Source organism: Sander vitreus, chromosome 15 (genome assembly GCF_031162955.1).
Source record: "Sander vitreus isolate 19-12246 chromosome 15, sanVit1, whole genome shotgun sequence".
In the NCBI taxonomy this organism is placed as follows: Eukaryota; Metazoa; Chordata; class Actinopteri; order Perciformes; family Percidae; genus Sander; species Sander vitreus.
Window position 1 is genome coordinate 8,220,661 of NC_135869.1, and position 144,179 is coordinate 8,364,839.

The 144,179-nt window shown below is 40.5% G+C and overlaps 4 protein-coding genes and 1 pseudogene across 9 annotated transcripts in view; 4 read left to right on the top strand and 1 right to left on the bottom strand.

Moving 5' to 3' along the window:
• The window catches only part of LOC144529561 (C-reactive protein pseudogene), a 3,774-nt pseudogene extending 1,142 nt beyond the window's left edge, over nt 1–2,632 (bottom strand). Inside the window, exons 1-3 of the transcript XR_013503022.1 lie at nt 2,524–2,632; nt 1,509–1,575; nt 645–840 (exon numbers count right to left, since the gene is read on the bottom strand). The product of XR_013503022.1 is annotated as a C-reactive protein pseudogene (transcript). The remainder of the gene's footprint in view (nt 1–644; nt 841–1,508; nt 1,576–2,523) is intronic.
• Nucleotides 2,633–3,971: 1,339 nt separating this feature from the next.
• On the top strand, nt 3,972–7,710 carry LOC144530635 (C-reactive protein-like). Its single transcript, XM_078270280.1, has 4 exons — nt 3,972–4,007; nt 4,974–5,040; nt 5,716–5,923; nt 7,096–7,710. The coding sequence occupies exons 2-4, from the start codon at nt 4,989–4,991 to the stop codon at nt 7,499–7,501; spliced, it is 666 nt and encodes a 221-aa protein (XP_078126406.1). The 5' UTR covers nt 3,972–4,007; nt 4,974–4,988; the 3' UTR covers nt 7,502–7,710.
• Nucleotides 7,711–13,330: 5,620 nt separating this feature from the next.
• Nucleotides 13,331–22,753, top strand: tsen54 (TSEN54 tRNA splicing endonuclease subunit). Its single transcript, XM_078269185.1, has 12 exons — nt 13,331–13,410; nt 15,793–15,951; nt 17,336–17,399; nt 17,521–17,604; nt 17,739–17,837; nt 17,918–17,970; nt 19,217–19,318; nt 20,220–20,685; nt 20,833–20,968; nt 21,082–21,142; nt 22,073–22,186; nt 22,449–22,753. Exons 1-12 carry the CDS (start codon nt 13,358–13,360, stop codon nt 22,597–22,599), a joined length of 1,542 nt encoding a protein of 513 aa, XP_078125311.1. The 5' UTR covers nt 13,331–13,357; the 3' UTR covers nt 22,600–22,753.
• A 2,181-nt stretch (nt 22,754–24,934) lies between these two features.
• On the top strand, nt 24,935–29,731 carry LOC144529850 (5-hydroxytryptamine receptor 3A). 3 transcript variants are annotated; one of them, XM_078269186.1, is made up of 9 exons: nt 24,935–25,510; nt 25,609–25,775; nt 26,238–26,282; nt 26,459–26,568; nt 26,913–27,085; nt 27,176–27,327; nt 27,406–27,616; nt 28,611–28,769; nt 29,386–29,731. In XM_078269186.1, exons 1-9 carry the CDS (start codon nt 25,471–25,473, stop codon nt 29,655–29,657), a joined length of 1,329 nt encoding a protein of 442 aa, XP_078125312.1. In that variant the 5' UTR covers nt 24,935–25,470; the 3' UTR covers nt 29,658–29,731. The 3 variants fall into 3 exon arrangements, with proteins under 3 accessions (XP_078125312.1, XP_078125313.1, XP_078125314.1); XM_078269187.1 differs by having other exon boundaries at nt 25,612–25,775; XM_078269188.1 differs by lacking the exon at nt 24,935–25,510 and having other exon boundaries at nt 25,665–25,775; nt 26,219–26,282.
• Nucleotides 29,732–32,205: 2,474 nt separating this feature from the next.
• slc38a12 (solute carrier family 38 member 12) lies at nt 32,206–103,447 on the top strand. Of its 3 annotated transcripts, none has more exons than XM_078269147.1 (10): nt 32,206–32,487; nt 33,056–33,122; nt 34,161–34,282; nt 36,441–36,522; nt 43,028–43,130; nt 44,849–44,932; nt 54,826–54,925; nt 56,645–56,741; nt 87,526–87,619; nt 102,657–103,447. In XM_078269147.1, exons 2-10 carry the CDS (start codon nt 33,078–33,080, stop codon nt 103,418–103,420), a joined length of 1,491 nt encoding a protein of 496 aa, XP_078125273.1. In that variant the 5' UTR covers nt 32,206–32,487; nt 33,056–33,077; the 3' UTR covers nt 103,421–103,447. The 3 variants fall into 3 exon arrangements, with proteins under 3 accessions (XP_078125273.1, XP_078125272.1, XP_078125275.1); XM_078269146.1 differs by having other exon boundaries at nt 32,211–32,492; XM_078269149.1 differs by having other exon boundaries at nt 32,211–32,492; nt 43,028–43,121.
• The last annotated feature ends 40,732 nt before the right edge of the window (nt 103,448–144,179 follow it).

The following is a 144,179-nucleotide window of genomic DNA, read 5'->3' on the forward strand; positions in this document are numbered from 1 at the left end:
TTTGGAAAAGGATGTTCTGATTCAGTTGTTTTTATAACATAATAGTCCTGAAACGTCTGCATGAGGGCAGTAGTTTAAACAGGGTGACCAGGGGTCAGGCGGATCTTTAAGTATGCTCTGGGCTTTTTTGAGGCAGCGGAAGTATAAGTACTGGTATTAGTAACGTTGTTAGTAGTCCTTACTAGTAGTGACTAGAAGCAGTAGTAGTGGTAGCATATTGTTCTACTAGTACTTTAAGTAGATAGTAAAACTTGTATTGTTGTAACTGTAATGTTCCACCAAAACAAGTTCCTTCCAGAGGCTATTTTGCAGCTGCACCAGGACTCCCTGCAGTGCTTGCTTACCGCACAGAGCTCCTGCAAAATAGCCTCAGGAAGGAACTTGTTTTGGTGGAACATGTGTACGTTCAAAGGTTGTTTTAGTCGTGCAACAGAAAACTCAGATTGAAGACTCTTCAGTTCAAGTTTGACCCACTCCCCTGTCCCTTGAATTATTTATTAAAGGACACTTTATGTTTATAAATTGTATTGGATATCTTGCCTCTAAGTCCCCTGGGTTGCCACAGTCTGTAGTAGAATTGATAGATCACTAAATACTGTCAAATGTTACATTCAGAATATCGGCGTTTAGTTGTGTCTACCTGCTCACACCACACATTCAGCTCGTCATAGTCTTTGGTCCGGTACGCAAACAGGACGATGTCGCGCCTACCGGTGAGCTCTGTAGCCACGCGCATGCACAGAGTGAAAGCCCTCAGGTTCAGGGGCTTCAGAGGGACCATCTCCACATAACTGGTACTCGTCTCCGAGGGGAACACCAAGGTCTTAATGCTCTCACTCTCTGAGAGAAGAAAAACAAAAACATACAAGATATATTAGATGTGTTTATGTTCAAAATATATGTGCAATATATGTATAATTCAGAAAAGGGTGGTTTTAGTCTATTTCTATTTTTTTTTTTTTTTAGGATGTTTTTTTTTTGTCTCATTCCTTCTGTGTAAAAGCAACACAACTAAAGCCTAATTTGTATGCATCTTTATTGTCTGTACTGTACTGTATTGTCTCCTTAGGATTTTATTCTTATGCACCTCATCTACTAGCAGCAGAGTTTCTGTCCAGCTACCGTTTAGCACTTTCTCGATTCATCAATCGTTTTGTCTAGAATACAGAAAAAATGAAGTTTCCAGACCCTATGGTCATGTCTTAAAATATCTTGTTTTATACAACTAAAAGTCCAAAACCCCCAAATATTCAGTTATTACTACTACTACTACTATAGAAAACTGTCAAACAGGAAAAAAATTGCATTTCAATTGGAAAGACAGATTTTTTTAAAAACCATTTATTTTCTCTTCATCAACCTCTTGATTAATGGACTAATCGTTTTTATTCTAGTTAAATTTTCAGACCAGTGCCCCTAAATTAAAAACGAAACATGAAATGTATACTTTTTATTTATGCACAGGTATGCACATGAAGACACAAGGGAAAAGAAAGATATACAATTACCGGCCAACATCGTGGAGACGGCAACAAGGAACAGGACGGCGTAAAGTCTCATTTTGTCTGAGCAAACCTGCAGAAAAAAAGACTTTACTCTTTAACTCATTCCACACATAATGCTATTTTAAAGTGCTCATATTATGCTTTTTGGCTTTTTCCCTTTCCTTTATTATGTTATATATCTTTTTTGTGCATGTAATCGGTTTACAAAGTGTAAAAGCCCAAAGTCCACCCCAAAGGCACTTACCATCTCCAACAGAAAACACAGCTCTATTGTAGTCCAGCCTTTACTTCCGTGACGAACATGCGTCACTTTGTAACACGTGTTATATGTTATGGTTTTGGTGTTTTGTCTTGTCTTATCGTAGTCTGTTTTCCTGTCATTTTTGTAGCCTGGTTTTCTGTCATGTCTTGTTTCCTCTGTTGTGTGATTATCGGTCTTGTTTTATGTTCTGTTTCCTGTTTTATTTTGATAGTCTGTTCTCTGTCTTGTCTAGTTTTACTCCCTGTGTGTGCCTGATGCTTCCGCCCTTGTGTCACCTGTCTCTTGTTTCCTCGTTACCCTCTGTATTTAGTCTTTGTGTTCCCCTTGTCCTGTGTCAGATCATTGTATGTTGTTTGGAGTGTCTGTGTGTCATCTACCCTGTTGGTCTCGGTGTTCCTGATGTTTTGCCTGTTCCTGTTTTGATTCTGCCTGTTCCTGTTTTTGTTGGAAGTTATGCTGATAACATATAGCATTCCAATTACGCCCTTTAACAGTACTCTGTACATTACAGAAACGTATACAGAACATATTACAACACGTACAATGTCTCTGCACGTCTACTAAGTGCCGCTCTTTCATCCACAATGTTGCGGTTAGCATTGCTAAAGGCTAGTGTGGCTAGCTTACTCTTCGTCATATAATTAACTTCATTACTTCACAATGTGCGAATATGCTGTGTTAAAACACTGTCCTCAGCCCATATACACATTCACATAACACTGTTAACCAATAACACATATTATAGGAGACTCATACCTGAAAAGGGGAGTAGTTGAATGAAAGTTGCACGGACACAAACTTTCCTCAGAAAGTGTAATGAGAAAGCGACGTGCACCGCAATTTATACTATGGTCTGGGTGAATACTAGATTGTGATTGGCTTCAGGGTGTCCATAAAAAAAGTGATGTAGGATATTTACTAAAGGACTTCCAGTGAAACTGACTGTTTACTGTTCTAAATGATTGACTTCGGGGGAAGCAATGATGAAAAATAAGATCTCACAAAAGTACTGTACTGTAACTGCTGCAACTGACAATAACAACTTTAACCTACCTACCATTACAATTACTCAATATGAACCCTCAACTGCTGTTACTCAACTGCTTGATCTGACTTACCGGTAGGCTACTGATAACATGACATGTGGAAGGTAATAGTAATTACTGCTGTATGTCTGTTCATCTCTTACCTCCTACAGTTTTACTTGCATTTAAATAAAATAAAAAAAGCTGTGGTAGATAAAAATTGTGCATGAGTCAAACACAAAAAAAGGTCAAATGTATCAGATTGAGAAATACAAGTTGGCTAAGTTCCGTTGAAATGTATCTCACTTACTGTAATAACTAGTTCAGTCAGAATTATAACATAATGATTATTAGTGCAGGGGAACAGTGTCATGCAGTTTAAAAAGGGCTCGCCCAACAACACAAATCCGGGTTCAACTCAATAAAACTGCAATAAAATAAATACATTGGAGCTTCATGTGAACTCCCTCCAAACAGGTGCTTAGACGGACTAGAAGTTGTTCGTGCAGTTACAAAAACAGGATCCAGTTGCGTTCAACTGAACATGGAACATTGAACCCGGATTTGTGTTGTTGGGCGAGCCCTTTTTAAACTGCATGACACTGTTCCCCTGCACTAATAATCATTATGTTATAATTCTGACTGAACTAGTTATTACAGTGAGATACATTTCAACGGAACTTAGCCAACTTGTATTTCTCAATCTGATACATTTGACCTTTTTTTGTGTTTGACTCATGCACAATTTTTATCTACCACAGCTTTTTTTATTTTATTTAAATGCAAGTAAAACTGTAGGAGGTAAGAGATGAACAGACATACAGCAGTAATTACTATTACCTTCCACATGTCATGTTATCAGTAGCCTACCGGTAAGTCAGATCAAGCAGTTGAGTAACAGCAGTTGAGGGTTCATATTGAGTAATTGTAATGGTAGGTAGGTTAAAGTTGTTATTGTCAGTTGCAGCAGTTACAGTACAGTACTTTTGTGAGATCTTATTTTTCATCATTGCTTCCCCCGAAGTCAATCATTTAGAACAGTAAACAGTCAGTTTCACTGGAAGTCCTTTAGTAAATATCCTACATCACTTTTTTTATGGACACCCTGAAGCCAATCACAATCTAGTATTCACCCAGACCATAGTATAAATTGCGGTGCACGTCGCTTTCTCATTAGTGTCCGTGCAACTTTCATTCAACTACTCCCCTTTTCAGGTATGAGTCTCCTATAATATGTGTTATTGGTTAACAGTGTTATGTGAATGTGTATATGGGCTGAGGACAGTGTTTTAACACAGCATATTCGCACATTGTGAAGTAATGAAGTTAATTATATGACGAAGAGTAAGCTAGCCACACTAGCCTTTAGCAATGCTAACCGCAACATTGTGGATGAAAGAGCGGCACTTAGTAGACGTGCAGAGACATTGTACGTGTTGTAATATGTTCTGTATACGTTTCTGTAATGTACAGAGTACTGTTAAAGGGCGTAATTGGAATGCTATATGTTATCAGCATAACTTCCAACAAAAACAGGAACAGGCAGAATCAAAACAGGAACAGGCAAAACATCAGGAACACCGAGACCAACAGGGTAGATGACACACAGACACTCCAAACAACATACAATGATCTGACACAGGACAAGGGGAACACAAAGACTAAATACAGAGGGTAACGAGGAAACAAGAGACAGGTGACACAAGGGCTGGGAAACATCAGGCAATCACAAGAGCGGGAAAACACAGGGAGTAAAACTAGACAAGACAGAGAACAGACTATCAAAATAAAACAGGAAACAGAACATAAAACAAGACCGATAATCACACAACAGAGGAAACAAGACATGACAGAAAACCAGGCTACAAAAATGACAGGAAAACAGACTACGATAAGACAAGACAAAACACCAAAACCATAACATATAACACGTGTTACAAAGTGACGCATGTTCGTCACGGAAGTAAAGGCTGGACTACAATAGAGCTGTGTTTTCTGTTGGAGATGGTAAGTGCCTTTGGGGTGGACTTTGGGCTTTTACACTTTGTAAACCGATTACATGCACAAAAAAGATATATAACATAATAAAGGAAAGGGAAAAAGCCAAAAAGCATAATATGAGCACTTTAAAATAGCATTATGTGTGGAATGAGTTAAAGAGTAAAGTCTTTTTTTCTGCAGGTTTGCTCAGACAAAATGAGACTTTACGCCGTCCTGTTCCTTGTTGCCGTCTCCACGATGTTGGCCGGTAATTGTATATCTTTCTTTTCCCTTGTGTCTTCATGTGCATACCTGTGCATAAATAAAAAGTATACATTTCATGTTTCGTTTTTAATTTAGGGGCACTGGTCTGAAAATTTAACTAGAATAAAAACGATTAGTCCATTAATCAAGAGGTTGATGAAGAGAAAATAAATGGTTTAAAAATGGTTTTAAAAAAAATCTGTCTTTCCAATTGAAATGCAATTTTTTTTCCTGTTTGACAGTTTTTCTATAGTAGTAGTAGTAGTAGTAGTAATAACTGAATATTTGGGGGTTTTTGGACTTTTAGTTGGATAAAACAAGATATTTTAAGACATGACCATAGGGTCTGGAAACTTCATTTTTTCTGTATTCTAGACAAAACGATTGATGAATCGAGAAAGTGCTAAACGGTAGCTGGACAGAAACTCTGCTGCTAGTAGATGAGGTGCATAAGAATAAAATCCTAAGGAGACAATACAGTACAGTACAGACAATAAAGATGCATACAAATTAGGCTTTAGTTGTGTTGCTTTTACACAGAAGGAATGAGACAAAAAAAAATCCCCCAAAAAAAAATAGACTAAAACCACCCTTTTCTGAATTATACATATATTGCACATATATTTTGAACATAAACACATCTAATATATCTTGTATGTTTTTGTTTTTCTTCTCTCAGAGAGTGAGAGCATTAAGACCTTGGTGTTCCCCTCGGAGACGAGTACCAGTTATGTGGAGATGGTCCCTCTGAAGCCCCTGAACCTGAGGGCTTTCACTCTGTGCATGCGCGTGGCTACAGAGCTCACCGGTAGGCGCGACATCGTCCTGTTTGCGTACCGGACCAAAGACTATGACGAGCTGAATGTGTGGTGTGAGCTGGACGGCAGGTAGACACAACTAAACGCCGATATTCTGAATGTAACATTTGACAGTATTTAGTGATCTATCAATTCTACTACAGACTGTGGCAACCCAGGGGACTTAGAGGCAAGATATCCAATACAATTTATAAACATAAAGTGTCCTTTAATAAATAATTCAAGGGACAGGGGAGTGGGTCAAACTTGAACTGAAGAGTCTTCAATCTGAGTTTTCTGTTGCACGACTAAAACAACCTTTGAACGTACACATGTTCCACCAAAACAAGTTCCTTCCTGAGGTTATTTTGCAGGAGCTCTGTGCGGTAAGCAAGCACTGCAGGGAGTCCTGGTGCAGCTGCAAAATAGCCTCTGGAAGGAACTTGTTTTGGTGGAACATTACAGTTACAACAATACAAGTTTTACTATCTACTTAAAGTACTAGTAGAACAATATGCTACCACTACTACTGCTTCTAGTCACTACTAGTAAGGACTACTAACAACGTTACTAATACCAGTACTTATACTTCCGCTGCCTCAAAAAAGCCCAGAGCATACTTAAAGATCCGCCTGACCCCTGGTCACCCTGTTTAAACTACTGCCCTCATGCAGACGTTTCAGGACTATTATGTTATAAAAACAACTGAATCAGAACATCCTTTTCCAAAAGCCATACCTGCACTTAATGCTACCTTTTAAGGATGGATCTTTTTTTAAAACTACCTCTTTGATATATTTTTATAGCGACTTTTAAAGGCTCTTTTATATTTTTATTTTTTTTCACCTGCTTTGCACTTTTTTTTCAGATGTTTTTTTAATGATAGGACTGTATCCAATTTCGTTATACATGTACCACGACAATAAAGACTATTCTACTACTAGCAAGTACTACAACTGCTACTTCCAATACTTCTGCTACTACAGCTACTACTACAACAAGTACTGATACTACAAAGAATAATCTACTTTTGCTTACAATACTACTGCTACTACAAATGAAACAACTGAAATAAAATTAGCTAATACTCATAACAACAATATTACTACTGCTACCAATAATTTTGACATGTATTCATGGGTTATTACATTAAAAATAGTTTTATATGATCACACAATTAAGGTAATACAGTACAATAACTGTGTGTTATTTGAATGTTGCATTGTTAAACCCTCTGTACTGTTATGAATATGTGTGTTTAGATTGTCCTTTTACCTGGTGGATGAACCTGTATTTTTCCGAGTCCCTGAGATCGGCGCCCTGCAGACCCACCTGTGTGTCACCTGGGATTCCAGCTCAGGTGCGGCCGCTCTCTTCATGGATGGGAGGAAAAGCTTGACCAAAATTTTCAAGAAGGGTCACACAGTCAAACCCGGAGGCAAGGTTATCATCGGACAAGATCTGGATAGTTACTCGGGTGCATTTGATGCCAAGCAGAGTTTTGTTGGGGAGATCAGTGATATTAATTTGTGGGACTCCGTCCTCTCAGACCGCATGATCCAAGACATGTTCTCTGGGAAGAGAGTACCAAGAGGAAATGTTTTCAACTGGGAAACCACAGAGCTTAAAATTAACGGGGAGGTGGTGGTTGTTAGTACTCAGCATTAGCTTTAAGGCTCACACACACACACGACATGCTGGAATCATTTCAGAATTTCAAATAAAGCAATATAAAGCTCTGCACATCCACATTACACCTGTATGACATAGAATATATGAAGATGACTTGTTGATCAAAATGCAGGTCTGTGCTCTGATGTAATGAAGATGTAAACTCATTTCTTACACTCAGTCCAATAAAAAGCATATGATGACAATTCTGTTGTGGTGGAATATATTACAATATTATTATTAGGGCTGGGCGATTAATCAAATTGAATTTTTCTTAATTATGATTTTGGCTTCCAACAATAATGAAACCAAGATTAAATGACTAATTTATTGTGGTCTAATGTTGATATATTGTATTTATTATTTTTATATATTCAAAATATATTTTAGGAGTTTTCAGTAGGTTGTGGAAGTGCACTAACATCACAACACATTAATTTGGGTCCAATTTTGTTTGTATTATTTATTTAAATGTATATATTTTTATTTACAAACATTTTAAATTAGTTTTTCAGTTGAATTATATTTAAAGTTCAAGAAATCCAGTGTTTAAAAGACTCAATGTAAGGTGTTTCCAAAGTCAATAAATAATTGTGATCTCAATATTGACCAAACCTAACATGATTATTGCACTTTTTTAGTTGATGCTTTAAATAGGGTTGCACGATGTTGACAAAATGTGATATTGCGATATTGATTATGAAAATTGTGATATATTAATTTTGATAGTTTTAAACATATGTAAAGTTACAAGTTACAAAAGTTATGCATCAAAATAGATTCTAACAAATTAGGCAAGTTTTCTTACAACACAAGGTTTATTTCAACTGACAGTCATATTGGAGTGGTCCAACATGAATGAATGAATAAATAAATAAATAAATAAATAAATAAAGACCATGTCTCCAGAACAGGACAAGTTATTAAAATATATAAATAAAGAGAACAGGACACAACTTTTCTTTCGCTTCTCTGATTCGTTCCGTTTTGTTGTCTCTATTTATTTCTTCACTTACACTGTCATGTGATGACTATCACTGTGATGTGTGTGCATGACCCCCACAATTGAAAAAAATCCTCAGAATCTGTGTGGCCCTCGCCAATTTAAGGGGTGTGTCATGAACCCTCTTCCTTGAGTCTGTTTTCCTGCCTGACTTTCCTGAACGTAACCTGTTCCTGTTGCCAGGCAACGAGGGCAAGGTGGGAACCAATCGACCCAGTTCAGGATTGCTTCATCCCCTACCTGTTCCCCGGCGGCCCTGGTCCCACCTGGCTTTGTGACTGGTTTGCCCCCATCTGAGGGAAACATGGTTATTCTAACTGTGGTTGACAGATTCAGCAAGTTTGCACACTTTCTGCTCCTCCCTAAGCTTCCTTCTGCCACTGAGACTGCGGCGATCCTTGTCAAGGAAGTTCCCAGAGACATCGTATCCGACCGTGGTCCCCAGTTCACCTCTGCTGTTTGGAAGGCCTTCTGCATTGCCATCGGAGCCCTCCTGAGGATTTCCGACCGGTATCAGCTCCAAGCCAACCGTCACCGTACTCCTGCACCCTCTTATGCTGTGGGGGACAAGGTCTGGTCGGCGACCTGGGATCATCATCTCTACACCATATAAGCTGTGACCTGACATCCATTCCCTGCTCGTTAGCCTAACCAGTATGTTGTGCTTGCGTGTCAGCTTAATCCTTTTGTCAGTTAGCTTTGCTGCTCTGTTGCTTTTGTTTGTTGCTAAACTGATTCCTATTCCTTTTTTTTTGCTTGCTTTTTAAATTGCTGCTAGAGTAAATGCATATATTCCAATATAGTGTATTAATATCATATTTAATCATAAGTATAATATTACTGGTGAAATGGTATTGAACCTATAATCTATTTCGTTTAGGTGCAATACTGCGGGCGATAAAGTCCTAGGCCTACTAATTCCATTCTGAGGCTGCAGCACCATCATTAACAGAATTATAATTCATTATCTTTTATTTCAAAGGGTTTACATCATTCACTTGCAATACTGTGGAACTCCTTTTGAATGGCTCTTACTGGTTTGTGTCCAGGGAACACTACAAAAACGTTTAAAAAACGTTTCAGAGCGAGTCACTCTTCTGACGGCTCTGCATACAGTGGCTTTACCAATATGCTCCGCATCACCAATGTTGTAAAGAAAACTGCGGTTGCAAAAAGAATGTAATGCGACACAAATGGGATGTAGAGCATGTCCACGATGGGTGACGCTAGTGATATGAGGACGATAAGGTTATGTAAGCTACATAACTGATAGACTGGGAAGAAAAACGATACCGCTCAAATAGGTAGTTATCTGGAAATCAAAATGCATCTATAGTCGGGGCCTCAATATCATCTCAACACCCTGCGAAGTAATACAGCTTCTTCGTCAACGGGATCATCGACAAAAGGAAATGCCATGTTTTGAGAAAAAAAAAGTTTCATAGTCTTAGTCATATTAGTCGTTTTATAGTAACATGGTTATTAAACCAACCCTGTTTTTTTATTCATGCAGGTACAGTAACAAACTGCGCTAAAATGCGCCTGATACAGACTGAATGAATGAGGAAATGAAAGAGCGCTGTACTGAGAGAAACTCGATGTTAATTGAAGAAAACCTGCTCCCCACCAGGTTAGGTTCACAGACTCAGTTACCATAGTAACTGACTCTGAGGGTAAGTTACCTCTCTTTCTGAAACAGAAAACCCAGAGTTTCCCTCATCTCAGGGTTAACAAACTTAGAGTTTTCACTAAACCTGCTTTCTGAAACGGACCCCTGGTCTGCATTTGGGTTCTGTATCTGAGAAACTGTCACAGGGTGATCTCATCCGTGAGTGATAAGTGACAACGGTGATGTTCTGATGTTGTAGTCGCATCTGCGCACGCGCGCGCACACACACACACACACACACACACACACACACACACACACACACACACAATCTACATAAATTGCTCCTGTATATTTCATATTGACACTCGCTGCCTTTTTTAATTTTTTATTGTTTATATTTACTTTGTATGACATTTGTTGTTATTCTTTGTGTACAATAGATTTGAACAGATTTGCATACAATTTTACATAAACAACATTCTGTATTTGTCAATATTCACTTATGTACAACAATGCATAAACAAAACATGCCTAATTGTACCTGCATGTAATATCCTCGGCTACCTGTTTTCTGAAGTTGTGATACTTCATCTACTAGCTTGATATCACTGCAGTTATGGTCAAGTTGATCCAAGAGGGTAGAATGGAGTTTACTTGGGACGGGACATTTTATTTCGAGTAGGACAGATGAGTCAATTGCCCCATCTGGGCTGGCTGACACCCTGGCTCTGTGACACTAACCACAATGCCCCTATGTGTAATACTCATGCCTTGCTCTCGAAGTGCATTACCAGCAACCACCTCATTCTCCTTACCATAATTTGTGGCATAGTTGCCACGAAAGGAGGGGTAGAGGTGCTCTGCCATGAACTTATCAGGATTAGTGGATGCTCTAGAAGGAACCTTTTTAGCTGAACTTGCAGTTATTCTCCATTTTCTTGCATTGTGCCACAAATCGGAAGAACTCTGCTCCCTTGTTTCAGGTTCTAAAGTAGAAGCCTGTGCACTGCTCACTTGAACATACAACTCATAGAAACTTTTACATGTCTCACATGTGAGATCAGAACCGACATGGGTTTGATGGGGTCTTAAAAATCTTGCACCTACTGCAGTATTTGCAAGGCTACAGGGTTGCACTACTGGTTTTACACTGTAACACTTGCCCAATAGACTGTTTTTTAACAGGAAAAGTGGCTTTGTTGGGTCTTTGTCTACATTATTTATAAATTCTGCATGGGACATATATTGTGGGGTGTTTGGTAGTGGCTGAGCACCTGACACCCTAATGCTAAATTCATCCCCTGCCCTGTGGTGGCTGAAGTTTATGTCCCTCAGTCGTTTCAGCTCAAGGTTCCCGACTGTCCCTGCATTCCACCTGCACTGCTCATCTGTACATGCAAGCCCTGGCTTCCCGGTAGTAACTGCATTCTCAACCTGTAATGAGCACATTCACCTAATATGTTACCAGAGTCTTATCTATATCCATTTGCCATGTGTTTCAGATTTTGTCATCCCCACATCGCTAAACTAAATCGAAAAAAACATTCATCAAAAGTGATCACATTATTTTTATTAAATCACAGATAAAAACAAAAGGAAGGCTTGTTTGGTGCATATTTATCCATGTAACTCTCAGTCTCTGCCCCCTAGCAGATGGGTCTGACCGCATACGCGGAGTTTGCCCCCCTGGTGGCTCAAATGGGTAATTGCATTGTTTAAAAAATGAGTGGAATAATAACGTCTGGCATGACCAGATATTTTATAAATATTTTAAATAACACAAAACAACTAAATGGTGGTAGGTAATACATCAGATTTCATATACTGCTTTAGTAAAACAAATATTACCTGGCTGACGATGGGAGCAGCAGGACACAAAAAACGAAACTTAGCCTACTGTTGCAATCTGGACATCTTGCTGTGCCAACCTAAATTTGGGCAAATTTTGGGTTTCCTAAATGCCATGTGTGATGTCAGCTTACTAATTGTGGGATTTGTGTAGATTTGGACTTTTATACGTTTATTACACTTTGTTTAAATGGCGAAGTGGAGAGGCCTCGTTCACCTGTTTGGAGCTGGCTGGTGAATGTGACGCTCTATAGGCCTTGCTGGATACACTGTGACCCTTTTTGTGGATCTACTGATCGCTGTGGATTACTTTTTTTTTCCGTGTCATTGGATTACGGCAAAATACGGATCTTTTTTCTTAACGTGTCTTAACGTTTTATGGTGAGTTTGGAGAGGCATCTCAACAGACTGTAGGTCCAACACTGATTGTTCACCGTTACATTTTAGTTGAATTTAAGCGTCTGTCTATTGCGTTCCAAAACAGCCGTGCCGCGATTGGATTTCATAAGGGCGAATTGTTAAATTGTTACAATGTAATTTAAAATCTGCTTTAAAAATAAACATAAATGATTTGGAATATAATGTTCAGCTTCGGCACCTTTACCGGTGTGCTAAAATATACAATGACGAAGCCTAGTGACAAGTCCATAGCAACCAGTGTTGAATTGTTATTTCCCATTGTCCTTTGCTGAATGGTCTCAATATTTTATTGTTTTATTTCATGTGAATACTAGTTTACTAGAGGAGTAACTTAGTATTTGAAGTAATGCAGTAATGCATGAAGTGTGCATTTAGTTTCCATGCTTATTGTGTTTCCACAACAATGTTAGTGAGTAAATCTATTGAAATGGCCACCACACCATAACAGAGGAGTGTGATGTGTAAGATAAGAATGCAGAGGTTACATGGCAGCAAAAATCAAATGGCATCTGTATGTCTTTGCTAAGTGCAAACTTGCACGCAAGGGGAGCGTTGTGCCTCTCTTTCCTATCATGTTGGAGGATCATGGAAAAATTATTACTGGCGATGGCAGGGTCAAGTCTTTTTAGGTTAGAGGCCACAAAACTCCTCCGGTGGCCCCTTAATTAAATAACGAACAGTCCCTTATATAAAAACACAAGTGTGTATCTCATAATTCCAAGTCCTCTTAAAAGGTCTGATGAAATAAACACATCAGTGAATTATAAACATGATGTTATGGTTGAATTAACGTTGTGTTTATTCCTTGAAAACAATGTCAAAAAAGATGTGTGCTTCAACCATGGATGTATTAAGTGAACGGATTCAGCGCCCTCTGTTCCGCAAAGTAACTACGTGTAATTACTGACCCTCTGGAACCTGACGGGCGTCAGGACCCAGAGGAAATCTGCACTGCAGCCATGTGGTAAACATGGCGGACCTAAACAAGACAGACGAATTGCAGTTCTACAGTGAAATATTAAGGTGCGTAGCTGTCTGTTATGGGAAATATAAGCAAAGTCATCGACAGGGGATTATACATTTTAGATATTTCCTCGCTCAGAGACTGTGTGTCAAATATTTATTATATTAACTGTTGTCCTGTGGTGGGACGGTTTGTTAGCTAACATTAACGTAAGCTTAGCTAGCGTATTGGTGGTAGAACCTGTGAGTCTGTGTGGACATTACGTTACCTTGATATGTTTTTGAATTATTATGGTTATTCTCGGTTGTGTACAGAGGAAGTATATTCAACTCCGCAAAAAGTACTAATAACTTTACCACACTGTAAAAATCCTCTGTAACTTACAAGTAACATTAACGTTAACATTCCTGCAGTAAAATATAGGCTATTAAGTTAACGTTACACTTTATTTAATCAGCAAGTCGCATTGAGATAGAGATCTAATTTTACAAAGTGAGACCTGAGTACAGAGGGAAACAAAGATAAAATAATAATGGTAAAGACATACTGTAGAAACATAATAATAAACTGGCAAAGATTTTAATGTAACGTTACGTTTATATAGACAACAGCATGCGAATTATAAATAACTACATTGAAATATCCATGCCGTAGCTGTAGAAAGGAATAGAAATACAAGCATATGATGTAAAAAAAACAGTCAAGTTGTAAGTAGTAGGGTAGACCGAAAAATAATCGAGTGATTTGTCATGAAAACATGTTTTCAGCCTCTCAAATATGGAAATGTTCTGTTTTTCTTTGTTTTATATCACATTAAACTAAAGTTTGGGTTTGACAAAAATAGAGACAATCACCTTAAAGACAATACAGACATCACCTTTGACTTTAAGAAACTGGGATGGAATTTGTTATTTTTCTTAAATTTTATAGACCAAACTATTAATCTAAAAATACTTCCTTCACCACTGTTGAATAACATGTCTGGGCCAGGTCTCATGAGTGTGAGTCATGTCATGAGCATACAGTATGACTCATGATGACAGTGGAAACACACCATACTTTGTTATATTAGAAATAAATATACCACAGAGTTGTCAGTAGAGCATGCAACAAACCATCCTGTATTCATGATCTAGTAGTCTCCCATTGCCATACCTCCACAGTGCTACGGAGTAAGATGTTAAAGGAACACGCCGACTTATTGGGACTTGAGCTTATTCACCGTAACCCCCAGAGTTAGATAAGTCCATACATACCCTTCTCATCTCCGTGCGTGTCGTAACTCTGTCTGTACAAATAACAAGGTCACATGAGACACAGCCATCTTCTAACTGTATACATACTGGGAACTATATTCTCAGAAGGTGAAGCAGTGCTACTTGGGCGGAGTGATTTGCTCGCAGCACCTGAGAAGCCCCGTGTTGAGGAGCAGAGAGTTTGCGCTAATCACTCCGCCCAAGTAGCAGTGCTTCGCCTTCTGAGAATAGTTCCCAGTATGTACGCACGGAGATGAGAAGGGTATGTATGGACTTATCTAAGTCTGGGGGAAACGGTGAATAAGCTAAAGTCCCAATAAGTCGGCGTGTTCCTTTAATGAAACTGGTTATTTTGGTTTCCATAAGAATTATAAATGCTAAGCACATTGCTGAATGCACTAAAATAACATGTAATATCCGTGATGAGACTTTTTTTTGACAATTACAAACTCAGCCTTGAAAATATAGCAAGTATTAAAGGATGTAAGTCTCGTGGAAGGTTTTAGAAAAACAATGTTTTCATCTTTAGTAGATTCTGATTTTGTAATAGTGTATTTACAGGTCTCTTTAAAAAGTCCAGAGACCGATGTTAGTAGATTCTTTGCTAAAGAGAGAAAGGCTTGTGTCTTTTAAAACTGTAAGAGTGACCACTTCTGCATCAACTTTTAAGAAATGTTATTAAAAACAATATTTTGATCCAAGCTTTTCAGTTTATGTTTATATGTTTTGCCTTTATCAAGTGATAAAAGTAGGGATAGACCGATTATTGGCCCGGGCAGTCTGCAGATTATCTGTATCTGTATATGTATCTGTATCTGTAAGTGCGCTACTTTGGCTCGGCTACAGCTCTGTGTCTGTCGCTCTGCTTCTGTTTCACTCACCACTGAGTCTGATTTAATGTCCCGCCCACAACTCTATCTGACTATCTTTTACTGTGTATTATGTTGAAAGTTTCTAATTTAATAAATAATTGCTTAAAAAAATTTAAATTTTAAGTTTTTTGTTGGAGTTTGTAACATTCCAAACTTAATTGGAATTTCGTTTTTCCAGATATAGGTTATTGGTTTCATTAACTACTAATAATCGGTATCAGTATCGGCCTTGAAATACCAGTATCGGTCAATTCCTAATAAAAAGACATCAAATGTCAGAAGCTGAACGTTATTTTCTTTCTTTAAATTCCAGTCCATCTGAACTGTTTGCAGCCCGGTCCAGGAGTCACAAGATCCCAGTCAGAGGACAGAAGGACTTCTTCCCCAATGACTCAGACGAGCAAAGACAGCGGCTTGAGCAGAGTTTGAATGAGCACTGGAGCCTCATATCCGAGGAGAGAGTGGAGAAGCTGTGAGTAGCATGGGCGTAGCATCTATCCATCCAGGAGTAACATCCATGAGCTCTGTTGTCATCGACTGTGAAAGACAGACAATAAGCAATCATAAATGTTGTAAAAAAAACAAAAAACAAACAAGGGGGTTACAGTTCTAATATAAAATGGTTTTCCGTTTGGCAAACAACTCTGAAAGCTTGGGTTTCTGAATGTCTTTGAATGCATCAACAATAAGTTTTTTTTAAAGCACTCATTGCTCTGCAAAAAGTATAGGTGAATAAATGTGCAAAGTGATGGATTGACGAGTCAAGCAACTTTCACAGCTCTGCAAGTTTTAATTCAGTAAAATGAATTGAAAGTAGAAGCTGAAGGGTAGGAAATATTTAATGCTCCATTAATCAACACCTATATACATTGCAGGAAGGTCTTTCTGTCTGTGTGGGTGTTAAGCGCATATCTCTCAAACCGTTAGTCCGATGGATTTCAAACTTGACAGGTGTCTTGCTGCGGGCACGTCCAAGTGCAGTTTGACGGTGTTTGGATAAGAAATGCAAAATATATCGTCGGTAAAAGAAGCACACATTGGCTTTTGCCGCTCTAGCCGCTGGCCACTCCCCCTCTGCTCACTGCAGGAGTGAGCAGGACCAGAGAGAGAGAGAGAGAGAGAGAGAGAGAGAGAGAGAGAGAGAGAGAGAGAGAGAGAGAGAGCAGCCGAGCAGCCGAGCTTTGGCAGCTAAAATCTGATATACACCTCAGGCCCACAAAAATGTGCAAAGTAGCACAATGTTAACGATCAAACGACACGAGACAACGTCTTTCTCTCTCTCTCTCTCTCCCTCTCTCTCTCCCTCTCCCCCTCTCGCCCTCTCTCTCTTTCTCTCTCTGTGTGTCAAACGGTCCGATTCTGGTGGTTGATGAATGCAGATGTGCTGATTAGCTCTCATAACGGGCCAGGTGGGTAGCGCACTGCCATGAGTCCAGGACGCTAATGTCTGATTGCTCCACATTGTCATTGTGATATTTTGTGATTACATTTTAAATCTGCAGCGTTCTCTGTCAGGTAAATACAGTAGTACAATGTCTGCCTCTGATGTAGACGTAGCCTACACTGCAAGTCAGTAGCAGGCTATACAGTGGAGTTGCAGTGGTTTGGGGTCCTTCTGGAAGTAATTTTGGGGTACAATTTGGTTTTGAAGAATTCTACAAGCAGCCAAGCAGTCGTCCCGTTCCAAACAGGCACATTTGCAACGGACACGGCACTAGTGCATGTTTAGGTGGCCAGAAAAAGTCTATTCTCCTTTTTGTATTTAATTATATGCTTTGTCAATAATGATTAATTATATGTAGGTTGGATGTCAGGTTGTGCTGCAGTGAATTATATACTGTCTTATTTTACTGTAGAGGAAACCTAGTAAAGGCCACATGGATTCCAAGTGAGCAGATTGTGGAGCTTCAGTCTCCAGCTGTGAGTACTGTATCGATAAATGAAACAATCTTTCAATACATACACCTCATCACACCTTATCGTATAAATCACTAGTCAACTAATTATACTGTGTCTTACAGCATTTGTTATTTTTACATAGGGGAAGTTTTGGCAGACGATGGGCTTTTCTGCCAAAGGCAAGCAGTTCCTCCTCCCCGAAGAGGCTCTCTACCTGATGGAGTGTGTGAGTAGCAGTTAAAACCTGTTCCCCAGGGTGTGGTTTACACATCATTCGTTGTGTTATTCATTAATATTTAAATAGCACATGTGATCTATAAAATACTGATTGGTGACCTCTGTGAGTGGCTGTGTGAACAGGGAAATGTGCAGGTGTTTTACCGGGACCTGCCGCTGTCCATCCAGGACGGGTACGAGACGTTTCTGTCCTCGAGCACAGTGAGCCTCCAGCAATATCAGGTACAAGTAAATGTCCCCACAGATATTCTTAAGGACGACTGCACTGCCAAACTGGTCTAATGACTCTTTTAATCACAAAGGTGTTCGGGCATTTGAAGAGGCTTGGCTATGTGGTGCACAGGTTCCACCCCAGGTAACACAATCTCAACGGCCCATTCAGACAGGATTAGAAAATACAGTCAGGCTTTGAAATATAAGATAATAGGTCGGTTAGCCTATAGAGGTGTGAATCTTCACTGATCTCCCGATTGGATTACGATTATCAGGTCTTCCATTCGATATCTTGATGCATCACAATGCTTCAAAATACATTTTTCTATTAAAGCCATATAGGATATTTGACTTGACAAACTTGCATTGTCAAGTGCAATGCCCAAGCTGCAATAAGTAACTTCAGACTGGAATGATGAAGTGTTTGGGTTCATTTCTTTAAGGTAGCTACCATGAAGGTTGACCTATTCTGGATTAGTCATATGCCACCCTACTTTTAACCAGCAAATCTATTGTGCTGTATTGGAATAACTGACCCCAGACAACTCTTTAACAAAAAAGGTATTGTTTACTGAACAATAACTTAAGTGTACAAATAATATTTAGCCGTTAGATTGAATAACAAAAAAAAAAAACATAACACAAATCACACCCTTCAAATATGCTAACTGCAATATTTCTTCAAATGATATTACACACAACTACCCCTTTACCCGTTTCTCTATCAGTTTCCACTTATAACACTCCCAGCTACACACAATTATTCCTCCTTATAGCAGTTTCAATGTAAAACTTACTCAAACCCTATTAAACCACTGTGTTAACACACACCTACCCACCCACACAAGCCGAGAGGAAAAAGAAAAGAAAAGTTGCGGGCCTGACGGTAGCTCGTGTGGACGTGCAGCAGCCAGCAGGACGTTATCTTCAGTGAAGCAAACGCACAGAAATCCAACTTACAGTTAGCTGTTAGTCCAAGAAACACAGCTCAAACACGAAAACCAGTCACCAGCTACGGCAAAGTCCTCTTCAGCAGGGAAACACGCTGTCGTCCTCTCCGGTCCAAAATCAGCATCCTCCGAATCAGCAACTCTCCGCCGTTAGCTCCAACATTATGGTGGGCCACTGCATCGATGCAGCATCGTCCATGTCGGCATCCCGATGAATCGATTATTTGATTAATTTCAACACCTCTATTAGCCTATCACTTTTCTGAAAGAAGTATATTCCATTAATCAATTCAATATCTATACCCATATTTAATTCCCTTTTAGACATTTCACACTTCATTATGTAGTGTGTTGAGAGACGAATCCTGTCAAAATGAATGTTTAACAAGTCTATTTTTCACGCATAACGTGGCTGTGTGCGTGTTTGGCTTCTTACAGTTCGGAGCCGTCGTCCTATGCGAGGCAACTGAACCTGCCTCAGTGTCGTGACAGAGCAGGAAGACAACTGAAGAGGAAGCGCAGCGCCAGCCCAACATCCAGGTGAACGCATGCCCTGTACTAGGCCTGTGCCGATCGAATGGTATATTATACCGGCAAGTCCGCCCGCTCACCCTGTTGATCAGCAAGAAGGAATTTTTAATTGAAGTAAATGAAACCAGTTTGCCATCTCTTTTTCATGGATCTGATCTGAGTTCCCCAGCTGCCAGCATGCATCCACACATTTATGCATTTACACACACACACACATTCACATTCACATATATATATATATATACACACACACACACACACACACACACACACACACGCACACACACAGGTTTGTGGCACTATCTTTGTGGGGACCCATCATAGACATAATGCATTCCCAAGCCGCTTACCCGAACCTTGACCATCACAACTAAATGCCTAACCTTAACCCTCACCCTCACCATAACCTAATTATATCTCTAATCTTACAACCAAGTCTTAACTCTCAAACAGCCCCTTTAAACTTGTGGTTTCCAGCATTTTGGCCCCACAAAGCTGTCGGGACCCCACAAGTATACTGGACTCCCGGTTTTTGGACCCCACGAATATAGTTAAACAGGCACACACGCACACAGACACAGACACACACACCTACACACACCTACCTGACCTCCATGCCAAATTACAGCATCCTAGGGAGAAAAAAGGTTGGGACATTTTTGTAGACCGACCAACCAACAGAGCGAGCTATAGAGCTGCCGGTTCCTTTTTATAGTGAAATCTCTGTTCCCAGGGTCCAAGGTGATCTCCAAAGATATTGAATTGTTGGTCAAGTCATTGATTACTCCACAGCACTGACCTACTGTAAAGTGTAATAAACGACTTGACATGTGAGACTGTCCTTCATTAGTCAGCGCAGTGGTTCTTTATGTAAATTGAGAGAGTTACACAATGTTTGCTCTTGCTGTAGTAACACTGAAGCACAAGAAGAATCCTCTACTGACAGACTGGAGGAAGGTAAACATGGCTACGAAGGTGAGGAGGAGGAAAAACGTCCTGAGTCACACCTGACGATGTCTCCAGAGACTTCAAGCACCCAGACTGCCACTGCCAGTTCAGCACACAAAGGCGGGGGCAGGACCTGGTGGATGACGGATGTTCTCAGGGACCGACCAGATCAGCGGCCTGCCTCTAGGACCTTGCGCTGGGACTTCAGCTCCATCCCTTTCCCAGACCTGGGATCCCGGAAGTGCCTCTCCAGCTGCCTGGCCTCCCCAGACCCCTCTCTGCTCCCTGGGTCTTTGGCTGTGGGAGTCTGTGACATTGCCCTCTGGACCCAAAAAATAAACCTGAGGGAGGTGAAGATGTCCTCAAAGGAGCAGAAGAGGGAAAAGGACAAGCAGAGGCGGCGGTGGGACGTCAACAAAGACAGAGAGGTTTGTAGCATCTTAACATCAAAATGCAACTGAAAAATGGTTCCACACAAATTCTGTGGTAAACATGATCTGGGAAATCATAGTTTATTTTCAAGTGATATATCAAAATGGGATTATGGGGGATCACATTGTAAATTCCGTTTTAAGGTTCAGCAGTGCACAAACTGGGCGGAGTATAGGAAGCTCCTGGCGAGGCGGCAGGGGAAGCGTAAAGGCCGACCAGAACACCTGTGGGACAGGGAAGTCACTCCTTTACATGACCCAAGACAACCAATCCCCACTGGTGAGATCACGTGAACCTAGTCTGTAAAGTTCACTTAATATAGTTTCTGGATTTTATTCTACATCGATTAGTTGTGTCTGATTCAAGTCAGTGACATTTGCTTTTTCTTCAAGGGGAGCTGCTGGATAAAATCAGTGTCATCGGATCCACACATTTGCTCGAGGGGGCGTCCAGGTATCAGTTGTTTCTTTTTTCCTGTTTTTACACTGGAAATTGGTCAAAAGTGGAAATGATTTGCCTTGTCTGATGCCAGTTCAATCAGGAGAGGCTGATTTATAGTTTTATGTAGCCCCTATGCAATTGGCCTACAACGGTTGTTGTGAGCATTAATACTTGTGCACTGGTGTCTGCGTCACTCTGCAGTTACACCACCAAAAGTTGGCGGTAGGGTTTAAATGCTACTGTGTAAAGTTTCTTTTTGATGTTCGCACCATGGCGACTTCAACTGAGCGGCTCGTGTTGGAGTTGGAGCTAATAAATGTTGAACAACAATTACTTTAACTGAGATTGCTGCAACGCCACAAGAGAGAAGGTGTGGAGGAGTTGTGTCCGGCCACCGAGACACATGGACGTGGAAACCAAGCGGACCACTTACTTACTTAATTGTTAGGGTCTGCTGCGTTGCTCCGACGTGTAGTTACGTTTCTCAGGAGGTGCACGTCAGGCTACGACATAGGGTACGCATCTACACCGTATCTATGGCATAGATTCAACGCTGAAGAATAAACTGGCCTTAAGTTGGCTTTTAGACGAACAAAAAAAAAGCCCTATGTTAAAAAAAAATGCAAAGGGGCTGCGTTTGTGTTGCTTCAGGTTGCGGTGAGACAGGGAAATATAGTTTAGCAACATTTTCAAAAATGAGAGAAGCGCATACAAATGACGGGAGTTAATGACGTGCCTTATTCGTGACGTGACTTAATGTGAACGGAGCTCGTCTTACTGCTATCACAACTAATGATCGTTGATTTACAAACACACGTGGACTCCGTGAGACAAAGGAGGCTCTGGTGTTTGTCACCACCTCATTGTACAGTGAGGTTGATGTTATGGTACTATACGGAGAGTGAATCGTTCAGGGAATAACCTTGTGCTTTGTCCGCTCAGGTTAAAAGGCTCAGATGACTGGAGGATTTGTTTCAATGTTTACCAACCTGATTCAGTGGCGGACTTCAAGAAGAGCAACCCAGGGAAACCTTACTCCCGGATGTGTGTGTGCAGGTAAGCAATCGCACAAATTGAATGAGGGCATGTTTACTCAAGATTGGCTTACAGTAAACAGACATCTGACTGAAATTAAATAAATATCACAGTGGTTGCAGATGAATGGCGATTTTGTCTCATCTTTATTTTTAAATTTTTTGATTAATCTTTGGTCAGAAAATACTAATAAAGATTCATCACAACTTCCTAGATTGGAAGAACACATTTACCCGTGTCTCTCACAAAACTAAGATCATTTGTCTCCCCTGTTGTGTCTCAGTTTCGATGGCCCTGTGCCGGACCTGCGAGCCATCAAGCTGCTGAGCTTCCAGAGTGGAGACATCCCAGTGGTCTTTGCTGTAGTGGACCACGGAGACATCTCCTTCTACACCTTCAAAGACTTCCAGCTGCCCACTGATGTGTACCCCTGAGACCTGTAAAACATGTACCAACCCTGAACGCATCCAGGACTTTTATAATAATCTACATCTGTCTGCTTGGCTGGACATACAAAAAATAAAAAAAAATACAACTAATCATTGATGTTACAGATGAAAAGAAAAGAAAAAAATCCTGAAAATGATATATTTTGTGTGTCTGGCCAGTGATTTACAATGCAAAGGGAGTTTAATTGTCAAAGCTTTAATCCCTCGGTCGGATCTGTGCGGATACTACCTCTAAGCAGATCTCAAATTGGACCTATTTTAATTCTAGCCATTCTTTATCAGTTTTCAGGCTTTGTTTACACTAATGGCAGTGCTGTCAGAGAGAAAAGGTATTTTCCCTATTAATTTCTGGGACCAACAGACCGTCGGAGTGACTTATGTGAACTGTTTAGTTGGTTTTTTTATTGTTTATTTTCTGCAACAACAACACGAAGATAGATTGAGTTCTTTATTCCTAGTGGGAAATAAATGTTTGCTACAACACTCAAATAGTCACGTAAACATAAAAGATAAGATGGTACCAAAAACTGCAAACAGGCTGCCGCTACAGTGGTGCCATCTAAGGATAGTTGCTGTTGTTTTTGTGTGCATTTAAGAAAGGAAGTAATTTAAAGCAAAAAATACAGTGTTAGTGATACTGTATTTGTTTAATTTAAAGATACACTTCTGGATTCAGTTACAGCGCTCAATACACATTCAATTTTATTTCATTTATAGTATCAAATCATAACAAGAGTTATCTCAAGACACTTTACAGATGCAGATAGAGTAGGTCTAGACCACATTCTATAATTTACAAAGACCCAACAATTCCAGTAATTTCCCCCAAGAGCAAGCATTTAGTGTGACAGTGGCGAGGAAAACTTCCTTTTAGGAAGAAACCTCGGACAGACCCAGGCTCTTGGTAGGCGGTGTCTGACGATGCCGGTTGGGGGTGTGATGAACAGTGGCAATAGTAGTCACAATAAAGATAATGGAACAGTGAGTAGAAATAGTAGTCGTAGTAGTTCATGGCATAGCAGGGCACAGCAGGGCGTTACAGGATGTAGCATGGCACAGCAGAGCATAGATGTAGGGCACTGCAGGGCGTTACAGGATGTAGCATGGCACAGCAGAGCATAGATGTAGGGCACTGCAGGGCGTTACAGGATGTAGCATGGCACAGCAGAGCATAGCAGGACGTAGCAGGATGCAGCAGGACGTAGCAGGACACCACATAGCATAGCAGGACGTCCAAGGAATCCAAGGAAACATAAGAACTCCGGGGAATAAGCTCCCCAGAGCTAGGTTAGTAACAAGCATTTCTGGGACATGGATGCACACAAATGGAAAGAGAGGAGAGAGAAGCTCAGTGTGTCTAAGGAAGTCCCCTTTCTTATCAGTTGAGTTTTAAAGCATCAACAGTGAGCTGGGAGGAAAATATTGGGATTGGGGATATAAGTCCTATAATAAAACAATAACGTGTATCTTTAAATTAAAGAATCGTTACAATTCACATTTTCTTGAGGGTAATTTCGGGACGTTCTTTGGGACAGGTTCAAAACCTGGAAAACAACTGGTTTTCGTGCTTTTTAGGGGAAAAATGTTAAACTGCTTTTTTTCTGAAGTTGTGTCAGGGTGTCTACCTGCGTGTCAATCACTGCTCACATGGTTAATTCTCCCTTGTGGGGGGAGGGGCTTAGGAGACCATTTGGGCTTTAGCAGAAAGGGGGGGGGGGGAGGGACTGAGAAGTTGTCGATGTTCAAATTCTTTGGCTAAGTCCTGGATCCTCCCAATCCTACCTACAGCACCTTTTAAAGTACTGCAGTCAAAAACTTACTTAATAAAAGTACAAATGTATTGATATCAAAATATATTTAAAGTACAAAAAGTAAAAGCACTCAAACACAGAACGGCCTATTTCAGAATAATATTTATTATTGGATTACAATTATTGATGCATTAATGTGTTCATTACTTTAATGCAGCTGGTAAAAGTGGAGCTCATTTGAATTGCTGCTGGATAGCTTAATAATACATAATGTATTAGTTTATATGTTTTTCTATCAATAATCTGAAACTACAAAGTACCTAAAGTTATCGAACAAATCCAGTGAAGTAAAAAGTACAATATTTCCCTCTGAGATGTGATGGATAAGAAGTATAAAATGAAAAACTTAAGTAAAAAACTTAATTCCACCACTGCTTTCTCTTAGACCTTCATTGACATCTTCATCAGCCGCTAAGCTGATAAAGAACCAGTTAGTAAATGGGCCTTGAGTGAAGTCAAACTACTATTCACAAGTTTAAGAGTGAACTTTGATATTCAAGTTAAAAAAAAGTAAGAAAGTTGGGATTCTGTTGGTTCTTGTGTGAAACCAGCTTAAGGAAAAGGTTTTCCACCTGTTGCAAACACAGGAGTCTCTGGGTGGTATTTAACATGTTAAAAATGTGCTGCTCAGATATTACTGTTCAATTCTTTTTACAGTATGTGCAGGTTATTTTTTTTTTTTTTACATTTTATAATTAAAATACTCTGGAATCATTTCATTGTTTGTTTTTTTCTTGAACACAGGCATTGATAGCATCTGGAACTGTTCTGTTTACACACTGGCACCCTTTCCGCTGATGTTACACTGAGATCTCCTCATGTTCACTTTTTGCTTCAGCTGCAGGTCAACAATAGAAATGCACAGATGATTTGTGTTTTTGTTCCTTAACCCACAGAAACCAACAGACCACAGAAGCAAAGAGAAGATTTCTTTCACTCACAGTGCAATTATTGAATCTACACTGCTGCATTGTTCTGCTGGCTATGCAGCACAGCGTTGCAGCTTAAAAGGGGTTTGCTCAGATTGAGATGAAGACAAGCAGCCATGTCAGCTCTGAGGACTCTAGCTGTTCTTGCTTTAATAGGTGAGTTATTAAATGAAAATATTGGTTTTGATTGGATTCACTAATATTGGAATGAAGTTTTCCTTGTCTATGAAGTTTTTTTTTTGTCTCCTTCCCAGCAGGCGTGTCCAGCAGTCAGACTTCAGACTGCTCATACGTCGGCCTTCTGGAACACTTGAACCTGACAACAACAAATGATCTTCTAGCGATTGTGCGACCCGTGAAATACTGGAATAAGACCACCTTTGTTCAGATGGACATGTTGTTGTATGGTATTTTACAAGTGGTAAGTGTATTTTAAGTGTATACATTGAGCTTTCAGAGTTCATCACTTTCATGAGCGTTTCTGTTTTTTCAAGGGTCAGTTCACTCAAAACACAAATATGTTTTTTGCACTTATCCATTGTGGTATCTATGTAAGTAAGAAAGTACCTTTACTCAAGGACTGTGTTTTATTTAAGTATTTCGATTATATTGTACCTCTTATTACATTTCAGAGGGAAGTATTGTACATTTTACTAAATTTATTTGAGTGCTAGTTAAAATACACTCAGTTGACAGGTTACGCAGTCTAACATTGTGTTGTACAGACCAGTACTTTTATATCAACGAGGGTTCATTTCAACAGTACCACAAACTACATTCTCCAAAATGTGGGGTTTTAGTGAATCGATCCTTTGAAGTAAACATGCTGTTACTGTTGTAAATGCCCACGATTACTCACCACAGCGCTGCTGATTGTCTGCAGGATGAGAAGTCACAAACCTTCACGACTCACATCTGGACCCAAATGGTAAGACATTAAGGGAACACAGACATAATCATGTTGAGTTCAGGTGCATTTTCAAACCTCAGTGATCTGTTACCAACATCGTTTTGCTTCAGCCTTACAGTCATGGCTCTTTCGATCTCACACACTCATCAACACGTGTCAGGAAATGTTATAAACGCAGCTTTTTCTTTCCCCAGCGTTGGACAAATGAATTCCTAACTTGGAATTCATCTGACTTTTGTGGGATTAACATGCTGACAATTCCTAGATCCATGCTGTGGATCCCAGATATGCATATCCAAGAGGAGTATGACATTTTGATTTTTGTTTTATTATTTTTTGGGGGCTTTTATGGCCTTGAATTGACAGAACCGCTTGAAAACAGGAAATGGAAGAGAGAGGGGTGACGACATGCAGCTAAGGGCCGTGGGTCAAATTCAAACGCACACTCTACTGGTTGAACCCTAACCCTAACTTTTTTTTTTGTGCATCATTTTCCGTGTAGAACAGATCTTCCGCTGAGAAAAAATTTGTTTCATACTATAACTCTACTAGTAAAATGAATTACGGATTCTGAATTATGAACCTGGTGATAGCTGCTGTGACTTGTTTAGATCTCTATATTGATAAAAACCTACTTTACTTTTTCAGTACCTGTGATACTGGGAGCATTCAAGAAAGTCCATTTGTCAGTTTGTCTCCCAGCGGCATGGTGTTGGCAAACACACGTCAGCTGCTGACCTCCACCTGTCAGCTGAATCTCACCCTGTTCCCCTTCGATACGCAACATTGCAATATCACATTTTCATCCATGAACTCACAAGGTAAAGCACACCCGATGAACTGCACTTGATATATCAACTGCTTTGGAACGTATTTGATGTAATTATTGAATGCTTATTTTCTCCACTCAGCGAATACTATAACACTGGGAACAGTCTACAATGACACGCTGCTTACTCAAATCTCAGAGCAGATCATGGTCACACAGGGAGAATGGCAACTCATAAACATGAACATTGTTTCTACTTTTTCCAAAGGTGTGGGAAACAAACTTATATACAGGGTAAGAAAATATGTGTAGGACATACAGTATATCCGTGTGTGTGTGTTTGTCTCTAATTCATATTGTTTGTTTTTTCAGATCACACTCTGCAGGAAGCCAATGCTTTATGTTATTAATTTAATCGTGCCACTGTTGTATTTTCTGGTCCTGGATTTGGCCACCTTCTTTATCAGTGAGGCCAGAGGTGAAAAGCTGAGCTTCAAAGTGACCGTCCTCCTGTCCATCTCCGTCCTACTGCTGATTCTTAAAGACATGTTGCCCTCTACTGAAGACAGGCTGCCGATGATAGGTAAGATGGCGCACAGACCTCAGGCCACAGATTTAACTTTTCAGCATCTGCTTTACTGGTGTCAACAACATTGCGCTGACCATAGTCTATGGCTGAATCTCTAGCCCTTAAATGGCTTCCTCGACTCCTCCACTTGCCTCCCTTCCTCGCGTCTTAGTCCCTCCCACCGAGGAGGCACGGGAGAGTTGCGAGGTAATCATGGGAGGAGAGAGGCAACGAGCAAATGTGTTTTACAGGGATGAGATGTACTTTCCTCTGAAGCGTTACATGAATTGGTCAGCTGTATGGGCGGAGTTAGCATGGGCTTTCAGCTGCATGGCTTCCAGGAAGGCTGCTCTCGTGTATCTTTGCTCATGGCTCCTCGGGGATTCCTCCTCGATGCTCGGTCCTCGGGGCAGAAATGAGAGCTTTGAGACGGCCTTCACGGAGGAGGGACAGAACAAGTTCCGGTTCAGCCGAGGACCGAGGAGTTGAGGTGCTATCAAATGAGGGTTATGAGATGCAGACCCTATCGACGAATTTTCATTTCCGGGATTGTTCAGTTGCCGCCGGAAATTCCCCCCTATGTCCCACTTTTTGGCCGTATGTCCGTGACCTTCCAATTTCTTTGATTTGGCATTCCAAACTCCGATGGATTCATGAGGACTATGGTTAACTGCTCCTCAGATCTCTGCAGGATAAATCCAGACAGCTAGCTAGACTATCTGTCCAATCTGAGTTTTCTGTCGCACGACTAAAACAACTTTTGAACGTACACACGTTCCACCAAAACAAGTTCCTTCCCGAGGCTATTTTGCAGAGGCACCGTGGCTCCGTCCGGGGCTTAGCACCGCCCATGCCGATTGTGATTGGTTTAAAGAAATGCCAATAAACCAGAGCAAGTTTTTCTCCAATCCCGGGATGTTGTGTGGACTAGCCAGACCCTCCTCCGCAGCGCTGTGGAGGAAGGTCTGGCAAGACTACACTGACTGCAAATGTCTGCACCTTTTTCTAGCCAGGTACTGTGTTATGATCTTCGCCCTGGTGGGGCTGAGCGTTCTGGAGACCATGCTGGTGAGCTTCCTAATTGACCTCAACGGTTGCTGTGGTAACAAGGCTCAAAGCTCCGTTAATGCCCAAGTGGATATTCAGCTGGAAGCCGACAATCACAAGGGTACACTTTCTGCCAACTAAAGACAGACATGTATTTTTTTTTCTATTTGTGTAAGATATATTGTTGTCAGTTTTCTACTAAACCCCTTTTTGATAAAACAAACCAAAATTTCTCAAACATTACATAATGTGTAAACACTAGCAGACACAGTCACACACACACACACACACACACACAATAACACAAACAAACGTAGCGATCGAGGGAGTGCAAGAACTACAACTCCAGTTTTCTGCGAGGTAAAATTTGTGTTTTGCTATATTTCAAATATTTTCACCGGCTCTACCCTGCCATCAGACAGCACTTTAAGGCGGGGAACTGAAGCCCTTATTTTGCTAGTTGGCGTTTCTATTTGAACATTCCGGACAACAATGCAGATGGAGTCGGCCTTTCATTTAAGATTAGGGTTCCTTGATTTTTAGGCAACAAGCTGTGGACATCACATCTGACATGATATCACGAGTGACCCCTTTTACATTGTCACATTGTTTTTACATTATTATTTCATACATTGGTATTATGCAAATATTGATTATAACCACTTGAAGCAGTTGACATCCCAACTTGGTATTTTCCTGTTTAGCATGCTGAATTATCTTTCTCCTTCCCCACGCAGAGCCTGGTGGAGCTGAAGAGACCCCAGAGAAAAGTTCCTTTCCTCTGGATCGGCCCGATGAGCGCGACCTTCTGAAACTAATCCTGGAGGAAATGAAGGCCGCTCGACAGGAAGCTGAAGGACAAGACAAAACCAAGATAAAGCCTGGACTCTACAGAAGACTGGCCCAAATCATAGACTCTGTTTTCTTCACCCTCTACTTTGGAACTGTTGTAGTTCTTTTGACATACATGTATTCAGTGTGGGTTTCACAATATGTTAATAGTAATTAGATGATGTGTGTGTGTACTATGCCAGTGCATGCTCTTAAATGAGATTACAATGGGATTATAACTGCTGTAATTATCTATCTATATATATATATATATATATATATATATATATATATATATATATATATATATATATATATATATTACTGTTTCTAAACCCTAAATGTTAATTCTACATTTTCTGTCCTTTATTCATTCTTCCTAAAGTGCAGAATAGATCTCACTGATCTTTTCAGACATGAGCTCACAACCTGCAACAAGTACAGATTATGAAATTGATTGTATATACAGCATGTTATTAAATGTTTCAATTATATGATGTGTTGGATTAAAATAAAGTTGATTTTTGTTTATATTGGTGTTTTTTTATTTTTATTTATTTGTATATGTGACACAAAATAACAGTACAGGAGGGTAATTGGCATTTTTGCTGCTGAAGATATAAAATGGAATGTTCTATGTAATGGAAAAACTAATACCAGACTCCTCTGTTAAAAGTATAGGTCTGGCATTTATGACATTACTTCAGTAAAAGTAGCCTAAGTAGCCTATAATCATGAAAATGTAGTTGAAGTATTAAAGGCATATACATGTCCCCCTTGACCGTTATACTGTATTATATATGACATCATTAGGTAATTTTTACTCATGCAGTAATTAAGTAAAAGCAGGATTTAACTGTTATGGTTGGTTGAGCTGGAGTTCATTGTGAACTATAAACTAATGATTATTTCCATTATGGATTAATCTGCTGATTGTTTTATCCATTAACCGATTGATTGTTTGGTTTGTAATATAGTGTAAATAATGAGAAATGGCGTCCCAGTTACCCAGAGGCCAACGTGACACCATCACAATGTTTGTTTAGTCCAACCAACAGTACAAACTTCAACATTACTAATACATTACAACTATTGACATTATTAAAAGAAAAAACAATTATCAAAATTATTTTCTGTCAATCCATTCATCGACTTATTGTTTCAGCTGTATTTTCATATAGTGCTGGGTAGTTTATTCTATAACACAGCATCATATTTTATAAGCTCTTCATATGTTTTGTATGCAAAACAATCTTTCAATCATTTTATTTTATTTTTCATAGGTTACGAGCCCAATGTTACCTTTAAAAAGAATCTAGACTCGTGGCTGGGTTAGCTCAGTTGGTAGGGCAGGCGCACATATATAGAGGTTTACTCATCGACGCTGCGGCCCTTTGCTGCATGTCATTCCCCCCTCTCTCTCCCCTTTCATGTCTTCATCTGTCCTGTGAAATTAAAGGCCTAAAATGCCCCAAAAATAATCTTAAAAAAAATAAATAAATAAAAAAACTACACTGACACAACGGCTATCCATACAAACAATCATACTAACAGATGAAATAAGAAAAAAACACAACACAAACATAAACCATTATCCTCTAACAACACAAACATAAATCATCACCCTCCATATTATAACTACAATAACAATGAGATGTTAAAGGTGCACTATGAGTTCCTGCATGGTCACTTCTGTTGACGTTCCAAGTAAATTTCAAACATAACAGAGCAAGCTTGTGCAAATGAGTGTGATATTGCTCAGAGTCAGTGGTGGAAGAAGTACTCACATCCTTTACTTAAGTAAAAGTACTAATACCACACTGTAAAAAAAACTCTGTTACAAGTAAAAGGCCTGCATTGAAAATGTTACTAAAGTTAAAGTATGTGTCATCAGGAAAATGTACTTAAAGTATTAAAAGTAAAAGTACTAAATGCAGAAAAATCCTCACATTTTAGAAACTGGAAAACAAAACATTTCTGTTTAATGGTCTAATCATTTCAGCTGGAGGTGTAGGCCTGTATATTATTGGGTAGTTTAATTTATAATACAACATCGTATTTTATATACTACATGTTTTGTGTGCAAAAATCTTAATTTTTAAAGTAACTAGTAACTAAAATTGTCAGATTAATGTAGTGGAGTAAAAAGTACAATATTTCTCTCTGAAATGTAGCAGAGTAGAAGAAGAAAGTGCATGAAAAGAAAATACTTAAGTACAAGTACCTCAATTTTATACTTAACAGTACTTAAGTAAATGTAGGCTACTTAGTTACATCCCACCACTGTTCAGAGTGCAGACAGGAATGCATGTCATATGACATGTACATGTGTCATATGACTAGACATATTAGTTAAGGGGTTGGCAGTTTCGATAACCTGAGCTGCACGGAGGGGCGGGTTTGCTGATTTCACCTAAGTGTAGTCATATAATGTTGATTGGCACTGAAGTAATTATACCTATTGTGATCATATCCGTCGGGAGTGCATGCAAAACTGTTTTAATAAACAAAACATGCTCCCATCCGATCCCCTCATCGGATGTGATTGGACCTCGTGATTTGTTTTTACCGCACAGACAACCGATCGAGCAAACCAACTAACAGGTGCATGAAGCTATCTTTGGCTAAACCTAGGCTTAACATAAGACAACACCATTTAGCCTTCATAATAAAAGCTTTCTCATATCAACCTTTCATGTTCGACAGAGATGGTTTTACTTTGAAAGCTACTACAGGAAGTGTGAGTTTATGTTAGAAGGAGGTCAGCTGACAGCTGGTTGTTTAGTTTATTGCTTCACTTAGCTAGAGCCGTGCTAGCCCAGTGGGAGGTGTTTTTCTCCAAACATTTGGTTCACATTGACTTCCCTCTAACTATCTTACAAGGAAAACACCTCATGTTAGCTAGGTGGCAAAGTTCTGCGTTTTTTTCAGCTAGCTAGTGATCCACATGACAGCTTGGAGCATCCTGCTAGCCTAGCAGCTACATTTGCAAAATACACTGGGAAGAAGTAAGGTGAGAAGTGTTTCCTTTTGTTTTCAATAATGACTTTTATTAATGACATGCGTGCTGTAGTCCATACATAAATAAAACACTGTCCTGAATCAAATGAAAATAATAGCTGTTTTCTAAGTTGCCTCCACAATCTCTGTCACCGAACTACACAGTAGTGGTCGGTAGACTTTTGGTAAATGACGATTTGCAATGAAAATATGTGGTGCTATGTGAATCATGTGCATGCCGAATTGAAAAGTGGTCCTTAAAGATTAAGACATATCTTGAATGATGTCTAGTATAAGCGCATTTCTTTTGTCAACGGTAATATAAATACTAAATTGCAAGATATGTGATTGGAGTTCTTTTTCAATGCAAGAGAAAACGGATCATCCACTTTTTAAAATCAGTTTTCTTACATTCCCAATATTTATTCTTACATTATAGACCTTGAACAACCGGTTTTAGCAATACTTTACTTAATTTTGATGCCAGTAAAGTAAATTTGAATAAGAAATGAAAGTGATAGAACTGGCTATCACTGTTGTTGTTGTTGTTGTAACAGCTGTTGTTTTTTCCTTTAGGTGAGGACCCGTGTCATCAACCATGGCAGGTGGAATTACAGAGAGCGGGGAACCCTACTCTCCATTTGTGAGTATCATGCAGGATGCTGTGGTTAATTCTTGTTTTATTATTTTTTAAGCACAGACATGCATTTAATTGTAAAGGGAGAGCTCTGTACAACCTGTGAGTTCTCAATAAATTACATGTTTCGGTAGCTAGGAGCTGCAGTGGATACATTTTGAATGCAAAGTCCTCATGATTTCAGCAGTTAAAATGTTATATCACAGTTTACACTTAGAGCTCTGAGGTAAAGAAGTTGTAGTATTCTTCTCTGATTACTTGCAGGTACTTTCGAGCTACTGATTTTCACTGCTCATTATGTTTTAAACACTTCGTAAACATTTTTCAAGTGAAACTTTCTTTGGGTAATCAAATGAGTAATGTCTTTTTGAGAAGGGATGGTGCATATGAAACGTGTGCAGTAAAGAATAAAGAGGAAGTTAAATTGCCTACGCATCCTTCTTTTTACATAGCCGGCGTCTTTATGGTCTGAACTCAGTTTTGACAACTCATTAAATTCACACACTGCAAACGTCAGCATGACGTTTCCACAAAGATTAAGTTCTGCTGGTTAAAGCTTTGAATCATTGAAGCACTCTGCTTCCAGATAGGAGGATAGTGCTATCTGAGTAGCCCAGTTGTCATTCTTGACAAGGGCTGAATAATTCAGCAAGTAGTCTGATCTTTATCAACCTGAGGAACACATAATACTGTAGTGCTTGAGATTTAGCATTTAAAGTGCTCATATTATGCTCATTTTCAGGTTCATAATTGTATTTAGGGGTTATATCAGAATAGGTTTACATGGTTTAATTTTCAAAAAACACCATATTTTTGCTGTACTGCACATTGCTGCAGCTCCTCTTTTCACCCTGTGTGTTGAGCTCTCTATTTTAGCTACAGAGTGAGACATCTCACTTTAGACAAAAAGCCCAAAAGCATAATATGAGCAAGTAGCTTTAAGCAAGTATAATACAGCAGAAAATGAAATGATTGCTGAATGTCAGCAGCCATATTACACTTGAAGATGTCTTATGCCTCTCATCCTGCTGATGTCTTCTCCAGGTGGGGCTGGTGTATATGTTCAATCTGATTGTGGGAACAGGAGCTTTGACGATGCCCAAAGCCTTCGCTTCAGCCGGTTGGGTGGTTAGTTTATCACTCATCGCCTTTTTAGGATTTATGAGGTAAGTTTTGTTCTACCCGACCTCCTTACCATTTCCCACATGCATAACCTGTCGTTCTGTCGTGCATGCAACAACAGAGACAACGTAAACAAACCAACTGCCTTCTTTTCTAGTTTATATTCAGATTCAGTATAAACGTTTTAGGTTCTAGAAGACGGGGAAAGTCTCCAGTCGCCTCTCCCATCAGCTGTGCAAAAATTCAAAAATGTTGAATTGTCTATTTTACATATAAGTTGTGGTTGACGGTGATGGCATGTGGCTAAGAGTCGCTCATCAGGTTCGGGGGAATCAAGTTGCCAGTCTCCTGCCGACTCTGCGAGCATGGGCTAGCTAGCTAGCCAGCCGGCTGATGAAGTAAACACAGAGGAAAAGGTGGAGAAGATGAGCTCAAGCTAGCAAGACCATCTCTGCAGCCATCTTATGACAATGAGATTTAACGCTTATCAGGATAGGAAAAATCAACTCATCAGTCTCCTGCTGACTGCTAGCCTGGCTGGTCCACGTTTTGAAATGTAAACATGAGCTTAAACACAGAGGAGAGGCGCAGAAGATGAGCTCAAGCTAACGACCATATCTGCGGCCATCTCATGACAATGAGTTGCTTATCATGATAGGGAAATCTACTCACCAGTCTCCTGCTGACCTAGCCGGTCAAAGTTTCTAAATGTTAAGACAGAGAAAAGGGGAAGATGGCTATCATCAGCTATGACCTATGGCTACAATACCGACTAGGTGGACAAGCAAGACCATCTCTGCGTCCATCTCTACATCAGAGGGGGCACAGAGGAATTAAACACAGACTGTGAGCTTCTCTGCCGGCCAGCATGCAGGCGTTGGACAGTGAGCTGGTCTCCATTGGTTTCCAGCGGGATGTTGGGAGCTGTGGTGTCCTTTTGCCGAGACTTGGCAGAATCCTGGAGTGCCGGTGCCGTCAAACCGGGTGACTCTTTTTCTGTGCGCTGATCTGACGGACACATTCTGCTTCGGGATGAATCATGCACAAGTTTAGGGAGCTGATGGGATAGCAGTTCACTGGAATTGTACCTCGTGCTATTTCATGCGACAAATAAAATCGATTGATTGAAAATGTGTTTGAACATCATGTTTGTTCCCTGCTAAGATAAAAGTGATTATTCAGAGGACTTTTAAGGGCCAGATTTGTTCATGTTAGTGTTTTCCAGTGAAAAGTGTGTAGATTCTTTTTTTTTTTTTAACTTATTCATGCTGCATGATCTGGCCCTAAAGTAAGAAATGATGCACAAAATATGAATATGAAAACAAAATCAGTTTTAGAAGGTGAGGTCAAATAAAAGGCATTCAGTATGTGCTGTGTGTGTAGCCAGTTTCTCACTTACAGCCATGTATGAATTGTGGTAAAGTAAAACTTAGATGCTATTAAACATAATTGTAATAAAACGATATAAAAAGGTTTACAGTGATTCGTACAACTATCGCAAAGTCAAAACGGGTGCATATAAAAGAAATGTCAACATAAAACATGCTTATATGTGAAAATGTCTTGTCTCATGTCTTTCTATTTTCAGTATTTAAAGATGCCATAATCAATATTTTAATAATAACAGTGTAAAAACAATGTGAAAGGTGTCGCTCGTAGTGACTGACCTACAGGGAATTATAAAAGATTCTGCTGCTCCTCTCAGCTTCACAGAGCTTTATAGTGAGTTTTTGGCTCATTGTTTACTGTTCATGTTCACTCTCAGCGTTCATAGCGTTGTTGTAAGAGGAAAAGCCGTACACTGCCACTGTACTATACCTGCAGCAAACGGCAGACCAACACAGTTAGAGACTAGCTGGTGAACATAGCATTTAGCAGCTAAAGAGACAGATATTTCCCGCAAGAAGAGGTAGTTGGGGTTCACAAATTGTGAACTAACAAATCAGTGATTGGAGGTTTAAATGAACTATATTTTTGACATTTACATGAACGTGTTTTCACTTAAAGTAACAGGTAACCGTCAGCATTTTACAGAGAAGCTTTAATGGAGCCAACAAACAAACCACAGTTTCCAACATAGTGTTGCAATGGTCAAGGCCAGAAAAATGATGGAACAATTTCTACACTTCACAACCAGTCCTATTTCATTTCTGTGTCATTAAAAGCCTCTTGTTAACCTGTTCTTTCCTCTCCCTTCACCAGCTACATGACCACCACGTTTGTGATTGAGGCGATGGCGGCGGCCAACGCTCAGCTGCGCTGGAAGAGAAGAGAGCGAGAAGAGGTGAGATAACAAACTTTTTTTTTTTTTTTTATTTCTCTAAAGAATTCCACCAGCCTGCCTATGGTCCCCCAGTGGCTAGAAATGGCGATAGGTGTAAACCAAGCTCTGGGTATCCTGCTCTGCCTTTGGGAAAATGAAAGCTCAGATGGGCCATTCTGGAATCTCCTCCTTATGAGGTCATAAGGAGCAAGGTTACCTCCCCTTTCTCTGCTTTGCCCGCCCAGAGAATTTGGCCCGCCCATGAGAAAGAGAGACAGAGCATTTAAAGCTACAGACACAGAAATGGCACATACTAAGGAAAGCTCATTGTGGGACTGGCTCTAGTGGCTGTAATTCTGCACCAAGGCTGAATTTTGGGAAAGAGACTTCAGATACAGTATTAGGGGACCACTGAGGCCTATATAAAAGCATCCAAAAAGCAGCATGTCATAGGACCTTTAATAGGATGTTGGCCAGATAGATGCTTTTCTATTTGTTGTAAGGATGTGTTAAACAAACCAAATATAAGAAGTAAATGTTCCTCTCTGTCAGAGTCTGGGTAATAAGACATTAAGCCAAACATTATTTACACCCTGCAGGCAAAACAGTGGAACTAATGGTCGTATAAATGCAGCGCAGGGACATATCCATGCAGTCCTGAGCTCTGCTTAATGTGCCTACAGGTCTTGTTCTGACATGTTGAAGCATGGTTAGGCAGCTAATAACAGACCGGTGAAATAATCAACGTCAAAATAAACACACATCCAAAATAGGACTGCAGTCAGGGAGAGTGATGGTCTAATTATACAGAAGCACACTGCAAGACACATTAATGAGAACTATCCTTTCTTCCTTTGGCTCATGTGGATTCAGTTTGTTTAATTGATTCCTACAAATAGACCTTTGCAAATCCTGCTATGGTACAGAGTTTTACACAGGCGTGGATTTGTGTTGTTCTAGCATCATATTTTGTAGGTAAGTACTGTACATGTACTCCAGTAATTTTAAATTTGAGGTACTTGTACTTTACTTGAGTCTTTTCTTTTCATGCCACTTTCTACTTCTACTACGTTACATTTCAGAGAGAAATATTGTACTTTTTACTCCACTACATTCATCTGACAGCTTTAGTTACTAGTTACTTTACACATTAAGATTTTTGCACCCAAAACACATGTAGTTTATACAATCTGATGTTTTATTATAAATTAAACTACCCAACAATATACAACCCTACCAGTCCAGCTGAAATGATTAGATCACAACACAGAACAGTTTGGATCGTTTCCAGTTTCTAAAATATGAGGATTTTTCTGCATTGAGTACTTTTACTTTTTAAAGGACAATTCCGGCGCAAAATGAACCTAGGGGTTAATAACATACGTGTACCGAGTGGAACGTTCTCTGGGACATGTTTTCATGCTAATCGAATATGTCTCTAGCTTTAAACAAGCTACCGCAAACGGGTGGTTAGCTGCTAACGCTAGCTTTCGGGGCAGATGGTAAATTGCTATTTTATACCACTAACAAGGCTCAGAATAGCACCACAATTCAACTGTAGTATAATGAGGGTCCCTACATGTAAACTGAAGCATTGAGAACTTTGTAAGTGTACAGACAGTTTATTAAAAAGATAGTTTAGAAAGACAGTAGTGTTCATGCTTACATGCGGGCGCCATCTTGGAAAACAGTCATGAGCAGTCGAATGACGATTTACCATCTGCCCCGAAAGGGAGCGTTAGCAGCTAACCGCCTGTTTGCGGTAGCTTGTTTAAAGCTAGAGACACATTTGATTAGTATGAAAACAGATCCCAGAGAACGGTCGACTCTGTAAACATATGTTATTAACCCCTAAGTTCATTTTTTGCGCTGGAATTGTCCTTTAAGTTTCTCTAATGATAATTGCATACTTTTACTTAAGTAACATTTCCAATGCAGGACTTTTACTTGTATTTTTACAGTGTGGTATTAGTACTTTTACTTAAGTAAAGGATCTAAATGCTTCTTCCACCACTGCATAACAGAATAACATGCAGGGGAATAACACAGACAAAGTGGCAGTGGTTTATCTTGGTCTCTTGTTTAGGGCTGCTATGTGCCGAGTGGGTGTGTGTTGTCCTGTGCTATTGTGGTTGCGATGCGTGTGATGGCCTTAAAATTCAGATCTGAGAGTGTGGGAGTGGGGAGAGTGATTCATTTGGCAGCAATGTTACACATATGAGTTTGGCCCGGATTGTGTCAGAAAGCATGTTGGGGAGAGACGGGACATACTGTAGACTCCTTTGACTGTAACACTAAAAGGATGTATTGCATGTGATCAGGCCATATTAATTACATTCCCTACAGTGACTGTGTTTTTTCATTAACATTGTGACATACAGCCACAAAATATTCTTTATTATAACTGAAGTGAGGCTCACATCTCATATTAGGCATTACAAAAACAGTTTGCTTAAACATCCCATTTTTAAGCTCACGGTATCTCTATAGCACCAAAGCTGAGTGACCTCTCTCATCCCTGATGTCCTCCTTATTTAAACTGAAGTTTATTTCCACAAGGGTGTCTCTTCTTTCACACTTGAGCTTCTCTGGAGAGAAACAATGACTGTTTTCATTCATAGCCCAGTAAAACTTACTAGACAATAAAATATTTCATGTTTGAAGCCTGCAAAGACATTCCCCTTTTTAATAGGAAGCTGTATTTTTTTATTTATTGTCCAATCGTAGCACAAGTGAAATGTGTCTCTAGCCACCCGTCTATAAGAAACCCAATTTGGATGTAAGTAAAGGACTGTACACGATTACCAAGGGAGACAACCGAGTCTTCAATCATTTTTACTTTGACTTAGAAAAAGACTTAAAATGGTGCAGCCTTTGCTTTTTGTTTCTCCCCCGGTACAGAATTCATCTTGCTTGATGCTTGTGGGTTTCCAGTTGAGGAGTTATGAGCCAGAGTACAATAGCCCGGCTCTAACTGAGCCCCAAACACTCACCTTGATTCATGGCTCCTGTACTCCTCTCAGCCTTTTTTATCCCATGTAATAGAAAAGAAAAGAGGGATGAAACTGGAAACCTTTACCGCTGAATGCTTTTCATTTCTCTCTGCTTAAGCGAAGCATATTAACAAATAAAGCGATGCATCATCATATGTGTTTTCCAAGAAAGCCTCACATACAGTATAAGGTGGAACCTAGAGACCGTGAGTTATATAATAGTCCTCCTGTCTGCATTACCTGCTGGAGAAGAAAGTCATCAGTTAATATGGAAAACTAAAGAAAAAGATAAAGCACGGTATCAAACTTGGCCTTGTGATATGAACAGACTCTTTATAGGAGATCCATAAATGTGTAGCCTAAAATATCACCTTACTGGGTTGTGTTGCATCTAAGCCTGAGTGATGTTCTGATTAAATAGTTTATGTCTGGCACTGGCTGGGGATGTGACTGCCCTCTGCTGGAACTTTAAGTGGAGTGCTACTAGATTGTATTAATTCTCTCCCCAAATATTACAAATCCATAAAGAAATAACAGCAGCGCTTTTTTTTTTTAATCTGTCATTTTCTAATAGTTTTGTAGGAAGTTTCCTGGAAAGAGCTGTTATTTGGGAATAATTACAGGCAAACTAGAGATGATATTCTAAAAAGTTATTAGAGTTTAGTTAGTTGTGTTCAGTTTAACAAACAGAAACCTTCAAGTTAAACCCATGTAAATGATTCGTCTAGTATTATTTTTATTATTAGAAACTTTATCCTCTATATGAGAGCTGCAACTAACATTAATTTTAAATAAATCTGTTAGATTAAACTTTCTCGGTTTTGTCAGGAAATGGTGAAAAATGGCCATCACAATTCCCTGAAGCCCAAAGTGATATCTTCAGGTTCCTTGTTTTATCACCAACAGTCCAAAAGACTCATTCACCAGCTATATATATATATATATATATATATATATATATATATATATATATATATATATATATATATATATATATATTTATTTTACGAGGAATACCTCTTGAGATGTGTCATCTCATTTTTGAGAGGGTCCTCGGTAGGACTGGACAGTACAAAGGACAAAACATTACAGTACAACATACACATTCACTCACATACTAACTTCCCCCCCACCCCACACGCCTGACCAGACATCACCAGAATGATCATTACAAAATATATAAAGAGTAATTAAGAACAAAAGAGAGAAATACCGGAAAACTGAAAAGAAAAAATGAATAATCAGATAACCAAAAAAACTATTAACAATTACACCACAAGGCAATCAAGCTTTATGGAAAGCATTTACAACAATTGCTTGTTTGCAAATAACTAAACAAAGGTGTCTTGAATGATCTCAAAGATATGATTAATCTTAGTGACCCAGGCAAGCTATTCCAATCGAAGGGACCTTTAAATTTAAATGAACGCCTGCCACTTTCTTTGAAAATGCGAAGCACATTAAAGGATAAGAAGTCAGTGTGTCTTAAACTATAAATTGTTTGGTAAGGTGTTAGATATTGTTTCAAATAGGGTGGATAGTTAAGATATATGCATTTGAAAATAATCTGAAACCAGTGAAACTGTCTCCTAGCGTTAGGTGACAAGATATTCAATGAGGAATACAGGACACAATGATGTGTTCTGTAGGGCATCTCAACACAAATCTACAGATACTATTAAAAACAACAGTTAGAGGCTTGAGATTGGTCTCAATAGTGTTCTGATATACTGCATCAGCGTAGTTTATAATTGGAAATAATAGTTGTTTCACAATTCTTAACCTTATCAGCTGTGTAAAACAATTGTTAGAGCGATACAACATCCTTAGATTGTGATTTAACTTCCTTACAATAGTGTTTATGTGTACTTTGAAGGAGAGTTGAGAGTCAAGCCAAAGGACAAGGTATTTATATTCATCTACTCTCCCAAGAGGGGTGCCATCTAAGAAGTTAATTAACAGGTTAGTCTGATTCAAGGCAGCAGATCTTGTTGGGAAAAGCATGCCGTAAATGCCGAAATCATATTGAAGATTGTTCTGTATCTTAGATACCATAGTATCAGAAGTGTATATCACTGTATCATCAGCGTATACATTTTTAGAACAATCGGAACAAACTTGGGGAAGATCATTGACGAAGATTGAGAATAAGAGAGGCCCCAACGATGATTCTTGAGGGACACCTTTTTCCATAATAGAAAAGCGAGATAAACTACCTTGGATAAGGACACACTGATGTTGAAAATGTAAATAGGAGTTGAACCAGAGAAGAGCTTGTTTAGAGAGACCAATGGCATAAAGCTTAAATGCTTTAGTTAAGTCTATAAAAATTGCTCCGGTGGACATATTGTTATCCAAGAATGATGACACATCATTGGTAAGCTTTAGTAGGGCAGTTGTGGTAGAACATTTTTATCTGAAACCAGAATGATGTTGAGACAAAATGGAGGACTGATTAATATAGTTGTATAACTGATTAAATATTAGCTTTTCAAAAAATGTTGCCACATTGCTAAGAATAGAAATGGGTCTGTAATTGTTAAGATCGGATGGATCACCTCCTTTATGGATTGGAGTTACTCTGGCACATTTCCATCTTAGTGGGACCTCGCCAGAGGTTAATGATAAGTTAAATAGATCTGATAATGGATATGCCAGTATGTTAGAAGCAATCTTTAAAAACTTAGTTTCCAAAACCATCTAGGTCTTTACCGCTACCAGACTTCAGTTCTGAAATAACTCTCTGAACATCAATGGGACAAATAGTTAAAAAAGAGAAAGAAGAGGCACAGAAGAGTTGAGCATTATTTGTGGTGTTAAGGTAGTTAGGAGACTGGGAAACTTTTTTTAATCAGATGGCCTTTTTCATTTCATAATTTAATTTTAATTAATTTCTTTCAGCCAGTTCGAGACAATACGTGGTACGTTATGTGTACTAATATTGCCATTGCTTCGTCCTGGTTGCATCATGGGAAATTGCTCCGCTTTCTTTTCACATTCCCCTGCATGGAGTAGAGATTAGGATTCAGCCTGGTGTTTGACTGCGTTTTACAAAGTTAGTTTGATTTTGTTCATGCCTTGAGGCAGCAATAAAGGAAGCGTCTGATCCATAGCTGCACATTAATCTGTTATTGTGTTGGCTTGCTTATGTTTGCTGTTTGTCACCGAGCCATTAGCTGCCGTCACTCCTCATCTCCTCTTCCTCCGTCGGACCCGGCAAGCGTGTCTCGCATTCATTCATGATGACACTCCCAAAGTTGACTATCATCGATGGCTAACTCTGCAAAGAATTTGTGAAATAATAACAAGCGATGTGCGGGTATGCTATCGGTGTGAATTGTGAAGTGCTCCATTCTGCAAAGTGCGTCCCAGCTGTTGCTTGTAATTTCCAGATGTTGTCTCCCCCCTGTGTCACATATACTGAGCAAATAAGCACAGTGTTAATCGCTTGTAAACTGACTGTTGTTTATGTCGAGAAATTAGGAAAACAGGCATCTAAAACAGAGCTTCACACACTCATGTTGTCTCCACAGGTCCATGACAGCGACTCCACCTCTGAGTACTCGGATGATGATGTCATGGTGCGAGGCCGGTCGGAGCCGGAATCCAAGCCTATCTTGTCTGTTCGTGAGTATCGTAGGTTCATTTTAATGTTTATGGTACATAGTTTTTTTTACAAACCATTTTAAACTGCACTGTACATAAAACTGGTGCTGGTAAATCAATGTCTATCAGAAGATCAGAAGATGGAGAAAGCAGTAAACTGCACTCTTAAAAGTTTACCTTTGCTGATGTTTTCTATTCAAAATTAACTAGATTCCTTGAGGGTCATCCAAGTGTTTTTTTTTAATACTTTTTAAATATCTTACCAAGATAAGATTTTCAAGTTATTTATTATAAAATGCGCAGCAATACAGAAGCAGTTGTAATTGTAGTTCTTCATTTTCTATATCATTCCGCTCTTAGGTGAGATTCCTTCTATAAGCCCCTAGGGGTTTTCCTAATCTCACCTGCACAATCTTTATTTTTTTATTATTTAATTTCCTTGTCTTACTGTTGTCTTGATTTTATTTAGCAAAATGAACAAGTTAAAAAAAATTCAAAAAGTTGTCAATAGAAATCATAGGCTCCCTCCAACAATGCTCACTAAATATGTATTAAAAAAAGAAATTGCATGTAAAAAATATAACTAGATTGTAAGTACTACATAAAATAGTGAATAGTAATGTACGGATAAAGTATAACAAATAGAATATGAAATAAACTAATATTCTCTTTATTCTTTGCCTGAACTAGGGCACTTTCGCATTGCAGCATTTTGAAATCCTACTTCCATTTTAGAGCGGAAGTGCTATTACTTAGCTCAGTGTCGCTAGATTTGCTATCCTGTAGTTGCCCAAAAGCTATTTTTAAACTCAAACAAAGAAGCTGTCATGAAGTTGTTATAAATTTCAGGCGAGAAAGTAAGCCTTTTGATTCGATAGATGTCATCCGTTGGATAAAATAACACCTATTTGGGAATTTGCACCGACATTTTTGGAGCTGTGAGGAGCTACAGGCAGTGTGAGACCAGCTACACTCACTTCAACTGTGTTTCTGTAATTGTCACCCTGAAAATAATTCTGAGCTACTGCTCTATAGTTCTATAGTTTTTAATTAAATGTGTGTTTAAAAAAAACACGATATTTTGATGGTCACCAAACTGTGATTTTTAAACTGTTCAAATGATCTTAAATAGTGTATATATAGTATAAATATATACTGTATATGCCAAGATATATGGCCAAGATAACTGAACGGTCAACTTTTTATTTTGTCATGTAAAATGTGAGTGCTGTTGCGTTACTTTAGTTTGGTCACTAAATGAAATCAAACAATGGAGAACAACAAACTTGTAGTTTTTGAATCACTTTTTAACCTATTTTATGTTCTATCTTTTATTATCAGAATATGATAAATAATATTTATTTATCATAATATGAATTTATATTATATAATTTATATTTATATGAATCAGTCTGTAAAACTGTTAAACCAGAGTTTGGGGTCTCAGTAGGCCAGGAGTCATGTTGCACTGCTGCTTCTGGTGCATCCAGCTCATGTGCTTTATTCTATTAAAGACTTATATAGGCTAAGCATTGAATGTAAACACCGCTTAATTGTAATGTAGGATGTGATATACACTTTATATTTGTAGTGTTTCTAAATGTTCTGTGACAGTGAGTGTACGCCTTGCGATGCAAGACTTGGTTTCAGAGAAATAAAGTCCAATCAAATCACCAGGCTGCCCTTTGACATTTAGGTGCCTCCTGTGTGCACGCTATTTACTGCCGATGGCCTCCATGTTTTCACAGAGCGATCCGGAGGTCACGTCGATCAATTCGACATCTTGGAGCGGGTTGAGATGGGTCAAATGGCCTCCATGTTCTTCAACAAAGGTAATATTCCTCTGGCCTCGAGCTTCTACTCTCATGGCCCATTATTCAATTACCTGCAGATGCCGCTGTCATTAGCCACGTGTAACATTTATGGAGGCGCAGTGAAGGTTGTGTGGGATGATTCCGAATTGTACCTGTTTGAGACTCCATCAAGGCAGTTAATCTCCCTAACGTGCATGTGGGAGAGAGGGGGGAGGGGGGGGGTACAACCTGTACTCGTGGCAGAGATGTTAAGGCTGCCTGAATGATTTTAGGCGCTAGTGAACCCTCCGTTAACTTGTGATGGCAAATTAAAAAGCAGAATCACAGTCACCTTTAAACTAGGGCTGCACAATATATCGTTTTTTTTATCGTCATCGCCATATCAACTTGCGCAATATACACATCGCAAAAGGCTGCAACATATCGCAATAGACACTCAGAGATTTTTTTTGTGTTAGTTGAAAGAAAATATAAGCAGAAAACTGCACTTTAAAATTAAACTGTCACTATTTTTAGTGATTTTCTTTCATTTGTTTTAAATTCAGCAAGCAATTTGTTGTATTTTAGCAGAATACTGAAAACAGCAGAAATGCTGAACCGAGTACACTTTAATATCTGTTTATTTGTCGCAAGTAATATCTTTACCGCGATATTCAACAACGGTATCTCAAATCTCATATTTTCCTTATATCGTGCAGCCCTACTTGAAACGCACAGAACAACCACGCAGCTTTACATTCCTCATTAATTTCAGTACATTGTCCTGGTCGTGTCTGGATGCAGCACCCCCTTCTCCCCATCCCCTCCCCTCCCTCCCCTTGTCTGTGTGCGTTCTCTGTTTAAATACATGCGAGTGACTCAACAGTCTGCGGCGTCCCTGTTGTTGCAGGGATAAAGCAACAACAAAAGGTCAAAGCTCTGACAGCATCATCTGTGCCGACACGTTCCGTCCCTTCACCATTTCAACACTAGGTGGAGCACTCGGCACGCACGCACACACACTGTCACACACATGCACTCGGCTCGTGTTCACACCCACACGTGTGAACGCACTCATGCGTGCCCGTCATGCAGCTCACGCTGTTAAAGCTGCAGTGTGCTGCCATCCATCCAGCCTCTTGTCAATCCGCTCAACTGTCCTGCTCGTCAAAGGTGAAGTGCTAAAAAAAAAAAATACATCTTTGCTGATGACCTTTCCCACCATGAAACAGGCTGGGTGCAGGTGACGCACGTGGAGGTATCGATCCGTAGTAAGGAAATTAGTTTTCACTCTCTCTCTCTCTCTCTCTCTCTCTCTCTCTCTCTCGCTCGCTCGCTCCATGCTATGTGAGAGCTGCCCAGTGACTCTAATCAGAAATGAATTAGATTGGCACGAGTCCCAGCACATGCTGAACGAGGGGGAAACGCAGCTCTTTTGTCCATTCTGACAGCACCGACCTGCTCACTTTCTACCTGATATCCTCATTTTTCATACCCGTGTGAGAGCTTCCATTTTTTGCACAAATGAAAACAATTACCAAGTCCAGCAAGTTGTCATTTACATTCTTAGATATTGTCTCAAATGTTAAATGTTGCCTTAGCACAAACAAACCATTTAAGAACTTTGACCTTTTTTTGATAAATTTGATTAAAAAGAATCTGGAATGTGTCCTGGGATACCTTCTGTTATGTGAGTTGACATTGACACTATAAATACAATGGAATTGAGTTAATCAGTTTGAGTTTATGTTTTACTCGTTTGCATCTGAAATGATACTTAGTCTTCTATGTTAATGAATTCAATATGTTTTGGAGCGTTTGTCAGAAAATGCAAGCAATTTTAATTTCAACCTGTGCTCTGGATACTTGTGATGCGCATTTTCAGATTTCAAGATTTTACAGAGCAGACAATTAAAGGATTAATCAAGATAAACAGCAGATTAATTGATAATGGAAATAATTGTTAGTTGCAGCCCTATAGATTCTTTATTTAGGCACTGCCTCTTGGTCAGTGTGCATTCAGACTTTATAGATTTGCACTTAAAAAATCTGCTAAATTGAAGAAGAAGCACATTAGAAGCTATTTATTTACATCTAGGATCTTTACAATTACAGCAAAGTGCCTGAAAATCTAAATCTCAGTCCTCTTCCGAGGGGAATGGCTGTGCAGTTTGTTAGAAGTGACAACTTGATTCAAACCAACTCTAGAAAACAGAAAAAAACAAAGAAAACAAACCTAAATTGCAAGGGATTATAGGTGTGCGAAGACAGATAACATCTGATAACAGTGGTTCGTCTTTCTTGGAAAGCGGAGCAAAAGTAACAACTGAGGGCAAAATGCAGTCTGGACTGGCAATTGTATTCAGCTCTTTCTTCATGTGTTCAAGCAGCTAAATAACAAAGAGTGCAAACAAGTCCATCAAGTAACAGGAAGTTAAAACAGTTTTAACACCACTTCCCCACTCTTCACAGATAATAAACAGTAGGCGTGACTGCCCGCTGTCTTTCTGTCCTGCACCTTTGCAGGCAATTAAAAGGCATTTCTCCTGCTGCTCTAAGAAGAGGCATTCTTAGAGGGCATTTGACTTCCTCTTGGACTGAAATTGACATGGCAGCAGCAGCAGGGCAGGCTTGGAATAAGGCCATGAGTATCGTATCAGCCTGACCTGCAGCCACTGACAGGAATGTTGATGCGGGCTGGTTTATCTGCACCACTTTGGAAAGGTGTTACTATAACCTTCACATTGATGATTTTGAAAGATAAGAAGACGACTTTGGCTAAAGTCACAAAGACAGAGACTAACAGAGCGCTGTCCTTGCATCAGCATCTTGTCTCAGCTTTTCTCTCCCTCTGTGATGTGATGTGCTGGTTAACATTGTGGCTGTGCAAACAGCAGGATTGTGCCGTCCCTCCCCAGACATACGGAGGACCGTGGCAGCGAATAGTAGGGGTGTCACAATTCTCCAAATCCTCGTTTCGATTACATTTTCGATTCTAAGGTCACGGTTCGATTCGATTCTCGATTTTTTACATATATTTTTTTTTTAAAGCACAGGTTGCTATGCCATTTTTAGCCTCTACTTTTATGCAATATAATATCTGACCTTTGTTCGCAATGTACCACACTACATTGTCAAATTTAAAACCTTTATTAACAACATAATGTAACAATAACTTGTATCTATAACCTGCCATCTAGTTTCTCTTTTGTAACTGCAGTCTTCTTCACAGAAGCTGACATTCAATTTCACAACAAAACAAACAAAAACAATAAAACAGCTATGTCCATAGTCTTCTCTGAACAATTAAGTGTCTTAACAAACTATTTCCGAACAGTTGAACATATACCACACAGATTAACTTCCATGTTAGTTGTGCTGCCAGTGGAAGAATATGGTACACGCACATAGCAGAGCTTGCAAACTGTGGCTTTTTTGTCGACAACGCAAACGTTGTCAACATAACTCACTGGAAATCCAAAATACTTCCACACCGGCGACTTCAGTGAAAGAGGAGGGGGTTCAAGCTCTGTCGATGGGTCTCCTGCATCTGCAGTTGCCATGCTATTTTTTGACTGGCTGTAGCTAAATTAGAGGTGGTTGACTGACTCGCAGCACTTCAACACTAGTGTTGACGAACTGACCAAAGAGCCGGTTAATTAACCTGAGTAGTGTCACTGAACCGGGAGAATGAACCGACTCACTCCTGTTTTTTCCGATCGTTGTATGTTCCGTTGTGTGTAGCTGGTCTTCTTCTGCTACTGTGTGTGTAGTAATCTAGCTCATTAGCGCCTCCACTGGAGTGGTGGTAGAATCAATCAGGAAATGGGCTACCTTGAGCAGGCTACACATGTTTTTTTTCAAGGGGGTAAGCTTCTCCTCACAAGGCGTAGATCCTATGGCGCCATTTTGATGCTAACAAGCACTCACCCCCAGTTAGCATTCCATTGACTGCCATTCATTTTGACGTCACTTTGACAGTGAATAACTTTACATCTGAAGTGTTTAAAGACTCTATTTGTCCATTGTAAATTTCTAAAGAAACACGACAATGTATAAAAGGCTCCATTACCGTGTACCTCACGTTATGACTCCGTAGCAGACGTTTTTGTAAAAATAGGCTAACGATTGTGTCATAACCACGGGACTTACTGTCGCATAGTAGAGGAATTACCGTATAGTACAGGAGAAGCTCGCAGGTAGTTTCGACTTACATTAGCTGTTTAAATTTAATTACTAATGTTAACTAGCATTTTAGTTAGCAATAATTAGCCTGTGCCTATGTTATCTCCTTACATATACCTACGCTCTCCTTCTCTGCAATATTCGGAATGATTGAGATTTTTCTTGGCACAGCTACCAGAAGACATACAACTTTCAGACAGGTTGCTCACGTCACATTTATGTCGTCTCTCTCAGTTGGAGGCTGCGCAGTAACGCTCAACGCTCACCGGAAAAGTGCTTCTAATAGCCTTCACTGGTCTCCGTCCAGAGCAACGGGATCTGTTGGTCCATTCTATATACAGTCTATGGATTTTTTTTCCAATTGGCAAGCCGACCGGATGCGACATGGGGGCGTGTAACCCGGGCTTCTGTCTTTTAATGAGAGCCAAACATGCGCACGTTCATTTTTAATACTTCATTGACTTTTTACCTAAATGTCATACTTGTGCATTGAGAGCGCTGGCAAAATGAAAATCTGGAGTGCCTGAGCCACTGGGAAGATTAAAGCTTGCAGCCCAATCATTTTCCATACGCCACTGCTACGATACTTTTTCTGTGTCAGCTTTGTAAGAGATGCACTTTAATTTCAGGGAGGGTGTTATAATGGCTAACTGTGATCAACCAAACAGATGGATATTACAAGTTGAGTCCCAGGATAGAAACTCGCTCCACGAAAGCTTGATTTGTTTCTTAAAATAAATGTCCTGTTATGTTGTAACTTTAGAATCAGTTTAGGCCTTTCACACCTCAGCTCTGCTTCCCGGTGTTTAGAGGCAGATGTGGAGCTATGGGGGAGAAAGTGATAGAAGTAGCTCAGATTTTGTAAGACTCATGCTTAGCAGGAAACTAATGTCTGGGTTCAAGGTGTGTTTGCATGATTGCACAGCAGTGAAAAGATGGAGGATACTTGCTTCTTTTAAGTGGCTTTTATTAGGCAGTTTGATAGAAGAAGCACAGTGCCGAGGTATGGCCAGGATATGTCACTTCTGCTTAAAGCCTAAAGAAGAAATAGCATCTATGATCTACCTCAACAGGGTGAAAAGGCTGTTAGGGTGTTTAAAAAAAGAAAAGAAAAAAAATGCTCCATGTCCAATGTATATTTGCATTTGCATACATATACATATTTCGGTTGCCGTATGGCGATGCCTTAAATGTTTTTGTAAAATTGCCGTTACATAGTTTGTCCACCAAAGAGCGCTAGTAAGTCTATTATTCAAGTGTCCTGCTCAGTACTTAGTTACAATTATTCAGTACAGTGTTAATCTTGGCAGCTATTTTAGATTTAGTCTTAGTATTTATACAAAAATGCTTATTCATTTTAGTGACATTTAAGTCATTCCTATCCTCCATAGTTTTAGTCGACGACAACTCAAAATGTTTTAGTCCAGTTTAAGTCGGCGAAAAGTCGTTATATTTTAGTCAACTTTTAATCAAAATGTTTTCTTTCTTCATTTTGTCAGCTATTTTTTTTTGTATTATTTAGTCTTAGTTTTAAACCCTTTGTTACATGTCTTTGTTTTGCAGCCCTAGTTTCAATGATGTTAAATATTGATTTATTGTTATTTTATTGCACTGACAAAGGTTACCTGCATCACACAGAAGTTGTGTGACATTGGCCATTTCTGAGTCTGTACTGTCCTATTTACTTATTTTAGAGACATATTGTAAATGGTCTTGTTGCATCTGGGGCTGGCTCAATTTAGATTTGATTTGTGAAAGTCTATAATCTCAGTTCATCAAGTTTTGACTCTGATATTCCCACAAGAAGTAGAATTCGAGTATAAGGAGAAAAAGGTTAATGAGGTAATCAAAGTTAAAATCCTCTTTAACTTTGAATATATCTCTTCTGATGAAGAAGAAGAATATATATTTTTATATCAGGGGCTTTCAGTGGGACAGCAGCGCAAGCTATTTGTGTCCTTACAGGAGGTCAAAGCAGACTTCTTACAATAGGAAACGTAAAATAACATTTGTCCATTCCTATTATGTAATGTACAGTATTAAATTCCTATAGTATGAGGTAATAAAAGTGGCTTTTTGCTGTGACTGCTCTCAGAGAGGTTGTCAGGTCTGCTGTCAGTCAGAAGCAAAGTGATGATGGATAGAGATTCGTTACACAGCTACATGAAAGACCGGGCTCCTACGTGCAGACCCATTTTGCAGCATTTTTGCCCCGTGGCTCAAGGTAATTGGGAAATATTAGTTACAGTGCCGTGAAGGCCTGCATCCCCGTGGTCATGCAGAGCTCCTGCCTTGCTATCACTCACTGACAGCGGCGGCAAAGTACAGTACGTCCTGTTTCTGCTATCTGCCACTGAGATACTAATATGCCTCGTCCAATGTTGTGCCACAGAAGACATTATGCAGAGTTGAGAAGGGTTTGTTTCTTCAGCTGGCAATGTGAGAAATAAGACTTTTTCTTTAATGCTAAAACATGTGCCTATCCAATTTGAACTATATTATAGATATTAAAAAATGCTTCACATTATTGTACACAATATATAGTATAATTGCACTTGAGTCAGTATTTCATCAGTTGCTTCATTACAGAACTACTTATACTGAATTTGCATTTGAGGGTGCATGAAAATAGGGATGCAGTGATCCGATTTTTTCAGTCCCGATACCAATACTTGGGCTTTGGGTATCGTCCGATACGGAGTACCGATTCGATACCAACATCAGGCTTAGACTTAAAGCTATAGTGCACGACATTCAAACCATTGCCACATGAGCTGATACAAAGCTAATTAAGCCTATGATCTCCACATCTCACTGAAGGCTTGTATCATGTGGATGCAATGACAGTGGTGTTGTCATTTCTTCTCTTCCTCATGGGGGAGACAGAAACTACGCATTATAGCTTTAGACATTGCATTCCTAACTTTGTAAAACAAAGTATAACAAATACATACATGAAATAAGTCTTTTTGATGCTACACTTGCACATGACAAAAGTATACAGGTAAACATCCAAAACTTGTCTTTATTAATATCTTAATGGTGACTTTGTAATAATACATGCATTTTTAATTCACCGTTTATTCATGCAACTCTACAAATTACTCTGGTATTGTTTGATACGATACCTGAATTTTGATACCAAAACCATACTTTTGATACCTTGCTTTGAGATAGGCATGGGCCGGTATAAGATTCTGACGGTATGATAACCTTCAGCAAAAATATTGCGATTGCAGCTTTAAAATGTTTTGTTAAAACAACATTTGTTTCCATTGAACACAATGTATTTTATTTTGAAACACACTGCACACTGGCAGGGAGAGGGATTACTAAACGGCACTTTCTCTCCTTGACCACTCATAAAAAACAGCTTATACCTTAGGGACAGTATGACGGAAAATGTTAGTGGTTTTGAAACTTTTTCAACCCTTGAAACCGGTAACCGGCCCATGTCTACTTTGAGAAATACAAACATATTTTTCTAGAAAACCTTTTTTCATTTAACTTCTCAAATGTTAGACGCACTTGTAAAGCTATGCAACACAATCTGCTTTAGCTAGAAATGAAGCATTCCTCACGTTATATTTTGGAAGGAACTAGCAAAGGTTGAAATAGTGGCTGATACATTTTCACAGTTAAAAAGTTCAAACAAAAGTTCTTTGAACTGTCATGTCATTTTTTACATCACTTGCATCTTTTATCATAATATTGATTAAATACAAATGAAGAAGGCAGAAGCACAACATTTTAAATTCCTTCCATCAGTGCAATCATCCCTATTTATTGCCCCATTCAATCTCGGTTAATGCTTTTATTGATTCATTTGGGTTACTTTCAAAATGACATATAAGGCACATTACCACTTTTAAGTAGAACTAGTAAAATATTTTAGAATAGGACTTTCTGTTTCATGTAATGAGGTTCATCACTTTTTTTGTTTAGTTTTTGGTTTCAGTTTTCAGTTTTGTGTTACTTTGAGTGGTTGGCGTTTTGTGGCTTCTTGCCAAAGAGGTTTTAACTTTACGTTATTGGCTGTGAATAACAATACAGTCCTTAATACAGTTCATACGCAACATGATAGCCAAAAAAAGGTAGCCATACATTTCTTATTATTTCTTAACCAGAAATGTCAACACTCTCAGATTCCAGCTCTTCAAATGTGAAGATTTGATGCTTTTTGTCTGACTTGTATCAGTTTAAATTCAATATTTTGGGGTTTTGGACTTTTGGTCGAACAAAACAAGTAATCTGAAGACATTACATAAGGCTCTGTGATGTGTAGTCACTGTTTCTTTTACATTGTCTGACATTATATAGACCAAACAATGAATCCAGAAAATAATCGTATCAGGTAATTTTGACTTGCAGTACTCTGTAGTCTCTGATGTTGGTTTCTTTTTGTTAACAGCTTTTTTTACAACTAGATTAATGGATGTTTATTAGGCTGCCAGATCCTTATTTTTTCAACTCCTTTCACAGACTAATTTAACTGTTTGATTGGCACTCTCAGCCCTTAAGTCATATAAGAATCAGTGTAGCTGTGAATGTGTCCCTATTTATTCCTTTTTAAAGGACTCTATGCTCTAATTTCCTCGGCAGTAATGAATTAGCTGAGGGGTTCAGTGAACCCCCTTCTGAGAATTCAAGAGTGTGATTGATGTGTGGTGCACTGTGATGATCTGTCTGCCAGTTAAAGCCCTCCATCTTGTCCTGGCAGAGGCAGCCGGGGCCGGGACCGGGGCCGGCCAGTGGATGAAAAGAAAAGGGCAGATGGTGATGAGCTTGTTGCTGTGGAGAGTAAAGGCTGACAGGGAAAATGTATTTCATGGAGTGATTAGTTTTTTTTTTAATTAATGCTATTAATATTTTTCATTAGACCAATAAGATGTGCCTCTGCTGTCCCAGAAAAGGGAAGGAGGGATGTAGTGAGCGGAGGTGTGGATGAGATTGCATTTTAATAGAGATGGCACCATGGTGGTAAAGTTTAACACACGTGGTTCCTCAACTATATTTCATTTTTAAGTGTTTGGACAGCTGATGAAGATGAAGAATGTATTTGCTCATCACCTCTTGATCTCATGTTCCTTTTAAAGGGATAGTCATAGATACTCATCCATAGTCAGTGTATTACCTACAGTAGATGGGGGGCCTCCAGTCTGAAGAAGCAGGCAGTACTGAGTACCACTGTGGACAAAGTAGCAGCGAAACAAATTTTAGATCTAAAAAAACATTTGTGAACATTTTCACCGCAGGAATCCCTTTTTAAGTTTATACTGGGGGAACTGAAGCCGTTATCTATGCTCTCTTTATAGCCACCAGACTACTCAGTTAATTAGTTAGTGTTATTTTGTGACTTTGGTGTTTTTAAAAGGGTTAGGAACTAACAAACAAACTAACCGATGAAGGCAGCAACTTCCGTGTTCTGTGAGGTAAAATTACTTCTTTTTTTTGTTTTTTCAAAGGACTCTGGTGGCTTAGAAGAGAGCATAGATGGACATAACCGTTTCAGTTTCCCGTTGTAAAGGGACTCTGCGGCTAGGTAAAGCAGTGAAAATATTCTAAATATAGTGTTCACTAAAACTGATATTGATTATTTATTTTTTTTAGGTGTCTTGAAATACACTTAGCTGCTGCCCCTCTGTCCGCAGCAGGACATTGCTTAGCTTCGGAGAGTCTGTTGATTTTATTCACATACACAAACTCTGAGTCATTCATGCCTTGTTCTTTTCATTTTTGTCTTTCAGTCGGCATCAATATGTTCTACATCTGCATTATAGTCTATCTGTACGGAGACCTGGCCATCTACGCAGCAGCTGTGCCTATATCACTAATGGAAGTCGCCTGGTAAGACCAATATACTCATTTTATCACATTCATTCTCACTTATATTGTGAAGTAAAACATATATAGAGGGGTTTTATAGACGTTCTCCTTGAAGAACATTTGCTACTTAGAACACATCTGTCTTCATCTTTTTGGCTCCTCTTCCCCAGACATGTTAGTCCTGTAATCACCTTCAGAACTCAAGATTAAGACAATAAAGCTTTGCTGACCGAGGCCTTTAGGCCCGCTGACCTCTTACCGGTGCTCCTGGCATCTGGGTCATGTTGACTTGCTTCCAGACAGATTTTTATTGCAAGTCCGCAGGCAAGACTGAGTGAGAATAAGGTTATTTTATATACTGTAGTTACTGACTCTGCCCTTCAGATCCTGGACTACAGAAATAGCCATTCCCCCTTTAGTGTTTAGTGAGATGATTTCAGAATGGGGACAGTTTCTCACAGTGATGTCTTTGATTGGTTCAGGAAGTTTCAAAAATAGTATAAAGTATAATATATGATCTTTTATAAACTGCCCACCATTTTGTCTCAATTACTTTCTCTGCCTTCAGAGTTAACTAGAATAAACTTAACCAGGTAAATACATTTAAAAACAAAACACATTTTGTAGGTCTTTTTTGTAAAGATCTCAACCACACATGCAAACAAAATACCTTCTAGGTCGTGTGCCTGTACGTCTGTGGTTATCTATACTGTGTTGTAATACAGCTAAATTTGTGATTTACTTCGTTCTCATTAACATCTTTCTTTCTTCTTTTGTGAGACAACCGATACAGAACAGTCATTCCTACTCTTGTGCTAATCAAATGCTTATTTTAGGATTTAACATCTCAGTGGTTACAGAGAAAGTTATAGGCAACAGGAAATAGTCGTCTTGAATTTGATATCATTTTCAAAAGCTAATGAATTTTCAAAATCTTTGAGTTTTCACATTTATCGAGGATTTATCTGGAGACTAGGAGCTCTAATTTTGGGTGTGAAAAACAGACTTGTTGTGGATGGAGAACAAAAAACTGAAAGAAAAAGATGCGTTTTCAAATTCCGCCGTATTATAACATATGAACCCGATCCACGTTGTTTGTGTTTTTGTCCACCCAACCGTAGCCCTAAATTTCAATTACACTAAACACTGAGATTCTTTTTAATTAAAGCTTCCTTTTTATAGGCCACACTGACAGAAAAATAAATGATTACCTAGACTGATGCTGTTTTTTAAATACTTTCACTTTACCCTCATTACGTATCTGAAGAAGAACTGAAACAGTCAGTTCTTCTTCTTCTAATTTTTGTGACAAAGCAGGCCTACGTCATCCTGTCCTGAGGCGCACCACACTGATGCTGTCGTATCGTGTTAAATTCCTTTCCACATGTCCAAACCTTGCTAACCTTCCATAGAAAATAATTGTGAGATGTAACTGAGACTTCAAAAGCAGTTTGCTTTGCCAAAGGCACACACCGCAGATTACTTGGTAGCATGGACAGATTCTACTAAAAAAACTCTGTCACGCAACAATGATCGGGTTTGTGATTACTTTTGAGAGACACTCAAGTTTTCATAACCTCTGCTACTCAGACGTTTTCAATGATGAGTTATATTGAGAGTTCAAACTTTGAATATAAATGATGATGACGGCCTGTTAGTGTGCATTATTTTCCAATGGCAACATCTCACAAGGTTGGGCTTTAACGTTGAAATCAGTTTGTTTGTGTACTTCCTGTGCAGTGGAAACCACTCCTGCAGCGCTGGAAGTGTGAAGTACAACGACACAGATCCCTGCTGGGGTTCTGTCTCGAGGAAAGATGCGTACCGGGTGTTTCTGGTAAGTGTTGATTCCTCTTAGCATGCACGTACCTCTGTTCACCTCGCTGGTTTTTGTTGCCAAGTAGTTTGTGAAAGACTGAGTTATCCACCTCCTCCTTTTAAGTCCTGGGAACTGGAGCATAGTCCAGGACTGTAGTCAAAACCGCAGTCAAATCCAAGGCTAGCCCTGATCCAGGCTGCTTATCATGGTTCTGCATTGATATTTCCGGGATCTCTGACATTTCAGTCACAGATCCACTCTTAAAATGAGTTATGGAAAAGAAGGTTGAAAATACAGACTGACCGGATTGTTACAAGGAAGAGGTTGAAATGAATGAGGATTGTTGAACAATTTACGTACAGCTTGTTTTCACATGGGATTCAGGGGCAAAAGTACACATTTGGTTCAAACAGCCCAGCTGCAACTTGTCTATAGATGTTTTTATCTCCTGTGTGAACGAGGTGTAATGTGTCAAGTGTCAGATGAAGCTCTGACAACGTTTACTGTCTTCTGAGTCCCTCCCTCACTCAAACGTCCCGAGACTCACCACCTCTGCAGCACACAGGAAGCGCGTGTGTCCTTGAAGTTTTAAGCGAGCCAAACTCTGTGATTTCCACTTGAGCTTTAACTTTGCACAGCGACAGTGATAGATGTGCTGATCTCCTCCTGTATAATTTCTCAGCCTCCCTCCTTTCTCTCTCTCTCTCTCTCTCTCTCTCTCTCTCTCTCTCTCTCTCTCTCTCTGCTTCCTATCCTTGCCCACAAATTTAATAGAATGAACAGACCCCCAAAAAATGTGCCAATACATGAACTTTTCCTCTTTTATCTCCTAATGGGATAAGCCTCTTACTGTATGTTGGCAAATTGAAATAATGCTGATTAGTAATCTCTGGTCAATTTGTTTACACATGCAGTTTTGCAGACTAATTTTCCAGTTTCATCATGACCGTGCAGGGAAGTAGATATGTAGTAGGCCTGCACGATATTTTGTTTCATTGTGTACATCACGATGTGCGCATGCGCGATAGTCACATCGCAGGACGTTGCGATGTTGACGCTACAACTTCTTTGCTGCTTGATAAAAAAAAGTAAACTTTCACCGTTCTCCTTTTCCGTGATTGTTACCGGCCGACCCTTCCCCTTTTAAGACAGGTGGCCATGTGACGTAACGTTAGTCCGACGGGGGGGTTGTTGTGGGAAGTGAGGCTCTCCCATGTGTAGAAAAGTACCGTAAGCGGCAGCTGCCGCCGACACAGTGATGCACATGCTTTTCCATGGGTAGTGAAGCTACAGTAGTCAGTGTTTTATGTTCGCTGCAAAGACAAACTAAATCACCTGATTAATACAACGTAATCACAACATATCCCGGCCATTTTTCACCGCAGAAAGCTGCTACTAGCCAGGCTAAAGCTAACATAGTTAGCCTAAAGAAACAAGGCGTCTGTCCCAACTAACGTTATGGTTCGGAGCTGCGACGCTGGAAACGTAACACTAATCTACAACCGCAGTCTGTTTCTGATATAACGTCATTTCCACTGATTTAAGTGCTCTTGGATACACAGTTTGTTGAAGAGTGTGACATGCAGGCTCTGCATGCACAGCAAACCACCAATCATGATCTATTTTAATCAATTTATCAAACAACCAAAGCAGGCCCCGCTAGTCGACCACAACCTGACATTTAGAGGAAGCAACATGCATGCATTATTAATATCATTCACTTTAGCCTGGATTGATATTATATGAATACAATGGTGTCGTGTCAGTCAACCAGTGTATTTCTTCCTAATTCCCCTCTCCAAAATCACTTCAGAAGAGTAGTCACAGCCTTACTTGCTTTGGTTTTTGTAAAGCATTTCAAAGACTGGTTCACATAAGAAAATTTCCTTTTTCATTTTTATTTTCTTTGTAGATGCACTCCCCTGCAAAATCACCCCAGTAGTTGAGAATGATTTAGTATTTCTAAATAGGGCTATTTATGTCCTCTTGTAAAAATTTGTCTTTTTTTCATATCGCAATATATATATCGCAGGGAAAAGAAATATCGCAATGTAAGTTTTTTCCAATATCGTGCAGACCTAATATGTAGCACTGAAGAATATTTACAGCAGTGAACACTGACAAGTAGGGACACACTGATCTGACCTTCAAACTATACTCATACAAGTACTGCAAATAGTGCTCTTTTTCCCCCCCAAAATTTTAATCTGAAACGTCTCTATGTGACATTGATTAAACTTATTCTTCAATGAGAGAGAAAGGTAACACGAGGCTGTAGCTACTCATTCATTCTTAACTTCAAATGGAAACGCTCATACACCAACATCCTTTTTAAACCTGTGCAAATTGCATTTTTATTGAAGAGTTATAAAACTGTGGCGTTACAATGCATTCAAAATAATACCAAGACACAACCTGACGTTCAGCTTGTGTCAGACATGTAACGCACTGTTTCTGCTGTAGGATAACTGGTGCTGTGTCCAGTCACAGACCATACAAACCTTCTACACGCCTCTGCATGTTCCTTGTCAAAAAGGTTCGTTTTCTGAGCCGTTTGTCTTTATCAAGCTTTATTTGACTTGTAATAAAAGTTATTTAATTCATGCAATGTTTCAAAATGATAGCCTGAACAAAAAGTGCAGCAACTGCATAAAAGAAACAAACTAGATGGAATCTTTGGTATTGTTAGCGAACCAAAAGTGTCATTGTTAGCTCTTCCGGTTTTACGGTAAAGGCCTACCACCACACTAAAATGCTTTTATTGTAAAATGCATGCAGGGAGGATCAGCGGTAACCGTATTAAATGTGGGTCGTCACCAGATGCAGCCCTGCAGATGAGCTTTAATTGTGTTTGTCACCGTAATATTTTCTACTCTGATATAATAATAAGTTGACTTCTCATTATTTTTAATTAATCAATTCCTGTCTTTATCTCAGCAAATCCGATGCAAATTAACATCCGATGGTTAAACTTTTAGTCTGTTTTGCGTCCATACATCTTAAATAGTTCTGCACATGTGTATGTTAATTCTCGTAATGACGTGTTTTTTCAAGTGGAATTCCTTAGATTTTATTTGCTTACTCTCAAAATGTGTGCTGGTCTTTAAAGCCTCTGAACACCCACACAGGTGTTGTCAGTTATTCTGGCTGATTAGACTCCTTTTGAGGTTGAAGGTGGGCCGGAGCTTTGATGGGAACTTATAAGTAGGGTAGGGTACTGAAACGGTTGCGTAGGAACCGGTTCCATAGTGGAACCGGTTCCTACGCAACCGGTAGAAATCGGACTGGTTCCTCATTTCGGTTCCACTTAATGTGTCGACTGAAATATTTTCCCTCTGTTGCTCCGAAACGGACGTAAAAATATCACACTTTCTCTGTAGTCTACCGTTAGCTAGCTACCGTAAATGTAGGCTACTTTCAAAATGCCATATTTTCCCTCTGGGCTCACCAAAACGGATGTAAAAGCATATTGACCATTCACTGCACGTGATCGCTAGTAAACATATTACATCTTTGATGTCATTTTTCAGTTTTTCAAGAATCGGTTTAGGAATCGGAATCGTAAAAATCCAAACAATACCCAACCCTACTTATAAGGTCACAAATTCTTTCTACAAATAAGGATGAAAAAGGTGTAATTTGTCCCGCCCTAACAACACTAACAGGGGACTCAGGAAGATGTCAATCTCTCAGTCTAACCACACCCACACATTCCTGGAAAAGGTCCAATCAGCCACATTAACTATAACCACATGTGGATATTGCAGCTGTTCTGTTTATGTACATTGTGTCATGATTTAAATGCTCAGCTGCAGCTGAGAAATACCTTCAGTCCTGTGATGACGGGTGAAGATTTTTTGTCTTTTGGTGTTAGTCGTCGATCCATCTGCTCACAGACATTGTGAGCTTTTTCGGCGTATATTTTATTATGTCATACGTTCTTATCCTGGCAATTGTCTTTCTTCTTCTGGTTGACCTTTTCTGAAATATATCAGAAATCATTGAGCTGTGATTAAACATTGAGCGGGTCCTGTTAGCATACTGTACAGTGTGTGTGGACTGTCTCCTCACTCTGGGTCTGTGCCTTCACAGGGTCAGAGAATCTGGCCTAGAGACTTCTCCCAGACTCTGAATGATGAGTCTAAATAATTTAATATTTCTCATCAGCTGTGCTCTACCCTGTGGAGAGAGCTATCAAAACCTGCCCCACCCACAATCCAATTGGGTTCCTTTGTATTCTCAGTGTTGCGAGCTGAGCTGCAAGGACAAAGTGCCCTTCTTCCACAGTATTGAACTGAACTGAAGAACAGACCATTTTCACTCAGGTCTTCCACAGGTGCAAAGTTTCCGAGGGGTCATTCAGTGAAGCCATGCTCAAAATGGCTAGCTGAATAATAGACTTATAAAAAAAATAGACTATAAGTTTGAAGGAGGGTTTGTCATGCAAAGACCAAACCATCCCTGACTAATATAGTACAAATAAATGTGTATAAAGCAGTGGTTCATAACCTTTTTCACCCCATTACCGCATTTTTATGTTCCAATATTTTCATAATTAGTATTATTAGGGGGATGATGGAAGCTGGGGGCGAATTATAGAACTGATTTATTTCAAACCTATTAGTTTTTTATTACAAATATATCAAGTGAGTATAAACGCCTAGACGTCCTGCAACCCAATCAGCAATGGAAAGCACATACAGTATGTTAAATAAAAGAAAGCAGAATCTCCATTTTTCAGTACAAAATAGCAGATTGCATATTCTTTCAACCTTTTTTTTTTTCTCTTCGAAACACAGAATACCAAAACCGTGTCCATCTCCACACTTATGGAAAGACCTGACTACTGGATTTTCTAAGTAATTTTAGGGTTTTCATCAGTGGGTCCGTTTGTTTTGGAGAGGAGGAGATAATGTGGCTCCGGGTAAAAAACTCCTGAACGATGACCGCTGAAAGAATCCTAACCAGGAGAAGCTGAATGCAATGACGGCATCGCTCCGTCCCCGAGCGGCAGAAAATTACATATTGTACGTTCAATGTTCCAAACCCAATTAAAACATCCAAAAGGCCTCTCTTTTAAGTAGCAGTTTCTCTAAATTGTATCTCTTTCTACATTTAAAAGAAGTGACTGAATGTTCATACTGTATGCTGCTACTGGATACGTTTCTCTATTATCAGTCATTTTTAAGTTCTGTTGTTCTCGTTTGAGGTTTCTTTACCACGTAGACGGTATATAAATGCTACTTAGTACCAAATAATATACTTCTTTAATTTTTATATGATGTAATAATGTATTTTTTTCTTCCTTTTTTACTGAACTACTTTTTTATTTGTACTGTAGTTACAGCACAGTAACATATTAATGTGTAATGTAGATTATTGGACGCCAATGGGGGCCTGTACTGTAGTTGGGTTATGTTTCGGAATAGTCTATGATAAGGGAGCTGCTTTGGTTGTGTCCAGGGGAATCATGAATGGTGATGCACATTACTGCAGCCATAACATTTTTAGTGTTTAGAAAATGACAAGAGATTAAAGAGGAGCCTGATTATGGCGTTGCTCTAAAGAGCTTTAATCCCTGTGTGGGTGCTGAGAAAGAGCGTAAGAGAGGTTGACGTCAGACAGAGAGAGTTGCTGTACTGATGGGCGGAGGCTTTCCCTGGCAAGTCCTGCGGGATAAATTGTTGTTCAGAAGCTTTCATTCACTTCTCTTTTACTGCTGGACTTCATCTTGACCAAACAACATTTTGAGGATCACCGCAAATTCCAGTGGTCACATCTCAGGCCTCAACAAGATGATTAATTTCATTGTAATCTGTTGTTGTGTCGATAGTAGAGTGGATAAAGCTCTCATATTATAAATAATTGTGCATTTTATGAGAAAAGCATGACATTTCTAACCTACTAATGCATACCATAAGGTTTATTTTCAGATGTGGAGGGAAGTCAGGTTTGACCTCTGAGGGCCATTAGAGGTCAAGAATATTCATTTATATCAAGGTCAAGGTTAGATTTGAATGTTCTTAAATTCTGGTGATCTCAAAAGTATCACCAAATGAATGGGCACCCAGTATTTAGTTGAAAATGACACCTTAACTGTTTTTTTTACACGGTTTGGTTCCGAAATTAAATGATTTTGAACATTAGACCTTGTTTTTTTTTGTGTGTGAATCTCTTCAACAGTTTTGGCAGGTTTTCCCCAGATGGCGGATTACGGCAATTGGGGTGCTTTGTTCTTAGTGGACAACAGATTGTGGGTTATTTTAAGGTTTGAGAACAGCTGCCCCTGTACAGATGACTAGACCTTTTCCAACAGCCCTCCTGGTAGACACTAAGGAAATGAGGAGGGATGAGGGAAAGTGAAAAAAAAACCCCACTGGAACCTGGTTTGGTTCACTTTTGAGTGTTGGCATTATTTGTAATCCTCTGTTTGTGTTTTTATTCAACCTGTTGCCACCAGTTTTTTGAACTGTGTTGTTTTTTACAGATTGCCTGACCCTTGTTTCTCACTTTTAACACCTGGAGGGCATGTTTGAATTCAGTGTGTTTTCAGGCAGCACATTTTCTTTTTTTAGCTCCACGCCTTAGGCCCCTTTTCTTCATCATGTGTCTGTCACATTAACTGAGTGTCAGCCTTGATATTGGCACTCAGCCTATAGGGGAAACTGGGGTATATGTGTGTTTCCGCAAAGTTAAATTCTGCATCATCTTCACATTGATCTGCCCGATATTGTCATGCTCCGTTTTACCCCGCTTTCAGAGGCCTCAAGCGATCGCAGAATGATGTTGTTATGCACATCAAACTCTCATTATAGGAGGCATTGCCATTTTCATAAAGACCTCAGTGCTGAGTTCACAAAGAGATGGACTAATTACTCCGTGATAATAAGGCCCAATGCTGCCCGGTTGATATTTCATGAGGTCAGATCTTTGACTTAATCAGTATTGACTTTACACAGCACTATCAGCAGCAGGCATGTCATCATAGCCATTTCCTCAACCGAGCTTCTAAAAGCTTTTAAGAACATCAATTGACCGTGATTTGCTGTGCGGCTGATTGATTCTCATGTTTGCTGCCCGAGTGGACGGCTGGAGGGCTTTTCTTCCCATATCTACAATATTTGTTGGCTTTCGGGGTGTGAAAGGGAAGATGATGGAGGCCATTGCATAACATAAACACCCAGTGTTGATCCTGGCCCTTTACACAGCTTTGATTGAAAAGATTAAGCGGTCGTGCAACAGTGAGGTCTTTTTGAGTTTTGTTCAGCTCCAGCAGAGATTCCTGAGACCTCAATTAAACTTCTCTGTCCTTGATTGTCCCCTGCTAAGTTTTCTTTTTAGATTTCACCGCAGGGGCTTTTTCACAGTGGCTAGCCAAGCAGTGGTCGGTGTACTCCACCCGGCTGGAAAGCCAGTACAATTTAAATGGCTGATTTATTGTTCTCCCAGCATGTGGAAAGTGATGGAAAATCAATGCAGTATATGAGCTCAAAGACCGTTTATGCTTACACGGCATTGTTCATTGCTTATCTTCATGCAGATGTTTCAATTATAGCATGTTTCTATTAAGTCATACGCTGTCAGGTGTATTGAAATAGTTTATTTGAAGTCCCCTAGGAGTTTAGAAATGACCCAGCCTGCCACTTTCCTCAATACTGAGCTGATTGATTAATTAACTGACTAATAAAGATGTATTCCAAGAGGACTTTCATTGACCTTGCTGGCCATTCCCTGTGAAGACCTCCTTCCATCTTTTTACTGCAGTGTTATAGCCTGTTACACACAGTTAAAAGTGTGAAAATAAAAACTAGTAGCAGGTTGGGTGAATAATTTGACATCGTTGCCTGTCGGACTTGTTTTGGGGATTTATTAACAGATATAAAATTCAACAAAAGTGATAAACTTACAATGATAGAAGTGCTCTCTTCACTTCATGTGTAGCTTCACCAACTTTACACAGGAAAGGAGCAAATGTATACCAAATAATGCTCCTGCATGATTACATATTGTAGGCTCTTAAAATGAGTTGAGTGTACTGCTTTCTGTTAGTGACACAGACCTTTTGTGGTGCACATTTTTTTGTCCGATATTGAATAAAGTGACCAGTGGGATGATTTTGCAACCCTGAAGGAAACAGTGTAGTTATTTAACCTTTTACTGTGTTTAATCAAGAGCGCAGAGTTCTTTCTTTGTTGCATATTCTTATACCCTTTTTGTACAACAGACACTTCTCATACCATCAACCAGAATCATATATAATATTGAGTCCAAACACTATTTGAATGTAAAACAAAAAAATTGGAAACTTAACTATTGGTAATTATCCTTTCCTTACGGATTCCGGCACCGTGTGAGCACAACTACAGTTAGTACAGCGAAGGTGAAAACTGACTATTTGTGTTTCTTGCCCTGTTGGTCTTAGTTTTAGTGATTTCGCTGCATTTCCAGAACTACTTAACTTTCTGAAAAGTTATTTTTGCCTATTGTATTGTCATATGAAACCGTTATTTTGAAAGAAAAGAAAAAACTATCCAGTATGTGTTCACAGTCTTCATAGAGAAGTCTTTTTACCCACAGTACAGAATATGTCCTTAAGTTTTGAACCTTGGCTCGTGAGGCCACATTTTTCCTCCAGTTTCATATTTTACATAGCTCATATTGTTTAAGTACCATTATCAGAATAACGATACTGAGTACAGCTGCTTAGGATAAGATTCAGTTGCCATCCTACATATCAACTACACATGGCTGAAGCACTCCATGTGTACAGTAAGGAGGTATATACTGTAGTCGAGCGGCAGCCACCTTCCCAGTTGGGGCCCGAGCTGTGGGAAAACGACAGTACAGATGGTTTAATAGAGATTATCGCAGCAGGAAGAAGTGTTGGGCCTGCGATCCACACGGGGGGGAGTCCACTCCACACAGCAGCAGGAAGCTGTATCAGAGCAGCGGATCGAGACGGGTTGGAGACGCCTAATACTGCTGGCGCTGGGATGACTGGTGATGAGGGAGCCGTTGTCAAGGAGACACGGGTCATCGTGGATTTTTTTTCTTTAGATTTAGCAAGTAATTCAGCCCGTTTTGTTGCAGCCTGATAAACTGAATGATTAATTATGAGGACTTGTTTGTATTAGATAACGGATGCACTCATACATCATGCTTTTATTAAACCGAAATAGAAATATTAGATATCACTTTTGCTTGTTCAAGGGCATCCTGAGTGTTTGTGTGTGTGGCCTATAGACTGTAAAAATGATGGACAGAGCGTCCAATGCAGAAGTGCCTTAAACCTGCATTATATCTAATTTCCAGAAGGGGGTGACACCACTGGTTGCAAAAAGAAGTCCGCTTCGCAGTCTGAAGTCTATGGGGAAATTATCCTACTTCTGACTTGATTTATTACCTCAGTAAACATTTTCATAATGAGTTTATGGTCTCAATCAATAGTTTCAAGTCTTCTTTAATACAGTATAATGTTTATTTAGTAAATTAGGGTCCCATTTATTTTAAAATGGACGATAAAGCAGGGGATGCTTTAAGGCCTGGCTACATGTCAACCGCCAACAGAGGCGTAGCAGTGTTAACCATGGCACTGTATACATTAAAATAGCAGTGAACTGGTTTTTTTTGGTGTGTTTTTGTCTTAAACTTTGACCCTCTCACTGTGGGTTTTCACTTCATCAAAGTTAATTGGAACATCTTGGTCACCTAAAATGTCTTTTTCAGCTATTGGTAGCACCTTACCAAGCTAGCTAGCTAGTGCTAGCGTTAGCTGGTAACTAAAGGGAATGTTTGCCAATTTTCTGTGTACTGCCGTAGGGCTGCGTTTACCCACCAGTAAATCTCCATTGGATCAATCGCTTTAGAAGTGTTTAAAATCTGCAGCTCTCCCTCTTTCCATTGCCATTCCAATGGATTCCATTGCATCCATAGACGACACTGGCTTCCCAGCTCCACCCCCTTATCCATAAATTGTCATATCAGGTTTCAAAAACAAGAATGACGAAGGCCAAACTCGAGGCTTAAAAACGGCAGTCCACAAACTAATGGGGGCTGCCACTGCTGCTACGTCCATTATTTTTACAGTTTATGGTGTGGCCCGGATGAGTCTGTCCTCCCAAGTAAGAAAAGCATCAGTGCTTTTGAGCAAATTCCCCAAAAATTACACATGTTCACGTTCAACTGACAACACCCTCTAGATCGCTGTTCATATCCCCTTTCCTACCAAAAGTCAATGCTGATTTCTTTGAACCATTAACCGGATGGTTTTCTAATCTCAACTAACAGTCTATAAGGGCGAAGCTCTCCGAAGTTTAAAGGTGTGGAGTTTCAAAGACGAGGGCATTTACCAAGCAGAGAGGGTCTTATGTACGATGCTATTGAGTTGCATTATGGGAAATTTAGGATCTAGTGTTTATGTCTGACCCCATCAGAGTCGAATCATGTTTTGTTTTTGCAGTGGCAATTTGCAAGGTGCAGACAAATGACGTTGCCCTGCAGATGGAAGTGTCAGATCAGAAAATACTAATGTGTGTATTTTGTCTTTAAAGGATAGGATCACAATTATTGAAGTCTGTCTTAAAACAGTACTCAGCTGCCGATATGAACGTTGAAAAAAGTTTTTTCTGGCTGTAATCATTCCTCCTGTTCATAGGCTGTTTAGAGATCCCTTCCTAATGCTCTTTCAATGTTAACGATGGGGGACAAAATCCACACTCCTTCCATACGAAAATGTAACCAAAAGTTTATCTGAGACTTGTATGATTATACTGTAAATATCCACTTAGCTTGTCTAATTTGGACAGCTGAAGCTGACAGGTGTTTCTGTTATTTTGTTCCCCTTCTGTCTCCCTTTTTGATGTATTACAAATATATTTCTATTTAAAGTCTGCGTAAGTCTGCATAAGGAGGAGGTAGGGATGGATGGTTGTGTAAAACAAACGCAGGATTTTCTCCCTGGAGAGCGTAGTTTGTGTCTCGTGTGAAACCGAAAGTCAACATTGACTTATTAACTTATGTACTTAACCTACGTATGTAACTTACTCAATTTAGGTAACAAACGTTATTATTTGAATCCAAATCATCATCTTTTTCGAAACCTAACCAAGTAGTTTTGTTTTAATTCACAATGTTAACCACTCGTTGAAAACAGTGACCCTTGCGCAACATTCACCATTCACCATTCAGTCGCCAGAAAAAAAAATTTCTCTCGAAAAGTAATTGAGAATGCAGTTTTGTTGTATGGTAGATTGGACTGCTTTAGTTTTAGCTAGATGCAACTGTGTCTAAAGTAGGGCTGGGTATTGTTAGAAAATGTTCAATATCGGTACCGATACCAATACCATGACCTCGATACCCGTTCCTAAACGATACTTTTTTCTATACCAATTTTATTTAACAAAAAGAAATTACAACATTACGGCACAAATATTTTTATTTATTTTTCAGCTCCTACCACGTCTCTGTGCGTAACGTAGTTTTTCCTGCCTGTCTCTACGACGTGTAACGTTAGGCAGCCAATCAGCAGCATTATTAGATCTTGGTAGAAGCATGCTGCGTGCTTATTGGCTCACTGACTCCGAGATTTACTACTTAGGTATTGAAATTGTGTATTAAATGACTAAGCATTTTTCGATACTTGATACTAGAGGCAATTCGGTCGGTGCCTTTAAAGTATTGAATTCGGTACCCAGCCCAGTGTCCAAAAACTATTATCTCTCTTTTCCCTCTATTTATTTATTTATTTATTTTTATTCGGTTTCCACCAGTCATATACATACATTTGATGACTATTGTTCCATGTGACACAGTTGTTTATGAGCATCTCTCATTGGAGGTTAAGATAAAGTAAAGGTACTTCATTTGTCCCCTTTATTGCTATAATAAGGCCCTTCCATTATGATTTCTTTTTGGAATGAGGGCGAGCACGGAGGGGAAGACAAATCCACATGCCGGATGCAAAGAGTGTAAAGCTGGTTATCTGGTACAAGGACGCTCAGGTTGATGTAATGGTTTCATTCGCTGAAGGCAAATGAACACGATTTCTGTGAAATGTGCAGCAGTTCACAGCCACGTTTAAAATGCAGACAGGTTAACAATAGCTGTCCACACTGAGACTCTGTGTAACCTTGAGCTCATTATGCGTCCGGATGCATGTTTTTGTGGGTTATTGTGGTGTCGGTTGCCACAGTGGTCCACCTCAAGTGTCTTTCTGAATTGATTGGGTAGTCAGGTCATGGTATTCTGTAGTCGCTCCTTAGGGAGCAGCTGCTGAAGTGCTGTCCACTGACACATTGTGCCCCTTACCCACGGTGAAAAATTAAATATCCATTAGTTGTCTTTTTCAATTGCGTCTTGACATATTCACAAAACGTCCTCTGTGTTGATTAATTCGTTTATTTTTTCTGAAGGTTGATCATTAGTCTAATTTAGGAGGAAATTGTTCTGTACCGTAGTGCTACCTGCTACCTCCTCCTCCACTGCCTCCTTCTGCCTCCCTCTTACAATAGTTGGCATGATGGGCGGAGTGCACTAACCATCGTCCTATTAAACCACACAAATTATCGTTTCTCATCTCCTCCCCAGATATGTCCCAAGTCTGTCATAAATCTTCAGTGTGTGTTGTTGCTCATTATTTTTACCCAGGTAGGTGTGTAATGGTTTCTTTTTTGAGGAGCAGAACTGAACATTATGAGTTTTAATTAGGCAAATGTCTTGGAAACAACAGCTTGTTCAAAGCCCATAAGGTCTGCAGCAAATTGGATGCTCATCATTGTTTACTATGACAAGTGACTGTCCTTTCCTTTCAATAGGAATGAATACATGCTTTTAAATACAGCAGCACCAGGTTTGAAAGTATAACCACATTTAGCAAAGTAGTGATAACAGTTCATTTGAGGCACTTATTTTGAATGACACCATGCTATGTGAATTGTTAATGTGATGACTACTGTCATCGAAAGTACGTGTTTCCACTGTATGGTATGGCACTGCTTGACTAAACTCACTGTTTTAGTACCAGCAATTTTCTCTTTTCATTATCCACTGTGGATAGTTCCCCCTCAGTGTAGGCAGGATTCTCAGCTGATCAGCATAGCGACCCCGCCTGGAACTGCCGTGACATCATCTTCAACGCGACACTCAATGAATCCTTTCATCAGCAACCAAACAGAGGACCAAACAAACCAAACAGAGACTTTAATTGTACGCCCTAGTGTACAGTGTAGTTTGCGAGCTGCCATTCTTTTTTTTTTTTTTAAATCCGGGTCGAGTGAATCAAACAAATTGCGGCCGTTAAGCCCTTAAGCAAGACAACTGGACCCCAAGTTGCTCATGATGGGCAGGCCAGCGCCTTGCATGGCAACTCCGCCACCATTGGTGTGTGTGTGTGCGTGTGCGTGTGTTTGTGAATGGGTGAATAAGAGGCAAATTGTAAAGCTATTTGTCCGGTAAGGTAGAAAGGTGCTATTTAAAGTCCATTTATGATATTTAAGTGGCGGGTTTGTGCAGGATGTCCTGTGTTGCACTGGTGAAGATTCTCTCTGTCCAATCAGCGGTCTGCAGTGTTTTAACTCCACGTTCTAGTATGGGCTCAGCTCACTTGGAACCTCGACCGAGCTGGTACCAATAAAGTACCTGGTATCAGGTACTATCCACAACTTTTGCTAATGGAAAACCAAAATATGAGTTGAATAGAGAGGAGCCGTACCATGCAGTGGAAAAGTGGCATTAGGGGTTCATTAAAATAAAAAACAGTTGCATTAGTCATAATCTACTACACTTCATGGTGTTGCTAACCTCACACCTAAACTAAAGACCATATCTAATTGTATATAAACCTGATTCAGACACTGAATATTTGTGTAAACGAGGTCTAAATGGCCTCAGCTGCATCGATTTTGATCTTTTTCTTTTATCAATTGTACGTCTGGTCTAGCCCTTAAACAGCACTTATATTAATTAACATTTTAAATAGAAAAATCATTTCATATTACCTTATTGATCCCAGCCATGTTTGTGTATCATGATCAAAATAGACTTTTCTTATTGCTCATAAGTTATATATATCTCACGATACACAAACATGACTAGCTTTTTTAAAGCATAAAACAAATCAAAGGACCTCAATGTTTAAAGGATAAGGGTTGCAATGTGTAACCGCTTTTCTTAGTTTTTGTTTTTCTGCATCTTTGCTTAATTTTGTCATTCTGAGTTTGTAAACAAGATCAACAAGCTAAATGTAAAGGTGATCGTCTCTGCTGAAAGACCTTTTTTGTTAATAAAATCACGGAAGTGGGCACATCCTAATTTCCTGCTAAATCACACTGCAGAGATGACCAATTATTTTTTACAATTAACTTTTCCACCTGATCTCTGCCATTCTGTTTGCATATGGCAACAGTCTCTGGTTGACATTGATGAGATTAGTGTGATTAGTAACTCAGTGTAGAGCTGCAAAGATTAATTGAGTAGTTGTCAACTACTAAATTAATCACCAACAATTTCATCGATCTGATCGATTAATCACTTTGAGTCAATTTTTTTATGAAAAAAAGGAAGAATTCTCTGATTCCAGCTCCTTAGATGTGATTATTTTCTAGTTTCTTCACTCCTCTGTGACAGTAAACTGAATATCTTTGCGTTGGGGAAAAAACAAGACATCTCAGTACGTCATCTTGGGGTTTGGAAAGCACTGATCGACATTTTCTGACATTTTATGGCCCACACAACTAATCGATTAATCGAGAAACGAATCAACAGATTAATCGACAATGAAAACCATCGTTAGTTGCAGTCCTACTGTAGTGAAACAAGATGTCTGCGCTCTATATTTTTCCCCATCAGGTTTGTTGTACAGTCTAAAGATGAATGTCACATAGTTCATTTACCTGCACTCTTGGATTGCATACATTTTTAGCATAATGGCCCCAGTCAGAAGTGAACCAAAACCTGGCAGCCTTTGTTTAATTCTCATCGCATCTTTATACACGGTTTAAAATATACCGACCGGTGCTGCACTCTGTCTCAGGAAACACATTCTGATACATTCTCCTTGCATCTCTGCCCTCGCTTTATCCCTCCTCCATCTCTCCTTTTGTCTTCCTTCCCCTCATTAGAGTCCTAGCTTTAATCGTGTGGAGGCATGGCAGTCTCAAGGGCCACAAACCTAATTAACAGTACAGGCTACTGCGGTGGATGTGTTTCAAATGAGATGGATGCTTTGAGAGTTTGTCTATAGATGTTCTTAAATCAGCATCTCTTTAAATGAGTTTTTTTTTCATACTGTGTCTACTATTTCTATTTGCTGTAGTCAGTTTTCATGACTTATTTTGTTCATCTGTACTTTGCATATTAGATACATTATGGGTGGATTTTGTCCTGGGTAGATTGCAGTGAAAAAAACCATTGCTGGTGTTTAAACCACATTTTCTTCATGCCCTGTTATACAGCTCGCTTGTTTTTTTTTGTAGGACAAGAGGAATACATGGCAATAACAACCAATATGCACACTTACAAACAAGGTCTTAAGTGTGATCAGGATATCCAATGATGGCACACAGTGCTCAACAGCTGTATTACTGACAAAGTGAGCGAATTATCCTGAGTCCTTTATAAATGAGACATTGTCTTGCCTCCTGCTGGCTTCTATAAGGAGAATCACCAACTCTGAGTGACTCACTCACTGGTTCGCTTACTGACATTTACTCCCTTACACTCAAGGCCAAATTACACTGACAGCGTATGACATGTGTCCAAACAGGCACTTCTATTATTGTCTGTCAGCCCACACAGCAGTGGCAGTGAGACATGTCAACCCGGGCAGAACAGCAGCACGTTTTGATGTATAGCAGTATTCAGTGTCTCAAGGTAAACATAAAATTAGAAAGACATGTCCTGATGAGGAGAGATACTGCAGCAGGATATATTCTTCAGGTGTTAGGTCATGTAAAATAACCCACAAAATATTTCTGAATACAGCTTACACTTATGCATTATACTATGCTGTGTAGTCTTGTAATGTTTACTACAGTGTTCAATTATTTTATTTTATATGCCCAAGGCTGGGTATTGTTTGAAATACAATTCCAGAATTGAAATATTAATTCCAAGACTATCCTTTTTGAGTTTACTTAGAAGAATGTTTTTATTTAAAAAAAGATATCAGTGTTCTCAAATGTAAAAAGTTAACGTATGCAGCTTAAAAGAGCTTTTTCCCTGGCTGCACGATATGAGGAAAATATGATAACGATATTATTTGCGATAGGTAAACGGATAGTAAAGTGTACTGAGTTCTGCATTTCTGCTGCTTTCAGTATTGTGCTAAAATACAACAAATTGCTTGTTGAATTTAAAACAAATGAAAGAAAAATCATTTCCAACATTCTTTTATTGAACAAATTGAACATTAAATTGAATATAAAAGGCACCACTAAAAAAAGAATGGCAGTTATATTTTACATATATATATATATTTTTTTTTTATATTATTTACAGCGCAGTTTTCTACTGATATTTTCTTTCAACTCTTTTACGTCGCAACCTTTCGCAATGTGTTTATTGAGCAAGTTGATATTGCGATGATGATAAAAAAAATGATATATTGTGCAGCCCTAGTTTTAACCTCATATTTGTCGTATTAGCATCTTTCACTGACCAATCATCAAAATAAGAACAATACTTTTAATGTGCTTTGTTATTGAGTGATTGTACAAAATAATGTCAGACCAAGACTTGCTCCTGTGAATTGAGTCCTCCTGGCCTGACTGTTCATCCACAGCCTGGATCACTGGTTTCCTAGTCTATATCCACGATATAGACTATCCCGGGATTGCTAGTTGCCGCCGAAAATTCCGCCAGATTTCACTCTTTTCGGCCGGATGTCCGGTACCTTCCGCTTTCTTTGTGTTGGAATTTTAAACTCCGGTGGATGTATGAGGACTATAGTTAACTGCTCCTCAGATCTCTGCAGGGTAAATCCAGACAGTTAGCTAGACTATCTGTCCAATCTGAGTTTTCTGTTGCACGTCTAAAACTACTTTTGAATGTACACCTTCCACCAAAACAAGTTCCTTCCCGACGCTATTTTGCAGCGGCACCATGGCTCTGCCCGCTGCTTACCATGATGATTGTGATTGGTTTAAAGAAACGCCAATAAACCAGCGCAAGTTTTTTACCCATCCCGGAATGCTGTGTGGACTAGCCAGACACTTCCTCCGCAGCACTGTGGAGGAAGGTCTGGCAAAGCGAGACTACTGGTTTCCTGAAGTCTTTTGGATGTAGGGCGTATTCAGAGTGAGAGAGAAAACATTATTTATTTATCTATATGTGTGTACAGTATGGGGTTTAATTGGTATGTCTTTGTGTAAGTTAAAGTTATGTAGCTTGGTGACCCAAAGACCCAGAGGGGTGGGAGCAGCATCCAGAGCTGACAGAGATGGTAACATAAGAGATGGATGGAGAGTCTTCTGTTGGCAGCAGATAAGCCCTCGGTTATACAGTCTCATCTAATAAAACACAAAAATGTGCAGACACACTCTGAGAAATTAACATTTGACCCTATATCTTTCATTTGTTGATAATGTTTTTTTTTATTTTTTTTAAAGTCATCAGCTTATTAGCTTTTTTTTTTTTTTTTTTTACAGTTTTGTTCTACCTTCTGAGTCAGCATAATGTGCAGTCCAGGCTGCCAGGCAAACACTTGTCACTCATTTTGGCTTTCAATCGCTCAACACTTTGAAATGGCACCAAGCTGATTTGTAAAACCAAAAAAAACGTTTTCTGAAAGTCTGTCTGACGTCCGTTCTCGCTGTTGACTTTGTCTTGCCTGCACTGTGGCTTATTATAACAGAAACCAATCTATCTACAGCAAATATCCCTGCAAAACATTTACGAAACTATGATAAAAGGCCAAGTTCTAGAAAATGAGTTGATACATGCTGGCACTGTGCCATAGGTGAGTTTGTTTTTTCCTGAATCTGCTGCTGTAATTTGAATGTACAGGTCACTCAGAATCATTAACACTGTTTAGTGTGTAAAAGACATAATATAAATATGGATTCTTTTGAAGCTGCACCTACAAATTACCTCTTGCTGATTAAATTGATGCAGTGTTTAAAACATGTACCTAAAGGTATAATCTTGAAGATTTTCATACAAATAAATATCTGTTCAGTCACTATCTATCTCCAAATGAGGTAACACAATGGTGATTGAGCCTATGGCCCACTGATGAAAGCACTTGCATTCACAATAACACTGCTGCGAAGATGTTTTTACTTTGTTCTGTAAAAATTGCTATATCAAATACGTTTATTTCATTTATTATTATTTTGTACTTCTAAAAATAAAGCCATATATTTCAATTTAATTTGTTCTTTAACTGGTTCTTAAAATAGTCAAATCATTTGATTCATCCATTTTATTTATTTATTTATGCTAATTATGTTTGTTTGATGGAGATGTGTGCTGGTGATTAATGAGGCTGAAGGTGGGCTCTTTTTCATCCTGACAAACGTATAGTTCCAATATGGTTTTAACTGCCCGTGTTGCCTCCCAGGCACCATCCCTGCTCCCCTCTGTATTACCCCCCCTCCCCACAATCATGTTCATCTTTGTCTTACTTCCCTCTCCTCTCTGCTGCGTGTGTATTCAGTGAGTCAGTGGACTTGTTATTGCTTTCATAAGGGTTTGGATGTTTCTCTTGGGCTTTTATGGCCTATTTTATGCCATATCTATTCCATACCACCGTGGTCAGGTCAGGTTAGGTGTCTTTTATCATACATGTCACAACCAAGGCAATGAATTGCCCCATAATATCCAATATTTCATTGCGTTGTGTATATGATGTAGTTGGAGTGGTGTTTTTCTGAGCATCATGCAGTCACAGAGCAATTTATTTTGTTTTTCATCATTAGGATGAAATATTCTCTGGAAATCTAAATAATCTGTATTTTTTTAGGGTTTGACTTCTCCTGAACTTGGACAAATATATAGACAATATTGTAGGGCTGTAAGCCATTTCAATGTGTATTGAATACTTGGTTCATTTCTCTTTGCTGATTAATTTGAATTAATCCTAATGGAAAGCAAAGAAGATTGTGGATATGCACTGGGAATGTGAGCAATATCTTAATTTCTGTCAAACTGTCTGAAAAAGGTCTTGCACTCTATACTTTACACATTCAAGGTCTCAACTCAAGGTCTTAATTAAAGTTAAATGATGCTTGGAGTTGTAGAGGTCCTGAATTATTGCAGTTTTTTCAGCTGTTCTGCTGGTGAGGAAGTCAGTCCAGATCGGTTTTTCAAGTGGTGTAGAGTTGTCACACCAAATGCATACTCTTAAGGGAATGGTTGGGTCTCTGTAAATTATAGTGTGTGGACTGAAATCAAGAGTTCCTCCTATAATGACACACTTTTATAAAAATATAACATTAAAGAGATATTTTGCTGATATAAATCTAGCTCTGTGCCATGACAGTGTGTGCAGATGAGTGATGTTTGGCTTCCCCCTGTGGTGCCATTGCACCAAGCCACCACAGAACGGAGCAAGGAGGTCTCCGCTCCTCCATGCACTGTCACCAGGGAAGCCAAACACCATTCATCTAAACACACTGCCCACACAAAGATGCCACAGAGCTGATCTGAAATTGGTAAAGTAACTTTAAGCTTCAGGAAAAATGAAAATTGAGGTTCTGCATATAAAGGACCACATATTTATCGACTGAGGTAAACCTTCTCTTTCCATGATAATGAGTTGCTTCTGTCTGATTTAACAGATTCATTTAATAGCACATTCACTTTTTGTTAATTAATAAGGGCAGGGAAATGTGGTGGAAAAGAAATGTTTTGAAATCTAGAGGAAATTAGTCAATCACAAACGGGTGAAGATGTGCTGCAGGTTGAAGTTAGTTTGATAAATACCAGCTGGACGCATGCTTTCGAGTTTAAGTTGGTTTATCCTGAAGGTAATCTTGATATATCAACATGAACGTCACCCTTTTCTGTCTGAAATCTGTTTGGAATAAAGATTAACATCAGAAACAAATAGCTTGGGATCTTGGGACTGTAGGGATTGGGAATCCTAATCCGTCTTTCTCTGTTTGATTGTGGAGGGATTATCATTGTCCAGGCTGGACCGCCACATGGAACCACCAGGTCACTTATTATTTCCCCCCTAGCGTGACCTCTGCTCGCCCTAATTTCACAATTTACCAGCGCCTGACAACTTGGCAGTCATGAACAAAGCTTTCATATGGCTCTCTTGGATATAAATTCAGCTACAGTGACGTCCAAGAGCCTGAGGACATCTGTACCATCACAGTATTTGGCTGACCTTACAGAAAAGAAAAGGAAAAATATGTTGATTAATTACTTAAATGGGGTGGATGGTCAGGGGATGACTTATGTAGCCCAACTGTGATGGATGAAGAGCATACGCAACACGTGGCTCAGGAGAAATGCTCACATATATGGCGATTAACGAGACCAGTGGGTTGGCTCGTGAGCTTTGAGTGACGCAATCTAATGCCAATTAAATGCCTTTCCTTACTCTCTGAACGCTCTCATCCGCGCAAATCCAAAACACTGGTCTTTATTGACTTTGAAAGTGATTGACAGCTACAGCCTGGGTTGCCAGTTGGCGGCGGTTTTTCACCATTACTGAGATCATTCACCATATCTAAGCCCCATTAATCTCTTATTCCCAAACTATAACTTTGCAGCGTCACAGACGGTGCTGGAAAAGTTGTAGAAAAGTGATGTTATTTTGTTACTTTTTTTAAAAGTACTTTTTCCTCTTAATAGATAGAAGGTGGCCAATAAGGGGATAGAAAGTTGGGAATGGCATGCAACAAGGTTCGCAGCTGGACTCGAACTAGAGTTCTTGCGATTACTTTGGTCAGTGTCCTAAACTTAAACATCCAATCTTTCATCTGCACTCAGTAGGAGGTGTGTATCCTAAACTGATTTCTGTGCAAATATGGCCCTGTGAAGTAACCCTGGCTGCTTTGAGATGTTATTTGCTGCGATGTGGAGAGATGGAAAGCCTTAGGTTTAGGTGGTGGTAGGTTGTTGGGCCCTCTGGCTTTGACATAATGATAAAAAGATATTGTCCTCTGGGCCTTGTCATGATTTAGGTCGTGGTCTCTAGTTTAGCAATGAGGTTCGGCAACAAAGGTGTTTTGTTGGGAGCCAAAATAATGATGGTGTCACCACCAAAGAACCAAATGTGTGTTTGATTGACAATGGAACACATGTTGTGACAGTCCTGTATAAAGGCTTAGGGTCCCAAGAAAAGGCAGTTATTTGAAATCAGTTGAAATCGGAGCCGTCCAAGAATGTAAACTTAACTCCTTTCCATCTTGACGATCCACTCCTTCTGTTCTTACCTTTTACAAAACATGTCCTATAACCTCTAGGCAGGTTAAACTAGAATATTTTTTCCTAGTACTTGCTGATGCACCTTCAGTCTCTATTCTTTAAAGAGAGGTAACAGGACAGATCTCGGACAGTGTTTGTATCCATCATTGCTTTGGTCACTTTTGCAGTTTCTCATCTCAGACTCACCGTTGGTTGTGTTTCAGTGAAGTGTGTGATTGCAGTCAGCCATGTGGTTGTTGTTGAAAGCATTGTCTCATACTAAAGAAGGAGAAATGGACGATATTTAGGAGTGTTTTTGTTGTCAAAAGTGAAATGCTCAAGTTGATGAGTGTGCAACCATCAGCTTGCTGTAATGGAGAGAAAGGGTCTAGCCAAAATTGATTCATGCCACTTTTCTCCTGACACAATTTGTTTTTGTTTATTGAGACATTTATTAAACTGAGCGTGAAACGTAAGCAGTTTCTGTGGCGAGGAAGCGAAAAAAGCAGACAAAAATCTGTATGTCGGCCTTGCGAGCATGAGTGAGATGAAATTGCTAGAACAGCCGGTACAAAGTATTAAATGAATAAATGCATTGGAACCAAGTGTCATTCAATCTGTCCATGTTATGAAATTCTAGTTACATTCTTATTCTGCTGTTTTCTGGCAGTTTTATTCCTCCAGCTGACATTGCTGTTCATCCCCAGCTCAGGCCCAACAGGGAAGCTGGTTCCAAGCTTGTATTATGTGATATTAATATAATTACTGTTTATAATATGACACCATCGAGCATAGAGTTAGCTGAATGTTAACGATAGGTTTCTTTACTAATATTTTCACCTAGGAAATTGATTTCTTTCTGTAGGTTTGCATATCTCTGTCTGCAGCTTAATTTTTATGTTTGGCACATGAAGATCTGAATCTGTTCAATCATTTTACACATCAGAAAGTCTGAAGTGCTTTATCGCAGCAGCATGTGTAACAGCAATCATGTAAAGCTCTCAGCACCAACATTATATGCCATGTTGCTGCACTTCAACAGAACCACACATTGTAGGTCCAACAAAATGGCTATATTGGAATTATGAAGTAGCTTTCTTAAGAAGGAGCAATCTACATTAAAGGGATATTTCACCATTGGAAAGACGAATATATCTTTAAATTGGGTCACTTATGTAGTAGAAATGTGATTAAAGTATAGAAATTGGTGCCTTCTAGGCAGAGATAAGCCAGAAAATGTGTTTTTGGCTCATATGGATGAAAGACACCAAATCCCAGAATGCACTTGCTTCGCTGCTCCACTCCCAAGCCACGCCTACCGTTTACAGACAGACAGTGAGGCAGCATTCAACTCAAATGTGTTTTATTGTCATTTTAACCATATACACGAAACAACGTTTCACTGTGGCTCTAGTGGTGTTACACATTTAAAATATATAAAAATGACATTATATAAAAACGACATATGAAATAGGCTACATTTAGCTAGTGCACAAAGTTCAGCTAACGCATACTAGCATTAGCGCTTGGTGGACTGTAAACACGATTATAAACACAGTCGTAAATTTGCGTAGTCACAAACTCCACTAGCAGTTAGCATTTAGTTGAATACAAGCAGCTCATTTCTGCACAAGTCCGTGTTAACACAGCCCATCTCCACTCTTACCCGGCGAAACAGGCTGGATAGTCCGGTACACTGTTGTTTCCACAACAACAAAAACACAGCAGTCTTTGACCTCGCATTGGGAGTTTCGTTGAAGTTGGATGTAGTCCAGTTTGTTGTCTAATGAGCGGACACTTGCAAGAAGGATTGATGGAACAGGTAGCCGGCTAGCGTTAGCTTTCCCCCTAGCTAGGTTATACTTCAGCCCCCGTTCGCGTTTCACCGCTGAGGATGTCCCCCCGTGATCACCCGCTACGGCCGCTGCAGCTACTCGCTCTGGCCGCCGCTGCTGCCCGCTCCGGCCACCGCTGCTGCCCGCTGGTCAAACTAACCTGTACGGCAGGCCGCAGCAACCTCTTATTTCCGAACATTCATCTCTCCCCCGTCCCCCGAGGGCTGGTGGTCTACGAAATTTCCCGGTAGATTTTTTTTATCCCACTCCGCCGCAGATTCCGTCTGTCTGATAGTCCGGTACACTGTTGTTCAGCCATGTTTCCACAACAACAAAAACACAGCAGTCTCTGAACTCCCGTTGGGAGTTTTGTTGAAGTTGGATGTAGTCCAGTTTGTTGTCTAATGAGCGGACACTTGCAAGCAGGATTGATGGAACAGGTGGCCGACTAGCGTTAGCTTTCAAACCTAGCTGCTTTCCACTCCTGCACACCGCTGTCGAGGTCCTTTTCCCCGGCTAGCGGCATTGGGCGACACCGCAGGCTGAGGTGCTGGTCTCCGTAGCAGGCGAAGCTCGCGTAGAGTATTCCGTCTGTAATAAAGTGTCCTGCATATTCTCCGATCTGTACCAATATATCCCGGTGGTACACATGTTAGCGATGCTTCAAGATGGCTGACCTTCGTATTGCCTCAGGAATACTCCGGGAAAGCCGACAGTCCAACCCTCTATGGGCGGGTTGGAAACATGCAGAAGTTGCTCCTACTTCTGGCTGTAGTCCATAGCCTCTGGGCAAAAATGCCTCTTATGACGCAAAATGACGAATTTTGCGTCATAAGAGGCTTTTTTCCAGACCCACAATACAGAGATCTCTCGTCTCAGGGGGACATGAGGGAAGGAAACACAGTCATTCAAAAATACTACCGGGTTTCTACTGATACAAAGCTTAATGCTAAATCGGTGAAGTATCCCTATAATATACCCTTTTAATGTTACTCACTGACAGTAGCGATAGTGTCCACAGCTCAGGCTTACCAGACAGTTGTTTTTTACCAAATAAACACAAGACTGTGGGTCACAGAGCACCATCAACAGTGACCCTTTTTCCATTCATGACGAAAACCAGAAAAGACCAGAAAAGGAGACGATCTGACTCCTAGCTGACTAGGGTGCTTATTCAAACGTGTCTGGTCCTCCTTAATCTTACCTTTAAAAAGCAAACTATTTACTGTATTTTGTGATGATACATGCTTTAAATTCTAAGATATAAGCTGGCTTTCAGATAATGACCAAGACCGAACACTTCAGGAGTATTTCGCATTAAAAGCCTACAAGGAAAGGGTGGGAGGATTATGCGTTTGGAATTGCTTGTAGGCTTTTAATTTGAAACATCTGTGCAAAAAGTGTTGCGTTTTATTGGCAGTATCTTCACAATGAAAGAAAAATAATAATGTAGAAGCGATTGGAATCATTACTGAGTCAGAACAGTAGGTATGACATGACTTTACTGTTGGTGGAATCAGTGCTGTGGGAACTTACATTATCCTAAATATATGAGTTTAGATGAACAGCAAATAACATCCGCAGCAAATTAAAACAGGAGCTGATCAGAAAAGAAGACAAGTTTGATGATATTTTTTTCAAAAATTGGGACACTTTCTCTAATATAAGACGTATGTCCACTATATGGGCCACTGTTTGAGAATGTATGTAATGCATTATGAAATTAACCCATCTTTAGCAGTCTGTAGTCTAATCTAGACTGGACCCACCTTTTGTATGCTTCCTGTGTCACCCCACACAGCCATATCATACTGTAAGTGCACTTTTTTTGTGGAATGGGAAAGTGTGATGTCCTGCTGGCCATGCCTCTAGTGACCCTACCAGTCTTTGTCTCTGCTCTGGTATGGTCATGCCAACACTGTGGGTCTGAGTCACCCTACAGCACATGGCATCTGATGCCTTTACACTCGCCCACTCACACTTCCTCTACATTTCCTCTACATACATCTACTTTTTCCATTCCCATGCACCCCCTCCAAAATCCTCTCATGTTCTGTGGCTTCTTCTCTTTCCCATGCAGTGTTATCTTTTCCTTTTTCAGAGGACTAAGCCTTTCCAGTCTTTGATATGGGAGCACATACTTCCTCTGATTGTCCTCATTGTCCAGTTAATGGACTATCTTGGTGGTTTCACATATTTTAGCCCATTAACTTCAAGTCATTTACACATAGCATTAGTGCCAGCCATTTCCCCAAGTATACCAAGGTTTTAGTACTCAACGTAAAGATGAAGGTATGCTTTGAAAATGGTGGTCAGTAGGAGTATTTGCAATATGAAGTTAATCGTGCAAAACACACAAAAAAACACAATGTAAGAGAGACATCATGATCCGGATTTTAAAACTTAAAATATGATAAAATGTAGTCATTTTCTTTTCTGTAAAACCTGTTGAATCAATAAAAAATACCTATATAGAAATACAAAATGCATTTCTCACAGAACACAACTTGACTATTGGTTGCATGCAGGCTGATCTATTGAGGCTGCTGTAGACTAACACATCGTTTTCCTGTGATTGATTTTTCTCCTGTGTTGCTCTTTGTGAGAGACATTTCCTCTTGATGTTAAAAACAGCTGGACATGAATAGAAATATTTGGTCGCTTATCTACAGAAATAACTAAAAAAAATGACGCCAATAATCAAATTGGGCAAAGAAATACAAAGCACATCCCCAGAAGCCACATTGTTTTCTTTGTTGGTGATGTGATTGGTGCAAATGTATCTTTCTCTATTAAGAAGGAGGTGTTGCAGTTATTTATTTTCAGTGTGTTGTTTTGTGCTTGTGTTGCTTTTGTTGTTGAGATACAGTTAAACAGTCCGGCGTCCTCAGGCTATTGTTTACTATGGGGTTTTATGGGAGGTTGTAAGCTGTTGGAGGTGCAGACTTGATTCATGAGGGGTCCAGAAACTGTTGAGAAATGTATCAGCCATTAACCCTCAGGCATATTACTATCTCTGCCACAGCAGGCTGGATTTGACCTAGCATTAAGATCTGTCTCTTTGAGCTGATATATAAGGATCTATGTAAGTGTTAGAAATAGACTATAAGAACTTTACTGAGGTTAGCTGTAAGCTAGCTAGCAACAGACACACTGACAGTGTGTGGAAGTGTGCCAGTGTGTATAACCGTTTTATTATTACACCACGATCATGTAGCCTGTTCGTAATTTGGTCATAAACAACCGAGTCTCTTGCCTTTCCTTGAACTTGTCTGACAATTTCGGCGTCAGCCGTCAGCCGTCAGCCCTTACCCACAGAAGTTCCCGAATCTTGCCGTCTCTCCAGTTGGAGTTTTTCTTTGGCATGTTCGTGTATAGGCCCTTCTTCTTCACCCTCAGATGATTGTATTCTTCCGGTTTCGTGGCATTCACTTGATAGAAACGTCATCAACACGCCCACTCGCTCGCTGTGAATACTCCGGACAATGACCTGCTCTGTTCACTCATGGGCTCAATCAGACATTACACAGACTTTGTACTAGGGATCTGGCAGGGTACAGTCCTTTTGATGTCCGGTCCAAATTATTCGAACATTCGGGTAATGTCTAGATATGTTCAGGGTTGCAGTGCATGTGTGAAAGGGGCTTCTTCAGAACTCATCAGAAACCACATTTTTGTGTGTTTTTTCTTCAGTCTCTCTGTTTTTTTCTTTCAGTCTTTGTATCTTTATGAAGCCCAGAGATAAATGCCACATTTTTGCTTTGGTTAAAACATTTTCAACTTGTGCTGATGGGTATTGTATGTTTTGTATGCAGAAAAAAAAGAATCCACCTCACGTTTTTTTCTGAACACACCTGCAGGATAAAGGATGATACATATTGAAGCCCTTTTGAGGAAGATTTGTCATTTTTGGATTTTATGCTATATTAGTAAAACTGACTTGACTTGATAGATTTATAGGCAAAGCTGTCCTTGTTATTGTTTACAGAGTGTTAAACACTGATGCACTAGATGTTAGACATATTTCAGTAAATCAAAATAAGTTTTTTGTAGATAAACAAGTTTATTGTCCTCAGAATTATTTTATTTTTGTGTTAAACCAAAAATAAGCTTTCGTATTGGCACAGGTAAAGAAAAATGTCACCCAACCCATTTCTATTTGCTCCAGTGAAACAGATGAAGGAAAGATTATGTGTACCCTTTTGCCAAAAAGTCACTACATCATACTAAAAACATAAAAAGTCCCTTAGAATAGATAATATTGGAGTATGTTACACGTTTAGTCAACTTTCTGCCTTTTATTGTATGAATGATAAATGCACTAAAAAGCATCAACGTGGTCATTCGATGTAGTTTCAAACTTAAATAAATCTTAATTTAGTCTCAGGTTAAACATGCTTTAGTTTACATTACAAAGCTGCTGGGAAAGGACCGACCTTGCTTAGACATTCTGGGCTAAAACACTGGGGTCTGTCAGCCAGCTGCCATCAATTTCACTTTCCTCTTCAGACACATATCTCTTAATAATGGTTCATTCATTACCTTCAATAGGTGTTGCAGATTTATCCCTTGGCTCTGCTCGAGCTTAGGCTGCACTTTGCCAAGAAGACAGCTGGTAATAATTTAATACATGGACACATAGGCATCATTATTCAGCCGAATTGAGGGCTATGATTTGTTTCCCCTCTCACACCCACAGATACTCCAGCTGTCCAGCTGTACATCTGGAAGTAATAGCTGACTTTAACTAATTTCATATAGACTATTTATTTATTTATTTATTTATTGAATTACCAGAAAACATGCTATATCGTGATTTATATCGTTATCGAGATATGGCATTATCTATATTGGGATAGAAGATGTTGGCTATATCGCCCAGCCATAAATTTAACCCTAGCCCTAAAAAAAAAGAGAATAACATCCTGTGAGTTTAGGCTTGGTTGAATAAAAGGTCTATTTTCTAGACCTTATTTTTTTAGTGATATCTATTCCTGCGTCCCTGACATTCAGGGTTGGATTGATGATTAAACGTGCCGCAAAGGCATCTCAAAGTGCCAAGTTGCTGGGGTTTATTACAAAAACATGCTTTCTTCTTTTTACAAATGTTATGCTTGTTTTTTAGAATTGCTGAAAATATTTTTTGCAGCGTTAAAAGATTTTTCCCAGCATTTGGGAAGTCACTCCGGAAACCCAAAACCTAAGATATAGAGTGTTGAGAAGCTGTCTTTTTGTCCTACATGTCTCTAACTTGGTGCATTACATCAATGCATATCTTTATTGCACATTATCTTATATTCTTTATACTACTCCTTAGTAAAAAATTTTGCACACTCCACCCTCTTTATTTTAAATGCTGCACAGCTTTTTTTAAATTTTGATATTTTTTTACATATTTCTTTATCGCAAATTTTGTGAGTGTGTGTGTGCGTCCCATACGCGTGCGTGCGTATGGATGGAGGGATGGCAGGATGAGGTCGCTGTTTAAACCCCTGCAGGCTACTCCTCAGATGAAATGGCACACAAGTGACTGTCCCTGAGATCACATGCCACTCAAAGCGTGCAGTCAGACCTGAGAGTGTCAGGCGAGGAGGGGGAGTGAGGGGAACTGATGGAATTGGAGCTACAGTAGCTGAGCCACTGCCTCTGATTGCAGCTCTTGATAAAGAAAAGTATCTGATAGGCAATCAGAGTTGTGGCCTGAGAAGATTTGAAACATTTTTGTACACTATGGATCGGTCCACCTGGTCATCTGTTCACCTATCTTTGAGAGGGCTGATGGGATTTTGACAGCAGATGCGTCTCTACTGGCATTTCAAAATGACATGTCAGGGTATTAAAAACAGAGCTGGGATAGCTCACCTGGTTGACCGTGCGCCCCATGGTGGAAGTACACCGCAGCGGCCGCGGGTTCGGTTCCAACCTGCCGCCCTTTGCTGCATATCATTCTCTCTCTCTCTCTCTCTCTCTCTCTCTCTCTCTCTCTCCCTCCCATTTCACATCTCAACCTGTCCTGTCTAATCATAATTTATAATCAATGAAAATAAATTGATTCACACTACTATTTTTACTTTTTCACTTTGAATGTGAATAAAGTGCCAGAGTGCATAAAAAAGCATCAATATAGAGCTTGTTTATTAAAAGAATGTGCCAGATAAGGATCCCCCGATCACCCCGACAGAAGAAGAATTTCAAACAAAGATGTGTTATGGGCTTTTTATTACTGTGTGTATTCGTTATATTGGATAAACATGATGTATGTTTGTTTAGTAACTGATCCCTGAGGCCTGTACTACGAAGCGAGATCAACATGCCCTGGATTTCTTTCAGTTATCCGGCTTCACTAACCCTAACACCCGCGGTCCTGCATAACCTGTGTCACGACGGTGGTTATCAACTAGTTCAGTCAACTCAGGGTTTCCTAAACCAGCGGCGCGCGTGTTCACATAAAAGAGGCGGTGTTTGCACAGCATGACCAATCGCAAACATCTACCAGAGCCGCATATTTTACATAAGAAGAGGAAATTATAATTCTACATAAATATGAATAACACAGACACGGTTTTGCAGGCAAAATGCAATACAGTCGCTGCTTCTTAAAACAGGAAGGAAAGCTGGCAAAAAAATAGCCAACGCTGTAAATGCGTAAATCACAACGCTTATTAATATCACTTCCCCATCAGTCAGGACCAAGATCTGACCATAATTACACTTGTGCTTTCCATAAACTGTCGTTGCTTTAGCCTAGTATTTCAGTTGCAATTATATATATGCAAATATATAAAAACAAAATTCAAACTGATGCGCGCATTGGCAACACACGGCTCAAGAAGCCGAGCCGATATGTAATTCCCTCCCATTACAATCTATATATTTCATAAATATACACATCAGGGAATGCTAACGGGGTTGTCGGTCTCTAAATGTTTTAACTTTTATGTGCGCACCCCTCTCTCCCGCTCTCCCTCTCTCTCTCTCTGCGCACCGAGCTCCGCTTGATCTTCTACGAACGGTGGCGCCGTTATCAATCGAGTATTGATTGGTCAGTAGGCGGTGCTTTTACACCGGTTGATCTCTGATCTCCAACTTAACCTGCTCCCGACCAGGTTAGGCGTTCAGCATAAGTTACCACGGCCATTGAACCCGATCACAAGTGATCCACCTTCGTAGTACAGAAAACCCTGGGTTGAACCTGAAGTTAGCTCGTTAACGCCAAATCTCGCTTCGTAGTACAGGCCTCTGGTCTTCTCTCATTTGGCAAGTAAAGGATTCCTGTCTCAGACAGTCTCAGAAACATTTGATTAAAAATTAGAAGTATCTCAAAGGCAGGGCTGTACGGATGTTAATATATTTATCCCCTGTAAATCAAACTGACAAGCTCTTTCTGCTTTATGGCATCTGGGTGACATTTTACTGTTATAGCTTTGGTTTCTCAATCTTACTGCCTTTGTTATTGGAATGTTTGGTTCCTGTCATCCATTTTTTGTGATAATTTAAGAGATTTTAAGATGTTTTCGGTTTGTGTGTTTATTGGCCTTACCTTGAGCAGGTAAGAATATGTGTTCTTATACAACAGTGATAGTAATCAACTCTTCCTGTCTGTCCTGCAGGGCGTCTTCACTCTCTTGTTGGGACCTTTCACCTTCTTCAACGCCCAAAAGACCAAATATCTGCAGATTCTCACCTCACTAATGCGCTGGATTGGTAAGAATAAACTAATCCTGCAATTTCCTCACTACCACTGATTACTCAGTTTACATTTAGAACATTTTGACTTCTTTAAACATGGGATTTTTCTTTGCGTTTCACTGGTTTCTTCCAGCCGCCTCTTTCTGCCTCCCACTTTTCTACCAATACATATTTCCATTTTCTCTGTGCCTCCCCCTGTTTCTTTCATTCCTCCCTCCCTGCCCTCGCCTGTGTAGCTGCTGTGCTCAGGTCTGTCCATCATGGTTTGGTCCTGCTCTGTGTCTTTGAATCCTATCTCCTCTCATTCCTCAGCCTGACAGGCTTGACAGCCCGTCCCAAGCTTGATTGGACCGTCACTCACAGGGTGAAAATAAACTGCCCATCCTGGGCCCGCTGTTAAAATCACAACACCACTGAATCATGGCGCTCCCGCCACCCCCGCACTGCTGCGTGCTAGCTTGCATAAACGACACACAAACACAGCAGCATCCACAGTTTTGACAAAAGCCAAAGAAAAACATTTTAGGGTCTTATTTCTAGGTCTAGATTAATCTGAGTCACTCGGTGTTGAGCTGAGATGTGACATGCTAATGATACCTAGAGGAAATGTCTTCAGATTTAGCACAAACATTCACTTGGACTCCAGGATTTTTGTGGTCCTTATGACCTCACATAACACATTTTGGGCCATAATTTAAGATTGTATACGCTATATATGACAGAATTTTACACAAATGTCTAATAGGAGAAAAAGATGGAGTGATGACATTTCATACCCAATATGTCAACGGTCAACTTCACTTCACTGCAACATCCTAATATTCTGCCAAAACACTTTACTGGCCATTATTCAACGCCAACTCACGCCATAACAGGAGGAAAGACATTTGGTTGGATATTGAGTCGGTAACACTAATCTTGAAACTATGGTGATTGTTAAGATCTTCTGTGCTGCCCGGGTTGAAGATGTGTATGAAGCATCCATGTTTTGCAACTTGAATGGTTGGCGGATGCATACCACCGCAAGACTGTAATTCTAGTTTTCTTTGTTTTGAGTTCATGTGTAAAAACAGTTTGAGTTAGTGAGACAGTTTGTTGGAGTGTTTTTGAAAGAGCTGCTACTTGAGGACAAGAGAACATAATATTCTGTAAAGACATACTTTTCTTTTCAGATATATATATGTATGTGTGTGTGTTTTTGGACAAGGTGGTGTGATGTAGAAAGCAAAAGCACTGTAACACAGTTTAGTATCCTACAGCACTAACTGTGTCTTTAGATCAGGTGATTGGCAGTCAAAGGTGTGTTTACAGGTGTGTTTTTTGCCGCTTAAAACGATGTAAACCACCACTCTCAATCTGCCTCATCCCCTGCAGGCTTGAGCTGGCTGTAAAATATTTTTAGTTAGCTTTTTTACTGAATACGGCGTGTGTGCCGGACTTGTGAATTTAAGCTGATCACAGCCGCTGTTCTCCGAATGAGGAAACTGCTAACTGGTTATTTGTTTGTGCCTGGGTCTGTTTTATCTTAAACACTCTACAGACATAAGACCCCACCTCTCATCCTGACCATTACTCACTGCTTCCTGGATACACCTGCAGTCAGCTGTGCTGACCTGCGAGGGGAAGTGTCGTGCCGGATGTCAGGTTTAGCAGCTGGCTGGTGTGTCGGGGCTCTGCCTCCTGCCCTCGGCTCTAGCCTTGTCAAGACCGTTGCCGCTCAACTGTAGTCACCTTTTTGTCCAGTGAGCCCTGTTTTGTACACCAAACATGAGTGATGGTGTGGCTGCCTGCTGCTGTGCTTCCTGTAGCATGCTGGGATTTTCAATGGCGTAGCCATTAGCCTGGGTCAGTGTGACACCTACAAGCCAGAGCTCCTGACTGCAGTCATTTCTCCCCCCCCCCTCCCGCCGTGCCACTTAATAGTTCCTAAATTAAAATGGAAAGTAGTACAAAAGGGCAGCGTTTGGGCTCAGGCCATCTGTACGCATTTTGTTTGGTCACTGCAACATTTTTAACACTACAAACACTGCATTTTTGACAAAACTAGAGGGAAAGATGCATTCAACTATTCTGCCATTTTCAAGGACACCCGAGGGTTTCACCTCAAGTATCTGAGACACCAGTGATCAGTTGTTTACCAACTGCATGGAACATGATGCTTCATACGTGTTCTGTCATGTTCAAAATGAAACTCAAACTCAGGGACAGGGAACGTGCTGTTGCTAAGGGCAAATAAAAGTCACATATTGGTTGGCCTCAAGAGGCATTTGCATGTGTTCCTATTTTTTTATTGAATATATGCACAAAACTAAACAATAAGAGCATACCAACCACATTTTAAATCTTTATTAAGTGACTCATAAAGTCATTATTTACTTCTTTAAAGGTGCTCTAAGCGATGGGTGAGGTCACTTCTGGTTGACATTCAAAGTATTGTCAAACAAAACGGAGGCTAGCTCACCCCTCCCTCCTCCTCATCCCGTCCCCTCCCACCCCCTTCCACGCACTAACCCCCCCAACCCTCACCACCAAATCCTTCTTGTCGGTAATTGGCTGGAACACTGTTTGTTATGTTTCGTGTTGCAGGTTGGCGCAGTTTGTTTTTGTTGCCGTTTGCGGAGCCTGGGCTGCCTACAGAGACCGTGTTTTTTTTTACAGTGTGTTCAGGGGACAGGCAGCTAGCGGATAGTGAGGAGATGTTTGCTGTATGTGACAAAAAATGTTGTAGCCTAAAAAAACGCGTGACATCGCTTAGAGCCCCTTTAAACAACACGTAGCATGATGGGGTACAGATGTGGCTTAGGGGTTAAAGGGATAGTTCAGATTTTTTTTAGTGGGGTTCTATGATATACATTGTTGTATGGGTGAATGGAGATGCATATAACATACATCATTACTCAAGGAAGCACTTGATCCTTTTTGATGAACTATTAGTTGCAATTGACATTTGTGACACAAACCTGTGACTGCACAAAAATCTTCTGTGCACTGACAAATAAACCACATATATGAAAACTTAAACCAAAGCATCACAATCCTTACACATTATATGGATAAATGTATGGAAAGGTAAATGTTGTTGCAACCTGTTGCCTCCTCACGTCCTGCCCACTGAAAGCAGGAGGGCTCATTATCTATCCGCTCTCCGAAGGACCACCTCCTAAACACTGACAGGAGCAGAGGGCTTCTCTAATTGATATTGAGTGGTAGGAGAGGGAGGGAATAAGTTAACAGCCATCCTCACTCGGTAAATGAGTATTAATCACTTCTGTCCATCTCTCCTGGGAGGCATGAAGAGCTGTTTGGATCCTCAGAGGCGTTACTGTCTATATTAACTGTTGAGTCAGTGGCATATAGATCTATGCTTCCCATGAGCAGCTGTCACATTTATTTCTGAGGAAAGCTAAAGATTTTTGTCTGGTGTTTCTTGATGAAACACTCATCCTACCACCGGCTTAGTTTACACTTACCTTTCCTTTGAAGCATCTTTTCTGCGCTTCTTTATAAGAGCTTACATTGGATTAAAATAGATTTAATGTGGCTTTTTTTTTAACACTTTCCCTTAGATGTTAAATAGTCTTTTTTTTATTGATCAGTGTTATAAAAGCCCCATTAAATCAGTTTTGTAAAACAATAAAACTTCAAAAGGGGATGGATATTTTTTTATAGGTACTGTACTTAAAAGATGTGCCTGTATCTACATTTATAGCTTATAAAAAAACCTAAAAGGTATGGTTTATACTCCCATGTTTAAATATAAACTCTTAAAGATTATATTTGAGAACACACAAAAATGTAATGGTGAAATAAATGTTAAGAGATTAACTGAGATTATGTGAAATGTAGTAAAACAGCATCATTGTCCTCCTCTGCAGCAAGAAAAAATAACAAAGAGTCATTGCTTCAGTGATTCATGGGACTCGCCATCAATCGAATGCTCTTAGTTAACTACAACAGGAGCTAAGAAACACAGTGCCCAGTGCCATTTTGAATGGGTGAGGGAGGCAGATATTATTTTTGAAGGTCAGGTAGACTGATGTGGAAAGTTTGGGACAGGGGGACAGTGAAATATAAGCAGGTCTTAATGAACTGTACAGCAGAACCACAGTTCAGAGGTCCTGAACAATTACAAATTTTGATATTAATGAACGTCCGTTACATTCAAGCCATTGCCAAATGAGTTGCTACAAAGCTAGTTAAGATTATCAGCTCCACAAAACTCTCTCTGTATTTCTTAGTATGGCTATGTTCAGAAGATTGTCGTCCGGTGACTTTCATGCGCAGAAACTCGGGTGAAGATAATTACCTCTTCTGAAGCGTCCATCATGTTTTTTTAATCCTCCGTGCCCTCCTTGGCTACTTGCAGCTGCGTGGTAAGGAAGGGGTGGGGGCTGTGCGTGTGGAAGGCTTGTGGATGGTCATGTGGATGCCCTGACAGTGTTGTTGTCATTACTTAGAATTCCTCATTGGGGCGACAGAAACTACGCACTATGGCCCTCATTTACAAAACGGATGTACGACAGAAAACAAGCATAAAACCGCAGTCATTTCCACGCAAAGCTCGGCATTTATCAATATGGACGTGAGCGGAGGCTACGATCAAATCTCACGTAAAGTTTAAACTCGTGTACGCAAGTTTTTGAGTCAGTGTGGACATGCGGTGCAGCATATAATCAGTTTAACAGGAGAAGGAGAAGTCATCAGTTGATCACTAATTGGCAATGGCAGATCTGGCTCTTTTAGAAGACCTCTATGCGCCGGTACAACAGTGCACACATACACACACACCCCACGGTGGAGCGCTCCATCAGATAGATTAAGGGCAGATGGCTCTGTCTTTCATCAGCGGGGGGGACCGTACTATACACGCCATTGTTTTAGCCTGTGGGGTTCTACACAACATAATGCAGGTAAACAGGGTGCCATAAATGTAGTGATGGAGCCAGATGACCCGATGCCCAGAGACCAGTGTCCAGCACAGCCCCAACTGGGGAGAGACTGGATATTATTCCTCGCTTTTAAAAGGTATAGTGTTATGTTTGGCAATTATATTCAATGCAGGAAACATGACGATGCACAACATTTTTATTTATTCTTTAGGTTTTCGTTTCTCTTTTTTCTCTTTAATGGCCACAAGTGAACGATTTATTTCTGCCATTGACCGACATATATCGGCTTGTTTTTCCAGCCCAGGTGGTCCAGCTGGGGGGGCGGAGGACAAGCGCTCTACCTCACAGCTCACAGTTGCCTTGCTCTGACTCGTGAAAAAAACACGAGTAAAATAAAAGACTCTACATAAACTCCACTACTGTGTGTTTATTTAAATATAGGTACACCTACATGTAGGCTTAAGATATTGCAATATAATCCTGTATATTACAATTAGGACTATAGCATACATATGTCAAGGATGTATAAGTTAAATAAACTTCAGCTGGAGTCTGATTTACTACGGCAGCACTGTTGACCGCATCAGTGATCTCTTTACATTCCGCATTCTTTCCTTAGCCTTTAGTACCAGTTTTCAGGCTGCCAAATAGTACACGTTAGTGCAAATGAACCAGAGATATCAGGGTTTCAATCTCCACCTCTGAAAAGTGCCACTTCTTAGCCGGATTATGTCTTGCCATGTCGTAAATTGTAGGGGCAAGGCCTCAAAACCGTGAATATATTGGGGCGTGATATTTAAATTACGATTGTTTCCATCCGCTGCATTTATCACTGTACGACCATTCTTACGCTCTGATTGGTGTGATACGAACGTTTCATGAATCACACGTGAAGCCTGTCGTAAGATGATTTCTGCGCTCATATCTGCGCATCATAGGTGGATAAATGAGGGCCTATAGCTAGGAAGAAAACCCCTTCAAGTTGGATAACACCGTCCTTTTTGTTGTCTTTCTATGAAAATACTGTTGTCAGCCAAGGACTAAAGCATATTTTTGAGTGTAACTAAATAACAACATGATCAAGGCCACTTTCTCTCATCTGACTTCCACTTAGTGCCCCTGTCCTCCATCGCTGCTTAGTATTAATGTTTCTGTGTGTAATGAGAAGTTTGACTTCCTGCTTAGATGAGGTGATTAGGGGAATGTTTGGTGGATTCCTGCTTTAGTCACAGAACATGATCAATTGGCTCTATACTCAGTGACTAAGCTTTTAATTATGATCGGTGACCTCAGTGCCTTGTTTACCTCAGAGATGCCTTCATTCCAAGGCAAGAGAGGTTTAAGAGGGAGGAATTCAGCCATTTGTTTTAAAAGAAGCTATTTGTTCAGACTTATCTGTTGCTTAAAGGGCTAGTTTGGATATTTTGAAGTGGGGTTATATGAGGTACCTATCCATAGACAGTGGATTAGCTACAGTAGATGGCAGTCAGCATGCTCCCAGTTTGGAGAAGCAGGCAGGAGCACTGACACGGAAGCTAAGCAATGTACTGCTGTGGACGGGGGCAGCAAAACACTATTTTAGAAACCCAAAAAAATCAATATCGGTTTAAGTGTACACTATATTTTGAATATTTTCACCGCTTTACCTTGGTGTTAGACAGCCGACGGGGAACTGAGGCCGTTATCTACAGTACGCTGTCTTCAAAGCCACCAGAATCATTGACAGAAACAGTAATTTTACCTAGTACCTAGATGCTGGTCTACCGCTGCCTCAAAGGGTTGGTTTTAAAGGGTTGGATTCACCAAAGTTACACAATAACAAAAAACTTTACTTATCCCCTAATCACTTAAAAAGCTCAAGGCGACGTTTAAATACTTAATTTTGTCCAACCAACACAGATCATCAATTAATGATAATATAAAAAAGAAAAGCAGTAAATACTCGTAATAGACAGGCTGGAACCAGAGAATGTACTTTTACATTTTTCTTAATAAATGATTAACGATGAATCGATTATCAGACTTTTTGTCCGTTCATTTCCCATCAATTGACTAATTGTTCCAGCACGAGATATTTGAGAGTTTGAACTTAGAATAAGACATTGCTTTAAAGGTAAACTAATTCCGTATATTTTCATTTAAATCTCTGAACCAACCGCACCATCAGTAAGCACCAGCAGATATTTGTTTATTACCTCTTTTAACTAGATAACTATAATTTATAAAGAAACATTTTATCTGTGGGTAATGTACAATTTCTCAGCGCTGCGGCTAAGTGAGCGGACTAATTGATTGTTTTCATGAAGCTGTTAGTGTCATGGAGTTTGGCTGCCTCGTCCCTGTGAACCTGAGCTGCAGTATGGAGTGCTAAACAGTAGGCCCACTGCTGTGCTGCTCTGTGCTGTGTTTGCTGATAGTCCTATCTGAGATCACACAAGTTGTTCCGAGGCAAGGCAGCCACTTATCAGCCAGTCGCCCACCAAACACCGCGGCAGCAGCCTGCTAACTCCAGTCCTAAAGGGTTTCAAGTGATCGAGCTCTAACACAGCAAGAACCCCTGACACCCTGGTGAAAACTGGGCAAAGAGCCAGGGCTACTAATTGGCTAAAAGGCGTGCAAGGAGTGTCTCGCTTAATTAATGATAAGTTGATTGCTGTGCTCTAAAACCACGAGAGGAGGAGATGTTTAAATTGGCAAACAAGAAGAGAAAACAGTAGTGCACTAGTACCAAATAGGGATAGAGCAATTATCGGCCCTGGCCGATTTATCATGCCGTTTTTTGGCAGTTTGCAGATTATATATATCTGCGTTTTATTTGCCTGATAACGATAGTAAATTAAAAGGTGCGCTACTTTGGCTCCGCTACAACTCTGTGTCTGTCGCTCTGCTTTGGTTTCACTCACCACTGAGTCTGACTTCATGTCCCGCCCACAACTCTATCTGACTATCTTTTACTGTGTATTATGTTGAAAGTTCCTAATTTATTAAATAATTGCTTAAAGCATTTAAACAAAGAAGTTTGTAACATTCCAAAAGCTTAATTTTGACTTAAAGATTTTCATTTTCACTGACTATGCATATCGGTTCCAAATATCAGTTCTCGGTTTCATTAACTACTAATAATCGGTATCGGCCTTGAAAAAAACCAGTATCGGTCGATCCCTAGTACCAGAACCTTGCGTTGCGTTAGAGTACAATGTGTTTCCTCAGTGTTTAAACTGCAGCAGTGCCACGGCTCTCAAACATTAAGAGAAGTCCCTGACCTTCTCACTATCGGCAATGAATTGCTCACGTTTAAGTGTCCAAATCGTTCTCTCCGAGGAGCGAGACTCACCAACCTGCAGCTTTCTCTTGCTCTGTCGCACATGAGATTGATCACCTCTCACCTTTCTCTCTACCATTTTCTCCTCATTAGTTGAGTCCAGGAATCCCATCTCTTCTTCTGAAGAGTGCTTCTCCACACGCAGACAATGACTCCTTGGAGCATTGAGAGTGCCTGCCAGCCTTGGATTAACAGCATTTTTTTTTGTTACCAGTAAGAATACAGCTGTAAGAGCCTTCTCTGGAGGGTTGTTAAGTTGAAACGTTCCTCACAAGGACATTGCGATTCCCATCTAGGTAATATAAATCACAGGCTGCAAGATGGACTGCACTAGTTGTGTGGACGTGATATGTGGCTGTTGGACACCTGCTCAGTTTACTCATTTCCTGTTGTGGCATGTCAATTTTAAAGTGCATATACAGCAATTTGCATATCCTGGCAGATATAGAAATGGCTCTTCCCATTGGAGGGTCTTTGGAAAGATGGGTGTTGCTGCTGGCTTGTAGTGGGTGACATAGAAATGTGTGAGATGAGACTTCATCAGGGAGTCAGTGTCATCTTTCAAAGGGTCTTTTTCATATTGTCAATACATAATAAAACCATAAAGCAAGGCACGGGCAATAATGGCTGTGAGAAGAGATGACAAGTTTAGATTAAAACAGAATGTCAGGCTGATGTATTCCTTTGTATGTGTTGCTGGTTTCCATTTGTGATAGTCGCTGAGTAATGTATTTGAATATGGCTTACATCAATTTAGTGACCTGGGAGACCATACTGAATTAGCTAACTAAATAATAAAGTACTAGATTATTTTTCCTTGGTCCTTCAAAGGCAGTCAAGGTGGTCAAAGCTAATATTCTTTCATTTCATGGCTGCACAGTGCTTGTGCTGCAGCATTGAGATTCATAGCTACTATAGGTGCAATGAGTGTGATAAAATTGTCACAGGCGGACGTGATTTACCCACCTCGTGTTGCGTGATGCAGCTGAGAGTCGGTGACAAATGAGCACATTATGAAAAGCTTTATTCTAGAGGCTTTGTTCTTGCTGTTCAGCTCCTCTCTACCATCTGATTGACTTTCAATTTCTTTGAAAAATAAGGGGTTAGTTCCTGTGTCTTAAGTAAGATTAATGAGCCCACTGCCTCTAATTACCATAAAGTGAAATGTGGGCAGGAAAAAAAGAAATGTTACGCTTTTAGATTTTGAAATTTGGAGGGATTCTGAATATCATTTACAGTAGTTATTATCCCATCATTTACATTTAACTGGGGGCTTACCAGTACGACCAGCCTAGCTGTTCTTTCTCACAGGCTCTCTTGCAGCATCATAATTTTGGCTGAACTTGCAAAAAGGTGCTTAAGGTAATGTAGTAGTGCCCAAACCACCCTGAGGCACTCTTAATTAAAAGCCCCATGCCTGTGTCCTTTCTGTACAGCCTGCAAGTGATGGTGTCATTCAGGAGAAAAGCTCCCATTCTCCTGTCCTTCTGTCCTTTTTTCTCCGTCGTGTACAGCAGGCAGACAGATGGCTGTGCTCAGAGGACAGACCAGAGTTTGATGGTGAAAGAAGACAAAGGAAGCAGAAGGAGCAGACATATGAATTGTAGTGATGGCTCTTTCACACATTAAAGATGTTTTCTGGGAGAAAGAAGTGGAGAGTAATGCAGAAACATAGCTGACAATTGGAGACTGTTTCATGGCCTCAAATAGATTAAAGTAAAGATATCTTGTGTGACTTTTCTCACACATCTGCGAAGAGCTGCAACAATTGGACTATTTTAATAAGGAATTCATCATTTAAGTCAGTTATTTATTTATTTTTTTACAGTAAACAGTATATCTTTAGGTTTTGGACTTTTGGTCCGACAAAGCACGCAAACTACATCATCGTGGCTTTGGAGAAGTTGTAAATGGCATTTTCTTTTCTTTTTTACGGTTTTTAAAAAAAAAATTCTACAAAAAACACACAAAAATGTATCGATTAATCGAGAAAATAATTGGCAGATTAATAATCGTTATTTGCAGCACTACAGCCGTGTGGCTGTGTCATTGAAGGTTGGTCTGTTGCCCAGCCATTTGACCTCTCTGTATAAGGAGGGTTGCCGTCGGAGTGGGGAGGAATGCGACTCGCAGAGCTTTCCCCTGGAGCCAGAGATTACATTGGCTGTGAGCCAAAGATGCATTAAATATCGAACACTTTAGAGCGCTTACATCTTTGATATAAGTGTATGGAAAGTGTTAAACAAGGGTGAGGATTGTAACTGTGTTTGTTCAAAATCAGGATCTATTCCTCTGTTGTGGGTTGTGATGCCTCCCTTTTCACTGGCTCCAAGATCCCCTCTCAAAAACAATGATGGAAGTTCACAACCTGCATAATTTAATTTTCATTTAGAATCTGTATCCGGTCTTCCTTTTTCTTTTTGGACAAATAAAAGCTGGTTTTGACTGGCCTTCTCCCTCTTCATGATAATTATTTTTACCAAAATAATAGTTAAAAAAAAAAATCCCTGTTTAATATCTTCTTCTTTGTCCTCTTTTGTTTTAGCCAACAACAGAATAATGCACCACAGCCTACACCAAACCTCCATTCTGTCCCATTATTTTCTCCATCACGGAGAACCTTTACTGTGTTTTAATACAGCAGAACTTATGATGTAGTTTTTGTCATTTACATGTTTCTCTTTTTGATTACATAATAATTGGATCTAAGGTCAGAAATGTCTCCTGTACATCAGGTCATTTATCAAATCACATTGTATGGTTATGAAGTCCTCTGGCAAACATAAATACAAATGATCAACAGCTATATTGTGTGTTTGGCTATATGCATATTTTAAGTAAGTCATCACAAATTATGGAGGCAGTTAACTTTACTACAACACAACCCCCCAAACAAATCTAAGAAGGCCTTCATTGTTTGCCTCACACTTCTCTTCCACACTAAAACTTGAGGCTAGTGTTTTCTTATTTATCCACTCTCGGGTTGTTTGTATCACTGTCTACGTTTACATGTACACTTATATTCAACTATTATTCCAGATATGACAATATTTTGAATTTGATACAGTCATGTAAACAGAATATTACGTTTGGATATTCAGGATTGGGCCTCATTCAGAATGTAGCATTTTCTGATAAAGATGTGGGATATGCCAACATTATTCAGGTTTTAGGAACATTCTTTGGACATGTATACAGCTCATTCAGAATATACATCTCAATCAGGGTTTTTTACAGCAGTTTGCGACACAAGGCCTCTTACCTGTTTACGGTCAGTGTTGGACACAAACCAACTAGCCAACAGTTTGCAAGGCTGGGGTAGAGATGCATGCCCAATAGAAAAAAAAAAAAAAAAAAAAACATTATGAAAGACTTGGATATCAACCGGTTTTTGGGTATGTGCAAACATCACAGCGGCGTCATTTTCAAGAAGGTGGTTGAAGGAATGAAAGAGGAGGCTTTGTTTGCATGGACCAACAAGTCCGCCACCAGTGGAAAACTTTGAAGAAACCTGATTTTGTAAACTCCATGCAAATGAGAATATTAGTGGAATACTCATTTTAATTAGCCATGTAAACAGCTCAGTAGGAGCATTGTTTTTTTCGGAATAAGGGCAAAAACTAAAGTTTTGAGCATGTAAACAAAGTCAGTGACACCTGCTTGCTGTTTTAAGTATTACAAGTTTAGTCCTTGTTTTACTTATTGTATTCCTTCCTCTTCTTATTTAATTTGATGCTGTTCATTTCTTTCTTGATACTGTATCTCTGTAACGCACTACAAAAGAAGTCATGGTAGTAGTACTATGGTTTCTAACTTAATCCCCAATAGATGCATCAAATCTTGTTGTTTTGCAGTCACCTCCATCCTTTGTCACTGATGGTTTCTCCCTTTGTGTCCCTGATAATTAGAATTCATTTTATCCTCCTTGTGTATGTTAAAGTACCACTGCACGAGCACACAGCTTATTAATAAAGCTTGTTTGAAATTTTAAGTTTCCAGCTTGCACCCACCCCCCTTCTACCCTGTTCACGCACTGCGACCTGTGCTGGAAACAGAAACAACACTCAACATGCTGTACTTGTCCTCTTGACTATATCCATCAAAGGGAGCAGGGATCTCTCTCTCTCTCTCTCTCTCTCTCTCTCTCTCTCTCTCTCTCTCTCTCTCAGTTATGCATCACATCCAGTCTCCCAGAGTGTATAAAAAAGCATATGCTATAGTCATTTTCTGGTACCTTCTAAATGTCACCCTGTGTTTAAAGGACAGCTTGATGATGAAAGTTGAGGAGCTGGCTCCCGACCATCGCAGGGCTATAACTCCTGGTGTCACAGGGCTGATTGAATGTGTGTGGAGGTGAGATGGCTTACTGGGCCACATGAGTGTCAGCTGGGAACAGGACTGCATACCACGCGCAGAGGTCTCCTTTTTAGCTTCGCTCATGCTAGTTGCCAGAGAGGCATCTCCAGAAATCGATTGGAGATGCGATTCGGCAGCAGGAGGTGGAGACACATGGGGGGGTGCTTCTCTATCTTCACCTAGCTCCAATGACTTTATGTCAGGCCATGAAATGTTCCGGAGTTGTTTTTTTACGCCTCATGTTTCTGGGACAAACAGCTGGAGGGCACTTCTACACTGGGAGAATGAACTTTATTCACATTACCTTCCCTTTCTAAAGCAGTAGATGTATTGTTTCAACGTCAGTATTGATGCCACATTGGAATGTAGTATAAACCAGGTTCAATTTAATTTTATTTATTTTGTCAAATCCTAACAGAATTCAGGACACTTTACAGATAGAGTAGGTTTAGACCACACTGTATATATAATTAACAGAGATCCAACAATTCCCCCCAAGAGCAAGCATTTGGTGCGAAAGCGGCAAGGAAATACTTTCTTTTAACCTCAGGAGGCAGAAACCTCGGACAGACCCTGGCTTTTGGTGGGCGCCCATCTGAGAGTAGTCTGAGAGAGAGAGAGAGAGATAAAGATAAATAAATATAGGTACGCCAAATTAAGTTATATAGCACATTTCGAGCACAAAGGCAATCCGAAATCCTTTTTAAGGATATAAGCCATTTAACAAGAAATCAAAGATAAACCACAGAGATTTAAGAAAAAAACAAGCAGCATTACAACTGGTGCGACCAGTTCCAGTTTTGTGGTAAATCTGCTTGATTGATGGAAAGGATTGGTAGACTATATTAGAACATGGATATTGCTTTACAGTACAAGACATGAGCAAAGCGACATCTGTTGAAGGTTGTTTGGGCAGTGTCAGGTGATGTACGAAGCAGTGATAAGCCAAGGGGGAAAATGCTCTCCACACGTTCATTCTCATCAGTCGCACAATTGTAAGTTATCACAGTTACTTTGCCGTTATGTATGTGAGTGTTTAAAAATGCTGCACATAAAATTGTTGCAGGATAAACTACAGTAAATACTATACAAGGCCACTGCATCCTGAACTATTGCACCTTGTCAACATTGATGTCTTTTAGATAAAAGATAGAGACATGGCTGTCATTCAAGGGTGTATGTCTTTGTTTCCCAGTGGTAGAATAATAAAGAGGACATTTTGGAATGAATGAGTTGTTGGAAGAGAGGATTAAATGTGTTTGGATTAGGGAGGGGCTGAATAAAAGGATCATTTCGGGCTGACCCAGAACTGTTACCACTCATAGTTACACTGCAGCTAGGCGCTGCCTTTTTTGCATGCATGGAGGGTGGAGTTTGGCATTGGACAAGAACATAATGATGCAGTTCATGGAAAGCAGCAAAATATGAAGATGGTATAAACCCACGCACATGTTGAAGTATAGACCAAATCACCATGATGTCATGTCACGCTAACACAAATATCACTACCAGGCAGTTGATTTAAATTACTGAGGTATGCAAACTTGTTTATTTCTGTTGTCATTTTCAGCCGTAACTGTACTGTTGAAAGATAAATAGTTAAAGGTGCTCTAAGCGATGTTGGGTGAAGTTACTTCTTGTTGACGTTCAAAGTATTATCAAACGAAATTGAGGCTAGCTCGCCCCTCCCTCCTCCTCATCCCGTCCCCTCCCTTCCGTGCTTCCGCGCACTAACCCCCCAACCCCCACCCCCAAATCCTTCTTGTCGGTTATTGGCTGGAACGCTGGAGCACTGTTATGTTTCGTTGTGCAGGTTGGCGCAGTTTGTTTTTGTTGCCTTTTGTGGAGCCTGGGCTGTCTACAGAGACCACGTTTTTTTACAGTGTGTTCAGGGTACAGGCAGCTAGCAGATAATGAGGAGATGTTTGCTGTATGTGACAAAAAATGTAGCCTAAAAAACACGTGACATCGCTTAGAGCACCTTTAAACACGGAGGTGTGACCTATCTGACGTTTCTGCTGTGCTGATTTTCTGTACTATGTTGCTTTGCTAGCATCTTTGATAAACCAAGCGTTACAAATAGCGACATCTCTCTGCTAGTTTGGGTGGTGTCATTTTCTTTAGGCCAAACAGGTCACTATAGGCCTCCAACCTAATGTTAGTGAAAGTGTTCAAATATATGAAAGCATCAAACATGCATTTTAGATGAATGAGATGAGAGTGTACCCAGTTGTTCCTTGTTCCAGTTTGCTCAGCGCCGTTAAATTGTAACTGCAGGCATTGTCTACCCAGAAGTTATTGTAAACAAACATTGTGATTGGGTACTTGTCACTGTTTTGACTCCCGAAATGTTACCTCTTGTTGTTATGTCACTGAAAAATCAATAAACAAAAAAAAGCATTGTGATTGGGTCTATACTCTCTGTCAACAGTAGGAATTTACTTTTACAGTGTTCTTAATTCCATCTCCTCTTTTCTTTTCACAGCGTTCACCATGATGATCATCTTGGCTCTTATCCGCATTGGCAAAGGCACCGGCGAGGGCCGCCCACCAGTCGCCTCCTTCTCTGGGGTGCCCAACCTGTTTGGGGTGTGCGTCTACTCCTTCATGTGTCAACACTCCCTGCCCTCGCTGGTGACGCCCATCTCTGACAAGAAACGTGTGGGCACCCTGGTGTTAGCGGACTATACCCTGATCCTGGGTTTCTACGTGCTCCTCTCATTCACCGCCATCTTCTGCTTCGACAGCTCGCTGCTGCACGACATGTACACCCTGAACTTCACGGACAACTGCAACGTGTTAGATATTCCATTCCTGCGCTACTTCCTGGGCCTGTTCCCAGTTTTCACCATCAGCACTAACTTCCCCATCATCGCCGTCACACTTCGCAACAACTGGAAGACCCTGTTCCACCGGGACGGAGGCACCTACCCATGGGTGGTGGACCGCGTTGTATTTCCCCTCATTACCCTGGTGCCCCCAATCGTGGTGGCCTTCTGCACCCACAACTTGGAGTCCCTGGTGGGCATTACAGGATCCTATGCTGGCACAGGGATCCAGTACATTGTCCCAGCCTGCCTTGTGTATTTATCTCGACGCCACCTGGAGCCTGTGGTGGGCAGGGATGCCATCAACAAGCACCGGTCTCCCTTCCGCCACGCCTTTTGGGTGTGGTTTGTTTTGGCTTGGGCCGGCTCCTGCCTCATATTCGTCACAGCCAACATCATCCTGACTGACACCAAGACATGAGAACTCACTGTTCCAAGAACTTTCTAAGCATATCTGTTTGGCCAGTCTCTTTGTTCCTGTACAAGAGGCCTTACTTGCTGCTGGTTGGACAGTGTGCCTTTAATGGGACTTTTGTTGCATATATTAAATGTAATTAAGAGTAATTTATGAAATTTCTTAAAAGGGACCAAATGTCAAGTGTTTTTGTTCAATCAACAAAAGCTGGAACAGTGCATGACAACAAAGAAAGGGAATTGAAAGTCATTTATTAAAAGGATGTTTTGTCAACAAACACCTGATAGTTTGAGGTTTTCACAAGGACTTGCACAAAAACAACTTAACGAAAAATATATATCTTAAAAGTTCACTGGGCTTGAAACTAGGTCATAAGAAGAGTCGTACAAAATTGCTTGTCAGTTCCAGAAAGAACAAACATCGGAAACAAGTCTCATTTCTGAAGCTGGAAAGTTTTTGGGGCAGGGGCTGTCAGACGCTGTTCGACGTCCTCTATCCTCTGGACCATCTGGACAGAATGTTCCAATAAAGATATATTAAAGCAATTGAAAGAGCAGAGCAGTGAAAAGAAAAAGAGCCTGTCACATTGATTCTCATGTTCTGTTGCTAAACTCCTTGGCGTCTACACAGAAACCAACAGACGAAGACAAACGAACGAATCAGGCTTGATCATTCTTTCATGGCTTGACGTGTAGCCATTCCTCAGCCGCCGCTGCCTCCTCGTCCTTTTGTGAACAATGAAGCGCCTTCAGTGACAGATCCACTGATAGATAGGCCTCCAGGAAGAGCTCCATCTCTGTTTATCACCAGGCGCCCACGCCTGTAGTCCATGCACAGGATATGTCTCCCGTCTTTTACTGCTCAACACCCATTCATGACTCCGTCAGCCTCATACTGTATCTATCAAACAACCCAACACCTTACAAGATAATAGTGATTTACAGTGCTTCAGCTGGCGCTATGGGAAAAGTAGCCAAAAGTGAAGGGTAGTGGGCCAAATGTGACCACTAGCCACTGTTCAACAAGTCAGCCCAACCATATGATGATATAGGTTTATTGTATTCCTACCCTCTAAAACGACCCATATGGGCGTTTCATAAATTAGCACCCCTACCGGTGGCAGGAAATATGACCTTACATCCACACAACTTGTTCTCTATTGTTGTTCACACAATAATAATGATATTTAACCAAGATATGATCTGGAATTGTGGTATGAAATGTGATCTGGTGAAAAATGTTGTCTTTTCTTTGTCTTAATGGCTATATGGTGAAACAGCATTTATGAGCCTATTTGATAGTTGACAATCTCATAACCAAAATAATCATAACCAAAACAAATATTTTACATCAAGATGCAAAACACATTTTTTCATTGAGGGAACTTTTAGCATTGACGTTCTTAAGAGTAGGCTGTCCATAAGAGACACATTTTAAAAAGAATGGTCAAAAGTAAAGCAGCTGAGGCTGAAACATTCAGACTCAAGCTCCAAAAACACTGGACACTACATATCTTATAATGCAGTCATCTTTTCCTCAGGTCAAATATGGTCAGTATTCATCATGACCGTTGTCCAGCTCTGCTTGGAAAGCATTTCTTCACTTTTTGTCCCTTAAATAGCTAAATTGAAGCTCTTATCACGAATTGGATCTTTAGGTTTATTGTGGTAGCAGGAACACACACATTCATCTTCTTTGCAACGCCACTAGTTTTCAGTATACCGTTTAGTTTACAGTTGTATTTAAATTCAATTATATTTATAGTGTCAAATCACAGCAGAAGTTGTGTATCTCACACTACAGATTGGAGTAGAGAGTAGTTTCTAGACCACACTCTATGATTTATAGAGACCCATTTATTCATTCACATTTGATGCGAAATGTCAAGTCAATGCAAGCCAGTATTAGGGTGTACAGTGGCTTGTGGAGCGGTTAGATAGGCTGTGCAGCTTTTTCATCAACTGCTTTAATGCAGTTTAAATTGAAAGGTAATGTGCTGCAACTGTAAGATTTCCACTCATGCACTGTAGCATTGTTGTAGCACCATTGAAGGTTGTCGAAAGTGTTGTGGGCTTTACTGTCACCATGCCACCTCTGTCTTCACCAAACTGCAGCCAGAATTCGCAGCTGAGTCAGCTGGACCAAATATGGACTCGACCTGTTCTCACAGCTTTGAGATCATCAGTGATTTCAGTTATTACAAAACAATGCAGAGCTTCTGTCTGTACCTGTCAGCTTTTGTCTAATCTGTGTGGAGTCTGTAACAGTACCTGCATGCACAGATCCATAAAATTTTAATCTTGTATGTCATTTGTATGTTTACGTTCCCACTTTTGTGCCGTTTGCTTTCTGATGTTACAGGTCTTTTTTCTCCTCTTAACCTGAAGTGGAACATTTGAATGAAAAGTACAAACAATTTAACTTTCATAGATCGACAGTCTCGAGACAAAGATATGACTGTATGGGCCCTATCTTGCAACCGGCGCAGCGCAAAGCCCGACGCAAGTGTCTTTGCTAGCTTAAGACCGACGCAGTTGTCAATTTCCCGTCCAGCGCCCACGTCGTTTAAATAGCAAATGCACCTGCACCCATTGGCGTGCTGGTCTTACAGGGAGGTGTGTTCAGGTGAATTCTTGGCGAATTGCTATCTTGAAGCAGCGGAAAGTGTTGCGCCATTAACCAACAAAAACCTGGTCTAAAGTCAATAGCGCAGCATTTCATTGTTATTTTAACAGTGAATTAGTAAAATGCGCCTAGGCTCGTGCACAGCGCGCACACACTGCTTGTTACACACAGGGAAGCGCAGCAGCACACAAACGTGCAAAAGATTAGAAATAAAAATATTACGGTGCAAATCTGCCATCATAATAGCAATGCGCCGAGGTACAAACGCACCTGGCTTTTAAAGGGAATGGGCGCACCTGCGCCGTGTGCTTCACGCCATGCGCTTAGATCGTTAAAATAGGGCCCTATGTGTGTGTTTGTGCTTCGGCACAAATAAGATGTTGAAGATATTGAATATGTGAAATGTGGTTCTGATGACTCTTGTTTGGAGTTGTGAATTGTGCCTTTTTTATGGGCTTTCATTTTTTGCCCTAAACTTCTCAACTGCTGTTTTTTCTCAGCTTGCCAGACAAACATGCATGTGAACCATTTCATCAAACTGACAATCACTGTGTCCCCAAAATACTTTATAATCCTTGTTTTTCTTGTCTCTTTAATTTCTTTTGTACTTTTTGTTGTTGTTGCCCTTGAGTTTACAGTATTTTCAAATTTTTTTTTCAAAGTTTCTTGTATTTGTTTACAATAATTTGGCCAGTCTGTGATTATGTCATTAATATGGATGTTTACCGCTTTATTTGATGCCCTGTTTAATTTTTATCTCACAAAGAAAATAAAGGCTTTTTATTCATCTGAACCTCATGAACCTCAATTACTTGAGGGAAATTGGGTTTTCTCACAACCTTGGTCTTTTGTAGTTTTTTTTCCTCATGCCCATCATTTATAAGACTCACTGGCTGACTGGAGAATTTGGGCGCAAGGACCCTGCTAGACAAAATGGAACTAAAGGGTTTAAATCAGTTAAACAAGTCAAGTTATCTGCTATCAGAATTACTTATGTGGAAGGGTACACTTATTTTAAGTATTTATGAGCTCATTTATGAACTCAATATTTCCTTTACTATGTAATTGCATTGCCGTACTATATGGCCAAATGTTTGTGGACACCCCTGCCCACATGCAGTGTCTTTTTGGCCTGGGTCTATTGTTCCTGGTCAGGTTTCAATAAGGGGAACAAAACGAACGAGTGTTACAGGGTGCAGCGTCTGTTGGGCGGGCCGTTGGCAACGATTGGAAGAGCGCAAGCGTGTGGAGTGAGCCTTTATCCAAGTGTGACTACAGCGCTGGACAAATGCCTGGACTGAGGTGGAACTGGCCTCCGGTTCCTGCTCGGGGAAGAGCGGTGGCTGGTAACCCCGGGGCGGGAGCATTGGAAAGCTGAGAGGCCGGTGGCTGAACTGGGAAGGGTTGGAAGGAGTTGCTTAGACCATGAAGAGGGGTTGGAACAATTGTCATGTCATTCAGGTACACAAAAAAAGAATTGTTGAGCAGATCCCAGAGAACCTCATTCACTAACCCCTGGAAGACTGCAGAGGTATTGGTGAGACCAACTGTCATACCAATTTAATACTTATAATGTCCACTAGGAGTTTAATAATTAATAATTACAGGCTAAACAAACAAGATAACTATTTACAAAAACATGAGGTGTGGTGAGTAATGGCATCAGTAGTGAATGTTGTTTATGGATGAGTGAAGCAGCAAAAACGGCAAAGCAAACGCAAACCAGAAGAGATGTGGAGCCTAGGAAAGAGAGACAGACAATGAGACAGGACTGGTAGATAGAGGGTAAACATTACACCCAGTACACCCAGTACAGGTGTACAGATACAGTGTCTCACAGATGACATAGATCATCTGTATTTACACTCTTTGACCAACAGTTGGTATTGTGAGCAAATGAAGCCTCGAGAAATAAACCCTTTTGTGAACCACTTTGCTGGAAAGCTTCAATGCCTCATGAGGCTTCATCTCGCCGTCACTACTGTAACTGTCCCTAGGACTCCCGTCTTTTTCTTGTGTTGCCTGGTCTGGCTGTCACTTTCCCCTGACCATGCACACTCCTGTTACTCCCCAGACCTGCCATCCTTGAACCGTCCACCAGATGCCATCGGACTCTCTTGCCAGCCTGCTCACCTGAAATCCCCTCCCACCTGCACACCTGTTCCCACTTCCCTCATCAGCCCTGCAGTCACCTGACCTCCTGCTCATGCACCTGCTCACCTGTACTCACTTCCCTCATGCTACACATGTTCATCATTGCTGTTTGGAGTTCTGTTGCCTGCCTTCCCTTTGTCTCTCTGCCTGTAAGCCTTTTTCTTAATAAATCATTGAACTGCACCAGTCTGCCTGTCCTCGTCTGGATTTGGGTCCTGCCTCTGCTACCTGCTCTCTGTGACACTGTGACAGCAACTCTGAAGAGGATCTAGAGATGTGGCATGAATGGGCTGCCCCAGAACCTCCCTTCCAATTCCCAGCTGAGAGGCAAAGGTCCAAAATGCTGGTGTCTGCACCGCAGTCAATAAGGACTGAAACAGTGTGGTTACCTCACCCACTCTGCGGTTCCCCGGTCCTTAGCTCTGCCTTTGAGAAGAGACACGAACTATGCCTCCCAGGACCTCTCTGTGGGGAAGGCAGAAGGTTAGAGCTCAAACGTGAGGGAACACTGCATGAGGAAGGGTTGGCAGGAACCAGGAGAACCAGAATAACGTTCTGGTGGAGATGCATCCGATGATGGTAGAGTCTGGGCCGGAAGGCTGGGAGCAGCAGCAGTAACTGGGCTCTGTGCTGCAGTTGAGAGACTGAGGAGATGTTCCCGGAGAGATGGAAGGCCATCGAGATGTTCCCGGAGAGACGGACGGCCATCGCCTGCATAAATGTCATCCTTTGGATTTTCCCAGAAAAACGGTCCTGCCGAGTCCTGGCCTGTGTTTCACTATCCTGGTTCATTTAAATGTGTTTACTAGTTTTTAAGAAACGGACTAACAGGACTGTAACCATTGGCGTCTTCAGCTGAGGAACTGGAATACGGTAAGTGGTTGAGATGAATAAAAACCTGTCAGAGTTGACCTCTTATGTGAAGCTGTGTTCGGTTGCAAAAAGCAAATCTTCCATTTAAGATTCAATAAATCAAAAATGTGGCAAAGACTGCTCGTTGAACATCAGAGTTCTGTCGTTACAGCAGGACAACAAGCTCTGAAGAGCACAACCACTCCGTTTCCAAGCTGCTTGTTTTGAGAAATCAATCCACTTCTTTCCTGGTGCCAATACAAATGTGAAACTCGCTGCTGGGAATTGAAAGCATGAATCAGCAGTGGCTTTTCTGTGACTTTAGCCATATCACATTCTTGTATTCAGTCCTACACAATTTCACAGACTCATGGTTGGCAGTATTTGCTTCTGCTCTCCAGGTAATTGGCATCTTTTTTTTTATACTTCCGTTCACCTCAATCTTCCCTGAAGCACCTCAGTAGTTTGTATTGACATACGACATCGCTGTTTTTTTTGTTTTTTTTATTATCAAACCAAACCTCCCCCTCTGAATTTCCCTCTCAGCAGGGCTGCTCCACTGTAATTTGATTTAGCCTGTGCCCTTTTATGTATGTGGGGGTGTCTGCATGTTTGGAGGCAGAGCTACTGTGTAATTGGAAATGCAAACTTGGCACGGGTTAATTAGTTCACAGTGTGTTTAATTGCTGCATAGTTTATACAGTGCACTTACTGGCTGCTGTTTGTCGGCACATATAGAAATCTCCTGAGGTTACATTTTGGATTTCTTTACACCCCTTGCTCCACGAAAACTTAAAAAGCTGCATAATCAGATGTGCTCTTTTCTTCACTGAAGCAGCAACTAGATGAGATTATCTGCAGAATTTAAGTCTGTAGCTTGTACCTTGTGTTGTCTTTGTTAGGTTCTGATATTGCTGTATATTTGATGCGTTTTGCATTTTCTTTAGAAATGTTTCTCGTAATGTATCCTTTGATTCCTCTGTACCTTATTTTTTACATATTTAAGTGTGTGTGTATGTGTGCTGTTTACTATGCACATGTTCGGCAGTAACTTTAGATGAATGTTGTAATTCTATGTCATACTTAAAATGTGTGATATAGTGCTGCAATTGGAGAAAAAAAGACAAGTCAAACAGAGTCTTCTGAGGTAGGACTAATGATACAGTCAGACAGGATTTTGCTTCCCAATCACTTCTATTTGAAACTGGGCTGTGTCACTATCCGATCCATACCAGAAGCCCGATTTGTTCAGGTCCTATCCCCTGACCAATGGGCTGTCCCATCCCTAAGCATTCATGGTCCATTCCTAATCTCAACCATCTTTGCACGTGTGACTAATCGGGTTTCACGTGCAGATCGGGGCCGCGACACTTTCACTTCCGGTCACAGACTGAAACTGATGCTTTCGCTTCAGGCAGAGTTCATCAGATTTGAATCTCTCAAGTGGCTGGTTAATTCAAAATCTGAATTTGTCCAATACTATGGGTTATGACACAATACCTGCTTAACTAGTTAGGAACTAGTAGTTAGGAAATATGATTTGTTTAGTGGGCGTCAGCGGTGAACTAAATACAGCTTTTTATATAATAAAATATAAAAAAATTGCCAGTTTGCTGCTGCTGCTTTCAAAAGCTCAATTTTTAAGTGTAGATGGCGTGATCGCAGTCCCATTTCCCCCCCCTTCCCACTGAAAAGACAATGTTTCATCCTGGCGGTCGTCCCTTTACTGAGTCTGTAGAGCCAGTTGGGTGGTCGGACAACTACTCCCAAGTTTGTCCTTGAGTGAAGACCATAAAACACACACACACACTCTGTACCATCTGCAGTCGAATCCATTCTGGCCCACAGCTTTTTTTACTATATAGATTTATTTACTCTGGCTGGTTCAGGTGCTGCTGTGAGACCTGCTCACCCCCACAGGTGAGCCCTGGCGGTACAGACTATTACGACTCTATCAGCCGGCTTTATTAAGTGTCTGCAGCAGCACACAGGACACTGTGGTTGCTGCAGACCAGAGTCACTGAAGGAGGGAAATCGGACACAGCATCCTGTCGCAAGGCCGCTCACTAGCAGGTCGCTTGTTTCCTCCGCCTGCTGTCGTGCCGTACAGCCGTCGGGGCTGAGGTTGTGTTCACCTTGCCTCTCTAACAAGAGTCATTTCAGGCTGTGGCAGTAAACACAGTGGCTACAAGATAAGACATGAATGCATTAAAGCAATGCCAGGAGCTTGTTTGCTGAATGTTGGCAGTATCAGTTAAGTACCCGAAAGGGCGAGATCGCAAAGAGGCATTAAAAGTAGCAATCCTCATCTGCCAACTCCCTTTGTTACTTTCCAACATCATTCACATTTAATATTTCCCCTGCCTGAGGTTTTAAGCACATTTGGAACTCATTACCAGCCAGGTGTAGTCTCATCTTGTAATGACAGATGGCTTTCTTCTTTATTCCAGACAGATGCTTCCCTTTTTTAATGACCCTTTTTTTTCTTTTCTTTCCTCCCTCATGCCTCACCGCTGTGGGGTTCATTAGCACAAATAGGGCTTAGAAGAAATCTTGGGGAGAGATTAGGGTCACAGTATTTTAGGGATGGTAGCCAAGCCCTGACTGAGCTGCTCTGACAGCCTGATCATCATGCGGGACAGAGGTAGTGGTCTAGGAGACAAACTCTGAGAACATTTCCACAGCTGTCTCAACAGCTACTTCCAATTTTAAAACGATACTCTTTTTGGACAGAGGGGACTTCATTGTTTCTGGTTAACTCCATGCATGTCTACTGTGGAGGAAGATTCAAGCTAATGGAGAGTTTAACAACGATTAGTCTAGATCAACAGAAGTACGTTTCCAGGATAATTACCTGACATCCGGCACGCCTCACCTTCCGCTGTCTGCGTGTTGGTGTTGTCAAATTCCGTTCGCTTTGGGAAACAACAGCAGACTTCGAGCTAGTAAGATACACACTCCAGTTTGGAGAAGCAGGCAGGAGTTCTATTCTCTTATTAAAGCCACGTCATTTTACCTCGCAGAACAGGAGTTGTTGGACTACCTCTGCCTCGATAGGTTAGTTAGTTTGTGCTATTGTGTGACTTGTGAACCTATCGAGGCAGAGGTAGTCCAACAACTCCTGTTCTGCGAGGTAAAATGACGTGGCTTTGAAGAGAGCATAGAACTGCTGCCTGCTCCTCCAAACTGGGAGCATGCCATCAGCCTAAAAATCTAATCTACTGTTGGTAATACACTGACTAAGGATAAAAAAACTCATACAACCAAAAATCTAAATGGTCCCTTAAACCATATAGTTACCATGCAAACCTATTGTAGAAAGTGACAATTTAAAAAAAGCTCCTGTGTTATGCGAAGTAAAATGACTTTTTGTCAAAGGAGTCTGGTGAGTTTGAAGAGAGCAGCGATAACGGCTTCAGTTCCCCGTCGCAAAGTGCTGTTTGATGGCAAGGTAAAGGGGTGAAGATATTCTAAATATTGTGCACACTTAAACGTTTTTAGGTGGGTTTCTTCTTGAGGTGTCTAAAACACATTTAGTATCTGACGTTAGCTGAGCACCTGAGCGAATGATCTGTTCCAGTATGACACTATGTATTTTTATTTTGACTTTGGAAATAGTTTTCTTGCTCACTTCCAGCATGTCTCACATTCTGTTCTTTTCTCCTCTTCCTCTCTGATGTATTGACAGAAGCTGTAGTTGAATATTCTGCTAGTGTCGCGTCTGCTAAGAGTGTCAGTGCATGATTTATAACAGTTACACAAAACGTGCAGACGAGCATAAGCAGCCACCAACGTGACGTTTACATTCAGGAGGCGTACAACGGTCAGCCTTTGACCCCCATCAACCCAGCAGTCGTTCGTCACTACACGTTTCCCATCGCAGACCAACAGTTTGCAGGCTTTTTATGTATTTCATCATTTATTTAATATTAACTGATTTATTTGTAGCCCTTAAGGAGACTAAAATTACTTTCTATTGTATCAAAGTGTCACTTGATGGTCTAAATGCTGCTCTAGAGGCTTTTCCATCCTGAGGGAAACAATAATCCCTACATCTTGGTACTTTTTTTAGCAGGATTGCCATCCAGTGGGGAGGCATGTTTATGGTAACTACTTTCACTTTAGCATCAGTTTCCAAAAACCCATATTTGTCTAATCCTCTCAGTATAATGTCTTTGCACCTTTAGGATCAATTTTAGTTAGGAAGCTTAATGACCACAACAAATCTAAGTCTTACAATATGTAACAAAATGCAGGGGAAGTGTGCTTCAGAGAACTATATGCCAGCTTATTTCTTTGTTCATGTCAGTGTGAGAATAAACCTTTCTCTCTGGGAGAAAGGAGTTTACAGCAGATGGAAAAGGAAAACAAGATTGTCATTCTGCAACTCTCAATCTGTGCAGGACTGACAGGCTGCAGGACGGCGAGGGCGGGGCTAGAAGGCAGGGGGGGGGCCCCCCCAATCTGTTGGACTAGACTGCTGTCTATGCGATAATAGGCTATATGCACGCCCACTTCCGCTACCTGGCTACGGAAACATCTGGAAAGCGTTATCAGTGGGGCCCCTGAAACGGGGATGTCCTTGTTGGCTCGGTTCCAAGTGGATTGTAGCCATTGGTCAAAAGTCTTGCTCCCAACCCACATCTATAATACACAAATTAGAAATATGTACTGTCTCCCCACATTGGGAAAACTGTTGTCTCTCCGAGCGCCTGCAAAAGCTTGTAAATTGATGCTGAGTTCTTTTGATGTAAAACTTTTATAATCAAGAACAGTGTCAGCGGATTCCTCTTCATACAACATCACAGCATCGCTACTAAAGAAAACACCGGTATTTACCTCTTGGTCACGGCGTTATTTACAAGATGCCTACAAGATCTGCCCTGTATAAATATGAATGACGTCCATCGTCTTATTCAGGCATCATCAGCTACGTCAGGGTAATGTTGCCCTTTTTTTTTCAACCTGGACCCTATTTTCCTGTTTTTTTTGTTTTGTTTTTTGTGTGTAACGTTAAGTGACAATTAGGAACAACAATGTTTGAAATTGGAAACAGGAAGTGGCAAATCTGGCACATATTTTAACGGAAGTACGTAGTCGTGATTTCCATTGGATCAGAATACTGTCAGTTGGCTCCTGTTCTGCCAATTTTCCCAGCCCTTGTCACATGACCAATTATTGTTTCCATGACGACTATCCAAAATTCTGATACCATGGAACCAGCACTGGAATTGTTTTTTTTTTTTTATTTTGTTTTTTAAGTGGCAGGCTAAGCCTATAGAAAATGTGTATTGTTTTCGGATATACAATCTGTTTAAAATGAACAAGTGAAATTAATAATGAATGGGATGTTTTATTTAGCCGAATTGCATTGTGGCGTTCTATCATATCCAATATTTCCTATATTCCTAAGCAGATTTTCTATGCTGTATTCTGACAAAATGTCCCCCCTGTGCCACCCCACTTAACAAATCCTGGAATCGCCCCTGGGCGTTGTCTCGTGCAGCTCAGCTCTCTAATACAGCTGCTGTGCCAACAAGCGTCTTTCTGCTGTCAGTTCCCCCCCCTTCACTGAGAAACTTTTTACTGGAACTGGAGACCCTGACACCTGTCTGGTTAACCGACTCAGTCCACAACACACACAACATACAGCGACGCCTCCCGCCCGGCTCTCCGTCATTCATAACGCTCACTGCTCACACGACTTCATCCTGTACGGGAGCTCCTGCATGTAGATTCACTCTTTGACCAGATGGCAGGATTAATGTCTTTTCAAAACCAAAACAGACATCTCAGCCATATTCAAACATTACTTTAGAATACTAATTTAGTCAAAAGTAAAGGCCTTTACCAAAAAGGGAAATTAGAAATTGGGGGGGGTGAAGGAAGCAGGTAGCACCAACAGGAAAAAATAAAGGAACATTCGATTTATAGTGATGAATCGGCAAAAACCCGTTTTATTTCCGATTCACGGCTTTGTCCTAGGCGCTCCCTCTCTTCAGTCAACCTCTAGCTCGCTAGACCGTATGTGCTTGCAGGCGCAGAAATAAATGGATTATGGATCATTTTATTGTAGCTGACTTTACAAGAGGACTTCACTAGTGGCTGTTGAAACGGGTGACGTCCCTTACGTTATAAAACCAGCCTCTGGAGACTCGCCCACTTGTAGAGAGGAGAGAGACTTTCACTGCATGAAAAGTGGGATTTTCGTCAGTAAGCCGCACTGTAGATTGTCAGTTCAGGTTTATGACTGTAAACGTCAATTTACAGGCAACACTGAAAACTGCCGTGAATTGTTGGAAATTGACGTGGGCCTTGCTTGGCAGTTGTCCCCCCATGACCCCCCCCTCCCCCTAATTCTAAGAGAGGCTTTGACATGTAAATGAAAATGTGAGCTATACAAATGTAAATCAGGGTAGCAGCAGGTGGTTTTACCCCAGGTGACATTTTAAGAATCTCTTAAAATAGATCAGGCTCAGTATAGCCTGATTGTAGACACTTAAATTTTAGCTTGAATTGAATTTATTTAATGAAAGTATGCTAGATTAATTACTGTTTGTCATTGGCAATGGCCAATGTTGTGTAAAAAAGAAATGGAGACAGAGGCACCACTGTACAAGTTTTTTTTTTTTTCTCTAAGAGGTCTTTCTGCTGACACAAACTGTGTCACCAATACTGAGGTGCCATCCACACAGATGTTTTTTTGGTGCAAATGCACATTTTTAGCATCGTTTGGGCCCCTCATCCACACGAATCCAGTAAACGCACTGCCTCTGACAGAAATGGAGAACAGGGAGTTGTGATAGTCTATAGAGGGTTTTCACCGACGTCACGTTCTGGATGGTAACCTGGATGCGCGGCCATATTGGAGGCACTCGGTGTATGACAATTGAATGGAGTATTGTGCACTTTGGATACTTTGTCTAAACAACAGAAAAGCTCATCAAAACGCGTCCAAGATGCAAAGGCATGGAAGGACTTGGACCACAAAAAGGCGCGGTATTTTGAGAAATTACAGTTTACTGGCGGTGCAGATCCCTACAAGTTGGCTCCCTCTTCTTGGATCCATGGCGACCCGGTGATTCTTCCTTCAGTTGCATATCCCGATATAGTCAACTACCTGGTTTTCTCGCGGAGCCCATACACAGCGGAAGACCTTAAAGCCTACAAAAGTTTGGAGGCCTATAACCAGATGGTGTGTGGATGGGTGAGGGAGACCCAGTACCAAGTCATTAACGACCAATGTGTTGTGAAGGCCAAAGTAAGTAATGCAATAATGTCTTTAATCAACCTAACCTTTAACCGTATGATATCATTGTGATACTCAAGGTGTAGCCAAGTGACTCTCAATAGTTTTTTTTTTTTTTTTTTCATTTCAAAGACCGAAGAAGACAGATTTTTTTTTTTTTTTCCCTCGTAGATCCTGGTTGAGCTTTGCCAACCACAGGCGCCTCCTTTCCGCTGATAATTTTTTGGCATTCCTATCCCTGGTTTTTAATAACTTTTGGAAGTCGATAATATTCCAAATGTTTTTTTTTCGGTCTGACCTATTGGTACAACCTAAAACACGGCAATAATAACCATTTTCCTTGATGCCGTTCAGGATCTACTTCAGTGCCTCTGCTTTGTTGTGATGCGGATCCTCCAATATGGCGACTTCTGGTCTGACGCGTCACGAAAACCATTTATAGCTGCAGTTTTTGGTTGACCGAAATGGCTTAATTTTAAAATCATGGGAAAAAAAAAGAAGCATGAATGTCAAATGCAATGGCACCCTGATGGTCAGATTTTGAAACATTTTGTGCCAGTGGTGGTGCTAGAAAGGTGTTAGGGTTCACCATAAACACTGGAAATCATCCTCTGGAACATGAGTTTGGCTGATTGTTATCAAAACCTCTCCAATGCACTAAAGTGATATTCAGTTTACTTACGGTAATAATTTCACAAAAAAAGAAACACAATTTTATTTCATTAGAAATAGTTCTGTGAGAGACATGGCAACAGCCCTCAGCCCCAGTGGTTCAGGTAACTCCAGTATAAAAGGGTTGGATGGGGAACCCACAGGCATTATTTCCTCAGTGTGGATTTGTTTGCAGAGCTCCATGTGGCCAGTGTCACTGTCTACCCAGAAAATCCCAGGAGCGTCGGTGTTCAGAGTGTCACGAAGAGCAAACAGTTGCAGACAGAGCTCCTGTCGTCGGACCTGCTACTGGTATTTTCTCTCTCTCCGTCACCTTGTCAGGGGAATCGTCCTCCAGACAAACGCAAACAGTCGGCTGCAAACTCCACTTTGTGACAGGAACTCTGTTTTCTCAAGGATCTCCTCACCTTTTCAGTTTTTTTTTAATTATAATTTCTAACCTTTTTTAAAAGAGTTGTTCTGCTGCCAGCTGCTTCATGTGCTAAGTAACTTGTCACAGAATTCTCACTCCCAACTCGTCACATACTGTCGGACGCTTGGTCAGGAGCCCCTTGACGTCATGTGTCAACGTGCTGGGTATTTCTGCCAGATATATGTATGATTATGCTGCGCTATGATGTTTCTTAGCACTAGGCAAAAGCCATATCCTCCAAAAGAAAACCTCAAATACTGCAATCCCGACCTGTAGAGCTAAACTTGGATTTAAAGTGATAACCTTTAGGATTTCAGACCTGGTGCCTTTTTAATAATAAGGTTCCCAGAGTTTAAAATTTAAGTTTAAAATGACACATCAGCTCTATCTCCTAAAAATGACATTCCCATACAACTAAACTGTATTCTCAATTACGTTTCCAGCCAAACCAATTTTCTCCCAGATTACATTTTGACATGGGACTAGTCGACTTTCCCTGAAGGTCTTTGATAAGACTTCAGATTTTCCCCTTCAGCTACACACACACATTTGAGATGATCCTCCTTAAAACACTGTACTGGGGCGGCCTCTCGCTCACCCAGAAGAGTGTGCTGAGTCAGAAGATGTAGGCTGAGTCCTTAGCAGAGGCCCGGGGTTTGAATCCAACCTGCGGCCCTTTGCTGCGTGTCATCCCCTCTTTCTCTTCCCTGTTTCCTGTCTATCCACTGTCCCTATCGAACAAAGGGGAAAAGCCCCCAAAAATCTAAAGAAACCCACAATACTACATCTGTGAGACGTGGGAGGGATGGTGTTGGTACCGGACAGGCTATGAATGTGATCTGAGGCAGAGCTGTCATAAGCCTCCTGATCCGTCAGCATGTGCTGTCAGGTCCATATCACATTGTCAGTGACTGAGATCAAATGCTCCGGTCTGTCCCTCGATGCAGGGCTGAGTTTTATGGGAACTGGGCGTGGATGGATTATGAGACCATGAGACCCTGGGAACAGACATCCCACCACCGGAGCACGACACATAGGCTTTGTGGTGATTTTGCCTCTTTTGTTGTTGTTGTTGTTTTGTGTCTTTTTGTAGTCTGTGTGCATCTTTTCGTGGTTTTGTGTCTCTTTGTGGTCCCATGTTTCTCTTTGAGTGACATTTTGCAGGTGAGACTTCTGACACTTTGGGCCCCTGGCCTTCTCAATAGATGTCCCAAAACTGTGAAATTACTTCTTCCTGCCATTTTTGTAACAGTCATCTTAAAACACACTTTGACTCGTTGGCCTTCAACTGTGCCTAATAATAAGCTGCTAATGTACTTCTTCTGGAGTCTCTATTGGTGTTCATTGTATTATGTTTTTCTTAAATTGTCTACTTTTTTTTACTTTAAGTATTTTTTCGTAAAAAAAAAAAAATTGAGAGAGCTGATATTTTTATTGTATTTTACAAAAGTCTGTCATAAAAATATGAGTAATCTCTTTTCATTGGACCTGAACTGAATAAAAAGCCGGTGATTAACATGCAGGTTCCTGCGCAGGCTGGTATTTCAGTGACCGTGATATTTAATAGTCGATATGAAAACATTTATTCCTGTATATCTACAAATCAGGATAGGGATCTGGTAATGCTGAAGTGTGGTTAATAATTACTGTTACCAAGGAATTTCTTTTAATCACCCATAAAATGACCCCATCAAACCACACATGAAGCGCTGAGTCCAGGTTCCTGTTTCTTGTTAAAATTCTGCTCCACGTCTGGGTTCATTCACTGGGGTGAAATCTGTGCGTCACCTGTAGGAAACGATAACAAAGTTAATTGTTTAATATTTAAAGTGCCCTCCTGAGGGCAACAGAGGCGACTGCTAATCATCATTCAGTGTATTCTTCACTCATTATGTGTGAGCCACAAGTTTGGTGCCGTGCTGGATGGCACTCATCAGCTATTCTGAGCAGAGGAGCAGCTGTGGAGACGTTTTGTGTGTCTTTTATTCTAAAAGTGAAAAGAGCTCTGGAAGAATTGGCTTGAAAGAAAAACAATGCTGCCAGAAATGTTGATATTAAAGTTTTTGGTAACACTTTATAATAAGGGTACATGAATTATCATGAAGTACCTCATGAACTATCAGTAATGTACAAGGATTAATAGTATGTCATGCATGACTTAATGCAGGAGCAATACGGTAATGAATGCATCAATTAAGGTTTTTCAATCATCACGATTTCCATGAAGTCCAAAATGATTTCATTTGCATTTGTAATTGCAATTTGATACCTAAACAGACCGAGGGGTTGACTTTATTTGATTGTTCACAAAGATGATTGCTGCATCTGCCGCCATTAATCGTATCTTATTCATCAATGTTAAAGATGAACCAGGTCAGCACTTTATTAGAAGGGCCACACACATGATGAAGTACTGTAATGAAGAAATGTTTAGTTAATCATGACTACAACACTACAATTCAGGTTAGCCTGTCACTTTAACTACAGATTTACCAATGAAGAAGACATGAAATCATGATGATAAAAACCTTAAGTGATTAATTACTGTATTGTTCCTGCATTGAGTCATGCGTTAATCCTTGTACATACTGATCATTACTGCTCATGAAGTACTACATGCATGAATTCATAATAACTCATGTATCCTTATTATAAAGTGTTGCCATTATTTTTTTAATTATTTTGAGATTGTATCCAAGGGCAGATATTACTTTGCCCAAGTTTGTGCTAACAGAATTAAAGCAGAATTATATTGAAAGTCATTTGTCATAAACAGACCCATTTGAAACAGCTGTACCAGTGTTCCCACATGGGTGACTGGCATTTCACAGCACTGATCCTAGGATTAGACAGTTGTTCAATGACAAAATTACCAGAACCACTAGATGACTGATACATTTACACATCAAATTCCTCAGCAAAGCCAAGAACGTGTTGACTCCAGCATGACAAAATGACTCACTCGCACTATGAACTGAATCTTTTTTTGGGGCAGATCCAACGCCATGTATCCAGTCACAGTTTGTCACTGTCTGCAGCTGACTCACTTGACAACTCATAAATGGTTTCTCCATGTCTTTTCAACATCCGGATAACGTTGTCTTTCTCTGCAAAATGAAGGTCAAAGGTTCTGCTGCTTTTTTATTTTATTTTTTTCTTCCAGGAGCTTCCATCGTGAGCCCGTCCACCAAGGATTAAATGACATCATTTGGATTGATGTGGTTGGACAGCGGGGTGGGAGGGGGTCGGGGAGTCACCTCCACGCTCCTCATTAGGACTCGCAGCTGGAATGCAAAGTGGTGAAAGTGACAGCGGCTTAAACCTCTGCAGAGTGATGATGCTGAAACAGCCGCAGTGGGACACATGAAGGCCACTGTGGTCACTGACGAACCTCAGTGTCCCAACACTTGAACCTACGCTTCAGTGTCATTTCAATCAGGAGAGACTTTGTTGGTAGGTGTATTCATCACATAATGCACAAGGTTGAACTGTACAGAGTCTTTGGCGATTAGACTCCATTGCTATGTAAATAATTTTATAAGGGGTAGAGAAGCCATGAGTAGGCAGGAACATCCCCCCCCGATGGCGTCTAGACACTGGTGGTGGTGAAGGAGCCTGAAGCTCTGGATGGATGTTACAGGAGTGGGGTTTCTGGAGGAGGACCCAGGGTGCTGTAGATGATGATGACTGGAGGTGAATGGGTTGGAGGATTGCTCGATTTGCCTGAAAAGACACCTGACAGCAGTAAACAGAAGAACAGATTTTAAAGCAGGGATACAATGACGTGATTGGCTCATGGAATATATGGCAAATTCTGGTTGGTTTAACTGATGAATGCATGCCCAGAAGTGTGTGTGTTTGTTTTGAAGGGGGTCCACATATTCTTTATAAATATTTACAATCATTCCCCGAAAGAACCATGCAGGCCTGTCTTGTTGCATGATCCAAATTTTCTTCAAAACCTGCCATTTTCAGCGTGTAGCTTGCTAGCTCGAAGGTTGTTTCCCACAGCGAACGCGAAGTTTGAGAATGGCAACACATATGGAGCGGAAGGTGAGGGACATCCATGTCAGGCAATTATCCTGGAAATGTACTACTGTTGATCCTCACTACTCTTTCAGCGATACACAACAGATATTCTGAATAAACAGGTTTGTAGTAACTGAAGCCGTCTTTGATACTGCAATGGATTTGCATGTCTGCGCTCCTAATTAAAGTCTTGTTTCCTGGATTTCCTCGCAGGCTCAACGTTCAATCTGCTGCAACGTCTTTGAAATTGTACAGGAGCGTCATTTGGGATTCAGGCTGCAGTTCAAATGAATTGATGACATACTGTACCCCGCGCCCCCCCCCCACCCTCCTCATCTTTCATCTGAAGCCATCTGTCCCTCCCGTCTCCGTCCTCTCCACTTCTGCATTGTGTACAGCGGCACTATCACTGTTGTCGTAAACACCAGGGTTTCTCTGAAGGTTCAGTCACAAGCTTTAACCCTGAGAGAAATACTACAGCGCCTTCATACTGTGACGTGAGACTAAAAGACTGTAAGAATCACGGGAATAGAGGGAGCTCATCGTCCTCTCTATGCAGCATCCTCTCTATGCAGTTGCCATTACTGCACGAAGATGGTCACAACCTGCAACCAATTTGCTATTGCTAAAAGTGTGTGTGTGTACCCCTTAACTACCACGTCAGATTAATAATTCACGCAGATACATTTACGTTGACCAAAATGTGTGAGCTAAACACTCGCACATTATTTCTAAGAATATTCAAGAATTCCAAAAGAGGTCATTAATACGTCTCACAATCGGGTGTTCATCCTCTGAGGAGCCCGACCGTGTTCAATAAATGTTGTGTACATAGTTATTTCATCATTTTGACAATATCTTTCTGATATCTATCTCAATTTATCATATTGCAAATGTGCATATGTGCTGCTGCTGTCTTGGCCAGGAAAATAATCGAAATATATCTAATCCAATAAACACTTTCCTGATTTAATCAAACAAGTAAATAATAAGCCTGGTTTTTCTCGGACCAGATTTAATACATTTGAGTAAATAAAAAAAAAAAAAATGTAAGTAAATCGTGAAAAATGGAGCCCATACTGACATTTTTAAATGTCTTGTTTGTCCAACAAATAGTCCAAAACTTGAAGATATTTCTGTGGTGGAATTTCCAGCTGAGCTTACGAACTCATGCTCTGTATGTTGACACAGTGAAACTCCAGGTCTCATTCCGGTCATAACCGGTCTTGCACAGAGTAGAAGTTCAACTCTTTTTCCATAGATCAGTGGTTCCCAACCTGGGGTCCGGGGACCCCTCAGGGGGGCGGCAAAGATCACAGGGGGTGCGCAAGTCTTTATCTGGTTTGAGGTTGAGGTAAAAAAAAAAAATTTGCACATGTTAAACAAATTATGATAATATACTAGAATATATAATTTATACAAAAGTCTGTATAAAGACTATGTATTTTTGTTCTCGCTTAAAATTGTAGGCAGGCTACTTAGTAGGCCAAACCTCCGGGACCTCTTAACCTGGGACCCTGGCTGTCATCAGGTCAGCTGCTAGCTGCTATCGTCCTCGTTTTTCCTGCCGCCACGGCATCACTATTTTATGAATGAAACATGGCGGAGAAACGTAAAAGTGCTGATAACTCCTCTGTATCAAAAAAGAAAGTAAGGCTCCATCTCGAGAGTTACCTCAACTTCGGTTTTGGAGGGGGGGGGGACTCAGCTTTTCTTAGACATAAGTAGGGCGGGCGCCAAGGAAAAAAGGTTGGGAACCACTGCTTTAGATGACGGGAAACCTAACGGCTGTATGATAAGACAGTGCTGCCTCATCCTTAACACATAACACATACTCGCATTCATACGCACAGACCTAAAGATAGGCAGTACGGGCAGGCCAATATTTTCTGTCTGTTTGGGTTAAAGATTTAGGTAAGCAACCGTGTTTATGGCGCCCGCAATGTCTTCGTTTACATTGAAGTTTCAGCAAAACTTAAGACCTCAAGCATGAGTTTAAAGCTTTAGTGCGTAACTTTGTGATATTATTGAACACCCGTTACGTTCAAGCCATTGCCATGAGTTGCTACAAAGCTAATTAAGACTATCAGCTCCACACAACTCCCTCTGTATTTCTCAGTAATGCTATGTTCAGAAACTAGTGTCGTCCGGTGACTTTTGCACGCAGAAACTCAAGTGAAGATAATTACCTCTTCTGAAGAGTCAATCATGTTTGTTTAATCCTCGGTGTCCTCCTTGGCTACTAGCAGCTGCGTGGGGGGGTACGCGATCACGTAAGGCTTGTATCACGTGGACGCGCCAACAGTTTCGTTATTACTTAGAATTCCTCATGGGGGCGACAAACTACACACTATAGCTTTAAATACACCTTCAGGAAAACAGGAACTTCAGAGAGTTGGGATGGCACTACACTGTACTGTGTAATCGTAAATTCTCAAGATTTCATTAAATGTGTCTGTAAGTCGTCAAAGTCTCCCGAATGTTCTTCACGTATAAGAATGTCAGCTGTGCTACTCCTGAGAACAATTTGGATTATATATATATAAAAAAAAAAATGAATAGAGGAGTCTGTCACATGACTGTAATAATTTATATTCCCCCTTTTCTACACTTCAATGCACTTCTTTCTTTTTTTTTTCTTTCCTGGCTGCCTTGGTCTGGGTCAGTCCTGCCAGAGCTCCTGTTTGTGTATGTTACAAATTGATAGCAGGCTTTGGATGTCATAGCTAATTAGTCTCCAGGTGCTGTCTCCCCCCCCCTTTCACCCATCCCCCCCATGACTTTTGTTCTCACCCAAATTACTTGCCAATAAGGCTGCTTGATCATGCCTCATATGTGCCAAGAATTCGTCAACGGTCGCTTCTCCGTGTTAACGTCCACTCACTTGCCCCCGGTCACCTCTGCTCAAGGCGACGTGCAGGTGTTCCAGAGAATATCTGTATTTTGTCTTAATTGACCACTATGACTGTCAAGGTTTGTTCTCGAACACCACATACACAGTTTACAATGAGAACTACAGATTTATGATTTGAATTCATCATAATTTTTGAAACAATGGTTCTTTGGTTTCACACAGTCTCCAGCTTTTTAAGGTTTTTCCAGCTAACTCCTTTTGAATGTGAATGTATGAATGTTCACTTGGTGGCTTCATACATAAGAGAAACAATATTGTTTTTGCTTTGCAGTGTAGCGCTACGTTGTCTTAGTATTGTAAGTATTTTAAGGAAACCTTTACAGACCAAGCTGTTATTTTGTTTTAACAACACCTTTTGTGTATTTTCACTTTTGTTACAAGATCAAAGATTTTTGGGATGATCAACTGATGTGTTGTCTCAGGTCAGGCTCTTCGTTATACCTATGAAAAGGATATGCTCTATGTATGACGATACTTTGTTCAGGTACCGCTGCCAGAGGATTGTAAACTTTCCCAAATCCAATGAAGAACAGGACAGAGCTGCTAACTTAAGGCTAAACTCTGATAGCTGATGGATAGGGGTTAAATTAGGGCGTTTTCACACATGAAAGTCCGAACCAAGGTTCATGTTTTTGTTATATTGTATACATGTGATCCGGTAAGTTTTGTTTTCACACTGCAGTTATGCAAGCGCACTAAAGATCTATACGTGACAAAACTACGTCCTGCAGTCATCACATACGTGAGCTGCGTCAACAGATACTTATAATTGATTGGTTTGTAGACGGGCTCCCTCGTCCTCCCGTATCCTCTCTCTCTCGGTGTCTGAGTTTTTTTCAACTGACTGCTGCTCTCCCCTACTTCTGGTTTTGTTGTGATGTTGAGAAGCAAAGACACGGGAACTTTCTTCCTGGAGCATTTATTCAGAGACAAACTGAAACCTACACTGTACATTTACTACCACTTAACAAATAAACTGCTGATGTATTCTCTGCTCTGATAGCCGACAGCTGTCTGCTCTGAGCGCTGACACCGTTACCATCTCTCACTTACACATAAGCACCGAGCTATTCCTTAAAGGAGCTTCCCCGGTCTTGTAACACAAGGAGAGCCTGCCAGAGCTTCTTGTATTTGGTCCAAAAGTCCGAACCATCCAAAAAAAATGCTTTCACGCTATAAAGGAACCGGACCATTCAGTTTGGTCCGGACCGAGACCACCTCTTTTGGTCGGACCAAACTTCGGATATTTGGTCCAGACCGTGGTGCGGGGGAGGTTTCACACCTCTAATTTTGGTTCGGATCAAACTGAAAAGTCCGAAAGCCCGGACCAAATGAGGTATGTGTGAAAACGCCCTTAGTTGTGCATTGCCAGACCTTCATCCACAGCGCTGCGGAGGAGGGGGGTCTGGCTAGTCCAAACAGCATTCCGGGATGGGAGAAAAACATGCTCTGGTTTATTGGCATTTCTTTAAACCAATCACAATCTTCTTGGGCGGCGCTAAGTATCGGACGGAGCAATGGTGCCTCTACAAAATGGCCTCAGGAAGGAACTTGTTTTGGTGGAATGTGTACGTTCAAAGGTTTTTTTAGTCATGCAACAGAAAACTCAGATTGGACAGATAGTCTAGCTAGCTGTCTGGATTTACCCTGCAGAGATCTGAGGAGCAGTTAACCACATTCCTCATAGTTTAGAATGCCAACACAAAGAGGAAGGTGACAGACATCCGGCGGAATTTCCGGCGGCACCTGAACAATACCGGAAGTGGAATGTCGCCGATATAGACTAGTGTTAATTTAACATTGTTTTTAAGTTACAAACCTCCATTGTGACATCCTAGCTTCAACATGTGAAGGAATCCAGCTCTTGACAGGTCTGTAGTTGATAACCTGTGATTGGATAATTGCTGTTTGGTTGAGAGGTTGTCAAACAGTTGTATTTTACTCATCTTTTTATTGAGATTTGACATGATGCAGTGACTCAGCTTTCCGCTGCTGTCTCTCACCACTGTCCCTGATCCTGTCAGCAACTTCATGGCTCCAGATGAAAGACTGCATGGGACCATAAATCACATTTACGAGTTTATTCTCGGCTCAAAATTGCTGCACAAAAAGCTGCAGCTCTAAAAATGAGAATGGAGCTGGAACCTTTAAATTGAACTTCCAATTGTGGATTTGTTTTCTTTAACTAAATATTACAAATAAGTTTTCAAAAAGGTTAATTTCCTGTTTCTTTTGTATTGATCAGCAGTGAGAAAAACAGAAATCTGTTGGAAGGCTGGACCAGCCGAGGATGACATGAACTTCATTACCTGGAGGGATATGCTGCTGGATAGCATGCTAAAAAGTAAAAGTGGTGGTGGAAAGTGAAATATCACTTTAATGTCCCATCCAAAGAGCTCGCTTCACCCCCATGATCCACAAGTTTGTGCATTTGATAAACCGTACCACCCTTGCTGTCTCCGTAATCTGAGCCACTTTGTCTCGAAAGCTCTCCAAGGACCAAAGAGTGTCTGTCTGTTTTTATGGCTGGTATTTACAGAGACGCGGCACAATATTTGTCCCTCTGAAATGTTGCTCCTGCCTCTGAAATTGGCCAGAGATTTACTCTTGTCCTTCTCTTTGTTTCTGTCGTGGGCGACCGGCGCTCCTGCTTCCTTCTCGAGGGAAGATGGGAACAGTGAGGTTAAATCTCTGCTAATGCGCCTTGGCATGTGTGAGACACTGGTTGTTTCGCGGCCGTGGGAACGCTGCAGATTGGCTGCATTTTGGCCGTCTTCTGGATTCAACCTGAGCTTTTTCTTAACTCCTCTTGTTCACGCTGACTCCTAATTGGTGTTGGATGCTTGTCTTTGCTCGCCAATTAAAAGGGGAAGAGTGGCATGGAAAGGTGGGCCGGTTGGCAGAGAAATGTGGGACAGAGAGAGAGAACCGTTGCTAACGGAGATTATTAATTGGATCCTCTATGGTGGATTGGGATGTTTATGGTATAGTGCAGGGCTTCTCAAAGTCCAGACCAAGGTCTGCATCCGGACCGAATGAGAAGTCAAACCGGACCCAGCCCATAAATCTCTGGTTATGTATACAATACCTTTTTTATGAAGTCTAATGTTTTCTATTTTTAAATACAAAACCCATCCATAAACATGAGTCCAGCGTATTATTAATAAGGCTAAATCGGCCTATTTGTGATTTGTTTTTAAATTTGATGACTTGTAGGTAAGGTAGCCACTAAGGTAGCCATCCACAGATACAGTTGAGCTTTAAGGATTCACTGTGCTACATGTATGTTTAACATTAAAACATGAATATGTCAATTATTTTAACAGCTTAGTATTCTATGCACCATAAAAAGGTATGTAAAGGCTTTAGGCCACCCTATATGTTATTATAGGCCCAGTTTAATATACAAATCAATTTTATGCAATATGTAGCGGGGGTCCCTGCTCTGTCTCTCTTTCAGTTAAGTGGTCCTTGGCTTAAATGTTGGCTTAAACACCTGTATTGGAGAGAAAGTAGGCTACCAAAAAACAGACTGCATGGCAGCTACTCACTGAACGAGACCGAATAAGCGTTTTTCTCAAACTGTGACGTCTGCCCCTCAAAAAGAGCGACGGATCATTGGTCAGTGACATTTCTGCAAAAATTGTTGTGAGCTTACATAGCTGACCTACATAAAAATGGAAAACCCATAGCACTAGTGTGTCTCAGAGAGACTGACGCCATATTTTGGAAAAGTAGTTTTGAAAAACTACTTTTTCCATTTACTTTTACCCAAAAGGCACTCTGAAAACCCAACAGAGTGGACGAAAGAAACAGTTTGTTTCTACTGAAACGGCATTACCTGCAAAGCAAAACAAAAGTCCCTCTCAGCACAGTCAACCACAACAGGAAATCCACAGCTCCTCTGCTGGTTTGTAGTGCTGATCTACGGGTGTACAAAGCATCTGTAGCACCTCATGACAGATGTGCGCCTCTAATTTACTGGGAAAGTAATCACTCTGTAACTAGCCACTAGGGCTAAGTGTGATTCATTTAGGCTATGATTGGTGTCATCACTTGGTTCAAACAGGTAGCTTTGTGCTGTAATGATCAATGCTAATGTATGTTTGGACCCCAATGTGTGCAGTAATTATGGGATATTTGCCCAGCGCGTTATGGATGAGCATATTACTGCTCATCCTGTGGGTGTTCCTCATCCATTCTTTCGCAGGCCTTGGCGCGTTCACACGTGGAAGGGAACCCTGACCACGGCTGCCTTGGCTCAGCCTCTGAGGACAAGCCTGGCCCGTCAAGCAGAATCTCCTCAACTAGCCACTTGGCTCACACCTCTCAGGCAAATTGAACATGACGATGAATCAAGGCCCCATTCAGCTGTCATACACCGTCTCTGTTAAGCACATGCTGGGAAAATGAGCCTGCTGTTTAAAGCATTAGTTAGCATTGTCATGGCTGCGACGACGGGTGGGTACAGAGAGGTCAAGAGAGGCGTTTTATGTTCCTGACCAAACTGTTCAGCTCCTGAACACCTCGTTAGAACCCAATCAACCCCTTCTGTCTCGACATCCCTACTCCCTACAACTTTAACTACTGAATGGGCTCAATAAGCAACAGATAAAAGGTTTACGTTAGTGCTGTAGGTTACAGTACCTGAAGCAGTTTTCCAAGTGGACTGAGTCATCTGTTTGGGCTGATGCTTTGAACATTTTTATGGGGGTGGGAGGTTTTAGTCGTCATGAAACGGCTTCTTATTTTATGAGCTTCTGGTTTTCTTTAGATATTATTTCATTATATTATATCATTATTTTGATGGCCAACTTACCTACAGAGTAACCGCCACACACTAAGCTCACATAATAGCGTGTCAAGTCTACCAATTTAAGACTCTTTTTGGCTTTGATCGTCGTATCTGATCATTCTGTTACAGGTGAGAAAATATGCTCAAGTTTAAGAGATTAAATTTACCCAAATACTATCAATGTCTGCCAATGCTTCAGGTGACTGATTCCATCAAATGATTAAATTACAATCTTCTTATAGCAACTTTTCAAGCCTGCAGAAGGTTAAAGATGACTTTAACAGGGAAATGCATACATTAATTATTTTTGTTAATGTAAGCTATAAAAGCACTAACTTTTTTTCTGTGCCTACAACAGAAACAACCGTTAAACTAAGATTGTAACGTGTAAAACAACAGCATACAAATGCCATAATTAGAACCTGGCAAAGCTTCTGTGCGCTTTCCAGTTTGTTTCCTAAAGAAAACACATGCAACCATACAGAAAAACATATTACTTAAGAGATAGAAATACTAAAATTGGAGTAGATGAAGCAGCAGAAAATGCAAGAAGACAACATGCCAGGGCCGATAATGGTTAAAAATAAATAAATATATATATATAAAGTTTATAACACAGAAATGAAAAATGTTTTGAGAAGACACCAAATTTCAAAAAGGACACCCATTGTTCTCCTTTTTCATGTGTTTGGGGATCCTCTTGTGGCCCCCGGGCCCTCAGCAGCCAGTTTATCATCATCCTGGACGGAGAGGGGAGCAGACAGACGGCAGCCCCGTGCTGTCAGGGCTCCACTGGGAGCTTTGGCACTAATTGTGTGGGAGAAGAAGATTGTTGTTGCTATAATGAAGGATCTGTTTGTTAACCTTGTGACTTTGCTGTGGATTGGGAATTGGTCCACTCATTGTGTGCCAGCTGACTGTCTACATAATCAAAGCTGTAAAAGCTCAAATCACCTCCAGCACAATCGCAATAAATGTATGATAATGTGTCACATGTGATTCATGTGACCAGATTATACATTTCTGAATGTTGGAGCTGAAGCAATTATCATTGTTGTGTGTTTTTTATCACTGTCAGCCTCTAAGATTAAATTTGAGATTGATGACGCTGAAATCTCATTAGTTGCATTGTCGTGCTTCGGCTACCACAAATCCTCCGTCCATGCATGTACACTGGCAATCATCATTCTTCCAGGTCTGTGGCCTTGAAGGGTCAATCCATGCTGGAGATGACTGTTGAAGAGGTCAAGGTTGGAGAAGCAAACCTACTGTATGAGATTGTGAAGTGCCACTTTGGTCCAAACAGAGAGATCTCAACAACTATTGGATGGGTTGCCTTGAAATTTTAATTATCGCACCATCTATTAATCAACATTGGCACAACATTTTGTACAGACATACATGATGCCCAGAGGTTAAACCCTAATAACCTTCTTGACTCCTGGCTTTTTTATTTTTTGCCATAACGAGCTTAAAATTTTTGGTATTAAAGGGGTGATAGAATGATTTACAGTGGTGTGAAAAAGTGTTTGCCCCCTTCCTCATTTCCTGTTCCTTTGCATGTTTGTCACACTTAAGTGTTTCGGAACATCAAACCAATTTAAACAATAGTCAAGGACAACACAAGTAAACACAAAATGCAATTTGTAAATGAAGGTGTTAATTATTAAAGGTGAAAAAAAATCCAAACCATCATGGCCCTGTGTGAAAAAGTGATTGCCCCCTAAACCTAATAACTGGTTGGGCCACCCTTAGCAGCAACAACTGCAACCAAGCGTTTGCGATAACGTGCAATGAGGCTTTTACAGCGTCCTGGAGGAATTTTGGCCCACTCATCTTTGCAGAATTGTCCTAATTCAGTTACATTAGAGGGTTTTTCGAGCATGAACGGCCTTTTTAAGGTCATACCACAACATCTCAATAGGATTCAGGTCAGGACTTTGGCTAGGCCACTCCAAAGTCTTCATTTAGTTTTTCTTCAGCCATTCGGTGGTGGACTTGCTGGTGTGTTTAGGATCATTGTCCTGCTGCAGAACCCAAGTTCGTTTCAGCTTGAGTACACGAACAGATGGTCGGACATTCTCCTTCAGGATCTCTTGGTAGACAGCAGAATTCATAGTTCCTTTTATCACGGCAAGTCTTCCAGGTCCTGAAGCAGCAAAACAGCCCCAGACCATCACACTACCACCACCATATTTTACAGTTGGTATAATGTTCTTTTTATGAAATGCAGTGTTCCTTCTACGCCAGATATACTTGGACACACACCTTCCAAAGAGTTCCACTTTTGTCTCATCGGTCCACAGAATGTTGTCCCAAAAGTCTTGGGGATCATCAAGATGTGTTCTGGAGAAATTGAGACAAGCTTTGATGTTCTTTTTTGCTCAGCAGTGGTTTTCTCCTTGGAACTCTGCCATGCAGGCCATTTTTGCCCAGTCTTTTCCTGATGGTGGAGGCATGAGCGCTGACCTTAACTGAGGCAAGTGAGGCCTGCAGTTCTTTGGACGTTGTTGTGGGGTCTTTTGTGACCTCTTGGATGAGTCGTCGCTGCGCTCTTGGGGGTAATTTTGGGCGGCCGGCCACTCCTGGGAAGGTTCACCACTGTTCCATGTCTTCGCCATTTGTGGATAATGGCTCTCACTGTGGTTCGCTGGATTCCCAAAGCTTTGGAAATGGCTTTATAACCCTTTCCAGACTGATAGATCTCAATTACTTTCTTTCTCAATTGTTCCTGAATTTCTTTGGGTCTCGGCATGATGTGTAGCTTTTAAGGATCTTCTGGTGGACCTTACTGTGTCAAGCAGCTCCTATTTAAGTGATGCCTTGATTGTGAACAGGTGTGGCAATAATCAGGCCTGGGTGTGGCTAGAGAAATTGAACTCAGGTGTGGACAACCACAGTTATAGTATGTTTTAACAAGGGGGGCAATCACTTTTTCACACAGGGCCATGATGGTTTGGATTTTTTTTCTCCTTTAATAATAAACACCTTCATTTACAAATTGCATTTTGTGTTTACTTGTGTTGTCCTTGACTTTTGTTTAAATTGGTTTGATGTTCCGAAACACTTAAGTGTGACAAACATGCAAAGGAACAGGAAATGAGGAAGGGGGCAAACACTTTTTCACACCACTGTATATAGGGTATTTCACATTATTCCTTAAGGTCTCCTAATAGGGTATGTAACATTGGTTGGGCTGAAAATGTCCGAGTTGCTCTTCTTTGGGCCCTTATGCATCCCTGTGGAATGTCTCGATTTGGAACGACAGCTTTTCTTCCAAATATGGTATGCTCATGAATATTTAGATGAGCTGCGCTGATTGGTTGAGGAACCACATACACAAACATTGGAGATGAGACGCCAGGTTTCATATTTCAGACACTGCAACGTTATACATAGTCTGTCTGCCATTTCGTTATTAAATTCTGAGACTTTTATGTGAGAAATCAACTATATAAAGCTCAAATATCTCACACATCCATTATAAGATTAACTGGAACCTGTGGTAAGAGATTGCAGGCGTAACAAGCTCGCGGACTGCGCTCTCTCACACACACCGGCCATTTAGCAGGAAGAGGGGAGCTGCAGGCCCTGGAGCTCTGTCAGGGCAGTGGCGTTTGGTAGTCCAATAACCCAGAAACGGTGACTTTGCGTGGGTATCGAGCACTGTGGGCTCTCGGCTGTGTTGGAGCTCCATCTAGCTCACAGCAGGCCGGGCGGCGAGACGGTAACCCAGACAGCACCGGCCGCTGAATTCCGACAGTCGGACAAAATTTGCAATTAGCCATACATTTTTGTACAACGGCCCATATTCTACCTCTACATAGTTGATTTCTCACATAAAAAAAAGTCTCAGAAGTGAATTTATTGATAAAATAGCAGATTAACAATGTATACAATTTCTGAGATCTGCGCGACCTATACAGAAGACTACCTGATCTCAGATCAGTGGTGTAGACTATGTAAATGTTGGGACGTGACAAAGGTAGACTAGAGCAAAATAAGGAGGGTTCGTTGAGATTTTCCCGTTTTTCAGAGGCAGTTTCAAATTGTGAGATTTGTAGAGGAAAGGGATGTCAATGGGATTTTGAGGTTCTATTTACCCACCAAACTGTCATTACTCAACTATGTCAAAGTAAAATTGGTTTTGCATTCTATCACCCCTTTAAGTGAAACGTCTATTAGATTGACATTTCGTTCATTGTTCATGGTTCCCAGATGACCTATCCTACATACTTTGATTCTTGAGAATTTTTTTGGTTTAAAGTGAAAACTATTGGATGGATTACCATAAAATTTGGTACAGAAGTTCATGATTCCCAGAGAATGAATCCTAATGACTTTGGTGATCCCTTTACTTTTAATTTAGTGCAATCTGGACCAAAGTAGTGGATCAATTGACTGACTGATATCGCCATCCCAAGCCTGAAGTCAAGTTTGTGATTCTGTTTATAGAAACTACATCCTGTTATATCGCGTGATCCTACGTGAATTCGCGAGATCTTGTGGGTCCTCGTGACTTCAGCTGTCAGTCATGGCCGCAGCCGCTCAGCAACAAATCCGCACCTGGTGGGTACTGAAGGACAGCGGAGCACGGACCCACCACACAGCGGAGCCGTTTTTAAAGAAGTTAAAATGTGAGAAAATTATCTCATGTTATAACATTTTGTGAAACGGGCCCCAGGGGTCACAACTCAACCCTTGTCTGACATACGTTTTTAGCCCCATTTTCCAATTCTGGTAATCTTTTATTCCTTCTAAAGCCAGTTTTATGGTGTATACTACTGCTGTCTTTCATCGCTCTTTTTCATCACTGTCTACCTTTGCAGAGACAATGAATGGTGTGAAGCCCATTTCGCATTTATTGCAAACTGAAGAAGAAAACCGTGAATCTGTCCGCATCCAGTTGTACATCTGTGACTGTTCCATCTGTAGGCAAGTCATGAAATGAACCAGAAGAGGGTCCTCCAGCAGTGAGCCAGCAGACTGAATGACTGTGTAAATCTGAGGAGAAAGGTTAAACAAGCATTCTGGAAAATGTAACAAGAGGCTTGTAGGAAGTGCACCATGACTAGAATAAAATGAATATGAATCTTTGGGGCGTCACATAAAGCGGCAGAAAAGGGTGTGTTTTTTGTTTTTTTTAGGTGTAAGAGTGAAAGTCACATTTATATTAGCCAACACCAAAGATGTTATGTCTACACCTCCTCTGCTCGCTTGCCATCCTCTTCCTCTCCCTCCTCTGGCTTCAGCATCTTTGCGCCGAATCGTTCATTCCAGTAATTACACTGGATCGATGTTATGTTATTTGTCGGTCCATCTTGTCTGAGGAGTGAAGTCGAGCCTCCTACACCATCCTTTCTCAACTCACTGAACGTAATAATTCATGTCATGCTGGCATCATTGTTACATACGGGACAGGCAGTCTATTTTTGACAAAGTAGGTGACATAAATACACTTGAGTGACATGATTTATGAAGTGCTGCACAAACGAGCAGTTTCACGTTTGCTACTTTAGTGTGACATGATGGGAGTATATGAAATCATTTGGACGTTCCGCTTTGTATGACTGCAATAACTTGCTCGTTAAACCTCAACTTAAAGGAATACTCCACACAATCTGTGTTTTCAATATCAAACCCCTATATGGGTGTAGTTACCTTTTTGATTAAAATGTATTCCAATGGCGATCCAGTTTCAGTTGGGGGGGATGGCAAAGTATGAAAACATTATATATAATTTTCTCTGATCACTTCTGCAGCATCATCTACTTCTCTGATGCCCATCTATTAGCATGCATGTCTATATTTTGTAACTAAATATACTGTACGTTGTCATTCATGCAGTAAACTGTCTGGATCTGAGCATTCTTGAACATTACGTGAATGAAATAAAGAATTTAAGAAAAACAAAGAATATGTATTCAAGCTTCTCATTGGGAATCACAATAGCTCTGTGCCTTTTGCACTGAACTTTTGTGGATAATTTCCACCATGACCCCGTTTATATCTGGTTACAAACCTGTGCTCTGTATCTGGATAATGGATCTGATCGTGGGGCCTTTGCATTTACTCCTGGTATTACAAAAAGGCTTCTTGTTCTCTCGATTGTGCTCATCTGCAACCTACTCTCTCTACATGACATATGCTCAAACCCTCACATAAAGTTGTGTCCAGGGGTGATTCCAGGATTTTTTAAGTGGGCTGGCACAGGGGGGACATTTTGTCAGAATACAACATAGAAAATCTGCTTAGAAATATATGAAATATTGGACACAATGTAATTCTGCTAAATAAAACATAATATTCACTTGTTTTCATTTTAAAGAAATTGTATATCTAAATACAATACACATTTTCTATAGGCTCAGTCTGCCACTTGTTTCAAAAAACGATTCCAGTGCTGGTTCCATGGTATCAGAATTTTGGATAGTCGTCATGGAAACATTAATTGGTCATGTGACCACGGCTGGGAAGATTAGCAGAACAGGAGCCAAGTGAAAGTGCTCTGATCCAATCAAAATCACAGTTGTCAGATTGACAGCACTCTAGCCAACTCTAGGATTGGGGGGCTGGTTATGTCCCTGTTCCTGTGTTAAATCAAGTGCATGTAATGTCTGTAAACAATGAACCCTGTCTTGTATTTGAAAACACAAATCCTTCCACGTTCATCTGTTTTCTCCGACATAAAGCATCTTAAACCTCCTCCACCTCTGATTGCACCATCACTTCTCACATAGGCTAGAGAACATAGTCATTTAGTAGCTTTTCATATCTAATAAAGTCTCCACTGTGATGCATTGATAATGTAATTCGGGGTCGTATCAATATTTATTCATCATCATAATTAGACATGGAGCATGAACTGATTAATTTAGTGTTGGTTTCCAATCTACAGAAGTGTAAGACCAGACTTAGGGGAGAATTTATGTTCTCATTTGAATTAACACAAGGCCTAACAGAAGGCTTAACGTGTTGACTCATTGTAATGTTAATGGCTTGAGGAAGTCAAAGCAGTTTAGGAAGATTTGTCAGGAGTTGTTTGCTCAACTGCTGCCATTCCTGTCTCCTAAAAATTGTTTATATACTAGTAATTGGCTTTGCCGTTATGGTTTGGAGGAAATGGAAATGTAAATCTTCACTGACTGTTTTTACAAGTCCAGGTTGATTGATCCTTTCAGTACTGTATGTTGTATACAGAAGAGAGAGGGTTGGAGGGGAAGGTTGGACATACAACGCTCAGGACTTTGACACCGGATACCCAACCCTGTCTCCCAATTACGTTTACATACAACTTAACTGCATTGTCAATTGCCTTTCAAGGGAAGCGTTTTTTCTCCTAGATTATATTTTATTGTAACACATCCTCGTACCAGTTTTAAACACATGGTTAAAGTTGCGAATTGAAACAAAACTACTTGGTTAACTTTAGGCAAAAAAACTACTTGGTACGTATGCTACGTAAATTAACTTGCGTACATAACTTTTATTAAGTCAACGTTGACTTTTGGTTTACAAAGGACATGAACAGTGGTCTCTTGGTCTTAAGTCACGTGTTTGTTTGACTCGTCGATATATCCATCCACCACATCCTCTTCCCTACAAGGACTTTGATTAGAAACGTTTTTGTGATACGTCAAAAACAAACGTTCTCTCAAAACCTAATTTAAAATGCAGTTTAGTTGTATGGGAATGTAATTTTTAGGAGAGAGGGTTGGAATGCCAGGCTTGCCAGTCCTGTATGTTTCTAGGTCTAAGACACTTAATTAAGGTTTGGGAAATATGGTGGTTTGGGTTAAATATTAAAGGAAACAGAAATTGTTCTAATTCATTTTTAGAAGACAGGGTTACCCTCTCGCAACAGGACTCTAAGGGTTAGCGGCAAAAGGGGCATTCTTCTGTTACTTTTGCCCAAACCCAACTCAGATCAGACCAGAAAAAACTTGGCATGGCACTGCTCATTAGGCTGAAGAAAAACTGGAGTCGCTGTGATAACTGAAATCGATGTTTGGTTCCAGAAATGTCAGAAAGGACTCAAAGGTCAAGTCTGTTCAAAGTGCCAGAGTTAATTAGCTATTGGAAGAAGGAGCACACGCTGAGGTTTCTCTCTTTGGTCCATGGATGTAATTTGGTGCAGGGCAGGATAAACCGGAGACCAATTTCCCTCTCTGAGATGTTTAACTTCTTTCTTCCTTAACTGAGTGCAGCAAACTTCAGCTCCTGAAATGCTCAGGGGGCAGTGAAAAAGAGGTTGAGTAAATAATGTGTAGTATTAAGTCATGTCTGGTAGGAATTATTTGCACCAAAATAACATGTCTAGAACAGATGCTTTTGTGCTCTTCAATTAATTTGTCGCATTGATTGAAAGAACTTATTTTTGGCACTCAAAATTGCTTAATTTGTGTTATTGAATTACTAATTTTTGCACTCAAATTAGAGACCATAAAGTAAAATAATATTGCAGGTTATAACCACTAGGACTGTTGGAACGAATACCGAAAGTCGAATATAATTCAAATCAATACTGTTCGAATGCCAAAATTACTGTTCAAACTATTTTTTTATAAATCTGTTGGCTAACATCAGCTAATCTCCCTCTTATTGCTTTGGCCTACCCGCATGTGTCACTCATGTCACGTCTTATGAACAATAACTTAGCGGGAGTGAGAAACACAATGCATTGTGAGGTCTAAGCTAACGTTACGTACCGAGTAACGTTAGTACAACATTACAGAGCTAATGTTGCGTACCGAGTAACGTTGGTGCAAGGGGGAGTGACAGGCTGCGGCTGGAAATCGTAAGGACGACGGGAAATAGTTTTAACATGACTTTAATATCGACATGCACTGAGCCAAAGTGTTTGTTAACATTAGTTAGCTCGTTCTTGTTTCCTAACTGCATCGCAAGGTATAGTAACATTAGCTTAGTTGGGAGCTTCATGGAGAAAGCTAAAGTTTGTTAGCTGCCCTACAGCTGTCAGTTAGCTTCGACTTCATATATTACCTTCTAATAGCTGTATTCTCTGTAACGTGACAATCTGCAAGAAACAGGTTGCTTATAAATCACTAAAATAGTAGTGAGAGCACTGTTTGGCTTGGTTTTTAATGCAGGTAGCATTGTTTGTTACTTACCTTGTTTATGACAAATCGTTTCGGCTGTGCGTTCTAACATGTCATTGTGCTAACCAAGCACTGTTAGCCTTTACAACAATGCCACTTCACTACACTTGTTATATAATGTTTCATTCAGTTCTCTGTTAATTTGTTTTTGTCGCTGTGTGCTCGTGGTGGAAAATGAATATAAACAAAGTTGCTTGCAGGTCCCCTCAAGGCCAGGCTAATGTTAGAAGTACCACATGCTTGTAGTGGCATTGGCATTGCTTAAGCCTGAGTAGTGTAGTACATATTATTTAACAGGCTGCAATTGAGCATTAAAAATTTGAATATTTGAATATTAAAAATAATATCAAATGGAATTTGAATGGTATTATAGAGGAGGATTGACAGCTCTAATAACCACATGGCCTTCCAGCTGCAGGCTAGCCTCACAGCCTGCACAAATTAATACTACAAAATATGAATTTGTGTGCATTAATTTAACAAATACCTCTGACATGTGCCATGCTGCTGAGTAAAAAAGCCTTTTTTTCCAGTTTCTTAAAATTATTTCTCTGTCAACAAGTCAAAAGTCCTGATTCCAGTCATAAAAGCTGTACACACACTGTGTGATTTTACCATCCTCTTCTCTGGCTTCAACAGACTCAGTCCAACCTGATCAGTTGTCAATAATTTGCAATCATTGTGTCTCATCCTGGATTTTTTACACTGACCCCTTTGCCTCTGTCCTCCAGTTTTAGCTGCTCTTTAATGGCTTCTATCCATGTCAGACCAGACTTTGAGGTGCTAATGTCTACTTAATGTGTATTTGTGTTATTCTGTTTTTTAATTTATTTTATTTTGAGCTGCTGTAGCACAGGAATTTCCCCAGTATGGGATTAATAAAGTATATCTTATTTTATCTTATCTAAGGATGACATTACAAAATTGTAAATGGGCGTGTCCCTTCCTACCTGTCTGAGCTCCTTTAGTCTGAAACTGGGGAAGTACATTTCCAGGATGGATCTGCTTGTATTTTTTGGGGAATGACTGTTAAGATTTACAAGGAATATGTTTACGATATTTACTCTCTAACTGGGACGTTTTGAGACCGATTGGTGGGGATTGCTGTGGACGAAGTACACACGGCGATACACTGGTAAGAGCAAATTACGTTCAACCATGTATCCAGCTAATTTAAATAGCTCATGTTACTGTATTGTGTGAACGGTTAATTAACATTCATATTGATGAAATCTCTAGGAGGAGTTCGTTAAAGTACGACATGTGGAAATGGCAAAAAACACACTAATTTCGAACTTTCAATTCAAAATGGTGGATTTCCTGTTGGGTTTAGGGTATTACTCAATGAGATTTTTTGTACATCTTGATATGATACATATGTATACCAGATTTCATGAGTCTACGTGAAATGTACTGCAGGGGCTCAATTTTTAAAAGTTTTGTAGGGGGCGCTAGCGAGACATTTTTTCACGTATATCTACGAAATCCTTAAAATATCAAATGTTTCACCAGGCCTGAAGCGTGTGCAAAGTTTGGTGAGTTTGTGAGTATGATAAGGTCCCCAAAAAAGGCGATTCATTTCCAGAACAAAAGAAGAAAAAGAATTCCTTCAGTTTCAATAGGGCCTTCGCCGCTGTCGCTGCATGGGCCCTAATAATAACTTTCTGATAGCCAAATAACCCTCTGTTGTTTGTGTCCCACAAGCACTGCTGTGTGCCTCTGTCTCTCTGCCTTTCTCCCTTCTTCTCTCTGTGCTGTCCTGGGATCGATCTCTCTCTCTCTCTCTCTCCCCCCCCCTCCCTCCCTCCCTCCCGGCTGTCGGTGACGTATTATAGATCCCACGTAACTTCTAGGCAAGTCCCGCCCTACGCAGCAGCTCAATTGGTTGGGGTTTGGCACTGACGTCAAGTGGTTAAGGTTAGGATAGCCGATTGATCAGGGGATAGGACCTGAACAAATCGGATTACATTACCTTGCGTAAGCATGGATGCCTGGCCTGTGTGTGTGAATGCTATTGAAGGGTAGCCTGGTCCTACCAGACTCTTGTAGATTTCATTTGTACAGAGTCTGGCCACTTTCCATTGACAAGTGTTAACTTCCTTGAAGGCGGGTACTTCCTTGAAGTTTAAAACTATTGGATCTGCCATAACCAATCGCTAACGTTTGGTCGAGGGGGGGGGAGGGGAGACAACTATCGGCTTAGCATCGTTAGCGTTAGCTAACTCCTTCACCACTAACGGAATGAGCTGGAAAATCAATGGAACTATAACTCAAACTAGCGCACGTCAAGACCTCAACGTCACCGTTCTCAGCCACTCGCTCTGTTCGCTGATTGGACCGCCAAAGATTTGTTCGGAGAAAACCCAAGAATATACCGCAAACCCAGACAGAATATACTGAAGGAAAATGAAAATTAAGCGGAAGTACGTAGGAAGGCGGAGCCTTGCCTCAAAGTTGCATGGGTTCCATAATAATGCGTCGGTGACACATTCCATATGTTGGATCTGGATCTCTGTCTTCCTGGAGATTCAGCCTCTCCTCTGGTCTCTCTCCGTGTTTGTTTAATCCTCCTTAGTGTAAGTGCTATGTGCTTCAGTTTAGCTTGTGTGTTTGTGTAGCTTCTCTTTCCAGTTTACATGGTGGAGAGGAGGTTGTGTTGCTCAGTCTGCTCTAGCTGTTTGGCAACACCTGGAAGCTGCTAGACATTCTGATTCCATCTTTTTCATATGTGTTCACATTCTATGCACCATTTTTGTACTATGGATTGTCTGAATTGTAATTTTATTATGTTGGTCTATTCTGTACACATGGCATCTATTGCACGCCTGTCCTTCCTGGGAGATGGATCCCTTCTGTGTTGTTCTTCCTGAGGTTTCGTCCATTGTTTCCCAGTTAAAGTGATTCTTTTGGGGGTGGGGGGGATTTCTTATCCGATACGCGGATCAAAAAGGACAGAGGGTTTTGTAGGCTACAGATTGCCAAGCCCCCAAGGCAAATTTGTGCTATTGGGCTATATCAACAAAATAGGTGTTACTTGACTTGACTCCCCATATTACGTTGGTCCCAGTTCAGAGTTGGACCTGTGTGTGGGGGAAACGGCGGACTTGCATTTAACTTTTAATCAAAGCAGCAGCTGTGGTTAGTGTGTCTTGAAGGGGAGGGGGGGGGGAGCAGAGGCCTCCCCCTGGGTAATCAATTTGCAAAGGCAGATGCTCAGCAGGGCACAAACTTCTGTGGCTTCCAACAGCTGTTCTCAAACACATATCAAGGAACATTCTGTCTTTTTCTAGAATCATGTGTTTGTTTATTGATCCATACATCAGGCTTCGCTCAGAGCTCAAGTTTCACGGAACATTTCTCACATTTAAAATGGCACCGAATGACTCGATGGGAGACGACACCAGCGGAGATCAAGGTGACATATTATGTCTGATTATCTCAGTGGATGGGGGCCTAATTCATGGTGCAGCACACGTTTCTATTATAATGTGCTGTTATTAATCTGCACCTTTTTCCCTTCTCTCCTTTTCTTACAGGTGGAGCTGGAGCACCACATATCAATATCTCATGCTGCACCTCCAGCACTGGACAGGTGCAGACAGATGGTGCGATGTTGGCAGCCATTCAGAAAAGTTTTCCTGAATGTTGGACACTGATGAATAGCCAGGTAAAATAGCTGCAAGTGAACAGAAGAATCCAAGGCTCCATCAAAGAGTCACGGAGGGAACGCAGTAGAACAAGAAGTCCAGTCATTAGAGTAAACAGCCAGATTGAATGTACCGAAAAATGTATCAACACGCAGAGAGCCACCTGTCTGTACCGGTTTGACACAGTGTTTCACATCATTTTCAGAGTCTAGAGTGTGCCACTGGAATCATTTACACTGTTTTAATTATAATCAATTCACAAACTGATACACCTTAAAAGCAATTATACATGGATTTATGAAAAAAGCATTTAAAAAAAAGTCATCGATTCGTGGAATTCCATTTTGGTACTGCATTTATTTCGTGTTTTTTTGTTTAATCTCACCTCTCATTTGTCTCCTTGATGTTTAAACTTTCCATTTCTTGCTTACCTTAACTTACTGACATGTATTTCAGTATCCCACCTGAAAATGAACGTAGTTTCAACAGAGCAGCGTTAAAGGTTAAAGGTTCCCTGTGGAGTTTTCTTGCAAACAAACCTGTGTTGTTTGATCAATGTTTGTCACCCAAACACATTTGTGTGTATCCAGTCTAGCAAAGAAAAAGCAGAAAAATATTAAGCTACAAACAGTGACCCGCTCATCAAAACATTGGTTGGTGCTTTAACCTCTCCAGTTACTTTTTAAAACCTTTTCTAATGAAGCGCAGCGTAAGTTCTTTCAGGAAGACTTCTAAACTTCATCCACCTCTCTCTCTTCCTAAAACTGATCAGCTGTTTCGAGGCGTTCACTTTTCAGTTAAACCAACCAGAATTGGCCATGAATTTCACGAGCCAATCACAGCATGGCATTCCTGCTTTAATGCTGTTCTTCTCTCTGCTGCCAGTTGTCATTTCAGGCAAAGCGTGCAACCCTCCTCCTCCCCTTCCTCCTCCAGTCACTGTCACCCACGGCACCCTGGGTCCTCCTCCGGCAGACCGCTCCCGTCGGCTCCTTCGGTCCGGTCTTCGGCTCCTTCACCACCACCACCAGTGTCTAGACTTCATTGGGGGGGATGTGCCTTGGCTTCTCTACCCCTTTTTAAAATTATTTTTATAAGGATGGAGTCTAATCGCCAAAGACCGTACATTTCATATTATGCATATGTACAAATAAACCATTGCATATTTGCAACAAAGTCTCTCCTGATTTGAAATATATTTTTGATCTATAAAGTGTGGCAGACTATTCAAATGATCTCTGAATGAATCACTGTGCTCCAAAGTTAAATGCTTAGTAGATTTTTTTTTTTTTTTTAACCTTACTTTTGGAAATCTTATCTGATCTTTTTCTGTTATGGTTATTTAGCAACATTATTCTTGTAATATGTGTACTTTTCTATCGGGACCTTGAATCTGTAAATAAAGATGACTATATCTATCTATCTATCTAGCTGCAGTAGTGTAATATGACCCCTCATCTGGATTGTTTAATACCTGTAGAAACTTCAATCATATTTGTGTGGATATTTAAGTATTTTAAATTATATTTTATAAAAGAGTTATGTAGTATTTAGTGCAACGTTGTAAAATAACTCGGTGTTCTCAGGGGCTGTGATGTGAAGAAACGTTTGACATTGTCGCCGGTGACTTTGAAATATTTCCACATACCCTGCAAAAAGCTACAAAATAGATGAAAACTGAGTTAGAGGAAAGGAGTCAAGAGGGCACGCAAAGAGGGAAGAAATGTGTGTAGAATGAGACCTGTGGGGCTGAAGGCGCACACACACACACACACACACACACACACACACACACACACACTCTTAAAGCATAACTAGATGGAGTGTTTCTGGAGGCGTTTCCTGATATGAAGAGACTCCTTTTTCTCTTTGATTGTGTGTGTTTGGTCTTTCATCCTGTACCTTCTCGCTCTGCTGAGGGAAACTGAACTCTCGTTGTTTTGCTTATTGAGCTGTCTGTTTGCTTTATCTGTCTGTTGACCACTGTGAGAGGATCACAGGAGCACTGACTGCAGTGTCTCTCTCCATCAGATCATCACTGTGGCTCAGTGTTAAACAAACCCATTACTGAAGTGTTGTGGTGCCCATGGGCCGACCGATAGCGGAGTTTTACAACCAGTGCAGACACAGATTGTTTGACATTTCAATGGTGTTTTTCCTTGACGGTACCTGTGAAATCACAGTGCAACGTCTTTCCCATCTTCTTGTTTGCTAAATTGTAGGTTAAGTAAATTTGAGCACAGACAGTGTGACTCTCTTCATTTCTTTTTTTTCCTACTGCAGCATGACTTGATGCC

Coding starts and splice junctions, on each gene's coding strand:
- slc38a12 (XM_078269147.1), top strand. CDS start 33,078: ATGGCAGGTGGAATTACAGAGAGCGGGGAACCCTACTCTCCATTT. Junction 33,123..34,160: donor GGGAACCCTACTCTCCATTT/GTGAGTATCATG, acceptor TGTCTTCTCCAG/GTGGGGCTGGTGTATATGTT. Junction 36,523..43,027: donor AGAGAAGAGAGCGAGAAGAG/GTGAGATAACAA, acceptor TTGTCTCCACAG/GTCCATGACAGCGACTCCAC.
- tsen54 (XM_078269185.1), top strand. CDS start 13,358: ATGGCGGACCTAAACAAGACAGACGAATTGCAGTTCTACAGTGAAATA. Junction 19,319..20,219: donor AGCGCCAGCCCAACATCCAG/GTGAACGCATGC, acceptor CTCTTGCTGTAG/TAACACTGAAGCACAAGAAG. Junction 21,143..22,072: donor TTGCTCGAGGGGGCGTCCAG/GTATCAGTTGTT, acceptor TTGTCCGCTCAG/GTTAAAAGGCTCAGATGACT.
- LOC144529850 (XM_078269186.1), top strand. CDS start 25,471: ATGTCAGCTCTGAGGACTCTAGCTGTTCTTGCTTTAATAG. Junction 26,569..26,912: donor GATATGCATATCCAAGAGGA/GTATGACATTTT, acceptor TTACTTTTTCAG/TACCTGTGATACTGGGAGCA. Junction 27,328..27,405: donor GAAACAAACTTATATACAGG/GTAAGAAAATAT, acceptor TTGTTTTTTCAG/ATCACACTCTGCAGGAAGCC.
- LOC144530635 (XM_078270280.1), top strand. CDS start 4,989: ATGAGACTTTACGCCGTCCTGTTCCTTGTTGCCGTCTCCACGATGTTG. Junction 5,041..5,715: donor CGTCTCCACGATGTTGGCCG/GTAATTGTATAT, acceptor TTCTTCTCTCAG/AGAGTGAGAGCATTAAGACC. Junction 5,924..7,095: donor TGGTGTGAGCTGGACGGCAG/GTAGACACAACT, acceptor ATGTGTGTTTAG/ATTGTCCTTTTACCTGGTGG.